At 46.2% G+C, this 135,248-nt stretch overlaps 4 protein-coding genes and 1 pseudogene across 4 annotated transcripts; 4 read left to right on the top strand and 1 right to left on the bottom strand.

The window, feature by feature from the left end:
- Positions 1–32,947: 32,947 nt before the first annotated feature.
- Positions 32,948–47,849, bottom strand: LOC132570215 (oocyte zinc finger protein XlCOF6-like; annotated as a pseudogene).
- Positions 47,850–48,824: 975 nt separating this feature from the next.
- On the top strand, positions 48,825–62,718 carry LOC132569817 (zinc finger protein 345-like). Its single transcript, XM_060236260.1, has 7 exons — positions 48,825–48,858; positions 49,978–50,478; positions 53,032–53,146; positions 54,793–54,869; positions 55,092–55,218; positions 59,964–60,086; positions 60,441–62,718. Exons 2-7 carry the CDS (start codon positions 50,056–50,058, stop codon positions 62,057–62,059), a joined length of 2,484 nt encoding a protein of 827 aa, XP_060092243.1. The 5' UTR covers positions 48,825–48,858; positions 49,978–50,055; the 3' UTR covers positions 62,060–62,718.
- A 34,766-nt stretch (positions 62,719–97,484) lies between these two features.
- Positions 97,485–119,670, top strand: LOC132570214 (oocyte zinc finger protein XlCOF6-like). Its single transcript, XM_060236642.1, has 6 exons — positions 97,485–97,568; positions 98,218–99,532; positions 99,614–99,708; positions 110,378–110,519; positions 117,206–117,426; positions 119,641–119,670. Exons 1-6 carry the CDS (start codon positions 97,485–97,487, stop codon positions 119,668–119,670), a joined length of 1,887 nt encoding a protein of 628 aa, XP_060092625.1.
- On the top strand, positions 119,641–120,615 carry LOC132570213 (zinc finger protein 213-like). The gene is made up of 2 exons (XM_060236641.1): positions 119,641–120,139; positions 120,415–120,615. The coding sequence occupies exons 1-2, from the start codon at positions 119,717–119,719 to the stop codon at positions 120,613–120,615; spliced, it is 624 nt and encodes a 207-aa protein (XP_060092624.1). The 5' UTR covers positions 119,641–119,716.
- A 6,674-nt stretch (positions 120,616–127,289) lies between these two features.
- Positions 127,290–128,831, top strand: LOC132569819 (zinc finger protein 420-like; the record flags this gene model as incomplete). The annotated part of the gene is made up of 1 exon (XM_060236262.1): positions 127,290–128,831. A coding segment is annotated over one exon (1,542 nt), but the record flags the coding sequence as incomplete, so codon positions are not given.
- Between the last annotated feature and the right edge of the window lie 6,417 nt (positions 128,832–135,248).

Here is a 135,248-nt window from a genome sequence, read left to right as displayed (position 1 = left end):
CTGAGGCATATGCAGTCGTTGATTTTCTGGCATTTGGCGTGAAGGTGGGCACTTCCAGTGATAAGCCAAAAAGTAGGGCTCTGTTTTAGGTGGCAAGATGCCACTTGTTCTGCAAACTGTGCTGGCACCCTGCCCTGTGAGAGTCGCCAACCTCCAGGTGGGGCCTGGAGATCTCGGAATTACAAGTTATCTCCTGAGGACAGAGATCCGTTCTCTTGGGGAAAATGGCTGCTTAGCAGGGGGAACTCTCTGGCATTAGACCCCACTGAGGTTTCTTCCTGCCCTCCCCAAATCTTGAGGAATTTCCCAACCCAGAGTTGGCAACCCTATCTGACAGTGAAAGAGAAGTTCTCTAACCGTGTTTTAACAATTTATTGATAACATATGGTTACAAATCTTAATTATAAATTTTCAGTACTAACCCATATGACATTTCAATCCCCGAAGTTATAGATTCAAGTTCAATACTAAAGGTACTACTAACTGATCAAAGTTCAATATATATATATTTTCCCCCATTAATGCTAAAAAATTGTCCAATGTCTTTTTACATTCCACTCTTTCTCCATATATCCTTTAAATTTCTTCCACTCCTTTTTGAATATCTCTAAATCATAGTCTCTTAGCGTTCTAGTTAGTTTTTCCATTTCACTCCACGATAAAACTTTCATAGTCCAGTCCCATTTCTCTGGTATTTTTTCTTGCTTCCAAAGCTGCGCATACAATGTCCTAGCAACTGATAGCAAGTACCAAATTAGAGTCCTGTCCTCCTTTGGAAATTTTTCTAATTGTAATCCAAGCAAGAACGTCTCTGCAGTTTTCTTGAAATCGTAACCCAAAATTTTGGAGATTTCTTGTTGTATCATCTTCCAGTACTCTTTTGCTTTTTCACAAGTCCACGACATATGGAAGAAAGAACCTTCATGTTTTTTACATTTCCAACATCTATCCGACATTTTCTTACTCATCCTAGCCAGTTTTTTCGGAGTCATATACCACCTATACATCATCTTGAAACAGTTCTCTTTTATACTCTGACAAGTTGAGATCTTCATTGAGTTCTTCCAAAGGTGCTCCCATGCATCCATTTGTATTTCTCTATTCACATTGATTGCCCATTTAACCATTTGAGATTTTACTACTTCTTCTTCTGTGGACCATTTCAATAATAATTTATATACTTTTGATATCAATTTTTCATTGTCTCCAAGCAGGACCCTTTCCAGTTCTGTTTGTTCTCGTCTGATTCCCTCCGATTTAATATCATTTTCCATCAAGCTTTTGATTTGTTGCATTTGGAACCAATCGTACTTATTATTTAACTCTTCTGAGGATTTTAATTCGATTTTGTCTCCTTGTATCTTGAGCAGTTGATTATATGACATCTCTCTTTCTTCATCGGATTCAGCTGTTATTTTTATCACTTCTGCTGGCACTATCCATAGCGGTTTTCTCTCGTCCCCATATTTCTTATATTTTATCCAAGTATTTAGTAAACTATTTCTGATATAGTGGTGAGAGAAAAAACCGTCCATTTTATTCTTCCCATAATACATGTACGCGTGCCAGCTGAATTTATTCCCATGGGCTTCTAACCATAAAGGTTTTTTAATCTAACAGCATTATCCAATCTTTGATCCATGTCAAACAAACTACGTCATGATACAATCTTAAATCCGGGAGTTGAAAACCCCCTCTCTCTTTAGCATCTATTAAAATCTTCATCTTAATCCTTGGTTTCTTTCCGGCCCAAATAAAGTCAGAAATCTTCCTTTGCCATTTGTTAAATTGTTTGGCGTATTTTACAATCAGGATAGTTTGAAACAAATACATTATTCTTGGCAAAATATTCATCTTGATTGCAGCTATCCTGCCCAGTAAGGACAAGTTAAGGCTATTCCATTTCATCAAATCTTTGTCCATCTTACACCACAGTTTTTCATAATTATTTTTGAATAAATCAATATTCTTCATTGTTATCTCTATTCCAAGATATTTGACTTTAGTAGTGACTTCACAACCCGTCACCTTTTGTAATTCTTTTATTTTATTTGGTTGCATGTTTTTACATAAGAATTTCGATTTCTCTTTGTTTATATATAATCCTGCTAATTCTCCATACTCTTTTATCTTGGCTAGCAACAATGGTGACACTTGAATCGGATTCTCCAATATAAACACTATATCATCTGCAAAAGCTTTATATTTATAAGAGAATCTTCTAATTTTTAGTCCTTCTATTTCTTCATCTTTTTGTATTTGTTGTAACAAAATTTCAAGAGTCATTATAAACAACAATGGTGATAACGGACATCCTTGCCTTGTTCCTTTACTTACTTTCAATTCTTTGGTAAGATCTGCATTTATGCACAATTTTGCTTGTTGATCCATGTATATTGCTCTTGTCATTTTTATAAATTGTTCCCTTAAGTTTATTTTTTCCATTACCGCAAACATAAAGAGAAGTTCTCTACCCAAAGGGTGATTAACGCGTGGAATTCACTGCCACAGGAGGTGGTGGCAGCTGCAACCATAGCCAGCTTCGAGAGGCGATTGGATAAGCATCTGAAGCAGAGGTCCATCTGGATCTTAGCCAAAGGGTATAAATAGAATTCTGTCTGGGGCAGGGACGCTTTGTATTCTTGGTGCTTGGGGGAAATAGTGGGAGGGCTTCTAGTGTCCTGGCCCCACCGCTGGACCTCCTGATGGCACCTGGGTTTTTGGCCAGTGTGTGGCACAGAGTGTTGGAGTGGAGGGGCCATTGTGCTGATCCAACTCTTATGTTCTTTTATCTGGGGGGCAGTGATGCTCTGTATTCTTGCTGCTGGGGGCAACAGCAGGATTCTGAGGTTCTGGCCCTGCTGGTGGACCTCCTGATGGCGTCTAGTTTGTTGGCCACTGTGTGACACAGAGTGTTGGGCTGGATGGGCCATTGGCCTGCTCCAACAGGGCTTCTCTTATGTTCTTCTGTCTGGGGCAGGGATGCTCTGTATTCTTGGTGCTGGGGCGGGAGGCAACAGGACTTCTCTTAGGTCCTTCCCCTGACCCGGCCGAGGGCTGCAGCAGCAGCATCCAGCCACTGTCCATTTGTTTGCTTCTGGGCTCTCTGTCCCTTCCTGTCCTGCAGCCGGGCTAGGGGTCCCAACCCTCCCGCCCTGGCGGGGGAGTCCAGGTTTTCCAGCCTCTTCCCCCGCTCCCCCCAAAAACGGAAGCGGGGGGGGAAGAGGGGGGAAACGGCGCCAAGGAGCGTGGGTCCGTGGCGAGCCGCAAATCTGAAGGCAAAAAGAGAAAGAGGTGTGCGTGTGTCAAGCCGCATGCGCAGTTTTCTGCCGCATGCGCAGTGGCTCCGTTGGAGAGCGCGTGCCGTGCAGTTGAGGAACAGGCTGAGGGAAGGCGGGCCGTCCGGCTCGCGGCTGTCTGGCCTCATCTGCGGCGGCGCCCGCAGGACGTTCCAAAGCCCCCGGGGCTATGACCTGCCTCCCTGGCTTCCTCAGCGGCGGCTCTCCCTGCGCCGCCCTCCGCTCCCTGTTCAAATCCTCGGGGCGGCGGCAGCAGCATCAACATCACCATCAACTGCGCTTCACCGCCCGGCGCAGGCGAGGAGGGGAAGCTTGGACGTTAAGGTGAAGCGCCGTTGATGGTGATGTTGATGCTGCTGCCGCCGCCCCGAGGATTTGAACAGGGAGCGGAGGGCGGCGCAGGGAGAGCAGCCGCTGAGGAAGCCTGCAAAATCTCACTTGGAATGAAATGTTCCGTCCGCACTGAAGGGCTTGTGGGAAAGGACGCCAGGACGCCAGAATCCTAAAACGAGATACCCTTTCAGGGCAAATTCTGCCTGCTTGCTTACAAGGAGCCCTAAAGCAAAATACAGCTGGGTTGGTTTCCTGTGAATTTCCCTTCCGAGCCCTGCTTAGTGGAGGGGGCTTTGAAAAGCTACTTGGAAGCGAGGCCTCATTGAAACGGATCCGAGGCGCGCGTCAATTACACGCCTGCAGGCTCAGCAACAAGTGCCGCCGTCGCATTTCATCCGGGGGGGGGGGGAGGGGGGAAGGAAGGAAAACAGGTGGGGAGGGAAGGAAGTCTCACTGACGGGAATGGGAGAGAGATCAAGGCGGTGGGGAACCCTGTTTGTCTGTAGCAGTAGAAAAGAGCAAAAGTCCAGAGACGAACAACATTTGGGGCAGGGCTAGAGGTCAGATACCGGCCTGTGGGCCCGGCCGCCGCGCCTGCCTCCCACCTAGTTCCCCCCCCCCAAAAAAAAGACTGCGCGATCCTATGCAGCTACTGCGAGCTAAGAACGGCTTGCCCAGCTTTCTAACTGCAGAGATCACAAACAATCTACAGCCTGTGTGCTTTGGGGCGAGACCACTGTTCTTCTGGAGCTAAGCTGCGATCGCCTTGGGCTTCGAAAGATTCGGATTTGGGTCGGGTTGCAAGCAGCCGGCCGGCCCGCCTTCAGGAGGACCTTAAGCAGCTGGTGAGTGGCCTTCCTTGGGTTGACCCAGTTTAGGGGTGGCCAAACTGTGTCGCATATTGTGTGACTCTCGAAGCCCCCACAGCCTCATTAAAACTAAAGTTACTTTCTTTCCACCTCCCTCCCCCTCCATCTATTTGTATCCCTTCCTTGTCTTGCAGCTCTCAGACATCTGCCATTCATGGCTTGCAGCTCCCAAACATCTGATGTTTATTCTATGTGGCTCTTGCATTAAACAAGTTTGGCCACCCCTGACCCAGTGCGTGGGGGTGGTGGTAGAGTCCTCAGGTGCTTTGTGAGGAGGGCTGTACCACCTCAGAGAACAAGTGCATGATAGCAGTTGGGGGATGAAAAAAAAAAATCTGGACTGGAGGGTTTCAGTCTCTTCTCCCTGGGCTGCTGGTATTGTGTTTACAGAAAGTCCCTTTTTCTGTGCAAGGAGGAGCATTCAGAAACAATACCATCTCATTGGACTACTGTGTGGTCCCTTTAATTGTGATGGACAGAACTCCCTTTGGAGTTCAATTGTGCTTGTCACACCCTTGCTCCTAGCTCCACCCCAATGTCTCCTGGCTCCACCCCCAAAGTCCCCAGATATTTCTGGAATTGGACTTGGCAACCCTAAGCCGGGCTCAGGTCTGCTCCCAAGATCTGGGGCTGAGCAGCAGCCTGGCCAAGCGGGAAAGGACCGGGCACCTTTCGCTCCCTCCTCTGCAGCGCCGAGAGGGTTAAAGCCACCGAGTTGGCGGCTGGAGCGGCCGCGGGAGGACCGGGAAGGCGGGGAGGGGGCGGAGAAGGCTCTGCAGCCCGCGGAAGAGGAGCGGGAAGCCGCGGAGGTGGGTGGTGCTCCCGGGGGAGAGCTGGAGACCCCCCTGGAGGTTGGCAACCCCAGCAGGCAGCAGCAGCCGGAGGGTGTCGGGCAGGGGGCCTCGGAGGGGAGTCCCAGGCTGGCAGCTGCAGGGAGGGGTTGCCAGCTCCCGGGCGGGCGGGGAGTCCCTGGGCATTGGGGGAGGGGTGCATGGCGGGGAGGGCCGGCTGGGGAGGGGAACCCGAGACGGGGACAGCCACCCCTCTCCCTCCCTCCCACCCTCCGGGGCTTCCCCCCCAGAAAACTGGCCTCTGCCGGCGAGAGGTGGGTGGTCATCCCGGGGGGAGAGCTGGAGACCCCCCTGGAGGTTGGCAACCCCGTTTGCAGTGGGGGGCGGGGGGGGAGTCTGGAAGGAAGCGCCTCCCTGGCCACACCTTGGCTCTGTCTGCAGCTAGAGACAAAGGAGCAGCTGGAGCTGGAGACAAATGGGGCTCAGTTTGGGGGCCCACATTTGAAGAAGGGGCCAGACCAGCTGGAAGGGTCCAGGGGAGGGCGATGAAGATGGTGAGGGGTCTGGAGACCCAGTCCTAGGAGGAAAGGTGGAAGGAGCTGGGGATGTTTAGCCTGGAGAGGAGGCAGCTGAGAGGTGATAGGATCACCATCTTCAAGTCCTTGAAGGGCTGTCATATAGAGGAGGGTGTGGAATTGTTTTCTGTGGCCCCGGAATGTCGGACTAGAACCAATGGGTTGAATTAAATCATAAGTTTCCGTCTCAACATTAGGAAGAACTTCCTGAGCGTTAGAGGGATTCCTCAGTGGAACAGGCTTCCTCCTTGGGAGGTGGTGGGCTCTCCTTCCTTGGAGGTTTTTCAACAGAGGCTACATGGCCATCTGACAGCAATGAGAATCCTGTGAATGTACGGGGAGGTGTTTGTGAGTTTCCTGCATTGTTCAGGGGGTTGTACTAGATGAAGAAGATTAATTGCAGATTTATACCCCGCCCTTCTCTCTGAATCAGAGACTCAGAGCGGCTTACAATCTCCTATATCTTCTCCCCCTACAACAGACATTCTGTGAGGTGGGTGGGGCTGAGAGGGCCCTTTCAAGGACAACCTCTGCCAGAGCTATGGCTGGCCAAGGCCATTCCAGCAGCTGCAAGTGGAGGAGTGGGGAATCAAGCCGGGTTCTCCCAGATAAGAGTCCATGCACTCAACCACGACACCAAACTGGCTCTCCCGTAGAACAAAGCAGGAGTCCAGTGGCACCTTGAAGACAAACCACGTTTTATTTAGAATGCAAGTTTTTGTGTGCTAGAAGCACACCAATGCAGACGAGGAATGAGGTACAGTGAACACAGCTACACGGAGCTGGTGGGGTTTAGAACGCAAACTGGTACCAAGTGAAAATCCAATAGCAGAATTGTAAAATTAACACATTCAGAAAAACTTTATTCTGGATTGCATTAGTGTGGGATCAAAGGGATCAACAGAGGCCAAATGGGATTCTGACAGCAATGAAGATCCTGTGAATTTAGGGGGAGGAATTCGTGAGTCTCCTGCATTGTGCAGGGGGTTGGACTAGATGACCCTGGAGGTCCCTTCTAACTTTTCCTACTTTAATGCAGAAAGGAGGCCCAAATGGGATCTAATGGGATGACTCATTCATGCTGATTGGCTAGCCTGAATGCCAAGCACTTTGGCTTCCCCTGCAGTGGAGAATGCAGTGCTGTATCTCCATTGGCTTTGACTTTCCATGTAACTGTCTGTGACTTTGCTTTCCTCCACAGAGACGCCACTCTTCATACCCAAGGGACTAAAGGGATCATTACCCAGTCAGAGGTGACCTGAGAGAAGGGGAAAGAGATGGAAGAGCAGAACCCAGAAGGACCTGGGACGGGCAAGGCAGCAACTGAAAGCCTCCATCCCACCCAAGCCGGGAGTGATGTTGGAGTTATCCATGATCAGCTCACTGCCATCTCAGATGTACATCTCCAACACTTCCGGCAATTCCACTACCGGGAGGCCGATGGGCCCCGAGAGGTCTGCAGCCAGCTCCATGGACTCTGCAGCCAGTGGCTGAGGCCGGAGAGGCGCACCAAGAAGCAGATTGTGGACCTGGTGATCCTGGAGCTGTTCTTGGCCATTCTGCCCCAGCCAATGCAGAGCTGGGTCAGGGAATGTGGGCCGGAGACCAGTTCCCAGGTGGTGGCCCTGGCCGAAGGCTTCCTCCTGAGTCAGGCAGAGGAGAAGAGGCAGGCAGAACAGGTGAGGGGACTCCATCCAGGTATGTCCAATTCCAGCAATCATATCTGGCCTTCTCCCAAAGGTTCCCTGCCAGACATCTGTCCAACTGCTAATCATCCAAACGGGAGATTGAACAGGCTCTTCTACTAGAGAATTTGTGATCCCTCCAGATAACTGACCAGATCTGCTGATGGGAGGGTGCAGAGTCTGGGAGTGGGGCAAGATCTCTTCCTTGGTCTCTCTTCCATTCCAACTCTTACCCCTCTCCCTCGCTGCTGTTTCAGATGTGGGCACCATCCATGAAGACAGAAGCTGCAATTCTTGAGGCAGAAGGAGCTTCTTTGGAGCAAGGGCAGAGGGCGCAGGCCACGGAGCAGGCACAAGATGACCTCTGCTGTGGTAAAAACCTGTCGTGTCTGGGTGCAACTGTGGCACATTGTGAATTTGATGGGGAGAAACTAGTTAGGGGTGTGGAAGAGAATTAAAATCCTTCTTCACACAACACAGAGTTAAGTGGCACTCCATGTCCACTCACTGTGATGCCCCTAAAAGGAGATCACGCAAATTCATGGTGATTCCTCCTATTCATTTAAATATTCATATCTCACCTTCCTTCCAGAAGAGAAACTCAAAGTGGCTTTACTTAGTTATTTTGTTTGATTTTTAGCCCGCCCTTCCCATAGGACAGGCACAGGGTGGGCTACATCATAAAAACAACCAACAATTAAAATCAGTTAAAATATATATAAAATATCCAAAATTTCAGAAAACAATAGAGACTAGAATGACAGATTCTGCCTCACAAACATGGCCTCTTGTCCAGGTAAAGCTGGGATGGACTGAAAGGGGGAAGGCCAATAAGGAGTGATGGGTGGTAGTCACTGTCTCAGCTGAAAGCCTAGAGAAAGAGCTCTGTTTTACAGGCCCTGCGGAATTGAATTAAATCCTGCAGGGCCTGGATCTTCCAGGAGGAGCTCATTCCACCAGGCAGGGGCCAAGGCTGGAAAGAACCTGGTCCTTGTTGAGATGGAATCATAGAGTTGGAAGGGACCTCCAGGGTCATCTAGTCCAATCCGCTGCACAATGCAGGAAACTCACAAACACCTCCCCCTAAATTCACAGGATCTTCATCGCTGTCAGAGGACCATTTAGCCTCTGTTGAAAAACCTCCAAGGAAGGAGAGCCCACCACCTCCTGAGGAAGCCTGTTCCACTGAGGAATTGCTCTAACTCGCTCTGCCTCCACCAGGCAGGGGCCAAGGCTGAAAAGGTCCTGTCCGTTGTTGAGGCCAGACGGACGTCTCTGGGGCCGGGTATCACCAAGAGGTGTTGGGCCACTGATCATAAAGACCTATGGGGCTCATATGGGGAGAGGCGGTCCCGAAGGTATGCTGGCCCCTTTAAAGAGAAAAGGCAGACAAACCTGGGGAGAGCCATTCCACTCAGTAAATCAAGGGAGCTTCCATTTTCTGGGGCAGCAGAGTTCTGAAAACCAGATTCCGAGGTCCAGTAATAATGGGGGAATGTGGCTTCCGAGCCTGAACTTAAAAAGGGCATCTGGCAGCCTGCTGTGGGAAACAGGAAGCTAAATGAGGGAAGGAGATGGTCTGCTCCCCCTAGCAGTTGTTGTTTTTTTTTGGGGGGGGGGCTTGGGGCAGGTGTGATGTCATGTTTATGTTGCATCTGGTTGAAAGCCTGGTTGTAACGTGAGCTGCCAAAAGACACTCTGAAAACTCATTCCTGTTACTCTCAAGTTTCCAGATGCACTCAAGTCACATCTGGGCTGAATTTGTTTGATTTGATTTATATCCCATCCTCCCCGCCGAAGCAGGCTCAGGGCGGCTCGCAGCAACAAACGAAAACAATCCATTTAAAAACAGCATGACATTAATAGAAGCATATAAAAATCAGTCATTAAAACAATCATTAAAACAATCTGGTGCTGATATCATTTGTAGTTGTTTCACTTCCAATGACTTCAGTATTCTTACATTTGCTCCCACAGTACTGTAACTAGATCAGTTAAAGGCTAGCCGGAAGAGTGTGGTTTTACTGGCCTTTACAAATCTGGGAGAACCAGGTTTGATACCCCACTCTTCCAGGTTAAACTGTTCGAGTGACCTTGGGTCAGTCATAACCCTGTCAGAGTTGTTCTCTCAAGAGCAGTTTCTGTCAGAGCTCTCTCAGCCCCACCACCTCATAAAGTGGCTGTTGTGTGGAGGGGAAGGAAAAGGAGATTGTAAACTGCTCTGAGACTCCTTTGGGTAGTGAATGGCAGGGTTTAAATCCAATCTCTTCCTCCTCCTCTTCACTTTGATCTTGACCACAACTTCATCCATCATTTGTAGTTGTTTCATTTCTGATGGGTTCGGTATTCTTACATTTGCTCCCGCAATACGATAACTCTAGATCAGTTAAAGGCTAGCCGGAAGAGTGTCGTTTTACAGGCCTCGCAGAACTGGGCGAGGTTCCTCAAGGCCCTTGCGTCCTTTGTTAGCTGGTTCCGCCAGTAGGGGGCTGCTACCGAGAAGGCCCTCTCTCTGGTAGATTGTGAATGTGATGGTAACATGTTATGCTATGTCATTTCAACATCCCCCACCCCCTTCACTCCTCCCAGGCCAGCCCCACATCTCACAATGGTTTGAAATATGTTGGCAACATTTCGAATCCCCAAGGCTCATAGGTCATAGAATCCTAGAGTTGGAAGGGAGCTCCAGGGTCATCTAGTCCAACCCCCTGCCCAATGCAGGCAACTCACAAATACCTCTCCCTAAATTCACAGGATCTTCATTGCTGTCAGATGGCCATCTAGCCTCTGTTTCAAAACCTCCAAGGAAGGAGAGCCCACCATCTCCCAAGGAGGAAGCCTGTTCCACTGAGGAATCACTCTGACTCGCTCTCGGTCCCTTGTGCTTCTCTTCTGACTCTCCCATAATGTAGTAAAAAGCGTTAAAAGAATTTGCTCAGGGAAGGTTTCAGACTCCTGTGGAGGGGGGGAGGTGTGTGAAGCAGGGAAGAAACAAGCAAACACTCTTCCTTCTTCCTTCATCTCAGTAACAAGCAGTGAAGAGATGCTGTTGAGTGTTCCTCTTTACAGAGATGTGAAAACGACTGCTGCAGCTCCTGTCCAGGTAGGGGAGATGAGCAGGGAGGGGGGACAGCCTGGGGCCCTCTTCCTTTCTGGGGGGGCTTTTACTCCTGCAGTCACTACAAGGTGTGTGAGTGAGAGTTCCTCTGAACCCCGTTCCTTCTGTCTGTCCCTGTACCTTCCCAGACGACTCCCTTCCAAGGTGCCGTCTCTGGCGTGATGTCTGAGGAGGGAATCTGCTTTTTCTTCCAGGGTCCCTTTTCCTTTGAGGAGGTGTCCATCTCTTTTACGGAGGCTGAGTGGGCCCTGCTGGATCCAGGACAAAGAGCTCTGTGCAGGGAAGTCATGCTGGAGAACTCTAGGAGCGTGGCCTTTCTGGGTAAGGATCTTTCATAGGGGCCAAAGGTGCAAGTTTGAGAGCCAGTTTGGTGTAGTGGTTAAGTGCGCGGACTGTTATCTGGGAGAAACGGGTTGGATTCCCCACTCCTCCACTTGCACCTGCTGAGATGGCCTTGGGTCAGCCATAGCTCTCACACAGCTGTCCTTGAAAGAGCAGCTGCTGTAAAAGCACTCTCAGCCCCACCTGCCTCACAGGGTGTTTGTTGTGGGGGGGGGGGGGTGGGGGGGGGGGAGAAGGTAGAGGAGATTCTGACCGCTCTGAAACTCTGAGATTCAGCGTATTGGGCGGGATATAAATCCAAAATCTTCTACAAATTGCTGCCATTGTGATGAGGCTTGAATCAAAAGATTCAATAGCAGTACACTATTTTGAGGCCTGTCCCGCTACTGTGGCTCACTGGCAGAGCCTCTGCTTGGCACGCAGGAGGTCCCAGGTTCAACCTCCAGCAGCATCTCCAGTGAAAAGGATCAGGTTGGAGGTGATGTGAAAAACCTCTACCTGAGACTGTGGAGAGCTGCTGCCAGACTGAGCGGACAAGGCTGACTTCAATGGACCAAGGGTCTAATTCCGTAGCAGGCAGCTTCATGTGTTTGAGTGTGTGTGTACTCGCCCAGGGGCAACTGAGGCCAGTGTTGTGGCCATCCCTCAACCGGAGAAGGTGCCCTGGCTTGAGCCAAAGGGGATGAGAACCCTCAGAAATCCTTATTTCTCTGTGGCTGAACTTTACAACACACCTGCCTGTGATCTGGAAACAGTCATGTGCAGAACCGAAGCCTGGGTCTCCCTGAGTCCTCACACTTTGTACCCAAGCAGCACCCAGTTCAGTGGGCACAGGAGGAGACCGCGCACAAGTAATGCAGACCCTCTTTTAAGATATATAAAAGTTCATTAAAGAACATAAGAGAAGCCATGCTGGATCAGGCCAATGGCCCATCCAGTCCAACACTCTGTGTCACACAGTGCCCAATACACACACACACACACTGGCTAATAGCCACTAATGGACCTCTGCTCCATATTTTTATCCAATCCCCTCTTGAAGCTGGCTATGCTTGTAACCGCCGCCACCTCCTTTTAAATAAGACATCGCTAAACAGTACAGTTTCTGCACCTCAGCAACAAAAAAAGAAGAAAAGCTAGTTGCACTGGCTTGCAGGCTGCGAGTATCAGGTGCCAGAAGTCGAGCAAGACAGGGTTCTTTGGTCCAAGATCAGGGCTCCAGAAGCCAAGCAAGGTAGTGTTGGTGGCTTAGTATCTTTCGTAACATTGTGTCCATGCCTAACAGCCTCTCTTGGCTGGCTTTATAGCCCATGGCTAAGGATCATGCTTGCAGCGAGGTGCCTGGGAGTAATCCTGCAACTACCTATCTTTGTTATCAGCAAGCAGCTGGCGTCAGGCCAGGAGACCGCGCACTTTGCTGTCTTGTCTGTAGCTCTGTTCTCAGCCGGGGGCGTGGCATGCTCAGCTGAGAGGAAGACGTGTTTTGTTTGAGCTCCTGGTAGAATGCTAAAGGGAATTAAGTATTCCTTCTTCTGGTGATAAAAATAACAAAGGCTTGAAGACTTTAATATAAGCTGGTGATAGTTGTGAAGTGGGAGTCTGTAAGTTGGCTAGAGGCTAAAGTTAAAACTAATTGGTGCTGAGAGAAACGGCAATGGCGACCTCGGACTCAGAAGTTGAAAGTGAAGATAAGGTAATGAAACCGAAAGACTTTCAATTAGTAGTTAAGAAAGCAGTGGAAGCTGCCAAACATAGCATTATTAAAGCAGTAACAAAGATAGTGGATGAAAAAATAACTAATTTAGCTGAGGCCGTTGAAGCTATGGCAGAGACTGTGAATCTCTCTCGGCTTGACTTCGCGAACGAAGATTTAAAAAGGGTGCAGTAGTCCACGTCTGCTGCAGGCTCACTGGTGGCTGACAAGACCAATGCGGGACAGGCAGATCCGGCCACAGTGGCTGCAGGGAAAAGTCTGATTTGGGGTTGGTGCTGTAGCAGTGCGATTCTTCCTCAATCTCCTTTTGTCCTCAAGACCAGCTATGCGTGCGTTCTCAAAGGAAGAGACAGCCTGGTGGATGGTGTGCCTCCATGCTTTGCGATCTGAGGCTAGGTCAGACCACTGGTGATGGTTGATGCGACAGGTGCCAAGGGATTTCTTCAAGGAGTCCTTGTACCTCTTCTTTGGTGCCCCTCTATTTCGATGGCCGGTGGAAAGTTCGCCATACAGAGCAATCTTGGGAAGGCGGTGGTTTTCCATCCTGGAAATATGCCCTGCCCAGCGCAGCTGCGTCTTCAACAGCAGTGCTTCGATGCTTGTAACCTCCGCCCTCTTGAGGACTTCAGTGTTGGTCACAAAGTCACTCCAGTGGATGTTGAGGATGGTGCGAAGGCAGCGCTGATGAAAGCGCTCAAGGAGTCGCAGGTGATGACGGTATAAAACCCACGATTCGGAGCCGTAGATGAGGGTTGTCAACACAACCGCTTTGTAAACATTGATCTTTGTGCCTTTTTTCAGATGCTTGTTGCTCCATACTCTTTTGTGCAGTCGGCCAAATGCACGGTTTGCCTTTGCCAGCCTGTTGTCGATCTCCTTGTGAATCTTGGCATCTGAGGAGATGATGTACCCCAGGTAGCTGAACTGCTGGACTGTCTTCAGTACTGATTCACCCACAGGCTAATTAATAGGAAGCAGAGAGTGAGTATAAATGGGCAGTCTTCGCAGTGGAGGACAGTAAGCAGTGGAGTGCCGCAGGGCTCAGTACTGGGTCCCATGCTCTTTAACTTGTTCATAAATGATTTGGAGTTGAGAGTAAGCAGTGAAGTGGCCATGTTTGCAGATGACACTTGATCGTTCAGGGTGGTAAGAACCAGAGAGGATTCTGAGGAACTCCAAAGGGATCTGTTGAGGCTGGGTGAGTGGGCGTCAATGTGGCAGATGAGGTTCAATGTGGCCAAGTGCAAAGTAATGCACATTGGGGCCAAGAATCCCAGCTACAAATACAAGTTGATGGGGTGTGAACTGGCAGAGACTGACCAAGAGAGAGAACTTGGGGTCGTGGTAGATAACTCACTGAAAATGTCAAGACAGTGTGCGATTGCAATGAAAAAGGCCAACGCCATGGTGGGTATTATTAGGAAGGGAATTGAAAACAAATCAGCCAGTATCATAATGCCCCTGTATAAATCGATGGTGCGGTCTCATTTGGAATACTGTGTGCAATTCTGGTCACCACACCTCAAAAAGGGTATTATAGCATTGGAAAAAGTGCAGAAATGGGAAACTAGAATGATTACAGGTTTGGAACACTTTCCCTATGAAGAAAGGTTAAAATGCTTGGGGCTCTTTAGCTTGGAGAAACGTCGACTGCGGGGTGACATGATAGAGGGTTACAAGATTATTCATGGGATAGAGAAGGTAGAGAAAGAAGTACTTTTCTCCCTTTCTCACAATACAAGAACTCGTGGGCATTCGATGAAATTGCTGAGCATTCGGGTTAGAACGGATAAAAGGAGGTACTTCTTCACCCAAAGGGTGATTAACATGTGGAATTCACTGCCACAGGAGGTGGTGGCGGCTATAAGCACAGCCAGCTTCAAGAGAGGGTAGATAAAAATATGGAGCAGAGGTCCATCAGTGGCTATTAGCCACAGTTTGTATGTGTATATATATATAAATATACAAATTTTTGCCAGTGTGATACAGAGTGTTGGACTGGATGGGCCATTGGTGTGATCCAACATGGCTTCTCTTATGTTCTTATGTTTAAGCAGGATAATATCAAGGTGTACTAGCATGGCTTCCCTCTGATCTATCCCCATAGTATACGTTGTACCTTTACCTCAGGTTGTACCTAACGACCAATCAAGGGCCCTTCTTGATGGAATCTTCCAGAGGTTGTCAGCACCCTCCTAATCCTACATCCCTCCTGGTTACACTACTGGTTACAGGTTCTCACGATTAATCAATTGCCACATTCTGTAGTCTGGCCCTGAAAAAGATAATGCTGCAGAGAGACACAAATTGCAAACACCTGAAAGTTGGACCAGGTGACTTAATAATCACATTAACCCTTGGGGACGGGGTGCTTTGCATCAGAGATCCATATCTCTTACAGCCAGTTTGGTGTAGTCGTTAAGTGAGTGGACTTTTATCTGGGAGAACCAGGTTTGATTCACCACTCTTCCAGGTTAAACTGTTGGAGTGACCTTGGGTCATTCTTAACTCTGTCAGAGTTGTTCTCTCAAGAGCAGTTTCTGTCCGAGCTCTCTCGGTCCCACAACCTCACAGAGCGTCTGTTGTGGGAAGGGGAACATAAGAACATGACAAGCCATGTTGGATCCGTTTTAACCTGTCTTCTCAGCAATTTCATTGAATGCCCACGAGTTCTTGTATTGTGAGAAAGGGAGATAAGTACTTCTTTCTCTACTTTCTCCATCCCATGCATAATCTTCTAACACACCGTCTTGACATTTTCAGTGAGTTATCTACCTCGACCCCAAAATCTCTCTCTTGGTCAGTCTCTGCCAGTTCACAACCCATCAACTTGTATTTGTAGCTGATATTCTTCACTTGGCCACATTGAACCTCATCTGCCACATAGACACCCACTCACCCAGCCTCAGCAGATCCCTTTGGAGTGCCTCACAATCCTCTCTGGTTCTCACCACCCTGAACAATTTAGTGTCAGCTGCAAACTTGGCCATTTCACTGATTACTCCCAACTCGAAATCATTTATGAACAAGTTAAAGAGCATGGGGCCCAGTACTGAGCCCTGCGCTACCCCACTGCTTACCGTCCTCCACTGCAAAGGAAAAGGAGATTGTAAGCTGCTCTGAGACTCCTTTGGGTAGTGAATGGCAGGGTATAAATCCAATCTCCTCCTCCTCTTCTTCTTCACTTTGATCTTGACCACGACTTCATCCTTCCAGAAGGATTTTTACTCTTGACTTTCTTTCCTTTCCCATATAAGAATGATAAGTCTCTCTCTCTCTCTCTCTCTCTCTCTGCAAAAGAAATGAGAAGTAGAAGAAATATAGTGATGGAAACAGACCATGGGTTTGCATACAAAGAAAGGCTGGAGAGTTCAACAAGAGGATCCGAAGAGCATATTTCCTTCCTAAATGAGCTGGCTGAGAGTGAGTATCCTTTATGGTTATGTCAAGCGAAGAGGCAAGGAATAGCCACAGGGGATTTCTGGTTTACTTTTGAGCAACAATCATAAAGCCCTCTTGAGTAAGGAGGGAGAGAGGGAGGGTGGCCTTCTGGGGCCTGAAATCTGGAGGTGCAGAAACTCATTCTTGGCAAGAGCTCTGCTGTGGCTCTTGAGGGGCTGATGTATTCTTCAGTACTAGATATTCTGGGGAAAGTTGGTTAAGATCAGGCAAGCTGGATGAGTCCAAGGGGCTGTGAATCCTTTCCTTATGCAGTCACATAGATGCCTTTGGACTTTACAAACCTCCCAGGTACTAAAAGGGCCTCTCTATTTATTTCAGCAAAGGATGATCAGAGAAATGAGGACAAAGAACTTCATCAGCAAATGCCAGTCAGAGTTAAAAATGAAGACTCAAAAGGAAACGTAAGTTATCAAGGCCTACCCAAGAAAAAGTACGGTGGCCATATGGCTGACAATCAAGATGAAAGAAAGCATAACATAACAAAGCACAGGATAATGAAGGCAAGTCAATCCGTTCAGTGTGGAAAGTACTTCAGAAGTAGATCGCAGCTCGTAGTGGACCAAGGAACACACACAGAGGAAAAACCATTCAAATGCACAGAGCCTGGAAAGAGATTGAAGAGGTTTGGAAATCTTCAAGAACATCAGAGAACTCACACAGGGGAGAAACCATTTGAATGCTCAGAGTGTGGAAAGAGATTAAGTCGGAGTGTCACTCTCCAACGGCATCAAGTAACCCACACAGGGGAGAAACCTATCAAATGCACAGAGTGTGGAAAGAGTTTCAGTCAGAGTAGGAGGCTTGAATACCATCAAAGAACCCACACAGGGGAGAAACCTTTCGAATGCTCAGAGTGTGTGAAGAGATTCAGTACGAGTAGGTATCTTCAACAGCACCAAGCAATGCACACAGAGGAGAAACCTTTTGAATGTGCAGAGTGTGGGAAGAGATTCATTTGGAGTGGCAATCTCCAACGGCATCAAGTAAACCAAACGGGAGAGAAACCTTTTGAATGCACCGAGTGTGAAAAGACATTCAGTCAGAGTAGCAATCTTCAAGGACATCAAAGAACCCACACAGGGGAGAAACCTTTTGAATGCTCAGAGTGTGGGAAGAGATTCAGTATGAGTGGGTATCTTCAATGGCACCAAACAATCCACACAGGGGAGAAAACTTTTCAATGCTCAGAGTGTGGGAAGAGATTCAGTTGGAGTGACGATCTCCAACGGCATCAAGTAACCCACACAGGGGAGAAACCTTTTGAATGCTCGAAGTGTGGGAAGAGATTCAGTTGGAGTAGCAGTCTTCAAGAGCATCAAGTAACCCACACAGGGGAGAAACCTTTTGAATGCTCAGAGTGTGGAAAGAGATTCAGTCAGAGAATTCATCTTCAAGTGCATCAAAGAACTCACACAGGGGAGAAACCATTTGAATGCTCAGAGTGTGGAAAGAGATTCAGTCGGAGTGACACACTCCAACGGCATCAAGTAACCCACACAGGGGAGAAACCTTTTGAATGCACAGAGTGTGGGAAGAGATTCAGTCACAGCAGTGATCTTCAAAAGCATCAAAGAACCCACACAGGGGAGAAACCTTTTGCATGCACGGAGTGTGGAAAGAGATTCAGTCAGAGTCGCAGTCTTCAAGAGCATCAAATAATCCACACAGGGGAGAAACCTTTTGAATGTCCAGAGTGTAGGAAGAGATTCAGTCGGAGTAGCGATCTCCAACGGCATCAAGTAACACACACGGGAGAGAAACCTTTTGAATGCAGAGAGTGTGGAAAGAGATTCAGTCGGAGTAGCAGTCTTCAAGAGCATCAAAGAACCCACACAGGGGAGAAACCTTTTGAATGCACGGTGTGTGGAAAGAGATTCAGTCAGAGTAGCAATCTTCAAGGCCATCAAAGAACCCACACAGGGGAGAAACCTTTTGAATGCTCAGAGTGTGGGAAGAGATTCAGTACGAGTAGGTATCTTCAACGGCACCAAACAATCCACACAAGGGAGAAAACTTTTCAATGCTCAGAGTGTGGGAAGAGATTCAGTTGCAGTGACGATCTCCAACAGCATCAAGTAACCCACACGGGAGAGAAAGCTTTTGAATGCAGAGAGTGTGGAAAGAGATTCAGTCGGAGTCGTTATCTTCAAAAGCATCAAAGAACCCACACAGGAGAGAAACCTTTTGAATGCACGGTGTGTGGAAAGAGATTCAGTCACAGTAGTAGTCTTCAAGGCCATCAAAGAACCCACACAGGGGAGAAACCTTTTGAATGCTCAGAGTGTGGGAAGAGATTCAGTATGTGTGGGTATCTTCAACAGCACCAAGCAATGCACACAGAGGAGAAACCTTTTGAATGCGCAGAATGTGGGAAGAAATTCAGTTGGATTGGCAATCTCCAACGGCATCAAATAATCCACACAGGGGAGAAACCTTTTGAATGTCCAGAGTGTAGGAAGAGATTCAGTCGGAGTAGCGATCTCCAACGGCATCAAGTAACCCACACGGGAACGAAACCTTTTGAATACACCGAGTGTGGAAAGACATTCAGTCAGAGTAACAGTCTTCAAGGCCATCAAAGAACCCACACAGGGGAGAAACCTTTTGAATGCAGAGAGTGTGGGAAGAAATTCAGTACGAGTGGGAATCTTCAAGAGCATCAAAAAACCCACGCAGGGGAGAAACCTTTTGAATGCACGGAGTGTGGAAAGAGATTCAGTCAGAGATGGTGTCTTGAACACCATCAAAGAACTCACACAGGGGAGAAACCTTTTGAATGTTTAGCGTGTGGGAAGAGATTCAGTCGGAGTGACAATCTCCAACGGCATCAGGTAACCCACACGGGAGAGAAACCTTTTGAATGCAAAGAGTGTGGAAAGAGATTCAGTCGGAGTAGTCATCTTCAAAAGCATCAAAGAACCCACCCAGGGGAGAAACCTTTTGAATACACAGAGTGTGGAAAGTGATTCAGTCACAGTAGTGATCTTCAAGAGCATCAAAGAACCCATGATGCACCATGATGGATTACAAATTATTGTCTTGGAACGTTAATGGACTAAATTCGCCACAAAAAAGAAGGGCAACATTTCATTGGATCAAGAAGCAAAATTGCAATATAATTTGTTTGCAAGAAGTACACATTAAACAAAAGGATTATAAATTTCTATGGAACAAACTATTGGGAATGGAATTTTTTCATTAGCTGAACAGAAGAAAAGGGGAGTAATTTTCTATATCAAACCAGAGTTGGAGCCAAAGATGGAAGATTTGTAGCAGTTGAGATAATATTAAGTGGGAAAAAAACGTTGTTATTGGGACTATATGCACCTAACGGTGCAAAGGATGCTTTTTTAAAAGACATTACACAACAGTTAGATGAGTTGACTTATGATCAAATACTCTTAATGGGAGATCTTAATGAAACAGTCGAGAACTCATTGGATAGATCTGGAGGGGGAAAAAATGATGGGAACGAAGGGAAACTGCCAAAGTCTTTCTTTGAATTAGTTAAACAAGAAAATTTAGAAGATATATGGAGGAAGTTCAATCCTGAAGTGCGGGACTATACTTTTTTTTCGGCAAGACATAAGACTTTTTCCAGAATTGACATGCTGTGGGGAACAAGAGACTTAGGCCTCATAACAAGAAAAATAGAGATTCTACCTAAAATTGGGGCTGATCATAACCCAATAATGTGGATTACAAAATTGTCCAAAAGATTGAGAAGATGGAGATTGAATGAAGATTTGCTACAGAGCAAAGAAACAGTGACATTTCTAGAAAAAGAAACTAAGGAATTTTTCCAAATGAATGACAAAGAAGATATTGACTGTCAGATGGTCTGGGATGCTTATAAAGCAGTAATGAGAGGGTTGTTGATTACTCTGAACAATAAACACAAAAGGAAAAAAGAAAAACTATTATTGGACATTCAACATGAAATAAAGAAACAGCAGTCTTTTGAATGCACGGAGTGTGGAAACAGATTCATTCGGAGTAGTCATCTTCAAGCGCATCATAGAACCCATACAGGGGAGAAACCTTTTGAATGCATGGAGTGTGGAAAGAGATTCAGTCAGAGTAGCAGTCTTCAAGAGCATCAAAGATCCCACACGGGAGAGAAACCTTTTGAATACGCAGAATGTAGGAAGAGATTCAGTCGGAGTGGCGATCTCCAATGGCATCAAGTAACCCACACGGGAGAGAAACCTTTTGAATGCACCGAGTGTGGAAAGAGATTCAGTCAGAGGCTCAGTCTTCAACGGCACCAAACAATCCACACGGGAGAGAAACCATTTTAATGCACAGAGTGTGGAAAGAGATTCAGTCAGAGTCGCAGTCTTGAATGCCATCAAAGAACCCACACAGGGGAGAAAGCTTTTGAAAGCTCAGAGTGTGGGAACAGATTCAGTCAGAATAGCAATCTTTAAGAACATCAATGAATCCACGCAGGGGAGAAACCTTTTGAATGTTCAGAGTGTGGAAAGAGATTCTGTGAAAGTGGCACTGTGAATCCACCAGAGAACCCACACAGGGGAGAAACCTTATTAATGCTCAGTGTGTGGAAAGAGATTCGCTCGGAGCGGCACTCTTCAACAGCATCTAAGAACCCATAGAAGGTATGAAACAAGCAGGAAGAAAACCTATTAACTTGTCTAAAGTCAGTGAAGTACTCCAGAGAATAGATGAGAGCCCTGGAGCATTTGCTGAAAGATTAATACAAGCTTTTAGAATGTTTACGCCATTCGAACCTGAGGCTGCACAGAACCTGTGCATGGTAAATACAGCTTTTGTTGCCCAATCCTATTCGCAAAAAAAAGCAAGAATGAATCTGTCCCAGCTGTTAGAGATTGCCCAGAAGGTTTATGCTAATCGGGATGTAGACCAGAGGCGGGAGGAAGAAAGGAAAAAGAAAAAAAGCTGATTTACTGGCAGCAGCTTTGACTGGGCAGCCACCTAAAAGAGAAAAAGGGGCTCCTCGAGGGCAAGGAATGAAAGGCAGAAATCAAAGAATGGTGATGACCAATTTGGATCCAAATCAGAGTGCCTTTTGTTTAGATTTTGGGCATTGGAGAAATTCATGTCCTAATCGACCCTCTCTCCGCACACAAGAAATTCAAAACGCTCCTAGACAGATGACAGGACTGGAGTTCAGAGGCCGGGGGAATAGAGGAGCCAGTGTGAGGGGAAGAGGAAAAGGCCAAGTCCAGAATGGCAGATATAGGAGAGACGAAGAAGAGCCAGTCCAGGGCTTGGTTGGGCTGGAAGGATGGGATGACTAGGACAGACCGGGCACCGACACTCCTGACCCTGCGGAGCCTATGGTCACAATTGATGTGGAGGGTCAGGAGATCGCATTTCTTGTGGATACTGGGGCTGCGCGATCTGTTGTGCCTGATAAGATTGCCCCTTCAATTTGCAAGTATATTAATATAATTGGAGCTACAGGGCATAGACAATTCAGACCACTTCTAACCAAATGAACTTGTACAGTAGGAGGCCATGTGGTCCGTCACAATTTTGTCTATTTGCTTGATTGCCCAGTGCCACTAATGGGAACAGATTTGCTTTCCAAGTTAAGAGCCCGATTGACTTTCGAATCAGGAAGTCAAATGAACTTTGAGCTGCCTTATATAACTACAGAAGGCAAATTACATTATCAAGGTGTATATGTTCTAAAATGCCCCAGAGAGGAGGAGTGGAGGCTTCACCAATCAGCTTCTGCAATGGCCATGTCAGAAGTCTGGGTTCAACAATTTCCAGACGTATGGGCAGAAGAGAATCCGCCTGGGCTAGCAGTAAATCATGCGCCTATCAAAGTAGAATTAATCCCAGGGGCTGTTCTACTCCGTGTCAGCAAAGGGTTCATTGAAGTTTCAAAATGATCAGACTTGTCTTTGTTAAAAACTAAGTTTCATTTATTGATAGCTACAATGTTACTCTCAGCATAGAAGCATTGGAACTGATAACGCGTAGCAGGAACCATTGGCATTTATGGGCATACATCGAAGGATTGAGGCTTTAAACTACTTCTCATAATAAAACTACAGTCTGTCTCAGCAAGTAACACTTTCACACGCCTGCTTATCTTTTACATCAGATGGCTACATCCCCCTCCTGGTAGTGTCCTTGCTCGGCTCCAGGAGGCGCCTGGGAAGCTGGCCGAGCGCTTTGCACTTCAAAGACCTGGCTGGCCATTGGCATTTCAATCGTACTCCTTCTCCCTCCCCTCTGTACTACTGGGTCAGTAGTGCAATGATTTATTGAGCATTCAGGTTAGTAGGCAGTAAATAAACAGTTCAGAAAACAGAGATAACTTCAATAGAACACAAGCTGACAGTCCGAGAACGCCAGCACCCGATCCTTAGGAAGGCAGTAACTGGCATCCAGAAACACCTTGACAGACTCCTTGAATATGGAATTCTTGTAGAATGTCAGTCTCCATGGAACAGTCCCCTTTTGTCAGTCCAGAAGCCGGGCACCCATGACTACAGACCAGTACAGGATCTTCGGTCTCTAAATTCTTGCACACAAACCTTGCATCCTGTCGTTCCAAATCCATATGTCTTACTGGGACTAATACCTGCCTCAGCCACTTACTTCTCAGTGGTAGATCTCAAGGATGCGTTCTTTTGTTTAAGACTGGCACCTGAAAGTCAGCCACTGTTTGCCTTCCAGTGGGAAGAAAAAAAGACTGGTAGAAAGCTACAATACACATGGACCCGTTTACCTCAGGGGTTCAAAAATTCGCCCACCTTTTTTGGTAATGCTCTCAGTAAAGACTTGAGCCGGTTCCCAACTGTGCCAGGAGAAGTTGTGTGCCTTCAATACGTTGATGATATTCTGCTGGGGCCAAAGACTTACAGACATGCCAAGGTGCCACTGCTGCACTGTTAACACTTCTGACTGAGGCTGGATATAAAGTGTCTCAGAAGAAGGCTCAGCTATGCCAAGAGACAGTGAAATTTTTAGGCTTCCATATATCCCAGGGCAAACAGCAGCTAGGCAGGGAGCAAAAAGAGACCATGTGTGCTATTCCTGCGCCTACTACCAGACGCAAGCTGAGAGAATTCTTAGGAGCAGCACGGTTCTGCAGAATTTGGATCCCCAATTTTGCCATAACAGCTAAGCCCTTGTACGAAGCCACTAAGGGAAGAGAAAAAGCACCTTTTGAATGGACAGAGCAATGTCAAAATGCCTTTGAAGATTTAAAATGCCAGCTCATGCAAGCCCCAGCTCTGGGACTACCTGATATGGACAAGCTTTTTACTCTATATGTGCATGAGCAAGAAGGAATAGCTGCAGGCATTTTAACTCAATTGCTGGGATCCTGAGGAAGAATCGCACTGCTACAGCACCAACCCCAAATCAGACTTTTCTCTGCAGCCACTGTGGCCGGACCTGCCTGTCCCGCATTGGCTTGTCAGCCACCAGCGAGCCTGCAGCAGACGTGGACTACTGCACCCTTCTTAAATCTTCGTTCGCCAAGCCGAGAGAGAGAGAATATGCTGTACTCAAGCAGTGATGTATTAGATGCTGGGAAAGAAAGGATTCTAAACGTATGTTGCGTGTTCAATCTAGGGGAGTGCATGGAGTTTGCATAAAACCTAACACTCAGTTTGTGTAGAACATGGAGTGTCTTATTATCAAGCAAAAATAGAATATCTTGGATCAAGCAGAACAATAACCTTTAGAGGAAGTTTCCGCTGTCCAATGTCACAGTGGTGTCAAGTCTGCTTTAACTCTGGTCAAGCCTGCACTCAATCTTTGGTTCAGGAGAGAAGCATCCTGGGTAAAGCCATACTGTATGCAAATGCTGCTAGCTTGAACTCTCCTCACCCCCCTCCTTTCCTTTGTTATGTAGTTGTGCTTTGAAATGGGAATGTGTGAAAGAGATTATAGAGCCTTCTCAGGCTGGGCATCGGGGGAGGTTGGAGCCGAAAGAGACGCTCAAGGCCAAAGCAGGTCTGAGACGAAATTGTAACATCAATGTGTGAATGTGCCCTGCATAGTACCCCTCCCTCAAGAATCCCTTTGAAGTGTACCTTATATGATTGCATTCTACTGTATGAGCTTTAGTCTTTCAATCTCCTTGTAGTCGAGAACCATGATATCAATAAACTAGCTACTTTGTCATCAACAAAGCCTCGTTATTGAATCTACCGACTTGACAAGTGGATATGCTGCCAGTTGATTTAAAGTCAAACCAGGTTAAAAAGCACAACCCTAAGCCTAAGCTACTTGTCCAGGAGAATTAAGAAAATTTTGTATAAGACTGTGTTAAATGATGCTCAGGATGAAAAATTTGTCATTCCAGAACCTGGGAGTAATCTTTTTATAGCCTTAGCTGAGCAAATAGCCGCCTCCCTAAATATTTCAAACTGTTGGGTGTGTGGAGGTCCACTAATGAGTGAAAGATGGCCTTGGGTTGGCATTGAGATCTTGCCTTCTGACCTAGTCCGATGGAATAAACCTAGATCAGAGTCAATGCCAGAAGAGAGAAAGGTCTGGGAATTGCAGACTGTGGTGAATGGAGAATTATGTATTTCTCGGGCTGTTCTGTGGACAAATGGAAAGCACGTTGGGCACACTTTGTGCCACCGAACTCTGTTAGTTAACTCTACTAAGGAAAACCCGAAATGGGTAGAGGCAAAGGGCACTGTTATAGAGGATTTCAAGCCATGGGAAAATGTTAGCAGTCTAAATAAATATTTCAATGCTGCTTCAGATTCCTCTGAGCAATGGATGGCTCCTGAAGGGTTATATTGGATTTGTGGTAAAAGGGCTTAAACACTCCTGCCCAGGAGATGGCATGGGACGTGCATAATTGGAACAATACGTCCCAGCTTCTTTCTTCTGCCATTAAATGCAGGTTCTGCTTTGGGGACCCCATTGTTTGATGATTATGTTAGATCAAAACGTTCCTTGGACATCGGAGGGAAGCAGTGGGGAGATGAATGGCCCCCACAACGGATCATTGAATACTATGGCCCAGCTACTTGGGCACAAGATGGGTCTTGGGGATACAGAACACCTGTGTATATGCTTAACCGTATTATTAGATTGCAAGCTGTGGTAGAAATCATTACAAATCAAACAGCCCTGGCTTTAGAACTGTTGGCAAGACGGCAGACCCAGATGCGTGCAGCCATTTATCAGAACCGTTTGGCTCTGGATTATTTGCTGGCTGAAGAAGGTGGTGTCTGTGGGAAATTTAATCTCTCAAATTGCTGTCTTAATATAGATGATAATGGAGAGGCTGTACAGAATATACCTTCTGAAATTCGTAAAATTGCTCATGTAGCAGTTCAAACATGGAAAAATTTGGATGCATCACAGTTTGGACAAATTATGGGAGATCGGAAGCGGATTTTATTTTTAATTGGCATTTCCTTAGGAGGCTTAGGGTTATTGCCATGTTTAATTCCTGTTATAAGGTACAGTATTAAAAATGCTGTAAAAGCACTTACTCCCTATGAAAAAAAATGCCAGCATCTTGTACATGTCTCCAGAGGAAAGGAAACAATATTTCATTAATTTGTGTAATAATAGTCATACTCTTTCAGACTTAAATAAGCTGTCAGAGTTTGAAAGGGGGGAAATGAAGGGGAGACCCCTGAATAATTAATGAATAACCCTATAAAATAATAAATGAAAATATACTCTTGTGTTTAAAAAGCAAAAAAGGGCATCTGATGTAATACTGAAGTTGCAATGTGATAAGAACCCAGGCAGGCCTTCAGTGGGTGTGAGTCACAGATGTGTATTGGTGGCAGACATTCCTATAAGAAAACACCTTGTTAAATAAAGATAAGCAGACACACTGGAATACTACCAGGGAGAAAGGGGAGGGGGGAAGTGAATCAGATAACGTGTAAGGGGCCAGGCTGCAGGCTCGCTTTCACTTAAAGCTGATGTTTTGAGAAGTGTCCAGGGTTCATTATTTTTGGGAGCCTTGATGCTCAAAAGAACCTTGCTATTGGTGCCAAATAGTAAAATATCTCATTTTCAATCAGTAAGTGTGCGCCTCGTTATTTCCCTGCTACAGGAGGGGAGTCCCAGGCTTGCAGGATGAGGGAGGGAGGGGGCTGCCAGCTCCCGGGCAGTAAGTCCCTGGGCTTTTGGGGAGGGGTGCATGGCGGGAAGGGCCAGCTGGGGGAGGGGAACCCAAGACTGGGACAGCCAGTGCTGCAGAGCCCTCCCCCCTCGGTGCCAGGGTTTCCTCCCGGGGAGCTGGTCTCTCCTGGCGGGAAGTGGGTGGTCATCCTGGGGGAAGAACTGGAGACCTACCTGGAGGTTGGCAACCCCACCAGGCACTCCTGCCCTTCCCTCTACAGCAGCAGCCGGAGGGTGTCGGGCAGGGGGCTTCGGAGGGGAGTCCCAGGGTGGCAGGTCGAGGGACGGAGGGGGCTGCTAGCTCCCCGGTGGGAAGTCCCTGGCTATTGGGGGAGGGGGTGCATGGCGGGAAGGGCCAGCTGCGGGAGGGGAACCCGAGACAGGGGCAGCCAGTGCCTCAATGCACCCCCTCAGTGCCAGGGTTTCCTCGCTGGGAGCTGCTCTCTCCCAGCAGGAGATGGGTGGTCATCCTGGGGGGAGAGCTGGAGATCCCACCTGGAGGTTGGCAACCCCACCAGGAACTCCTTTTGCCCTCCCCTCTGGAATTGAAATTTGTATGTGGGGGTGGAGGGTGGGGATCAATTTTCCCTTTAAGCTGCAGAGACTTTTGAGCAAAAATTCTTCTTTGTGAGCTACTGGCATTAAAGTTGGGAGTTCCTGCACAAATTAGTATGCTCTGGGGTCATTTTTGCTGAGCTAAAACAAAAATGTGTGAGCTGTAGGCTAAAAACCTGTGAGCTAGCTCACACTAACTCAGCTTAGAGAGAACTGGTGGGCATATATTCCAGTACAAGGGAGGGAGGAATGCAGCGAGGGACGAATCCCTGAGCACCTTCAATGCCCACCTATCACAGCACCGGGACTCCCCTGTGCCAGGCAGAGAGGGGCGGGGCATGCTCTCAGAGGCAGGGGCTCATCTCTTGCTATGGGGGCCGCCAGCAAGAATACGAAGCTTTTGGTGGGTAGGAGGCCCAGAAGGGAGTCCAAGATGGGATCTAATGGGATGACTTATTGGATGGCCCAAATGCAAAGGATTTTGGCTTCCCCTTCCCCCGCAGTGGAGAATGGAGTGGTGAGAGCCAGTTTGGTGCAGTGGTTAAGTGTGTGGACTCTTCTCTGGGAGAACCGGGTTTGATTTCCCACTCCTCCACTTGCACCTGCTGGAATGGCCTTGGGTCAGCCATAGCCCTCACTGTCCTTGAAAGGGCAGCTTCTGTGAGAGCCAGTTTGGTGCAGTGGTTAAGGGCGCGGACTCTTATCTGGGAGAACCGGGTTTGATTCCCCACTCCTCCACTTGCAGCTGCTGGAATGGCCTTGGGTCAGCCATAGCTTTCATAGAAGCTGTCCTTAAAAGGGCAGCTGCTATAAAAGAACTCTCAGCCCCACCTACCTCACAGGGTGTTTGTTGGGGGTGGGGGGAAGGTAGAGGAGATTCTGACTGCTCTGAGATTCAGAGTATAGGGCGGGATATAAATCCATAAATCCCCCATCTATAATTTTTCCACTTCACAGATATATTAAGCAACCAACTGCAGCTAGTCACTTAGCTTTCCACTCACACAAATGCAACCACATTTTCAGACCTCGAGATCTTTGTCTGGCCTAGAGGGAGGGAAAGCAGGGTGGGGAGAGGGGAATGACATCACATGACATGTCACCATCAGATTCAGCCCAGATGTGATTCAGATTCAGCCCAGATTCAGTAGTAGGAATGAGTTTTCAGAGCGTTTCTTGGCATGCTCATGTCACAACCAGGTTTTCAACCAGATGCAACATAAACATGAGGAAAGTCTGAAGGAGCTGGGGATGTTTAGCCTGGAGAGGAGGCAGCTGAGAGGTGACAGGATCACCATCTTCAGGTACTTGAAGGGCTGTCATATAGAGGATGGTGTGGAATTGTTTTCTTTGGCCCCGGAAGGTAGAAGAGGAAGAGAGAAGACTTAATGAAAACATTTTGGACTTTAAATGAAAGCATGAGATGATAACACGTTAAGGTGGCAGCAGTTGGAAGCAGGAGAGAGAGAAAAGAGTAAATGTGGTTGGTTTTGTGTGAGTGGAAAGCTAAGTGACTAGGTGCGGTTGGTTGCTTAATAAATATATCTGTGAAGTGGAAAAATTATTAGACAGGGGGATACAGTGAATTGGTGGAACTAGATTTATGATAGTTAAAATATAAACTGTAGAAGGGACAAGTTGGGTGTCAAGCATCGATATTTCACAATAATTAAGCGTTTGTTCTTTAATCAAAAACTTGCTTTATTGTAAAACTCCATAGCTTGCTCCAAGGACGGATTCCTTGGAAGTAATGGCATACATAGTATTGAATAGTATCTTACAGACAAAGTTCAAAAGGCAGGGTAACAGATAACTTCAAAAGAATAACATAAAGATGCAAATTGAGTTGAAGGTTCAAAGGCTACTCACTAGTGTCTCTTTTATGGTTAAGGAATGTTAGCTAATGACAACATCTTCATTTCTCACACATTCTCTGCGAGCTGATAAGGCATGGCTGTGTGAATCTGGGGGAGAGGCATTCTACACCATTAATACAAGGTTACACTAAACATCCTGGGTCCAGATTAATTATGCATCCAAAGGGGAGGAAAGGAGAGGAAGAGGGAGAAGAAAGGGAAAAAGACATGAACATATGAAGCTGCCTTATACTGAATCAGACCTTTGGTCCATCAAAGTCAGTATTGTCTTCTCAGACTGGCAGCGGCTCTCCAGGGTCTCAAGCTGAGGTTTTTTCACACCTATTTGCCTGGACCCTTTTTTGGAGATGCCAGGGATTGAACCTGGGACCTTCTGCTTCCCAAGCAGATGCTCTACGACTGAGCCACAGTCCCTCCCCAAAGGTGATACTCTGTTTTAACTCTGATCTGTTTACTAGGTACAGTACTTAGAAATAGTATGCTTGACATACTGCTCCCCCCTAAGATCTTCGAAGTTTGGAAGGGTGAGCATTATAAAACTTCTTTGCTAACAGGCCTCTGTCTATTGCCTTTTGTTGGAAATCTCTTCTCAGTTGTAAAAACCTTGCTGCCCTTTTTCCTCCTCTCCTGCATTCACAGCTTCTTCGCCATTAAGGCGTCCGCAACAACCCGGGCTTCAGGGATACCAGGAGGCTCAAAATGGAGCCGATAGCCCCAGCTCGAACCTCCTCTTGCTCCCCCTGCCTTGAGAACCCCCCGACTGGGGTCCTACTGGGTCTACCTGCTTCTGGTGACCCCAAAAGCCCATCCCCCGCAAGAGCTATCGGGAATGCGACTGCTTGTGGCCATGCTGAAACTGGAAGCTTTTTGTGTAACTACTTTCTGAGCTTTCTTTGTGTAAAACAATTTTATTATTCTGTAATATATGTAAACATTCATAAAACAAATTAATACAAAGTTAATACATTACATTTTCCTCCTCTCCTTCCCCCTTTCTATGACCCTCGCCGGTGTTGTTTTACTTAAATTTCTAAATACAAGGTAATTTATCAATTATAGAATCTTCATATTAAAAACCTTATACCAAATAACTGAAAAATACGAAGATAAGTATATTAAAAAAACCATATAAAATAATTATAATCCATCTTCATTCTTATCTTTTATCTCCTATTATAAGTAACATAATAGAAAACAAAAGAATAGTGTTCTTTTAATTTTAGTCCATTCTTCCTCAAAACTTCAACTATTGTCAAAAAACTACTTTCTGAGCTTTCAACACCTGGGTGTCTAAAGAAGCCCCTCCTCAGAGCCAGATATAGGAATGTTTCACCCCTCTATAGATCCTCTGAGGAATATGACAGTCAGATCTGTGCTTCAAGCCCTTGCCACACCCTGAGCATTTATGAGGTTGCACCCTTGTGCGGACTCCTCCAGGCTAAGGAGATGTGAGCTCGTCTTGAATCTCTTTCAATCGGCAGAGCCCATCCCTGCATTCTTCCCTGTGAGATCTATCTGAGGGCTTCAAACATGGCTGAAGCTCCTTCCACATTCCAAGCATTTTTAACATTTCTTCCTAGTTAGGGTAGGATTTCTGTGTAGATTCATACTTTGTACAAGAGTTAATATAATGTCTGTGACGGAACCAGCCCGATTCTGCCTTCAGACCCGGTCCCGTCAACTCCCTATTGAGTCGCCAACTCCTGGAGGGAGCTATTTCTCCTCCGGCCACTTGGGCTCGCTGCCACCACCTGCTCAGTCTAGGGGTTCAGATTGAGAGGAACAGGACTCCCAATCCCCCTCTCCAGTTATGAGGCCAGGCCTCAAGGTCCTCTGCCACCCTGTATTTGGGTATCACAGAGACCACAGCACTTCTTTGGGGAATTGGCACCTTATCCAACCACAGGCCTTCCCCCTTTTCCCGGGGCCCCCTTCATAAAGCATGGTCTAAAGCAGTTGGGGATCTATGTGATACAAAGTTTGACTGCCAGCATTCAAAACAGTAAAAATATTTAATTAGAAGAGAAAAAGAAAAGAAAAGAAAAAAAACAAAAACAGTTGCATGTAAAGGTTTAGCACAGCACAGCACCTGATCAGCAACAAGAAGGGCAAATAAAAGGTGGATTTAAACGCATCCTCTCGTCCCTGGTGTAAACTTGCCGTACCTTGTGAATTACTTACTCGGTCTGACTGCCTGGGGTCCTCCTCCTCTTGAGTAGGTCTCTCCCACAGTGAGGAGCCCACAGACTCACAAACTCTCTCTTTGAGGGCCAGCTGCGGACTCTGCCTGTCTTTCATCCCTCTCTCTTTCTTCCCGTCTGCGGTCTCGGTCCGCCTCGATACGCATTCTCTCCAGTTCCAATTGTAGCCGTAAGGTTGCTTCTGACTGGGCGGGGTGCACTTCTGCAGGTGCCCCTGCACGCTCATTATGCTCCAACAGAAGGTCTTGCATATCTACTACCGTCATGTTGTCACACTCCAGATTTTGCTTTGCACACTCTTCCTGGAGCTGTGGCTTTGTCATCTTCAGGATGTCCCGTCTCTTGGCACGCTCCATCCTAACTAAACTAAACTTTCCCTACTCCAGTTGACCCGAAAATAAAACAAAACCTCTGTTGCTTCCTCTGGGTGCTTGCACGTATCAAAAACAAAAATGCCTGGCCAATCAAGTTCTCTGTTTGTTCTTATCCCACCGCTGCCGCCAAATGTGACGGAACTGGGCCGGTTCCGTCACAGTGTCAATGGCCTTTTGATAAGGTTCCATATACTACCCTTGTTGGCGAGTGGGTAAAATGTGGTTTGGATCCTGTTACCGTTAGGTGGATCTGTAACTGGCTGACAGATCGCACCCAAAGAGTGCTTGTGAATGGCTCCTCATCCTCCTGAAGTGGAGGGACAAGAGGAGTGCCTCAAAGATCTGTCCTGGGACCTGTTTTATTCAAAATCCTAATAAGTGATTTGGATGAAGGAATAGAGGGACCATTTACTAAATTTGCAGATGATACTAAATTGGGAGGAATTGCAAATACAGTAGAACAAGGGTGGCCAACGGTAGCTCTCCAGATGTTTTTTGCATACAACTTCAATCAGCCCCAGCCAGCATAGTTGATGGCTGGGGCTGATGGGAGTTATAGGCAAAAAACATCTGGAGAGCTACCATTGGCCACCCCTGCACTAGAAGACAGAAACAGGATCCAGGATGAAAACTGGGCTAAAACCAATAAAATAAATTTTAACAGGTATAAATGTAAAGTTCTGCATTTAAGTAGGAAATGTTGGAAGGGACCTCCAGGGTCATCTAGTCCAACCTCCTGCACAATGCAGGAAACTCACAAACACCTCCCCCTAAATTCACAGGATCCTCATCGCTATCAGATGGCCATCTAGCCTCTGTTTAAAAACCTCCAAGGAAGGAGAGCCCACCGCCTCCTGAGGAAGCCTGTTCCATTTAGGTAGGAAAAATCCAATGCATAGTTATAGGAAGGGGGAGACTTGTCTTAGCAGTAGTATGTGTGAAGAGGGGTCTTACATGAGTAAGCGTATGTTCCACTAAGACCCCTAGATCCTTTTAGCACATACTACTGCTAAAACAAGTCTCCCCCGTCCTATAACCATGCATTGGATTTTTCCTACCTAAATGGAACAGGCTTCCTTGAAGGTTTTTTGAGAGGCTAGATGGCCATCTGACAGCAATGAGGATCCTGTGAATTTAGGGGGCGGTATTTCCGAACTTCCTGCATTGTGCAGGAGGTTAAACTAGATGACCCTGGAGGTCCCTTCCAACTCTATGATTCTAAAGTTTTATATGAAGAGCAGGTGTAAAATATGAAGAAAGACCTTTTTATGGGGTAAGTATTTTCATTGTTTCTCTTTGTGGTGGTTCTTAGATTCTCTAGACGATTTCCATGCTGAGTTAAACTGCACATTCTGAGCATTTTTCCTCTGTATTGCCATTGAAGACTTCTATTGTTAATCAGTCTCCTATCGTTAATCAGTCACTCTGAGCACTCAAAATGTTTCTTCCCTGTGAGTTCTTAGGTCTGGTGAACAATAGCCACTCCAAATGAATTTCTTTCCACACTCTGAGAATTAAAACGGTTTCTCCCCGTATGGGTTCTTAGATGCTGTTGAAGAGTGCCGCTCCAAGTGAATCTCTTTCCACATTCAGAGCATTCATAAGGTTTCTCCCCTGTGTGGGTTCTCTGGTGGATTCACAGAGTGCCACTTTCACGGAATCTCTTTCCACACTCTGAACATTCAAAAGGTTTCTCCCCTGTATGGATTGTTTGGTGCCTTAGAAGACTGCTATTTTGACTGAATCTCTTCCCACACTCTGAGCATTCAAAAGGTTTCTCCCCTGTGTGGGTTCTTTGATGGTATTCAAGACTGCGACCCTGACTGAATCTCTTTCCACACTCTGTGCATTCAAATGGTTTCTCTCCCGTGTGGATTGTTTGGTGCCGTTGAAGACTGAGCCTCTGACTGAATCTCTTTCCACACTCGGTGCATTCAAAAGGTTTCTCTCCCGTGTGGGTTACTTGATGCCGTTGGAGATTGCCACTCCAACTGAATCTCTTCCCACATTCTGCGCATTCAAAAGGTTTCTCCTCTGTGTGCATTGCTTGGTGCTGTTGAAGATACCCACTTGTGCTGAATCTCTTCCCACACTCTGAGCATTCAAAAGGTTTCTCCCCTGTATGGGATCTTTGATGCTCTTGAAGACTGCTACTCTGACTGAATCTCTTTCCACACTCCGTGCATTCAAAAGGTTTCTCTCCTGTGTGGGTTCTTTGATGCTCTTGAAGATGACTATTCAGACTGAATCTCTTTCCACACTCTCTGCATTCAAAAGGTTTCTCTCCCGTGTGGGTTACTTGATGCCGCTGGAGATCGCCATTCCGACTGAATCTCTTCCCACACTCTGAACATTCAAAAGGTTTCTCCCCTGTGTGAGTTCTTTGATGGTATTCAAGACACCTACTCTGATTGAATCTCTTCCCACACTCTGTGCATTCAAGAGGTTTCTGCCCAGTGTGGGTTTTTTGATGGTGTTCAAGACTGCTACTCCGACTGAATCTCTTTCCACACTCTGTGCATTCAAAAGGTTTCTCCCCGGTGTGGGTTACTTGATGCTCTTGAAAATTGCTATTCCAACTGAATCTCTTCCCACACTTTGAGCATTCAAAAGGTTTCTCCTCTGTGTGGGTTCTTTGATGCTTTTGAAGACTGCTACTCCGACTGAATCTCTTCCCACACTCTGAGCATTCAAAAGGTTTTTCCCCTGTGTGGGTTCTTTGATGCTTTTGAAGACTGCAACTCCAACTGAATCTCTTCCCACACTCTGAGCATTCAAAAGGTTTCTCCCCTGTGTGTATTGTTTGGTGCCGTTGAAGACTGTGACTCTGACTGAATCTCTTTCCAAACTCTGAGCATTCAAAAGGTTTCTCCCCTGCATGGTTTTTTTGATGCTCTTGAAGACTGCGGCTCCAACTGAATCTCTTCCCACGCTCTGAGCATTCAAAAGGTTTCTCCCCTGTGTGGATTGTTTGGTGCTGCTGAAGATACCAATTCGTACTGAATCTCTTCCCACACTCTGAGCATTCAAAAGGTTTCTCCCCTGTGTGGGTTCTTTGATGGACTTGAAGATTGCTACTCTGACTGAATCTCTTTCCACACTCTGTGCATTCAAAAGGTTTCTCTCCCGTGTGGATTGTTTGGTGCCATTGAAGACCGGCCCTCTGACTGAATCTCTTCCCACACTCTGTGCATTCAAAAGGTTTCTCTCCCGTGTGGGTTACTTGATGCTGTTGAAGATTGCCACTCTTACTGAATCTCTTCCCACACTCTGAGCATTCAAAAGGTTTCTCCCCTGTGTGGGTTCTTTGATGGTATACAAGACTGCTACTCTGACTGAATCTCTTTCCACACTCTGTGCATTCAAAAGGTTTCTCCCCTGTGTGAGTTCTTTGATGCTTTTGAAGATGACTACTCTGACTGAATCTCTTCCCACACACTGCACATTCCAAAGGTTTCTTCCCTGTCTGGATTGCTTGATGCTGTTGAAGATTGCCACTTCGACTGAATTTCTCCACACACTCTGCGCATTCAAAAGGTTTCTCCCCTGTGTGGGTTCTTTGATGGTATTCAAGATTGCTATTCCGACTGAATCTCTTTCCACACTCTGTGCATGCAAAAGGTTTCTCCCCTGTGTGAGTTCTTTGATGCTTTTGAAGATGACTACTCCGACTAAATCTTTTTCCACACTCTGTGCATTCAAAAGGTTTCTCCCATGTGTGGGTTACTTGATGCCGTTGGAGAGTGTCACTCCGACTGAATCTCTTTCCACACTCTGAGCATTCAAATGGTTTCTCCCCTGTGTGAGTTCTTTGATGCTCTTGAAGATGGCCACTCCTCTTGAATCTCTTTCCACACTCTTTGCAGGAAAATAGTTTCTCCCCTGTATGAGTTCTCTGATGTTCTTGAAGATTTCCAAACCTCCTGAATCTCTTTCTAGACTTTGTGCATTTGAATGGTTTCTCCCCTGTGTGTGTTCCTTGGTCCACAAGGAGCTGCGATCTACTTCTGAAGTACTTTCCACACCGAACGAATACACTTGCCTTCATTATCCTGTGCTTAGTTATGTTACGCTGTCTTCCATCTTGACTGTCAGCCATATGGCCACAGTACTTTCTCTTAGGTATCCCTTGATAACTGCCATTTTCTTTCAAGCCTTCATTTTTAACTCTGATTGGCATTTGCTGATGAAGTTCCTCCTCATTTCTCTGATCATCCTCTGCTGGAATAAATAGAGAGGCCCTTTTAGTAACTGGGAGTTTTGTAAGGTCCAAAGGCATCTACACGACTGCAGAAGGAAAGGATTCACAGCCCCTTGGCCTCATCCAGCTTGCCTGATCTTAACCAACGTTCCCCAGGATATCTAGTATTGAAGGATACCTCACACTCCCTCAAGAGCCACAGCAGAGTTCTTTCCCTAAATGAGTTTCTCACCTCCAGATTTCAGGCCCCAGAAGGCCGCCCTCCCTCTCTCCCTCATTACTCAGAGGGCTTTATGATCGTTGCTCATAAGTAAATCAGAAATCCCCTGTGGCTATTCCTTGCCTCTTCACTTGATATAACCATAAAGGATACTCACTCTCAGCCAGCTCATTTGGGAAGGAAATATGCTGTTCGGATTCTCTTGTTGAACTCTCCAGCCTTTCTTTGGATGCAAAACCATTGTCTGTTTCCACCACTGTCTTTCTTATACTCATTTCTTTTGCAGAAAGAGAGAGAGAGAAAGAGACTGATCATTCTTATATGGGAAAGGAAAGAAAGTCAAGAATAAAAATTCTTCTGGAAGGATGAAGTCATGGAAAAGATCAAAGTAAAGAAGGAGGATTGGATTTATACCCTGCCATTCACTACACAAAGGAGTCTCAGAGCAGCTTACAATCTCCTTCTCCTTCCCCTCCTCACAACAGCCACCCTGTGAGGTGGTAGGGCTGAGAGAGCTGTGACAGAAACTGCTCTTCAGAGAACAACTCTGACAGTTACGACTGACCCAAGGTCACTCCAACAGTTTCACCAGGAGGAGTGGGGAATCAAACCTGGTTCTCCCACATAAAAGTCCACTCGCTTAACATCTACACCAAACTGGCTATAAGGGATATGGATCTCTGAGGCAAAGCACCCCCTCCCCGAGGGCTAATGTGATTATTAAGTCACCTGGTCCAACTTTCAGGTGTTTGCGATTTGTGTCTCTCTGCAGCATTATCTTCTTCAGGGCCAGACTACAGAATGTGGCAATTGGTTAATCATGAGAACCTGTAACCAGTAGTGTAACCAGGAGGGAGGTGGGATTAGGAGGGTGCTGACAACCTCTGGAAGATTCCATCAGGAAGGGCCCTTGATTGGGTCGTTAGGACCACCTGAGGTAAAGGTAGAACGTATACTATGGGTATAGATCAGAGGGAAACCATGCTAGTACACCTTGATATTATCCTGCTTCATCATTATGAATAGTTTTATGTAGAGTAACTTAGGCTACAGCTGGTATATTCATGCTACAAGAGATGTCATCTAATACAAAGTATTTCATGTATTAGATAGTTTAGCCGGTGTTGCGGGTCAGCCAGGCCTCAGCAGTAGTGAGGACTCCTCAGTACAACAGGAGCCCCCTGTAGCCAACCGGCTTACCAGAAGGAATATGAGCTGCAGGCTTGTCAGGATTCACAGCCAACAGCTAGGGCAGAGCCACTGAAATCCTCAGCAGGTAACCCTCAGTTGGCTGTCCCCAGCCTTCCAGTATCACCCACAAAATTAGAGCGCTGCAGACGGAGGCTGAGAACAGAGCTACAGACAAGACGGCAAAGTGCGGGGTCTCCTGGCCTGACGCCAGCTGCTTGCTGATAACAAAGATAGGTAGTTGCAGGATTGCTCCCAGGCACCTCACTGCAAGCATGATCCTTAGCTGTGGGCTATAAAGCCAGCCAAGAGAGGCTGTTAGGCATGGACATAATGTGTACGAAAGATGCTAAGCCACCAACTCTACCTTGCTTGGTTTCTGGAGCCCTGACCTTGGACCAAAGAACCCTGTCTTGCTCGACTTCTGGAAACTGATACTTGTAGCCTGCAAGCCAGTGCAACTAGTTTTTCATCTTTTTTTTGTCGCCGAGCTGCAGAAACTCTGCTTTTTAGCAATGTCTTATTTAAAAGGAGGTGGTGGCGCGAACAAGCATAGCCAGCTTCAAGAAAGGATTGGAAAAAAATATGGAGCAGTGGTCCATCAGTGGCTGTTAGCCAGTGTGTGTGTGTGTGACATGATAGAGGTTCACAAGTTTATGCATGGGATGGAGAACACAGGAACTCGTGGACATTCAATGAAATTGTTGAGCAGTCGGGTTAAAACGGATAAAAGGAAGTCCTTCTTCACCCAAAGGAATTCACTGCCACAGGAGGTGGCGGCGGCTACAAGCATAGCCAGCTTCAAGAGGGGATTGGATAAAAATATGGAGCAGAGAAGAAGAAGAAGATATTGGATTTATATCCCGCCCTCCACTCCGAAGAGTCTCAGAGCGGCTCACAATCTCCTTTACCTTCCTCCCCCACAACAAACACCTTGTGAGGTGGGTGGGGCTGGAGAGGACTCTCACAGCAGCTGCCCTTTCAAGGACAACCTCTGCCAGAGCTATGGCTGACCCAAGGCCATGCTAGCAGGTGCAAGTGGGGAATCAAACCCGGGGAATCAAACCCGGTTCTCCCAGATAAGAGTCCGCACACTTAACCACTACACCAAACTGGCTCTCCATCAGTAGCTATTAACCACAATGTGTGTGTGTGTGTATATATATATATTGGCCACTGCATGACACAAAGTGTTGGACTTGATGGCCCATTGGCCTGATCCAACATGGCTTCTCTTATGTTCTTTAATGAACTTTTACATATCTTAAAAGAGGGTCTGCATTACTTGTGCACACTCTCCTCCTGTGCCCACTGAACTGGGTGCTGCTTGGGTACAAAGAGTGAGGACTCAGGGAGACCCAGGCTTCGGTTCTGAACATGACAGTTTCCAGATCACAGGAAGGGAGAGCCAGTTTGGTGTAGTGGTTAAGTGTGCGGACTCTTATCTGGGAAAACTGGGTTTGATTCCCCACTCCTCCACTTGCACCTGCTGGAATGGCCTTGGGTCAGCCAGAGCTCTGGCAGAGGTTGTCCTTGAAAGGGCAGCTGCTGTGAGAGCCCTCTCCATCCACCTCACAGCGTTTCTGTAGTGGGGGAGGGAGATAAAGGAGATTGTGAGCCGCTCTGAGACTCTTTGGAGTGGAGGGCGGGATATAAATCCAATATCTTCTTCTTCTATCTTCAGGTGTGTTGTAAAGTTCAGCCACAGAGAAATAAGGATTTCTGAGGGTTCTCATCCCCTTTGGCTCAAGCCAGGGCACCTTCTCCGGTTGAGGGCTGGCGACAACACTGGCCTCAGTTGCCCCTGGGCGAGTACACACACACTCAAACACATGAAACTGCCTGCTACTGAATTAGACCCTTGGTCCATTGAAGTCAGTCTTGTCTGCTCAGTCTGGCAGCAGCTCTTCACAGTCTCAGGCAGAAGTTTTTCACATCACCTCCAACCTGATGCTTTTAACTGGAAATGCTGTTGGGGGTTGAACCTGGGACCTCCTGCGTGCCAAGCAGAGGCTCTGCCAGTGAGCCACAGTAGGCCTCAAAATGCTGTATTGCTATTGAATCTTTTGATTCAAGCCTCATCACAATGGCAGCAATTTGAAGAAGATTTTGGATTTATATCCCGCCCAATACTCTGAATCTCAGAGTCTCAGAGCGGTCACAATCTCCTCTACCTCCCCCCCGCACCACAACAAACGCCCTGTGAGGTAGGTGAGGCTGAGAGTGCTTTTACAGCAGCTGCTCTTTCAAGGACAGCTGTGTGAGAGCTATGGCTGACCAAGGCCATCTCAGCAGGTGCAAGTGGAGGATCAAACCCAGTTCTCCCAGATAAGAGTCCGTGCACTTAACCACTACACCAAACTGGCTCTCAAACTTGCACCTTTGGCCCCTATGAAAGATCCTTACCCAGAAAGGCCACGCTCCCATAGTTCTCCAGCATGACTTCCCTGTACAGAGCTCTTTGTCCTGGATCCAGCAGGGCCCACTCAGCCTCCATGAAAGAGACGGACACCTCAAAGGAAAAGGGACCCTGGAAGAAAAAGCAGATTCGCTCCTCAGTTATCACGCCAGGCAGAGGTGGCACCAGGGAAGGGAGTCGTCTGGGAAGGTACAGGGACAGACAGAAGGAACGGGGTTCAGAGGAACTCTCACTCATACACCTTGTAGCGACTGCAGGAGCAAAAGCCGCCCCCCCCCCCGAAAGAAAGAGGGTCCCAGGCTGTCCCCCCTCCCTGCTCATCTCCCCTACCTGGACTGGAGCTGCAGCAGTCGTTTTCACATCTCTGAAAAGAGGAACACTCAACAGCATCTCTTCACTGCTTGTTACTGAGATGAAAGAAGAAGGAAGAGTGTTTGCTTGTTTCTTCCCTCCTGCACACACCTCCCCCCTCCCCAGGAGTCCGAAACCTTCCCTGAGCAAATTCTTTAACACTTTTTACTACATTATGGGAGAGGCAGAAGAGAAGCACCAGGGACCTAGAGCAAGTCAGAGCACTTCCTCAATAGAACAGGCTTCCTCCTCGGGAGGTGGTGGGCTCCCCTTCCTTGGAGGCTTTTCAACAGAGGCTAGATGGCCATCTGAAAGTCCAACACTCCAACACTCTGTATCACACAGTGGCCAAAAATTTATATATATACATACACACACACACTGTGGCTAATAGCCACTGATGGACCTCTGCTCCATATTTTTATCTAACCCCCTCTTGAAGCTGGCTATGCTTGTAGCTGCCGCCACCTTCTATGGCAGTGAATTCCACATGTTAAATCACCCTTTGGGTGAAGAAGTACCTCCTTTTATCCGTTCTAACCCAACTGCTCAGCAATTTCATTGAATGCCCACGAGTTCTTGTATTGTGAGAAAGGGAGAAAAGTACTTCTTTCTCTGCCTTCTCCATCCCATGCATAATCTTGTAAACCTCTATCATGTCACCCCGCAGTCGACGTTTCTCCAAGCTAAATAGCCCAAAGTGTTTTAACCTTTCTTCATAAGGAAAGTGTTCCAAACCTGTAATCATTCTAGTTGCCCTTTTCTGCACTTTTTCCAATGCTAGAATATCCTTTTTGAGGTGCAGTGACCAGAATTGCACATAGTATTCCAAATGGGACCGCACCATCAATTTATACAAGGGCGTTATGATACTGGCTGATTTGTTTTCAATTCCCTTCCTAATAATACCCAGCATGGCGTTGGCCTTTTTTATTGCAAACGCACACTGTCTTGACATGTTCAGTAAGTTCTCTACCACGACCCCAAGATCTCTCTCTTGGTCAGTCTCTGCCAGTTCACACCCCATCAACATGTATTTGCAGCTGGGATTCTTGGCTCCAATGTGCATTACTTTGCACTTGGCCACACTGAACCTCATCTGCCACATTGACGCCCACTGCCCAGCCTCAACAGATCCCTTTGGAGTTCCTCAAAATCCTCTCTGGTTCTTACCACCCTGAACAATTTAGTGTCATCCGCAAACTTGGCCACTTCACTGCTTACTCTCAACTCCAAATCATTTATGAACAAGTTAAAGAGCATGGGACCCAGTACTGAGCCCTGCGGCACTCCACTGCTTATCATCCTCCACTATGAAGACTGCCCATTTATACTCACTCTCTGCTTCCTATTAATTAGCCAGTTTTTGATCCACAAGAGGACCTGTCCTTTTACTCCATGACTCTCGAGGTTACTAAGGAGCCTTTGATGAGGAACTTTATCAAAAGCTTTCTGGAAGTCAAGGTAAACAATATCTATCGGGTCTCCTTTGTCCACATGTTTGTTCACCTCCTCAAAGAAATGCAACAGGTTAGTGAGGCAAGATCTTCCCTTACAGAACCCATGCTGAGTCTTCCTCAATAACCCGTGTTCATCAATGTGCCTACTCATTCTGTCCTTGATAATGGTTTCTACTAACTTTCCTGGTATTGAAGTCAGACTGACTGGCCTGTAGTTACCCGGATCTCCTCTGGAACCCTTTTTAAAGATGGGGGTGACATTTGCTACCTTCCAGTCTTCAGGAACGGAGGCAAATGTCAATGAAAGATTACATTTTTTTGTCAGAAGATCCACAAGTTCAACTTTGAGTTCTTTCATAACTCTTGGATGTATGCCATCCGGACCTGGTGACTTATTAGTTTTTAATTCGTCCATCAGTTGTAGGACCTCCTCTCGTCACCTCAATCTGGCTCACGTCTTTCAACACCCCCTCCAATAGAAGTGGTTCCGGAGCAGGCAAACACTTCTCATCTTCCACAGTGAAGACAAAGGCAAAAAATTCATTTAGCTTCTCCTTCAGTAATCTTTTGACCCCTTGGTCATCCAAGGGCCCCACTGGCTCCCTGGCTGGTTTCCTGCTTCTAATATAATTGAAGAAATTTTTATTGTTGGTCTTTATGTTTTTTGCAATATGCTCCTCATAGTTCCTTTTTGCCTGCCAGATCACAGTCTTGCATTTGATTTGCCACTGCCTGTGTTCCCTTTTATTAATCTCACTTGGAGTCTCTTTCCACCGCTTAGTCCTTCTTACCTTTTACAGCTTCCATTACTTTGTTTGTTAACCATGCAGGCCTTCTCTTATACCTGTTTGTACCTTTCCTAGTATATATTTTATCTGTGCTTCTAGGATTGTAGTTTTAAATAGCCTCCAAGCTTCCCCAAGGGTTTTGACCATATTTACCTTTCCTTTCAGTTTCCTCTTCACATGCCTCATCTCAGAGAATTTACCCCTTTTAAAGTTAAACGTGGTTGGGCTGGTCTTTAGGGGCAACTCCCTATTTATACAAATGGTGAAATCAGTAACGTTATGGTCACTGCTCCCAAGCGGCGCGATCACTTTTACATCTCTCACCAAGTCTTGGGCATTACTTAGGACCAAATCCAGGATCGCCCCACGCCTGGTAGGTTCTGTGACCATCTGCTCCATGGCACAGTAATTGAGAGCATCTAGAAGCTCAGTCTCTTTCTCTCGACCAGAACACATATTGTCCCAATCAATCTGCAGGTAGTTAAAATCACCTATGACGACACAGTTTTATTTATTTATTTATTTATCTAAGATTTATATCCCGCCCTTCCCACTAGGTGGCTCAGGGCGGCTTACAACATATAAAACTAACATAAAATCTAAGATTAAGCATTAAAATTAACATTTCATAATTTACAGTTAAAAATCTAAACATTTGTTATATACATACACTTTTTTTCATCTAGCCACCATCTTTAAGCCTTCCATCATACTATAGTCGTCCTCTGTCTTTTGATTTGGTGTGCGATAACAAACTCCCATAGTTAAACTGCCTTTTGGGCCCTCTATTTCAACCCAAAGCATTTCTAAAAGGGAGTCTAATTCTCTGACCTCAGTCTTACTGGACCGTATGCCCTCTCTGACATACAGAGCCACCCCACTTGTGTGTGTCCTAAAGGAAGGGCAGGCTAAAAATCGAACAAAATAAGTAAGTAAAGCCACCTTGAGTTTCTCTTCTGGAAGGAAGGTGAGATATGAATATTTAAATGAATAGGAGGAATCACCATGAATTTGTGTGATCTCCTTTTAGAGGCGTCAAAGTGAGTGGATATGGAGTGCCACAAATGTGTTGCTTGAAGAAGGATTATAATTTTCTTCCTGACCCCCCCCCCCAACTAGTTTCTCCCCATCAAATTCACAGTGTGCCACAGTTGCACCCAGCCATGACAGGTCTTTACCATAGCAGAGGGCATCTTGGGCCTGCTCCGTGGCCTGCACCCTCTGCCCTTGCTCCAAAGAAGCTCCTTCTGCCTCAGGAATTGCAGCTTCTGTCTTCATGGATGGTGCCCACATCTGAAACAGCAGCGAGGGAGAGGGGTAAGAGATGGAATGGAAGAGAGACCAAGGAAGAGATCTTGCCCCACTCCTAGACTCTGAACCCTCCCATCAGCAGATCTGGTGAGTTATCTAGAGGGATCAGAAATTCTCTAGTAGAAGAGTCTGTGAAAGAGCCTGTTTAATATCCCATTTGGATGATTAGCACTTGGACAGATGTCTGGCAGGGAACCTTTGGGAGAAGGCCAGATATGATTGCTTGAATTGGACATACCTGGATGGAGTCCCCTCACCTGTTCTGCCTGCCTCTTCTCCTCTGCCTGACTCAGGAGGAAACCTTCGGCCAGGGCCACCGCCTGGGAACTGGTCTCCGGCCCACATCCTCTGACCCAGCTCTGTATTGCCTGGGGCAGAACAGTCAGGAACTGCTCCAGGATCACCAGGTCCACGATCTGCTTCTTGGTGCGCCTCTCCGGCCTCAGCCACTGGCTGCAAAGTCCATGGAGCTGGCTGCAGACCTCTTGGGGCCCATCAGCATCCCAGCAGCAGAATTGCCGGAAGCATCTGCAATCTGCATCTGAGATGGCAGTGAGCTGATCATGGATAACTGTCACCAGGGCTTCCCAGAATTCAACATCACTCCCCGCTTGGGTGGGATGGAGGCTTTCAGTTGCTGCCTTGCTAGTCCCAGGTCCTTCTGGGTTCTGCTCTTCCATCTCTTTCCCCTTCTCTCAGGTCACCTCTGACTGGGTAAAGATGCCTTTAGTCCCTTGGGTATGAAGAGAGGTGTCTCTCTGGAGGAAAGCAAAGTCACAGACAGTCACAGGGAAAATCAAAGGGAATGGAGATACAGCACTGCATTCTCCACTGCAGGGGAAGGGGAAGCCAAAGTGGTTCTGGTCCTACCTTCTGGGGCCACAGAAAACAATCCCACACCCTCCTCTATATGACAGCCCTTCAAGGACTTGAAGATGGTGATCCTCTCACCTCTCAGCCGCCTCCTCTGCAGGCTAAACATGCCCAGCTCCTTCCACCTTTCCTCCTAGGACTTGGTCTCCAGACCCCTCCCCATCTTCGTCGCCCTCCCCTGGACCCTTCCAGCTGGTCTAGACCCTTCTTCAAATGTGGGGCCCCAAACTGAGCCCCATTTGTCTCCAGCTCAAGCTGCCCCTTTATCTCCAGCTGCAGAGAGAGCCGAGGTGTGGCCAGGGAGGCGCTTCCCTCCAGACTCCCCCCCTCCGCCCCCCACTGCAAACGGGGTTAAAGCCACCGAGTCGGCGGCTGGAGCGGCCGCGGGAGGACCGGGGAGGCGGGGAGGGGGCGGAGAAGGCTCTGCAGCCCGCGGAAGAGGAGCGGGAAGCCGCGGAGGTGGGTGGTCCTCCCGGGGGAGAGCTGGAGACCCCCCTGGAGGTTGGCAACCCCAGCAGGCAGCAGCAGCCGGAGGGTGTCGGGCAGGGGGCCGCGGAGGGGAGGCCCAGGCTGGCAGCTGCAGGGAGAGGTTTACCACCCTGCGCCATGGGGTCGCTCTATGAAAGGGAGAGAACACTTTTATTCCCTCCAGGCTGCTGGCAACCCTAGATTTCTTTATGAATCAACCTTAAACAGAGGCTGGATGGCCATCTGGCAGCAATGAGGATCCTGTGAATTCAGGAGGAGGTGTTTGTGAGTTTCCTGCATTGTGCAGGGGGTTGGACTAGATGATTCTATGAGTACAGTGTTCAATAAAGATTTAGATAATCTATTATCATGTACATGTCGTAATGTACATGGGAATAGTAGGTGCAGGCCTTGAATTCAACGGGAGCGTAGCTACTGAACCTTTCTGACGCTTGCCCACCTCCTCCCCACCTACCTACCTTGTCCATTGAATAGTTGGTGCAGCTGCATAACAATTCCTGGATGAGTTCCACCAACTATTTTTCTACAAAAACAACTCCTGAGTAAGTGTGTTCTTTCGGTCCTGAGTGGAGAGTGCACTAGACATCTTGGTTAAAGATGTCTAATATATTACTGTGATCTGTTAATTTCAGTTAATTTCTTTTCTGACTACAAGTCTTGTGTGTTTTGTCTTTAGTGGGATCAATTACACAATTGAAGTCACATCTGATTGTTATTACACCATAATTAAATTCAGTCAATTGTTGTAGGGTGTCTTTCATAACATCAAATTCACCTGCCTTGGGAGCATAAACAGGTGCAGTGGTGACTGGCGTTCCATTACGTTCTCCCCTTACAAAGACAACTCTGTCTTTAGGATCAGACTTAGTTTGGTGAGTCCGAGGGTTGCCAATCCCTAGGTGCACAAATGCAAAAAAAGTCACACGGAAAGAAAGAATGAAGAGAATGCCAACAGGCTCCGTGTAAAATCAGCTCTTCAATGCAACTATCCAAACACTTTTTACTAATATCTTGCAAAAAGCCTAATCCACATTTTCATCATGTAAATCCAGTTTATTTTACCATAAAGCAATCAGCCTTGGAAAAGTGTGGATCGGTCCAAATCCATATGCCATGCATCCACTACGCCCGTTTATTTTCTTTAGCTGCAATATATATATATTATATTGACAACAGAGTAATCAATAATGCGATAGGTTCAATTGATTTTACTTTTCCTGTTTCGCTTCCACCCTTTATCTCAGCCCAAAGCTTATCTCTCTACAAAACACAGCTCCTTCCTTTTACTATCGCTTCACTCTCATCTTCAGTAGAATCAACAGCAGAATCTTAGAGGGAATCAATGTTCCCGCTAAGCTGCAGAGTCTCGTGAGCAAAAATTCTGCTTTGTGAGCTGCTGGCATTAAAGTTGGGAGCTCCTGCATCAATTATTGTGCTCTGGGGCCATTTTTCCTGAGCTAAAACAAAAACGTTAATTCTTAATTCTCAAAGTGTGGAAAGAGATTCATTTGAAGTGGCCATCATCCACCAGACCTAAAAACCCATGGTGGAAGAAACAGAAAAGTCATCCTGTTAATCAGAATGACTGATTAACAATAGGTGTCTTTAATAATCATAGGCTTCAATGGCATTACGGAACGCACACAGAGGAAAAAATTTCAGAATGTGCAGTTTCACTCAGGATGGAAATCTTCTACAAGATCTAAGAATCACCACAAGGAGAAACGGTGTAATTGCTTAGCCCATAAAAAGAGCTTTTTTAGTGGTCCCCCCCCCCCCAATGAAACTTGCTACTTCATGTGATCTGCCAATCTAACTTTTTCTGACATCTACAAAAATGACTGGCAGCGTCTCAGCCTGCAAGGGCTTTCCCATCACCCCGGACCACCCCACACGCACCAACGGATCCTTTTCTACTGGGAATTTCATGCAGATAGATCCAGGCAGGCAGCCATGTTGGTCTGAAGCAGTAGAACAAAGCAGGAGTTAAGTGGCACCTTGAAGACCAACCACATTTTATTTAGAATGGAAGTTTTCGTGCGCTAGAAGCACACCTCTTCAGAGGAGGAATGAGGTACAGTGAGCAGAGCTACATAGAGCCAAGTGAAAATCCGATAGCAGAATAGTAAAAGTAACACATTCAGAAAACCTTTATTCTGGATTGCATTAGCGTGGGATCAAAGGTTTTCTGAATGTGTTAATTTCGCCTATTGGATTTTCACTTGTTACCACTTTGCATTCTAAACCCCAGCAGCTCTATGTAGCTCTGCTCACTGTACCTCATTCCTCGTCTGAAGAAGTGTGCATGCACTTAGGAAAGCTTCCCTTCTGAATAAAACGTGGTTGGCCTTAAAGGTGCCACTGGTCTCCTGCTTTGTTCTACTGGGAATTCCAGGAATTGAACCCGGGGACCTTCTGCGTGCCAAGCGGATGCTCTACACCTCAGCTCCTCCCCAGTAATGCATGAACTCATGAAGCTGCCTTATGCTGCCTCAGGCCCTCTGGCTTCACATTTTCTACTCAGACTCACTGTAAATATTTCAGGGCGGGGGTCAAAGTCCAATGACTGAGGCATATGCGGTAGCAGTTTTTCTGGCATTTGGCGTGAAGGCGGGCACTTCCAGTGATGAGCCAGAAAGCGAGGCTCTGGTCTAGGTGGCAAGATACCACTTCTTCCACAAAGTGTGCTGGCACCCTGCCCTGTGGGAGTTGCCAACCTCCAGGTGGGGCCTGGAGATCTCACAGGATTGCAAGTGATCTCCAGGCCACAGAGATCCGTTCCCTGGGAGGAAATGGCTGCTTTGGAGGGGGGGGGACTCTCTGGCATTAGACCCCACTGAGGTTCCTCCCTGCTCTCCCCAAATCTCAAGGAATGCACGACCTTACTTGAAAGCAAAGGAGCAAGAGCACCTTTCAAATTAGTGGGGTGGGGAGTGGCTCTGGGAGAGAAGCCCTAGCAGTCCCTCTTGTGGGGGGGAAGTTGAGATGGAAGGCCAGGGAAACAAGCAAAGATCTTGCTGGGACACACCAGGAGGAGGCCTGCCTGGCACCAATTTCAACTAGCAGCAGACCCCCCCCCCCTTCTTCCTTTTCCTCTGCCACCCAATCAACCAAGGCCCCCCCCCCACACACACACCTTAAACTCTTTGGCTGCACCCTGGGGGGCCCAAGAACTGTGTAGCGTATTGCGATAGCATAAGGCGGCAAACATTTCGTTATAACGCAAGGCAGCAACCATTTCGTTATGACGCAATAGCGTAGCCGGACAGCGGAGGCGACTGGGGACATCCAGTCGACTCCTCGGGAAGCGCTGAGCCCGCCAATCACCAGCAGCAGCGGGAAGTTCAACAGGCCAGGATTGGGCTGGCCTGTCAGGGAAGAAGTTCTGGGGATTTATATAAGCGGGACCCGCCCGCGTGCTCCCTCTCTTGTAACCTGTCTCCATTAAAGCATGTTGCCCTACCAACGTCTCCTGCCACCCAGGTGCTGGAGGAGGAGGTTGACAAGATTCTGCATGGGAGAGAGAAGGTGCAAAAAGAAGGACTTTTCTCCCTTTCTCACAATGCAAAAACTCGTGGGCACTCCATGAAATTGCTGAGCAGTCGGGTTAGAACAGATAAAAGGAAGTCCTTCTTCACCCAAAGGAGGATCAACATGTGGAATTCACTGCCACAGGAGATGGTGGCTTCAAGAGGGGGCTGGAGAAACATCTGGATCAGAGGTCCATCAGTGGCTGTTAGCCACAGGGTATACCGTATATGGAACTCTCTGTGTGGGGCAGTGACGCTCTGTATTCTTGTTTCTTGGGGGGAAATAGTGGGAGGGCTTCTGGTGTCCTGGCCCCGCTGGTGGACCTCCTGAGGGCCCCTGGTTTGTTGGCCACTGTGTGACATAGTGTTGGGCTGGATGAGCCACTGGGCTGATCCAACAGGGCTTCTCTTAGGTCCTTCCCCTGACCCGGCCGAGGGCTGCAGCAGCAGCATCCAGCCACTGTCCATTTGTTTGCTTCTTGGCTCTCCGTCCCTTCCTGTCCTGCAACCGGGCTCAGGTCTGCTCCAAGATCTGGGGCTGAGCAGCAGCCTGGCCAAGCGGGAGGGGACCGGGCGCCTCTCGCTCCCTCCTCTGCAGCGCCGAGAGGGTTAAAGCCACCGAGTTGGCGGCTGGAGCGGCCGCGGGAGGACCGGGGAGGCGGGGAGGGGGCGGAGAAGGCTCTGCAGCCCGCGGAAGAGGAGCGGGAAGCCGCGGAGGTGGGTGGTCCTCCCGGGGGAGAGCTGGAGACCCCCCTGGAGGTTGGCAACCCCAGCAGGCAGCAGCAGCCGGAGGGTGTCGGGCAGGGGGCCTCGGGGGGAGTCCCAGGCTGGCAGCGGCAGGGAGGGGTTGCCAGCTCCCGGGCGGGAAGTCCCTGGGCATTGGGGGAGGGGTGCATGGCGGGGAGGGCAGCTGGGGGGGGGCGAGACGGGGACAGCCACCCCCCTCCCTCCCTCCCTTCCTCCGGGGCCCGGGCTTCCCCCTCTGCCGGCGAGAGGTGGGTGGTCCTCCCGGGGGAAGAACTGGAGACCCCACCTGGAGGTTGGCAGCCCCGTTTGCAGTGGGGGGCGGGGGAGGGGAGTCTGGAGGGAAGCGCCTCCCTGGCCACACCTTGGCTCTGTCTGCAGCTGGAGACAAAGGGGCAGCTGGAGCTGGAGACAAATGGGGCTCAGTTTGGGGCACCACATTTGAAGAAGGGTCTAGACCAGCTGGAAGGGTCCAGGGGAGGGCGACGAAGATGGAGAGGGCTCTGGAGACCAAGTCCTAGCAGAAAACGTTGAAGGAGCTGGGGATGTTTAGCCTGGAGAGGAGGCGGCTGAGAGGTGATACGATCACCATTTTCAGGTACTTGAAGGGCTCTGATATACAGGATGGGGTGGAATTGTCTTCTGTGCCCCCGGAAGGTAGGTAGGACCAGAACCAGTGGGTTGAAATTAAATCAGAAGTTTCCAGCTCAACATTAGGAAGAACTTCCTGGCCGTTAAAGTGATTCCTCTGTAGCGGGTGGGCTCTCCTTCCTTGGAGTTTTTTCAACAGAGGCTAGATGACCATCTGACAGCAATGAAGATCCTGTGAATTTAGGGAGAGGAATTTGTGAGTTTCCGACATTATGCAGGGGTTTGGACTAGATGACTCTGGACGTCTCTTCCAACTTTTCCTACTTAAATGCAGAAAGGAGGCCCAAATGGGGTCTAATGGGATGACTCATGCATGCTGATTGGCTGGCCCGAATGCCAAAGCACTTTGGTTTCCCCTTCCCCTGCAGTGGAGAATGCAGTGCTGTATCTCCATTTCCTTTGACTTTCCATGTGATTGTCTGTGACTTTGCTTTCCTCCAGAGAGACACCTCTCTTCATACCCAAGGGACTAAAGGCATCTTTACCCGGTCAGAGGTGACCTGAGAGAAGGGGAAAGAGATGGAAGAGCAGAACCCAGAAGGACCTGGAACTTGCATTGCAGCAACTGAAAGCCTCCATCCCACCCAAGCCGGGAGTGATGTTGAATTCTGGGAACGCCTGGTGCCAATTATCCATGATCAGCTCACTGCCATCTCAGATGTAGATTGCAGACGCTTCCGGCAATTCCGTTACCAGGAGGCCGATGGGCCCCGAGGGGTCTGTAGCCAGCTCCATGGACTTTGCAGCAGGTGGCTGAGGCCGAAGAGGTGCACCAAGAAGCAGATTGTGGACCTGGTGATCCTGGAGCAGTTCTTGGCCATTCTGCCCCAGGAAATGCAGAGCTGGGTCAGAGGGTGTGCGCCAGAGACCAGTTCCCAGGCGGTGGCCCTGGCCGAAGGCTTCCTCCTGAGTCAGGCAGAGGAGAAGAGGCAGGCAGAACAGGTGAGGGGACTCCATCAAGGTATGTCCAATTCAAGCTATCGTATCTGGCCTTCTCCCAAAGGTTGGAGGTTGGGGAAGCTTGGAGACTATTTAAAACTATAATCCTAGAAGCTCAGATAAAATACATACCACAAGTTAGGAAAGGCACAAACAGGCATAAGAAAAGGCCTGCATGGTTAACAAACAAAGTAATGGAAGCTGTAAAAGTTAAGAAGAGTCCTTTAAGCGGTGGAAAACCAGTCCAAGTGAGATTAATAAAAGGGAACACAGGCTGTGGCAAATCAAATGCAAGACTGTGATCAGGCAGGCAAAAAGGGACTATGAGGAGCATATTGCAAAAAACATAAAGACCAACAATAAAAATTTCTTCAAATATATTAGAAGCAGGAAACCAGCCGGGGAGGCAGTGGGGCCTTTGGATGACCATGGAGTAAAAGGATTACTTAATAGGAGTAGGGAAATGGCTGAGAAGCTGAATGCATTTTTTGCCTCCATCTTCACTGTTGAAGATGAGAACTTTTTGCCCGCCCAAGAACCACTAATTTTGGAAGGGGTGTTGAAAGACCTGAGTCAGATTGAGGTGACAAAACAAAAGATCCTACAACTGAAAGATGAATTAAAAACTAATAAGTCACCGGGTCCGGATGGCATACATCCGAGAGTTCTGAAAGAACTCAAAGTTGAACTTGTGGATCTTCTGACAAAAATCGGTAATCTTTCATTGAAATCTGCCTCCATTCCTGAGGACTGGAAGGTAGCAAATGTCACCCCCATCTTTAAAAAGGGTTCCAGAGGAGATCCAGGAAATTACAGGCCAGTCAGTCTGACTTCAATACCGGGAAAGTTGGTAGAAACCATTATCAAGGACAGAATGAGTAGGCACATTGATGGACACGGGTTATTGAGGAAGACTCAGCATGGGTTCTGCAAGGGAAGATCTTGCCTCACTAACCTGTTACATTTCTTTGAGGGGGTGAAGAAACATGTGGAAAAAGGAGATCCAATAGATGTTGTTTACCTTGACTTCCAGAAAGCTTTTGATAAAGTTCCTCATCAAAGGCTCCTTAGAAAGCTTGAAAGTCATGGAGTAAAAGGACAGGTCCTCTTATGGATCAAAAACTGGCTGAGTAATAGGAAGCAGAGAGTGAGTATAAATGGGCAGTCTTCGCAGTGAAGGATGGTAAGCAGTGAGGTGCCGCAGGGCTCGGTACTGGGTCCCATGCTCTTTAACTTGTTCATAAATGATCTAGAGTTGGGAGTGAGCAGTGAAGTGGCCAAGTTTGTGGATGACACTAAATTGTTCAGGGTGGTGAGAACCAGAGAGGAACTCCAAAGGGATCTGTTGAGGCTGGGTGAGTGGGCATCAACGTGGCAGATGCGGTTCAATGTGGCCAAGTGCAAAGTAATGCACATTGGGGCCAAGAATCCCAGCTACAAATACAAGTTGATGGGGTGTGAACTGGCAGAGAATGACCAAGAGAAAGATCTTGGGGTCGTGGTAGAGAACTCACTGAAAATGTCAAGACAGTGTGCGTTTGCAATAAAAAAGGCCAACGCCATGCTGGGAATTATTATTATTATTATAAATCGAATAAAATAAAATAAATAAAATATTAGGAGGAAATTGAAAACAAATCAGCCAAGTGCAATTATTAGGAAGGGAATTGAAAACAAATCAGCCAAGTGCAAAGTAATGTACATTGGGGCCAAGAATCCCAGCTACAAATACAAGTTGATGGGGTGTGAACTGGCAGAGAATGGCCAAGAGAGAGATCTTGGAGTCGTGGTAGAGAACTCACTGAAAATGTCAAGACAGTGTGCGTTTGCAATAAAAAAGACCAACGCCATGCAGGGAATTATTAGGAAGGGAATTGAAACCAAATCAGCCAGTATCATATTGCCCCTGTATAAATCGATGGTGCGGTCTCATTTGGAGTACTGTGTGCAGTTCTGGTCGCCGCACCTCAATAAGGATATTATAGCAATGGAGAAAGTCCAGAAAAGGGCAACTAGAATGATTAAAGGGCTGGAACACTTTCCCTATGAAGAAAGGTTGAAACGCTTGCTGAGCAGACAGGTTAAAACGGATAAAAGGAAGTACTTCTTCACCCAAAGGGTGATTAACATGTGGAATTCACTGCCACAGGAGGTGGTGGCGGACACAAGCATAGCCACCTTCAAGAGGGGGTTAGATAAAAATATGGAGCAGAGGTCCATCAGTGGCTATTAGCCACAGTGTGTATATGTGTATGTATATATATATATATATTTTTTGGCCACTGTGTGACTCAGAGTGTTGGACTGGATGGGCCATTGGCCTGATCTCTTATGTTCTTATGTTCCCTGCCAGACATCTGTCCAGGTGCTAATCATCCAAATGGGAGATTAAACAGGCTCTTTCAGCAGACTCTTCTACTAGAGAATTTGTGATCCCTCCAGATAACTGACCAGATCTTCTGATGGGAGGGTGCAGAGTCTGGGAGTGGGGCAAGATCTCTTCCTTGGTCTCTCTTCCATTCCATCTCTTACCCCTCTCCCTCGCTGCTGTTTCAGATGTGGGCACCATCCATGAAGACAGAAGCTGCAATTCCTGAGGCAGAAGGAGCTTCTTTGGAACAAGGGGAGAGGGCGCAGGCCACAGAGCCGGCCCAAGATGCCCTCTGCTGTGGTAAAGACCTGTCGTGGCTGGGTGCAACTTTGGCACACTGTGAAATTGATAAGGAGAAACTAGTTGGGGGGGGTCAGGAAGAGAATTAAAATCCTTCTTCACACAACACAGAGTTAATTTGTGGCACTCCATGTCCACTCACTGTGATGCCTCTGAAAGGAGATCACGCAAATTCATGGTGATTCCTCCTATTCATTTAAATATTCATATCTCACCTTCCTTCCGGAAGAGAAACTCAAGGTGGCTTTACTTAGTTATTTTGTAAGATTTTTAGCCCGCCCTTCCCGTAGGACAGGCGCAGGTTGCGCTACATCATAAAAAGAACCAACGATTAAAATCAGTTATATATAAAATATCCAAAATTTCAGAAACAATAGAGACTAGAATGGCAGATTCTGCCTCACAAACATGGCCTCTTGTCCTGGTCCAGCAGGGATGGATGGAGAGAGGGACGGCCAATAAGGAGTGATGGGTGATATTCACTGTCTCAGCTGAAAGCCTGGGAAAAGAGCTCTGTTTTACAGGCCCTCTAGAATTGAATTAAATCCTGCAGGGCGTGGATCTTACAGGAGGAGCTCATTCCACCAGGCAGGGGCCAAGGCTGAAAAGGCCCTGTCCGTTGTTGAGGCCAGACGGACGTCTCTGGGGCCGGGTATCACCAAGAGGTGTTGGGCCACTGGTCATAAAGATCTATGGGGCTCATACAGGGAGAGGCGGTCCCGAAGGTATGCTGACCCCTTTAAAGAGAAAAGGTGGGCAACCCTTGGGAGAGCCATTCCACCCAGTAAATCAAGGGAGCCCCCATTTTCTGGGGTTGCAGAGCTCTGAAAACCAGTTTCCGGGGTCCAGTAATAATGGGGTAATGTGGCTTCTGAAATATGTTGGCAGCATTTCGAATCCCCAAGGCTCATAGGTCATAGAATCCTAGAGTTGGAAGGGACCTCCAGGGTCATCTAGTCCAACCCCCTGCCCAATGCAGGAAAGTCACAAAACCTCCCCCTAAATCCACAGGAACCTCATTTCTGTCAGATGGCCATCTAGCCTCTATTGAAAAACCTCCAAGGTAGGAGAGCCCACCACCTCCTGAGAAGGAAGCCTGTTAGAATTGTAGAAGAGTTGGAAGGGACCTCCAGGGTCATCTAGTGCAACCCCCTCAATTCACAAGATCTTCATTGCTCTCAGTTGGCCATCTAGTTTCTGTTTGAAAACCTCCAAAGAAGGAGAGCCCACAACCTTCCAAGGAGGAAGTCTGTTCCACTGAGGAACCACTCTAATAGTCATAGAATCATAGACTTGGAAGGAACCTCTAGGGTCATCTAGCCCAACCCCCTGCACAATGCAGGAAACCCACAGATACCTCCCCCTAAATTCACAGGATCTTCATCGCTGTCAGATGGCCATCTAGCCTCTGTTGAAAAGCCTCCAAGGAAGGAGAGCCCACCACCTCCCGAGGAGGAAGCGTGTTCCACTGAGGAATCGCTCTAATTTGCTCTCGGTCCCTGGTTCTTCTCTTCTACCTTTCCCATAATGTAGTAAAAAGTGTTAAAGAATTTGCTCAGGGAAGGTTTCAGACTCCTGGGGAGGGGGGGAGGTGTGTGCAGGAGGGAAGAAACAAGCAAACACTCTTTCTTCTTCCTTCTTCTCAGTAACAAGCAGTGAAGAGATGCTGTTGAGTGTTCCTCTTTTCAGAGATGTGAAAACGACTGCTGCAGCTCCAGTCCAGGTAGGAGAGATGAGCAGGGAGGGGGGGGACAGCCTCTGTCCCTCTTCCTTTCTGTGGGGGGGGGACGCTTTTGCTCCTGCAGCTACTACAAGGTGTGTGAATGAGAGTTCCTCTGAATCCCATTCCTTCTGTCCGTCCCTGTACCTTCCCAGATGACTCCCTTCTCGGGTGCCACCTCTGCCTGGCATGATCTCTGAGGAGGGAATCTGCTTTTCCTTCCAGGGTCCCTTTTCCTTTGAGGAGGTGTCCGTCTCTTTCACGGAGGCTGAGTGGGCCCTGCTGGATCCAGGACAAAGAGCTCTGTGCAGGGAAGTCATGCTGGAGAACTATGGGAGCGTGGCCTTTCTGGGTAAGGATCTTTCATAGGGGCCAAAGGTGCAAGTTTGAGAGCCAGTTTGGTGTAGTCGTGAAGTGCGCGGACTCTTATCTGGGAGAAACGGGTTTGATTTCCCACTCCTCCACTTGCACCTGCTGAGATGGCCTTTGGTCAGCCATAGCTCCACACAGCTATCCTTGAAAGGGCAGCTGCTATGAAAGCACTCTCAGCCCCACCTGCCTCACAGGGTGTCTGTTGTGGGGCGGGGGGAGGTAGAGGAGATTGTGACCACTCTGAGATTCAGAGTATTGGGCGGGATATAAATACAAAATCTTCTTCAAATTGCTATCATTGTGATAAGGCATGATTCAATAGCAATACAGAATTTTGAGGCCTGTCCCGCTGTGGCTCACTGGCAGAGCCTCTGCTTGGCACGCAGGAGGTCCCAGGTTCAACCCCCAGCAGCATCTCCAGTTAAAAGGATCAGGTTGGAGGTGATGTGAAAAACCTCTGCCTGAGACTGGAAGAGCTGCTGCCAGACTGAGCGGACAAGACTGACTTCAATGGACCAAGGGTCTAATTCCGTAGCAGGCAGCTTCATGTGTTTGAGTGTATGTGTACTCGCCCAGGGGCAACTGAGGCCAGTGTTGTGGCCAGCCCTCAACCAGAGAAGGTGCCCTGGCTTGAGCCAAAGGGGATGAGAACCCTCAGAAATCCTTATTTCTCTGTGGCTGAACTTTACAACACAGCTGCCTGTGATCTGGAAACGGTCATGTGCAAAACCGAAGCCTGGGTCTCCCTGAGTCCTCACTCTTTGTACCCAAGCAGCACCCAGTTGAGTGGGCACAGGAGGAGAGTGTGCACAAGTAAAGCAGACCCTCTTTTAAGACATATAAAAGTTCATTTAAGAACATAAGAGAAGCCATGTTGGATCAGGCCAATGGGCCATCCAGTCCAACACTCTGTCACATAGTGGCCAAACACATACACACACTCACTGGCTAATAGCCACTGATGGACCTCTGCTACATATTTTTATCCAATCCCCTCTTGAAGCTGGCTATGCTTGTAGCCGCCACCACCTCCTTTTATATAAGACATTGCTAAACAGCACAGTTTCTGCAGCTCGGCGACAAAAAAAGAAGAAAAGCTAGTTGCTCTGGCTTCCAGGCTACGAGTATCATTGAAATCTGCCTCCGTTCCTGAGGACTGGAAGGTAGCAAATGTCACCCCCATCTTTAAAAAAGGTTCCAGAGGAGACCCGGGAAATTACAGGCCAGTCAGTCTGACTTCAATACCGGGAAAGTTGGTAGAAACCATTATCAAGGACAGAATGAGTAGGCACATTGATGAACACGGGTTACTGAGGAAGACTCAGCATGGGTTCTGCAAGGGAAGATCTTGCCTCACTAACCTGTTACATTTCTTTGAGGGGGTGAACAAACATGTGGACAAAGGAGACCCGATAGATGTTGTTTACCTTGACTTCCAGAAAGCTTCTGATAAAGTTCCTCATCAAAGGCTCCTTAAAAAACTTGAGAGTCATGGAGTAAAAGGACAGGTCCTCTTGTGGATCAAAAACTGGCTTAGTAATAGGAAGCAGAGAGTCAGTATAAATGGGCAGTCTTCGCAGTGGAGGACGGTAAGCAGTGAGGTGCCGCAGGGCTCGGTACTGGGTCCCATGCTCTTTAACTTGTTCATAAATGATTTAGAGTTGGGAGTGAGCAGTGAAGTGGCCAAGTTTGCGGATGACACTAAATTGTTCAGGGTGGTGAGAACCAGAGAGGATTGTGAGGAACTCCAAAGGGATCTGTTGAGGCTGGGTGAGTGGGCGTCAACGTGGCAGATGCGGTTCAATGTGGCCAAGTGCAAAGTAATGCACATTGGGGCCAAGAATCCCAGCTACAAATACAAGTTGATGGGGTGTGAACTGGCAGAGACTGACCAAGAGAGAGATCTTGGGGTCGTGGTAGATAACTCACTGAAAATGTCAAGACAGTGTGCATCTGCAATAAAAAAGGCCAACGCCATGCTGGGAATTATTAGGAAGGGGATTGAAAACAAATCAGCCAGTATCATAATGCCCCTGTATAAATCGATGGTGCGGTCTCATTTGGAGTACTGTGTGCAGTTCTGGTCGCCGCACCTCAAAAAGGATATTATAGCATTGGAGAAAGTCCAGAGAAGGGCAACTAGAATGATTAAAGGGCTGGAGCACTTTCCCTATGAAGAAAGGTTGAAACGCTTGGGACTCTTTAGCTTGGAGAAACGTCGACTGCGGGGTGACATGATAGAGGTTTACAAGATAATGCATGGGATGGAGAAGGTAGAGAAAGAAGTACTTTTCTCCCTTTCTCACAATACAAGAACTTGTGGGCATTCGATGAAATTGCTGAGCAAAAAGGTTAAAACGGATAAAAGGAAGTACTTCTTCACCCAAAGGGTGATTAACATGTGGAATTCACTGCCACAGGAGGTGGTTGCGGCCACAACTATAGCCACCTTCAAGAGGGGTTTAGATAAAAATATGGAGCACAGGTCCATCAGTGGCTATTAGCCACAGTGTATGTGTGTATATAAAAAATTTTTGCCACTGTGTGACACAGAGTGTTGGACTTGATGGGCTGTTGGCCTGATCCAACATGGCTTCTCTTATGTTCTTATGTTCTTATCAGGTGCCAGAAGTCGAGCAAGACAGGGTTCTTTGGTCCAAGGTCAGGGCTCCAGAAGCCAAGCAAGGCAGAGTTGGTGGCTTAGTATCTTTCGTAACATTGTGTCCATGCCTAACAGCCTCTCTTGGCTGGCTTTATAGCCCACGGCTAAGGATCATGCTTGCAGCGAGGTGCCTGGGAGCAATCCTGCAACTACCTATCTTTGTTATCAGCAAGCAGCTGGCGTCAGGCCAGGAGACTGTGCACTTTGCCATCTTGTCTGTACCTCTGTTCTCAGCCTCCGTCTGCAGTGCTCTAATTTTGTGGGTGATACTGGAAGCCTGGGGACAGCCAACTCAGGGTCACCTGCTGAGGGTTTCGGTGACTCTGCCCTAGCTGTTGGCTGTGAATCCTGACAAGCCTGCAGCTCATATTCCTTCTGGTCAGCCGGCTGGCTACAGGGGGCTCCTGTTGTACTGAGGAGTCCTCACTACTGCTGAGGCCTGGTTGACCCTCAACACCGGCTAAACTATCTAATACGTGAAATACTTTGTATTAGATGACAACTCTTGTTGTAGCATGAATATACCAGCTGTAGCCTAAGTTACTCTACATAAAACTATTCATCATGATGAAGCAGGATAATATCAAGGTGTACTAGCATGGCTTCCCTCTGATCTATACCCATAGTATACGTTCTACCTTTACCTCAGGTGGTCCTAATGACCCAATAAAGGGCCCTTCTTGATGGAATCTTCCAGAGGTTGTCAGCACCCTCCTAATCCCACCTCCCTCCTGGTTACACTACTGGTTACAGGTTCTCATGATTAACCAATTGCCACATTCTGTAGTCTGGTTCTGAAAAAGATAATGCTGCAGAGAGACACAAATCGCAAACACCTGAAAGTTGGACCAGGTGACGTAATAATCACATTAGCCTTGGGGGGGGGGTGCTTTGCCTCAGAGATCCGTATCCCTTATAGCTAGTTTGGTGTAGTCGTTAAGTGAGTGGACTTTTATCTGGGAGAACCAGGTTTGATTCACCACTCTTCCAGGTTAAACTGTTGGAGTTACCTTGGGTCATTTTTAACCACCTCCTGTGGCAGTGAATTCTGCATGTTAATCACCCTTTGGATGAAGAAGTATTTCCTTCTATCCATTTTAACCTGACTGCTCAGCAATTTCATTGAATGCCCACGAGTTCTTGTATTGTGAGAAAGGGAGAAAAGTACTTCTTTTCCTACTTCCTCCATCCCATGCGTAATCTTGTAAATCTCTATCATGTCACCCCGCAGTCGACGTTTCTCTAAGCTAAAGAGCCCCAAACGTTTTAACCTTTCCTCATAGGGAAAGTGTTCCAAACCTTGAATCATTCTAGTTGCCCTTTTCTGGACTTTTTCCAGTGCTATAATATCCTTTTTGAGGTGTGGTGACCAGAATTGTACACAGTATTCCAAATGAGACCGCACCATCAATCTGTACAGAGGCATTATGATACTGGCTGATTTGTTTTCAATTCCCTTCCTAATAATTCCCAGCATGGTGTTGGACTTTTTTATTACAATCGCACACTGTCTTGACATTTTCAATGAGTTATCTACCACAACCCCAAAATCTCTCTCTTGGTCAGACTCTGCCAGTTCACAACCCATCAACTTGTATTTGTAGCTGGGATTCTGCACTTGGCCACATTGAACCTCATCTGCCACGTTGACGCCCCCTCACCCAGCCTCAACAGATCCCTTTGGAGTGCCTCACAATCCTCTCTGATTGTCACCACCCTGAACAATTCAGTGTCATCTGCAAACTTGGCCACTTCACTGCTTACTCCCAACTCCAAAACATTTATAAACAAGTTAAAGAGCATGGGACCCAGTACTGAGCCCTGCGGCACCCCACTGCTTACTGTCCTCCATTGCGATGGAAAAGGAGATTGTAAGCTACACTGAGACTCCTTTGGGTGGTGAATGGCAGGGTTTAAATCCAATCTCCTCCTCTTCTTCTTCACTTTGATCTTGACCACGACTTCATCCTTCCAGAAGAATTTTTACTCTTGACTTTCTTTCCTTTCCCATATAAGAATGATCAGTCTCTTTCTCTCTCTCTTTCTCTTTCTTTCTGCAAAAGAAATGAGAAGTATAAGAAAGACAGTGGTGGAAACAGACCATGGCTTTGCATCCAAAGAAATGCTGGAGAGTTCAACAAGAGGATCTGGGGAGCATATTTCCTTCCTAAATGAGCTGGCTGAGAGTGAGTATCCGTTTTCGTTTGGTCAAGGAAAGAGGCAAGGAATAGCCACAGGGGATTTCTGGTTTACTTCTGAGCAACAATAATAAAGCCCTCTGAGAAATGAGGGAGAGAGGGAGGGCGGCCTTCTGGAGCCTGAAAATTGGAGGTGCAGAAAGTCATTCTGGGCAAGAGCTCTGCTGTGGCTCTTGAGGGAGTGTGAGGTATCCTTCAATACTAGATATTCTGGGGAAAGTTAGTTATCAGCCAAGCTGGATGTGACCAAGAGGCCGTCAATGCTTTCCTTATGCAGTCATGTAGATGCTTTTTACCTTACAAACCTCCCAGTTACTAAATGGTTCTCTCTATTTATTCCAGCAGAGGATGATCAGAGAAATGAGGACGACGAGGAACTTCATCAGCAAATGCCAGTCAGAGTTAAAAATGAAGACTTGAAAGAAAATGTCAGTTATCAAGGCCTAACTCAGAGAAAGTACGATGGCCATATGGCTGAGAATCAAGATGGAAGAAAGCGTAACATAACTAAGCACAGGATAATGAAGGAAAGTCAATCCATTCAGTGTGGAAAGTACATTAGAAGTAGATCGCAGCTCCTTGTGGACCAAGGAACCCACACAGGGGAGAAACCATTCAAATGCACAGAGTCTGGAAAGAGATTCAGTAGATTTGGAAATCTTCAAGAACATCAGAGAACTCATACAGGGGAGAAACCATTTTCCTGCAAAGAGTGTGGAAAGAGATTTAGTCGGAGTGACACTCTCCAACGGCATCAAGTAACCCACACAGGGGAGAAACCTTTTGAATGCTCAGAATGTGGGAAGAGGTTCGGTACGAGTGGGTATCTTCAACAGCACCAAGCAATGCACACAGAGGAGAAACCTTTTGAATGCGCAGAATGTGGGAAGAGATTCAGTTGGAGTGGCAATCTCCAGCGGCATCAAGTAACCCACACGGGAGAGAAACCGTTTGAATGCACCGAGTGCGGAAAGAGATTCAGTCATAGTAGCAGTCTTCAGGGCCATCAAAGAAGCCACACAGGGGAGAAACCTTTTGAATGCTCAGAGTGTGGGAAGAGATTCAGGACGAGTGGGCATCTTCAACGGCACAAAACAATCCACACAGGGGAGAAACCTTTTCAGTGCTCAGAGTGTGGGAAGAAATTCAGTTGGAGTAGCGATCTGCAACGGCATCAAGTAACTCACACAGGGGAGAAACCCTTTGAATGCACAGAGTGTGGAAAGAGATTCAGTCACAGTAGCAGACTTCAAGGCCATCAAAGAACGCACACAGGGGAGAAACCTTTTGAATGCACAGAGTGTGGAAAGAGATTCAGTCACAGTAGCAGACTTCAAGGCCATCAAAGAACCCACACAGGGGAGAAACCTTTTGAATGCACAGAGTGTGGAAAGAGATTCAGTCACAGTAGCAGTCTTCAAGATCATCAAAGAACCCACACACGGGAGAAACCTTTTGAATGCTCAGAGTGTGGGAAGAGATTCAGTCGGAGTGACACTCTCCAACAGCATCAAGTAACCCACACAGGGGAGAAACCTTTTGAATGCACAGAGTGTGGAAAAAGATTCAGTCATAGTAGCAGTCTTCAAGAGCATCAAAGAACCCACACAGGGGAGAAACCTTTTCAGTGCTCAGAGTGTGGAAAGAGATACTGTTGGAGTAGCGATCTGCAACGGCATCAAGTAACTCACACAGGGGAGAAACCTTTTGAATGCACAGAGTGTGGGAAGAGATTCAGTCAGAGCTATGGTCTTCAACGGCACCAAACAATCCACACAGGGGAGAAACCTTTTGAATGCGCAGAATGTGGTAAGAGATTCAGTTGGAGAGGCAATCTCCAACGGCATCAAGAAACCCACACGGGAGAGAAACCTTTTGAATGCACCGAGTGTGGAAAGATATTCAGTCACAATAGCAGTCTTCAAGAGCATCAAAGAACCCACACGGGAGAAACCTTTTGAATGCTCAGAGTGTGGAAAGGGATTCAGTTGGAGTAGCAGTCTTAAAGAGCATAAGTAACCCACACAGGGGAGAAACCTTTTGAATGCTCAGAGTGTGGGAAGAGATTCAGTCAGAATATCAGTCTTCAACGGCACGAAACCATCCACACAGGGGAGAAAGCTTTGAATGCTCAGTGTGTGTTAAGAGATTCAATCAGAACAGCAGTCTTCAAGAACATCAAAGAATCCACACGGGAGAAACCTTTTGAATGTTCAGAGTGTGGAAAGAGATTCCATGAAAGTGGCACTCTGAATCCACCAGAGAACCCACACGGGAGAAACCTTATGAATGCTCAGAGCGTGGAAAGAGATTCACTCGGAGCGGCACTCTTCAACAGCATCTAAGAACCCATACAGGGAGAAACCCTTTTAATTCTCAGAGTGTGGAAAGAGATTCATTTGGAGTGGCCATCGTTCACCAGACCTAAGAACCCACAGGGAAGAAACATTTTGAGTGCTCAGAGTGACTGATTAACGATAGGAGACTAACAATAGAAGTCCTCAATGGCAATACAGAGGAAAAATGCTCAGAATGTGCAGTTTAACTCAGCAAGGAAATCGTCTAGAGAATCTAAGAGCCACCACAAAGAGAAACGATAAAAATGCTTACCCCATAAAAAGGTCTTTCTTCATATTTTACACCTACTCTTCATATAAAACATTAGAATCATAGTGTTGGAAGGGACCTCCATGGTCATTTAGTTCAACCTCCTGCACAATGCAGGAAGTTCAGAAATACCGCCCCCTCAATTCACAGGATCCTCATTGCTGTCAGATGGCCATCTAGCCTCTGTTTAAAAACCTCCAAGGAAGGAGAGCCCACCACCTCCCGAGGAAGGCTGTTCCATTTAGGTAGGAAAAATCCAGTGCATGGTTATAGGACGGGGGAGAATTATCTTAGCAGTAGTATGTGCGAAAAGGATCTAGGGGACTTAGTGGAACATATGCTGACTCATGTAAGACCCCTCTTCACACATACTATTGCTAAGACAAGTCTCCCCCGTCCTATAACCATGCATTGGATTTTTCCTACCTAAATGGAACAGGCTTCCTCAGGAGGCGGTGGGCTCTCCTTCCTTGGAGGTTTTTAAACAGAGGCTAGATGGCCATCTGATGAGGATCCTGTGAATTTAGGGGGAGGTGTTTGTGAGTTTCCTGCATTGTGCAGGAGGTTGGACTAGATGACCCTGGAGGTCCCTTCCAACGTTTCCTACTTAAATGCAGAACTTTACATTTATACCTGTTAAAATTCATTTTATTGGTTTTAGCCCAGTTTTCCAGTGTGTCAAGATCCTGGATCCTGTTTCTGTCTTCTGCTGCAGGGGTGGCCAATGGTAGCTCTCCAGATGTTTTTTGCCTACAACTCCCATCAGCCTCACCCGTCAACCATGCTGCCTGTGGCTGATGGGACCTGTAGGCAGAAAACCTCTGGAGTGCTACCGTTGGCCACCCCTGTTCTACTGTATTTGCAATCCCTCTCAATTTAGTATCATCTGCAAATTTAGTAAATGGTCCCTCTATTCCTTCATCCAAATAATTTATTAGGATTTTGAATAAAACAAGTCCCAGGACAGATCCTTGAGGCACTCCTCTTGTAGATGAGGAACCATTCACAAGCACTCTTTGGGTGTGATCTGTCAGCCAGTTACAGATCCACCTAATGGTAACAGGATCCAAACTACATTTTACCCACTTGTCAACAAGGGTAGTATGTGGAATCTTATCAAAAGGCCATTGACACTATATAAACTCTTGTACAAAGCATGAATCTACACAGAAATCTTATCCTTACTAGGAAGAAATGTTAAAAATGCTTGGATTGTGGAAGGAGCTTCAGCCACATTTGAAGCCCTCAAATAGATCTCTCAGGGAAGAATGCAGGGTTGGGCTCTGCCGATTGAAAGAGATTCAAGACCAGATCACATCTCCTTAGCCTGGAGGAGTCCACACAAGGGTGCAACCTCATAAATGCTCAGGGTGTCAAAAGAGCCTGAAGCACAGATCTGATTGTCATATTCCTCAGAGGATCTATAGAGGGGTGAAACATTTCTATATCTGGCTCTGAGGAGGGGCTTCTTTAGACACCCAGGTGTTGAAAGCTCAGAAAGTAGTTTTTTGACAATAGTTGAAGTTTTGAGGAAGAATGGACTAAAATTAAAAGAACACTATTCTTTTGTTTTCTATTATGTTACTTATAATAGGAGATAAAAGATAAGAATGAAGATGGATTATAATTATTTTATATGGTTTTTTTAATATACTTATCTTCATTTTTTTCAGTTATTTGGTATAAGGTTTTTAATATTAAGATTCTATAATTGATAAATTACCTTGTATTTAGAAATTGAAGTAAAAAAACACCGGTGGGGGTCATGGAAAGGGGGGAGGAGGAAATAATAATGTATTAATTTTGTATTAATTTGTTTTATGAATATTTACATATATTACAGAATAATAAAATTGTTGTACACAAAGAAAGCTCAGAAAGTAGTTACACAAAAAGCTTCCGGTTTCAGCATGGCCACGAGCAGTCGCATTCCCGATCGCTGTTGCGGGGGATGGGCTTTTGGGATCAAACAGAAGCAAGTAGACCCAGTAGGACCCCAGTCGGGGGGTTCTCAAGGCAGGGGGAGCAAGAGAAGGGCTGAGCTGGGGCTGTCGGTTCCATTTTGAGCCTCCTGGTATCCCCAAAGCCCGGGTTGTTGCGGACGCCTTAATGGCGAAGAAGCTGTGAATGCCGGAGAGGAGGAGAAAGGGCAGCAAGGTTTTTACAACTGAGAAGAGACTTCCAACAAAAGGCAATAGACAGAAATAAGTGGTTTACTATGTGCTAAAGAATATGCAGCGGCTTGGAATTTATGGCCGGGCGATGAAAGGGCGGTGAACTGAGTGCGGCGACGGAGAAGAGGAGAAGTTTGGAACTGACGACGGCAACAGCTGAAATGGATTAAAGGTTTGGTGTTTGTTAAATAAGTAAATTAAGGTGTAGGAGATAAACTCAGCCCGTCTAAGATGAGTAAGACAGAGAGATCGGCACCCTTACCAGGGATCCCTGAACCGGCGCATGTTGAGATTTCACACGAGATCCTTGAAGAGTGGCAAACCGGTATGCAAATGTACCTAGCGACAGCATTGAATCAGATGCAGGCCAATCTAATGGTTCAGATCGGAGGGTCTTCTTCAGACACCCAGGTGCTGAAGGCTCACAAAGTAGTTACACAAAGGAGGGCTTTTTTAGTGGTCCGCCCCCCCAGTGAAACTTGCTGCTTCATGTTATCGGCAAATCTTAAGTTTTTCTGACATCTGCAAAACTGGCAGAAACATTTCCTTTTCCAAATCCTGTGAGGAAATGGAGGAGTTGGGGATAACAGATCCCTGCAGCCTCTCTGCTACGGGCATAAACATCGTGTGACCAACCGGCAGTTTTAGTTCAGAAACTTTTTAAATCTGACAAGTAGCTCTTGAGAGGCATTACACAACCCTATCATCTCCCCCGTCCAGCCTGCTGTGCGTGTTTTTTGGGTGTTATTACCTTGAAGCCCAAAGAGTTCTGGCGATAGGATTCATTTGGGTTGGAAAGAAAACCTTGGGTCTCCTTACCCAACAATTTAGTAAGTTCTAAGAGGTCAGACGTGCACACACACACATTATTATCCAGCATTGTGGAAATGGAATAGTATCTGTGGAGTTGGCATGTGAACCTTGTGGAAGGTAAAGGAAGGAAAGGAAAGGTCCCCTGTGCAAGCACCAGTCATTTCCGACTCTGGGGTGACGTTGCTTTAAAAATGTTTTCACGGCAGACTTTTTACGGGGTGGTTTGCCATGGCCTTCCCCAGTCTTTTACACTTTCCCCCCAGCAAGCTGGGGACTCATTTTACCGACCTCGGAAGGATGGAAGGCTGAGTCAACCTTGGGCCGGCTACCTGAATCCAGCCGGGATCGAACTCAGGTCGTGAGCAGAGAGTTCTGACCACAGTACTGCAGTACTGCTGAACATGTTCCTTAATCCTGATTCTCCTCCCACCCCCAGATTTTCCCAGGAAGGATATGCAAGTTTCTCTCCTCCTGCTCCTTCCCCCTCCCCCTAAAACCATGAGCCAGAAATGCCCCGGAGGAAGTCCTGGGCTGAGGAAACGCCCCACCTCTGACTCCTCAGAGGTTCTCTTGAATTCCTCTGGAGATTATGACCATGCAGCAGGGTGAGAGATTTCATCTCACTCCTTTAATTTGGAAAGGTCTTTGTATTAAGGTTGCTAACAGACCTGAAAGGGTGGGGGGGGGGGGATCCTGTCTTTTCCCCAGAGGCTTTGTGGGTGGAAATGGGCATCTGAAGAGATAAATAACAGCCCATCCTGCCTCTGTTAAAGGGAGAGAATGCTTTTCCCCCCTTCGGGCAGTGAGCAACCCTAGAAAACAAAACTCAGTTTAGGAAGGGGCACAGCTCACATTAAAGAGATGATTTGCATCAGGCATATCAGACTTTGTGTTTTCTGTGTTCAGCAGGTTTTTCATGAGTTGGTCTTCACTAAATCCACAGGAGGCTTGGAAGGACATTGAGTGCCCTTTAGCAGGTCACATTTTCAGACTAACCGACCTTGCAAGAGAGCTTTAAGGACTGGGGTTTTTTTTGGGGGGGGGGGGCGCTTTGATTCCCCACTCCTCCACTTGCTCTCACAGGAGTTGTCCTTGAAAGGGCAGCTGCTGTGAGAGCCCTCTCAGCCCCACCCGCCTTACAGGGTGTCTGTTGTGAGGGAGGACGGTAAAAGAGATTGTGAGCCACTCTGAGATTCAGAGTATGGGATGGGGTATTAACAATATCTTCTTCCTTCCTCTCTCCCCATTCAGCATCCTCTACCTTGGAAAAGTAAAGCCCAGTTCTGAGCTGCCAGCCACTAGGTCAGACCCTCCAGGACTTTGGGAGGGGGGGGGAACCTCACTTTCCCCTCTGAACCAGTTTGGTATAGTGATTAGGAGGACAGACTCTAATCGGGAGAACTGGGTTTGATTACCCACTCCATATGCAGCTGCTGGGTGACCTTGGGTCAGCTGCAGTTCTCTGAGATGTTCTCTCAAGAGCAGTTCTTTTTCTTTCCCCATTTCCATTTTTATTAAATTTTATATTACCTAACACATCATGCAATAAAAATACAAAACAAAATACAAACCCTGTATTAACATAACGGAATTTAGGGTTTCCTTTGAATTGTCAAGTGGCTCTGTGGCGTAGGGTGGTAAAGCAGCAGTACTGCAGTACTGTGATCTGAACTCTCTGCTCACGATATGAGTTCTATCACAGCGAAAGCTGGTTCAGGTAGCCAGCCCAAGGCTGACTCAGCCTTCCATCCTTCCGAGGTCGGTCAAATGAGTCCCCAGCTTGCTGGGAGGAAAGTGTAGAGGACTGGGGAAGGCAATGGCCAACCACCCCGTAAAAAGTCTGCTGTGAAAACGTGAAAATAACATCACCCCAGAGTCGCAAACGACTGGCGCTTGCATAGGGGAACATCCCTTTCCTTGAATTGTCAAATAGATATAACTTTCATGGCTTCAAACTTTAAAAATATATCAAGTTAGCATGCAAAGGGTTATTTGGTATAATATCATTTATCAATATCAGCTGCCCTGAGCCTGCCTTGGCAGGGAGGGCGGGGTATAAATAAAAAAATTATTATTATTATCATTTTGTGATAAATGTTCAATTACTGGAAACCCTGGTCTAACAACCTTTTTTGATATTTATCATCAAGAGCGGTTCTTGAAGAGCTCCCTCAGCCCCCTACCTCACAGGGCGTCTGTTGCGGGGAGGGGAACGGAGGCAGATTTCAATGAAAGATTACATATTTTTGTCAGGAGATCCACAAGTTCAACTTTGAGTTCTTTCAGAACTCTCGGATGTATGCCATCCGGACCCGGTGACTTATTAGTTTTTAATTCGTCTATCAGTTGTAGGATCTCCTCTCTCGTCACCTCAATCTGACTCAGGTCTTTCAACACCCCTTCCAAAATTAGTGGTTCTGGAGTGAGCAAACACTTCTCATCTTGCATCAGATCTGGGTTCTTGGTCCTTACAGAGCCCCCAGGCTAAGAGCCACAGCCCAAGAGCCCTTTAGCTCTCGCCCTTTGGCAAGGCCCAGCTTAACAATGCAAAGCCACTCCTAATCAATCAGCACCAATCACCTTCACCTTCAGCCTACTCAACCAAAGAAACAGCAGTTTGTAAACAGAATGTAAAGTTTTGCATTTAGGTAGGAAAAATCCAATGCATGGTTATAGAATGGGGGAGACTTGTCTTAGCAGTAGTATGTGCAAAAAGGATCTAGGGGTCTTAGTGGATCATACGCTGAACATGAGTCAACAGTGTGATGTGGTGGCTAAAAAGGCCAATGCAATTTTAGGCTGTATCAACAGAAGTATAGTGTCCAGATCATGTGATGTGATGGTATCGCTTTACTCTGTTCTGGTAAGTCCTCACCTGGAGTATTGTGTTCAGTTTTGGGCACCACAATTTAAGAAGGATATAGACAAGCTGGAATGGGTCCAGAGGAGGGCGAGGAAGAGGGTGAGGGGTCTGGAGACCAAGTCCTATGAAGAAAGGTTGAAGGAGCTGGAAATGTTTAGCCTGGAGAGGAGGCGACTGAGAGGTGATAGGATCACCATCTTCAAGTACTTAAAGGGCTGTCATAGAGGATGGGGTGGAATTGTTTTCTGTGGCCCCGGAAGGTAGGACCAGAACCAATGGGTTGAAATTACATCAAAAGAGTTTCCGGCTCAACATTAGGAAGAACTTCCTGACAGAGCAATTCCTCAGTGGAACAGGCTTTCTCGGGAGGTGGTGGGCTCTCCTTCCTTGGAGGTTCTTAAACAGTTGGATGGTCATCTGACAGCAATGAAGGTCCTGTGAATTTAGGGGTAGGTGTTTGTGAGTTTCCTACATTGTGCAGAAGGTTGGATTAGATGACCCTAGAGGTCCCTTCCAACTCTATGATTCTATGATTCCAGAAAGCTTTTGATAAAGTTCCTCATCAAAGGCTCCTAAGTAACCTCAAGAGTCATGGGATAAAAGGACAAGTCCTCTTGTGGATCAAAAGGAAAGGAAAGGTCCCCTGTGCAAGCACCAGTCCTTTCCGACTCTGGGGTGACATTGCTTTCAGAATGTTTCCATGGCAGACTTTTTACAGGGTGGTTTTGTTAGCCAAAATGCCCTCAAAACGAGGTTGGGGAATTAGTTAGGTGGGCACCTGGCTCACTAGAGATCTTTTTACCTATGTATACAAGATTAACCAACCAGAGAGTGATGCTCAAATAACGGGGCTCTAATTTAGTAAAACCAATTATAATTTATTGAGAAAGATATAGTCTTCCATACAAGATTAAAACACATATACAATCACACATACATACAGTCCTAGGAAATATAGATAGATGGATAGGGGAACATATAAGGGTAGACACACAGGGTAGTATTACCTATCGTAGTCTTCGAGGAAGGCTCCAATGGGCGACATGTGAGGAAATGGGTAAGGGACCCGAGACTGATCAGGAATCGGGGATGGATCTATGCAGCGGAAGGTGGGATACTGATAGATGCACACCTGTGGGTAGCTAGTCCACAGGTTATAAGGACTCTCTTCAGCCCTCAGGGGATGGGAGGTATGAGGGAGGAGAAAGGGGAGGCTCTGCAATGACCATGAAGGCTGGACTTTTGCAGAGCCAATAGAAAGTTCCTTGGTGGTACCTAATTGGGTACCTACTCTTGACCAATGAACTTCGCCTAGGTCCTGTGTACCTGAAAGAACTTCCAGATTGCAACAGGCCCTGGGGTGGCTCCAAGGTGTCAGTCGGGAAGTAGAATGGAAATGGCTACTGGGTGTGGAAATACTTAAGATTAGACAGGCTTATCTGGGAAGGTGATAATAGGGAATCAAATAATGACCTAGGTATCCCCCGGTTTAGACAAAAGACTTGGCTCTGGCAGGAGATGGTCTTCCTCTTTTCCTATCTTCTCCTGGGTAGGAGTCTTTGTCCAGGGTTTCGCTAGACAAAAGGAGCAACAGTTGAGTTGTTAATCCATTCATGGGGCAGACGGGTTGCTTGCAGGCTAAAGGTGACATAGGATGTGTACGTGAGCCTTCCACTATGAGAAGATGAAGTCCAGCCTGTCGGGAAGATGGCTACGAGTGGTGTTAGCGTTACACGGTGGATTCCATGTTCATCACTTCATAACCGGTCGCCTGGATAGCTCCGTGGCGGCGCAGACTCTTCCGCTCCAAGGCTGGCCCATGCGATGACGGGGAAACGTTCGTTTGTGTTAGCAAGCACTCTGTACCGGTTTAGAATGCCTGTATAACTTGTGGCTGCTTGTACACATAAGTCCTTTTATATTCCTGGATAGTTTTGCCCACACTCTCTGGGCAGACGTGTGTGAGCTCACTTCTCCAGGCGCCCTGGCAACCATACTGGTGACTACAATGTTCGGAAAAGGGGGCTTTTCCTCACAGTTTGCCATTGCCTTCCCCTGTCATCTACACTTTTCCCCCCAGCAAGTTGGGTACTCATTTTACATAGGATGGACGGCTGAGTCAACCTCGAGCCAGCTACCTGAAAACCCAGCTCCCGCCAGAGATCGAACTCAGGTCATGAGCAGAGCTTAGGACTGCAGTACTGCAGCTTTAACACTCTGCGCCATGGGGATCAGATCAAAAAGTGGCGAATTAATAGGAAACAGAGAGTGAGTATAAATGGGCAATTTTCTCAGTGGACGGTGGTAAGCAGTGGGGTGCCGCAGGGCTCCGTACTGGGTCTGATACTTTTTAACTTGTTCATTAATGATTTCGATTTGGGAGTAAGCAGTGAAGTGGCTAAGTTTGCAGATGACACTAAATTGTTCAGGGTGGTGAAAACCAGAGAGGATTGTGAGGCACTCCAACGGGATCTGTTGAGGCTGGGCGAGTGGGCGTCAGTGTGGCAAATGAGGTTCAATGTGGCCAAGTGCAAAGTAATGCATATTGGGGCCACAAATCTTGACAATAAATACAAGCTGAAGGGGTGTGAACTGGCGGAGACTGACCGAGAGAGATCTTGAGAACATGGTAGAGAACTCACAGAAAATGTCAAGATAGTGTGCGACTGCAGTAAAAAAAGGCCAATGCTCTGCTGGGAATTATTAGGAAGGGAACTGAGAACAAATCAGCCAGTATCATCATGCCCCTGTATAAATCGATGGTGCAGCCTCATTTGGAGTACCGTGTACAATTCTGGTCACCGCACCTCAAAAAGGATATTATAGCATTGAAAAAAGTGCAGAAAAGGGCAACTAGAATGATTCAAGGGTTGGAACACTTTCCCTACGAAGAAAGGTTAAAATGCTTGGGGCTCGTGGGCACTCAATGAAATTACTGAGCAGTTGGGTTAGAACGGATAAAAGGAAGTCCTTCTTCACGTGATTAACACATGGAATTCACTGCCACAGGAGATGGGGGCAACTGCAAGCATAGACAGCTTCCAGAGGGGATGGGATGAACATATGGAGCAGAGGACCATCAGTGGCTATTAGCCACAAGGCATAGATGGAACTCTCTGTCTGCGGCAAGTGATGCTCTGTATTCTTGGTGCTGGGGCGGGGAGCAACAGTAGGAGGGATTCTGAGGTTCTGGCCCCACTGATGGACCTCCTGATGGCGCCTGGTTTGTTGGCCACTGTGTGACAGAAGAGCGCTGGAGGGGATGGGTCATTGGCCTGATCCAACAGGGCTTCTCTTAGGTCCTTCCCCTGACCCGGCCGAGGGCTGCAGCAGCAGCAGCATCCAGCCACTGTCCATCTGCCCCTTCCTGCCCTGCAGCCTCCCCAGATCTGGTGCAGAAGAGCCCCCAAAGCCCTGAGCAGCAGCCGGAGCTCCTCTCGGCGCAGGAGACGGCGGGGCGCCCCTTGCCTCCCTCTGCAGCGCCGAGAGGGTTAAAGCCACCGAGTGGGCGGCTGGAGCGGCCGCGGGAGGACCGGGAAGGCGGGGAGGGGGCGGAGAAGGCTCTGCAGCCCGCGGAAGAGGAGCGGGAAGCCGCGGAGGTGGGTGGTCCTCCCGGGGGAGAGCTGGAGACCCCCCTGGAGGTTGGCAACCCCAGCAGGCAGCAGCAGCCGGAGGGTGTCGGGCAGGGGGCCTCGGAGGGGAGGCCCAGGCTGGCAGCTGCAGGGAGGGCCATCTGACAGCAATGAAGATCCTGTGAATTTGGGGGGAGGTGTTTGTGAGTTTCCTGCATTGTTCAGGGGGTTGCACTAGATGAAGAAATTAATTGCAGATTTATACCCTGCCCTTCTCTCTGAATCAGAGACTCAGAGCGGCTTACAATCTCCTATATCTTCTCCCCCCACAACAGACACCCTTCAAGGTGTATAGGGCTGACAGAGCTCTCCCAGAAGCTGCCCTTTCAAGGACAACTCCTTCAAAAGCTATGGCTGCCCCAAGTCTTCCTCGGGATGTGGTGGGCTCTCCTTCCTTGGAGTTTTTTCAACAGAGGCTAGATGGCCACCTGACAGCAATGAAGATCCTGTGAATTTAGGGAGAGGAATTCGTGAGTTTCCTACATTATGCAGGGGTTTGGACTAGATGACCCTGGATGTCTCTTCCAACTTTTCCTACTTAAATGCAGAAAGGAGGCCCAAATGGGATCTAATGGGATGACTCATGCATGCTGATTGGCTGGCCCGAATGCCAAAGCACTTTGGCTTCCCCTTCCCCTGCAGTGGAGAATGCAGTGCTGTATCTCCATTCCCTTTGACTTTCCATGTGACTGTCTGTGACTTTGCTTTCCTCCAGAGAGACACCTCTCTTCATACCCAAGGGACTAAAGGCATCTTTACCCAGTCAGAGGTGACCTGAGAGAAGGGGAAAGAGATGGAAGAGCAAAACCCAGAAGGACCTGGGACTGGCAAGGCAGCAACTGAAAGCCTCCATCCCACCCAAGCCGGGAGTGATGTTGAATTCTGGGAACCCCTGGTGCCAATTATCCATGATCAGCTCACTACCATCTCAGATGTAGATCGCCAACGCTTCTGGCAATTCCACTACCGGGAGGCCGATGGGCCCCGAGAGGTCTGCAGCCAGCTCCATGGACTTTGCAGCCAGTGGCTGAGGCCGGAGAGGCGCACCAAGAAGCAGATCGTGGACCTGGTGATCCTGGAGCAGTTCTTGGCCATTCTGCCCCAGGAAATGCAGAGCTGGGTCAGAGGATGTGGGCCGGAGACCAGTTCCCAGGCGGTGGCCCTGGCCGAAGGTTTCCTCCTGAGTCAGGCAGAGGAGAAGAGGCAGGCAGAACAGGTGAGGGGACTCCATCCAGGTATATCCAATTCCAGCAATCATATCTGGCCTTCTCCCAAAGGTTGGAGGTTGGGCAAGCTTGGAGACTATTTAAAACTATAATCCTAGAAGCTCAGATAAAATACATACCACAAGTTAGGAAAGGCACAAACAGGCATAAGAAAAGGCCTGCATGGTTAACAAACAAAGTAATGGAAGCTGTAAAAGGTAAGAAGGACTCCTTTAAGCGGTGGAAAACCAGTCCAAGTGAGATTAGTAAAAGGGAACACAGGCTGTGGCAAATCAAATGCAAGACTGTGATCAGGCAGGCAAAAAGGGACTATGAGGAGCATATTGCAAAAAACATAAAGACCAACAATAAAACTTTCTTCAAATATATTAGAAGTAGGAAACCAGCCAGGGAGGCAGTGGGGCCCTTGGATGACCATGGGGTAAAAGGATTACTGAAGGAGGATAGGGAAATGGCTGAGAAGCTAAATGAATTTTTTGCCTCCGTCTTCACTGTGGAACACGAGAACTTTTTGCCCGCCCAAGAACCACTAATTTTGGAAGGGGTGTTGAAAGACCTGAGTCAGATTGAGGTGACAAAACAGGAGATCCTACAACTGATAGATGAATTAAAAACTAATAAGTCACCAGGTCCGGATGGCATACATCCGAGAGTTCTGAAAGAACTCAAAGTTGAACTTGTGGATCTTCTAACAAAAATCTGTAATCTTTCATTGAAATCTGCCTCCGTTCCTGAGGACTGGAAGGTAGCAAATGTCACCCCCATCTTTAAAAAAGGTTCCAGAGGAGATCCGGGAAATTACAGGCCAGTCAGTCTGACTTCAATACCGGGAAAGTTGGTAGAAACCATTATCAAGGACAGAATGAGTAGGCACATTGATGAACACGGGTTATTGAGGAAGACTCAGCATGGGTTCTGCAAGGGAAGATCTTGCCTCACTAACCTGTTGCATTTCTTTGAGGGGGTGAACAAACATGTGGACAAAGGAGACCCGATAGATGTTGTTTACCTTGACTTCCAGAAAGCTTTTGATAAAGTTCCTCATCAAAGGCTCCTTAGAAAGCTTGAGAATCATGGAGTAAAAGGACAGGTCCTCTTGTGGATCAAAAACTGGCTGAGTAATAGGAAGCAGAGAGTGAGTATAAATGGGCAGTCTTCGCAGTGGAGGACGGTAAGCAGTGGGGTGCCGCAGGGCTCGGTACTGGGTCCCATGCTCTTTAACTTGTTCATAAATGATTTAGAGTTGGGAGTGAGCAGTGAAGTGGCCAAGTTTGCAGATGACACTAAATTGTTCAGGGTGGTGAGAACCAGAGAGGATTGTGAGGAACTCCAAAGGGATCTGTTGAGGCTGGGTGAGTGGGCGTCAACGTGGCAGATGCGGTTCAATGTGGCCAAGTGCAAAGTAATGCAGATTGGGGCTAAGAATCCCAGCTACAAATACAAGTTGATGGGGTGTGAACTGGCAGAGACTGACCAAGAGAGAGATCTTGGGCTCATGATAGATAACTCACTGAAAGTGTCAAGACAGTGTGCGTTTGCAATAAAAAAGGCCAACGCCATGCTGGGAATTATTAGGAAGGGAATTGAAAACAAATCAGCCAGTATCATAATGCCCCTGTATAAATCGATGGTGCGGTCTCATTTGGAGTACTGTGTGCAGTTCTGGTCGCCGCACCTCAAAAAGGATATTATAGCATTAGAGAAGGTGCAGAGAAGGGCAACTAGAATGATTAAAGGGCTGGAGCACTTTCCCTATGAAGAAAGGTTGAAACGCTTGGGACTCTTTAGCTTGGAGAAACGTCGACTGCGGGGTGACATGATAGAGGTTTACAAGATAATGCATGGAATGGAGAAAGTAGAGAAAGAAGTACTTTTCTCCCTTTCTCACAATACAAAAACTCGTGGGCATTCGATGAAATTGCTGAGCAGACAGGTTAAAACGGATAAAAGGAAGTACTTCTTCACCCAAAGGGTGATTAACATGTGGAATTCACTGCCACAGGAGGTGGTGGCGGCCACAAGTATAGCCACCTTCAAGAGGGGTTTAGATAAAAATATGGAGCACAGGTCCATCAGTGGCTATTAGCCACAGTGTATGTGTGTATATAACATTTTTTGCCACTGTGTGACACAGAGGGTTGGACTTGATGGGCCGTTGGCCTGATCCAACATGGCTTCTCTTATTTTCTTATGTTCTATCACCTTTGGGGAGCTTCAAAGGAACCAGTTTTGGGAAAAACAAGGCCATAAAGTCATTTGGCCAGTGTAATTAAAATGCCTATGTTGGGGTATGGATCTATGATACGAATAGTCTCTGATTGGATGTTACACATATGACACCCCGATTTTCCATTGGTGTGACACTCTGCTCCCTCATTGGGTAGGTTAATTGAGTGATGTGACGTAATTTACCCTAGAAAACAGACAACCCAACCTGTCACGTTTAGCACAGGAAAGAGGGAAAAGGGAAAAGAGCGCACAGGGAAGAGCGCAGGGTTCGGGGATCCTGGTTGCAGAAGAAGAAAAAGGAAGGAAAAAGGGAATCCCTTCACCCTCTCCTCCCCCCACCCCCTTCCTACCCTCACCCCCCCTTCCTCTCAAGAGAAATCTCCCTCCAGAGGCCTTGCATTCCCTCTGACTGAGTCTACCCTGCAAAGATCTAGGTATTGTATCACCCTTCCCCCATCCTGCTTATTCAGCTAACCTCTTTATAATTCCTCTTGTATGCTTGAAATTGTTTGATTGAGATGTAACTATTTGAAACCCTATGCTATAATAAAATCCATTATTAACCCAAGGATCTTCAGTGGTCTATCTCCGTAGACAAAGACATAGATCCCATACACCTCACCTCTCGTAGGCCTACCATTTGGAGCTAAGAAATATTAATATTCCCCAATAAAAAGTTGTTTGAGGTGTAACAAACAAACGTGGACAAAGGAGACCTGATAGATGTTGTTTACCTTGACTTCCAGAAAGCTTTTGATAAAGTTCCTCATCAAAGGCTCCTTAGAAAGCTTGAGAGTCATGGAGTAAAAGGACAGGTCCTCTTGTGGATCAAAAACTGGCTGAGTAATAGGAAGCAGAGAGTGAGTATAAATGAGCAGTCTTCGCAGTGGAGGACGGTAAGCAGTGGGGTGCCGCAGGGCTCGGTACTGGGTCCCATGCTCTTTAACTTGTTCATAAATGATTTAGAGTTGGGAGTGAGCAGTGAAGTGGCCAAGTTTGTGGATGACACTAAATTGTTCAGGATGGTGAGAACCAGAGAGGAACTCCAAAGGGATCTGTTGAGGCTGGGTGACTGGGCGTCTACGTGGCAGATGCAGTTCAATGTGGCCAAGTGCCAAGTAATGCACATTGGGGCCAAGAATCCCAGCTACAAATACAAGTTAATGGGGTGTGAACTGGCAGAGACTGACCAAGAGAGAGATCTTGGGGTCATGGTAGATAACTCACTGAAAATGTCAAGACAGTGTGCGTTTGCAATAAAAAAGACCAACGCCATACTGGGAATTATTAGGAAGGGAATTGAAAACAAATCAGCCAGTATCATATTGCCCCTGTATAAATCGATCGTGCGGTCTCATTTGGAGTACTGGGTGCAGTTCTGGTTGCCGCACCTCAAAAAGGATATTATAGCATTGGAGAAATGATTAAAGGGCTGGAACACTTTCCCTATGAAAACGCTTGGGGCTCTTTAGCTTGGAGAAACGTCGACTGCGGGGTGACATGATAGAGGTTTACAAGATAATGCATGGGATGGAGAAAGTAGAGAAAGAACTACTTTTCTCCCTTTCTCACAATACAAGAACTCGATGAAATTGCTGAGCAGACAGGTTAAAACGGATAAAAGGAAGTACTTCTTCACCCAAAGGGTGATTAACATGTGGAATTCACTGCCACAGGAGGTGGTGGCAGCTACAAGCATAGCCACCTTCAAGAGGGGATTAGATAAAAATATGGAGCAGAGATCCATCAGTGGCTATTAGCCACAGTGTGTATATGTTTATGTATATATATAATTTTCTGGGGCCACTATGTGACTCAGAGTGTTGGACTGGATGGGCCATTGGCCTGATCTAACATGGTTTCTCTTATGTTCTTATGTTCCCTGCCAGACATCTGTCCAAGTGCTAATCTTCCAAATGGGAGATTAAACAGGCTCTTTCACAGACTCTTCTACGAGAGAATTTCTGATCCCTCCAGATAACTCACCAGATCTTCTGATGGGAGGGTGCAGAGTCTGGGAGTGGGGCAAGATGTCTTCCTTGGTCTCTCTTCCATTCCATCTCTTACCCCTCTCCCTTGCTGCTGTTTCAGATGTGGGCACCATCCGTGAAGACAGAAGCTGCAATTCCTGAGGCAGAAGGAGCTTCTTTGGAGCAAGGGGAGAGGGCGCAGGCCACGGAGCAGTCCCAAGATGCCCTCTGCTGTGGTAAAGACCCATCGTGGCTGGGTGCAACTGTGGCACACTGAATTTGATGGGGAGAAACTAGTTGGGGGGTCAGGGAGAAAATTAAAATCCTTCTTCACACAACACAGAGTTAATTTGTGGCACTCCATGTCCACTCACTGTGATGCCCCTAAAAGGAGATCACGCTAATTCATGGTAATTCCTCCTAGAAGAAGAAGAAGAAGATATTGGATTTATATCCCGCTCTCCACTCCGAAGAGTCTCAGAGCGGCTCACAATCTCCTTTACCTTCCTCCCCCACAACAGACACCCTGTGAGGTGGGTGGGGCTGGAGAGGGCTCTCACAGCAGCTGCCCTTTCAAGGACAACCTCTGCCAGAGCTATGGCTGACCCAACGCCATGCTAGCAGGTGCAAGTGGAGGAGTGGGGAATCAAACCCGGTTCTCCCAGATAAGAGTCCGCACACTTAACCACTACACCAAACTTGCTCTCCTATTCATTTTAATATTCATATCTCACCTTCCTTCCGGAAGAGACACTCAAGGTGGCTTTACTTAGTTATTTTGTTCGATTTTTAGCCCACCCTTCCCGTAGGACAGGCGCAGAGTGGGCTACATCATAAAAAGAACCAATAATTAAAATCAGTTATATATAAAATATCCAAAATTTCAGAAAGAATAGAGACTAGAATGGCAGATTCTGCCTCACAAACATGGCCTCTTGTCCTGGTCCAGCAGGGATGGACTGAGAGGGGGACGGCCAATAAGGAGTGATGGGTGATATTCACTGTCTCAGCTGAAAGCCTGGGAAAAGAGCTCTGTTTTACAGGCCCTCTGGAATTGAATTAAATCCTGCAGGGCGTGGATCTTACAGGAGGAGCTCATTCCACCAGGCAGGGGCCAAGGCTGAAAAGGCCCTGTCCGTTGTTGAGGCCAGACGGACGTCTCTGGGGCCGGGTATCACCAAGAGGTGTTGGGCCACTGGTCATAAAGATCTATGGGGCTCATACAGGGAGAGGTGGTCCCGAAGGTATGCTGACCTCTTTAAAGAGAAAAGGTGGGCAACCCTTGGGAGAGCCATTCCACCCAGTATATCAAGGGAGCCCCCATTTTCTGGGGTTGCAGAGCTTTGAAAACCAGTTTCCGGGGTCCAGTAATAATGGGGGAATGTGGCTTTGACTTGCCTTCATTATCCTGTGCTTGAATTCTAGAGTTGGAAGGGACCTCCAGGGTCATCTAGTCCAACCCCCTGCCCAATGCAGGAAAGTCACAAAAACGTCCCCCTAAATCCACAGGATCCTCATTGCTGTCAGATGGCCATCTAGCCTCTGTTGAAAAACCTCCAAGGAAGGAGAGCCCACCACCTCCGAGGGAGGAAGAAGCCTGTTAGAATCATAGAAGAATTGGAAGGCACCTCCAGGGTCATCTAGTCCACCCCCTGCACAATGCAGGAAAATCACAAACACCTCTCCCAAAATTCACAGGATCTTCATTGCTGTCAGGTGGCCATCTAGACTCTGTTTAAAAACCTCCAAGGAAGGAGAGCCCATCACCTCCTGAGGAGGAAGCCTGTTCCACTGAGGAATCGCTCTAACGGTCATAGAATCATAGAGTTGGAAGGGACCTCCAACCCCCTGCACAATGCAGGAAACCCACAGATACCTCCCCCTAAATCCACAGGATCCACATTGCTGTCAGATGGCCATCTAGCCTCTGTTGAAAAGCCTCCAAGGAAGGAGAGCCCACCACCTCCCGAGGAGGAAGCCTGTTCCACTGAGGAACCGCTCTGACTTGCTCTCGGTCCCTGGTGCTTCTCTTCTGTCTCCCCCATAATGTAGTAAAAAGTGTTAAGAATTTGCTCAGGGAAGGTTTCAGACTCCTGGAGAGGGGGGGGAAGTGTGTCAGGAGGGAAGAAACAAGCAAACTCTCTTCCTTCTTTCTTTATCTCAGTAACAAGCAGTGAAGAGATGCTGTTGAGTCTTCCTCTTTTCAGAGATGTGAAAACGACTGCTGCAGCTCCAGTCCAGGTAGGGCAGATGAGCAGGGAGGGGGGACAGCCTGGGTCCCTTTTCCTTTCTGAGTGGGGGGGGCTTTTGCTGCTGCAGTCGCTACAAGGTGTGTGAGTGAGAGTTCATCTGAACCCCGTTCCTTCTGTCAGTCCCTGTACCTTCCCAGACAACTCCCTTCCCTGGTGCCACCTCTGCCTGGCATGATGTCTGAGGAGGGAATCTGCTTTTCCTTCCAGGGTCCCTTTTCCTTTGAGGAGGTGTCCGTCTCTTTCACGGAGGCTGAGTGGGCCCTGCTGGATCCAGGACAAAGAGCTCTGTACAGGGAAGTCATGCTGGAGAACTCTGGGAGCGTGGCCTTTCTGGGTAAGGATCTTTCATAGGGGCCAAAGGTGCAAGTTTGAGAGCCAGTCTGGTGTAGTGGTTAAGTGCATGGACTCTTATCTGGGAGAACCGGGTTTGATTTCCCACTCCTCCACTTGCACCTGTTGAGATGGCCTTGGGTCAGCCATAGCTCTCACGCAGCTGTCCTTGAAAGAGCAGCTGCTGTAAAAGCACTCACAGCCTCACCTACCTCACAGGGCGTTTGTTGTGGGGGGGGGGGAAGGTAGAGGAGATTGTGACCGCTCTGAGATTCAGAGTATTGGGCGGGATATAAATACAAAACCTTCTTCAAATTGCTGCCATTGTGATGAGGCATGATTCAATAGCAATACAGCATTTTGAGGCCTGTCCCGCTACTGTGGCTCACTGGCAGAGCCTCTGCTTGGCACGCAGCAGGTCCCAGGTTCAACCCCCAGCAGCATCTCCAGTTAAAAGGATTAGGTTGGAGGTGATGTGAAAAACCTCTACCTGACACTGTGGAGAGCTGCTGCCAGACTGAGCGGACAAGACTGACTTCAATGGACCAAGGGTCTAATTCCGTAGCAGGCAGCTTCATGTATTTGAGTGTGTGTGTACTCGCCCAGGGGCAACTGAGGCCAGTGTTGTGGCCATCCCTCAACCGGAGAAGGTGCCCTGGCTTGAGCCAAAGGGGATGAGAACCCTCAGAAATCCTTATTTCTCTGTGGCTGAACTTTACAACACACCTGCCTGTGATCTGGAAGTGGTCATGTGCAGAACCGAAGCCTGGGTCTCCCTGAGTCCTCACTCTTTGTACCCAAGCAGCACCCAGTTCAGTGGGCACAGGAGGAGAGTGTGCACAAGTAACGCAGACCCTCTTTTAAGATATATAAAAGTTCATTAAGGAACATAAGAGAAGCCATGTTTTATCAGGCCAATGGGCCATCCAGTCCAACACTCTTTGTCACACAGTGGCCAAACACACACACACACACACACACAGTGGTTAATAGCCACTGATGGACCTCTGCTCCATATTTTTATCCAATCCCCTCTCGAAGCTGGCTATGCTTGCAGCCGCCACCACCTCCTTTTAAATAAGACATCGCTAAACAGCACAGTTTCTGCAACTCAGCAACAAAAAAAGAAAAAAAGCTAGTTGCACTGGCTTGCAGGCTACGAGTATCAGGTGTGCACAAGTAATGCAGACCCTCTTTTAAGATATATAAAAGTTCATTAAAGATTTTTAAACATCGCTAAACAGCACAGTTTCTGCAGCTCGGCAACAAAAAAAGAAGAAAAGTTAGTTGCGCTGGCTTGCAGACTTCGAGTATCAGGTGCCAGAATGGAGCAAGACAGGGTTCTTTGGTCCAAGGTCAGGGCTCCAGAAGCCAAGCAAGGCGGAGTTGGTGGCTTAGCATCTTTCATACACATTGTGCCCATGCCTAACAGCCTCTCTTGGCTGGCTTTATAGTCCATGGCTAAGGATCATGCTTGCAGCGAGGTGCCTGGGAGTAATCCTGCAACTACCTATCTTTGTTATCAGCAAGCAGCCAGCGTCAGGCCAGGAGACTGTGCACTTTGCCGTCTTGTCTGTACCTCTGTTCTCAGCCTCTGTCTGTAGTGCTCTAATTTTGTGGGTGATACTGGAAGGCTGGGGACAGCCAATTGAGAGTCACCTGCTGAGGGTTTCGGTGACTCTGTCCTAGCTGTTGGCTGTGAATCCTGACAAGCCTGGAGCTCATATTCCTTCTGGTCAGCCGGCTGGCTACAGGGGGCTCCTGTTGTACTGAGGAGTCCTCACTACTGCTGAGGCCTGGTTGACCCTCAACACCGGCTAAACTATCTAATACATGAAATAATTTGTATTAGATGACAACTCTTGTTGTAGCATGAATATACCAGCTGTAGCCTAAGTTACTCTACATAAAACTACATAAAACTTGTAGTTACTCTACATAAAACTACATAAAACTATTCATCATGATGAAGCAGGATAATATCAAGGTGTACTAGCATGGCCTCCCTCTGATCTATACCCATAGTATACGTTCTACCTTTACCTCAGGTGGTTCTAATGTCCCAATCAAGGGCCCTTCTTGATGGAATCTTCCAGAGGTTGTCAGCACCCTCCTAATCCCACCTCCCTCCTGGTTACACTACTGGTTACAGGTTCTCATGATTAACCAATTGCCACATTCTGTAGTCTGGCCCTGAAAAAGATAATGCTGCAGAGAGACACAAATCGCGAACAGCTGAAAGTTGGACCAGGTGACTTAATAATCACATTAGCCCTTGGGGGGGGGCGGTGCTTTGCCTCAGAGATCCGTATCCCTTTTAGCCAGTTTGGTGTAGTCGTTAAGTGAGTGGACTTTTATCTGGGAGAACCAGGTTTGATTCACCACTCTTTCAGGTTAAACTGTTGGAGTTACCTTGGGTCATTTTTAACTCTGTCAGAGTTGTTCTCTCAAAAGCAGTTTCTGTCAGAGCTCTCTCAGCCCCACAACCTCACAGAGCGTCTGTTGTGGGGAGGGGAACATAAGAGAAGCCATGTTGGATCAGGCCAATGGCCCATCCAGTCCAACACTCTTGTGTCACAGTGGCCAAATATATATATATACACACACCGTGGCTAATAGCCCCTGATGGATCTCTGCTCCATATTTTTATCCATATTTTAGTACAGACGGCCAAGTGCTCCTCACAGACAAGGCATCCATATTGAACCGGTGGTCGGAGTATTTTCAGGTTCTCTTCAGCGCCAACCGCGTAGTTCAAGATTCAGCAATTCACCTCACTCCATTTCAACCAGTGAAAACAGAGTTGGATGAGATCCCCACTCTAGAAGAGACTGTTAAAGCCATCAAGCAACTGAAAAGTGGCAAGGCACCAGTAGTTGATGGAATTCCACCAGAGATCTGGAAGAATGGGGGCACAGTACTACATAGCTCACTTCACAAAGTATTTGTCACCTGCTGGGAACAAGGCAAATTACCACAGGACTTTCGCGATGCAATCATCATCACCCTATAAAAGAACAAAGGGGAAAAGTCAGACTGCTCCAACTACCGGGGATAACCCTGCTCTCCATCGCAGGCAAAATCCTTGCCAGAATACTCCTGAACAGACTGGTGTCCGCCATTGCAGAAGAACTCCTCCCAGAGAGCCAGTGCGGCTTCAGAGCTAACAGGAGCACCACCGACATGGTATTTGTTCTCAGGCAGCTCCAAGAGAAATGCAGGGAACAGAACAAGGCTCTGTATGTGACTTTTGTCGACCTTACCAAAGCTTTCGATACCGTTAGCAGGAAAGGCCTGTGGCAAATCTTGGAACGTTTAGGATGTCCCCCAAGGTTCCTCAGCATGATCATCCAGCTACACGAAGACCAGCGAGGCCAAGTCAGACACTGCAAAGACCTCTCGGAGACCTTCCCAATAGGCACAGGTGTAAAGCAAGGCTGTGTTCTCGCGCCAACTCTCTTTACAATCTTCTTTAGCATGATGCTTCAAAGAGCCGCAGTAGATCTAGATGATGACGATGGTGTCTACATCCGCTATCGCACCGATGGCAGCCTGTTCAACCTGAGGCAACTAAAGGCCCACTCCAAGACAATGGAAAAACTCATCCGAGAGCTACTGTTTGCTGATGATGCTGCACTCGTCTCCCACTCGGTATCAGCTCTGCAGCATATGACGTCCTGCTTTGCAGAGGCTGCCAAGCTATTCGGCCTAGAAGTTAGTCTGAAGAAGACAGAAGTTCTCCACCAGCCTGCACCCCAGGAAGATTATCACCCTCCCTGCATCACTGTGGGTGAATCAGTTCTGAAGACAGTCCAGCAGTTCAGCTACCTGGGGTGCATCATCTCCTCAGATGCTAAGATCAACAAGGAGATTGACAACAGGCTGGCAAAGGCAAACCGTGCCTTTGGCCGACTGCACAAAAGAGTGTGGAGCAACAAGCATCTGAAAAAAGGCACAAAGATCAATGTTTACAAAGCGGTTGTGATGACAACCCTCATCTACGGCTCCAAATCGTGGGTTTTATACCGTCATCACCTGCGACTCCTTGAGCGCTTTCATCAGCGCTGCCTTCGCACCATCCTCAACATCCACTGCAGTGACTTTGTGACCAACACTGAAGTTCTCAAGCGGGCGGAGGTTACCAGCATCAAGGCACTGCTGTTGAAGACGCAGCTGCGCTGGGCAGGGCATATTTCTAGGATGGAAAACCACCGGCTTCCCAAGATTGCCCTGTATGGCGAACTCTCCACCGGCCATCGAAATAGAGGGGCACCAAAGAAGAGGTACAAGGACTCCTTGAAGAAATCCCTTGGCACCTGTCGCATCAACCATCATCAGTGGTCTGACCTAGCCTCAGATCGCAAAGCATGGAGGCACACCATCCACCAGGCTGTCTCTTCTTTTGAGAACGCACGCATAGCTGGTCTTGAGGACAAAAGGAGATTGAGGAAGAATCGCACTGCTACAGCACCAACCCTAAATCAGACTTTTCCCTGCAGCCACTGTGGCCGGACCTGCCTGTCCCGCATTGGTCTTGTCAGCCACCAGCGAGCCTGCAGCAGACGTGGACTATTTCACCCTTCTTAAATCTTCGTTCGCGAAGCCAAGCCGAGAGATTTTTATCCAATCCCCTCTTGAGGCTGGCTATTCTTGTAGCTGCCGCCAACTCCTGTTGCAGTGAATTCCACATGTTAATCACCCTTTGGATGAAGAAGTACCTCCTTCTATCCATTTTATCCTGACTGCTCAGCAATTTCATTGAATGCCCACAAGTTCTTGTATTGTGAGAAAGGGAGAAAAGGACTTCTTTCTCTACTTTCTCCATCCCATGCATAATCTTGTAAACCTCTATCATGTCACCCCGCAGTCGACGTTTCTCTAAGCTAAGCTAAAGAGCTCCAAATGTTTTAACCTTTCTTTTTTTGAGATCATCCACTTCTTTTTTAATCTCTGTAACAAGTTCTTCCTTTAGTTCATCTATCATTCTCTTAACTCCTTTCATGATTCTGGCTTCCATGGCCTCCATTTGGTCCTGCATTTTCTCTAATGAAAGAGCCCTTTGTCGGGTCTGCCTGGGTTCAGACATTTAGGCAAAAAAAAAAAAAACAAACAAAGGATCAGAAGAAATTCTCTCTCTCGGCTTGACTTTGCGAACGAAGATTTAAGAAGGGTGCAGTAGTCCACATCTGCTGCAGGCTCGCTGGTGGCTGACAAGACCAATGCGCGACAGGCAGATCCGGCCACAGTGGCTGCAGGGAAAAGTCTGATTTGGGGTTGGTGCTGTAGCAGTGCGATTCTTCCGCAATCTCCTTTTGTCCTCAAGACCAGCTATGCGTGCGTTCTCAAAGGAGGAGACAGCCTGGTGGATGGTGTGCCTCCATGCTTTGCGATCTGAGGCTAGGTCAGACCACTGGTGATGGTTGATGCGACAGGTGCCAAGGGATTTCTTCAAGGAGTCCTTGTACCTCTTCTTTGGTGCCCCTCTATTTCGATGGCCGGTGGAAAGTTCGCCATACAGAGCAATCTTGGGAAGGCGGTGGTTTTCCATCCTAGAAATATGCCCTGCCCAGCGCAGCTGCGTCTTCAACAGCAGTGCTTCGATGCTTGCAACCTCCGCCCTCATGAGGACTTCAGTGTTGGTCACAAAGTCACTCCAGTGGATGTTGAGGATGGTGCGAAGGCAGCGCTGATGAAAGCGCTCAAGGAGTCGCAGGTGATGACGGTATAAAACCCACGATTCGGAGCCGTAGATGAGGGTTGTCAACACAACCGCTTTGTAAACATTGATCTTTGTGCCTTTTTTCAGATGCTTGTTGCTCCATACTCTTTTGTGCAGTCGGCCAAATGCACGGTTTGCCTTTGCCAGCCTGTTGTCGATCTCCTTGTGAATCTTGGCATCTGAGGAGATGATGCACCCCAGGTAGCTGAACTGCTGGACTGTCTTCAGTACTGATTCACCCACAGTGATGCAGGGAGGGTGATAATCTTCCTGGGGTGCAGGCTGGTGGAGAACTTCTGTCTTCTTCAGACTAACTTCTAGGCCGAATACCTTGGCAGCCTCTGCAAAGCAGAACGTCATATGCTGCAGAGCTGATACCAAGTGGGAGACAAGTGCAGCAGCATCAGCAAATAGTAGCTCTCGGATGAGTTTTTCCATTGTCTTGGAGTGAGCCTTTAGTCGCCTCAGGTTGAACAGGCTGCCATCAGTGCAATAGCGGATGTAGACACCATCGTCATCATCTAGATCTACTGCGGCTCTTTGAAGCATCATGCTAAAGAAGATCGTAAAGAGAGTTGACGCGAGAACACAGCCTTGCTTTACACCTGTGCCTATTGGGAAGGGCTCCGAGAGGTCGTTGCAGTGTCTGACTTGGCCTCGCTGGTCTTCATGTAGCTGGATGATCATGCTGAGGAATCTCGGGGGACAACCTAAATGTTCCAAGATTTGCCACAGGCCTTTCCTGCTAACGGTATCGAAAGCTTTGGTAGGGTCGACAAAAGTCACATATAGACCCTTGTTCTGTTCCCTGCATTTCTCTTGGAGCTGCCTGAGAACAAATACCATGTCGGTGGTGCTCCTGTTAGCTCTGAAGCCGCACTGACTCTCTGGGAGGAGTTCTTCTGCAATGGTGGGCACCAGTCTGTTCAGGAGTATTCTGGCAAGGATTTTGCCTGCGATGGAGAGCAGGGTTATCCCCCGGTAGTTGGAGCAGTCTGACTTTTCTCCTTTGTTCTTGTATAGAGTGATGATGATTGCATCGCGAAAGTCCTGTGGTAGTTTGCCTTGTTCCCAGCAGGTGACAAGTACTTTGTGAAGTGTGCTATGTAGTACTGTGCCCCCATGCTTCCAGATCTCTGGTGGGATTCCATCAACTCCCGCTGCCTTGCCACTTTTCAGTTGCTTGATGGCTTTAACAGTCTCTTCTAGGGTGGGGATCTCATCCAACTCTGTTTTCACTGGTTGAAGTGGGGTGAGGTGGATTGCTGAATCTTGAACTACGCGGTTGGCACTGAAGAGAGCCTGAAAATACTCCGACCACCGGTTCAGTATGGATGCCTTGTCTGTGAGGAGCACTTGGCCGTCTGCACTACGCAAGGGACTCAGAGCCTGATATGATGGGCCATATACTGCCTTCAGGGCTTCGTAGAACCCTCTTAAATCACCAGTGTCTGCACACAGCTGGGTTCTCTCTGCAAGCTTGGTCCACCACTCGTTCTGAATGTCTCGAAGCTTGCGCTGGAGGTTGCTACATGCAGCGCGAAAGATTGCTTTTTTCCCGGGGCAGGAGGGCTGAGCAAGATGTGCTTGGTAGGCAGATCTTTTTTTTGCTAGTAATTCTTGGATCTTTTGATTGTTCTCGTCAAACCAGTCCTTGTTTTTCCTTGTGGAGAACCCGAGGACTTCTTCAGAGGTCAACAGGATGGTAGTTTTTAGGTGTTCCCAGAGTGTTTCTGGAGAAGGGTCTGTGGGGCAACTGGGGTCCTCAATTCTTGACTGGAGTTTTGCCTGGAAGGCAGCTTTAACTTCAGCTGACTGAAGGCTGCCAACCTGAAGCTTCCTCCGAGGGATACCTCCTCTCCTGGGTGTGGGTTTAAAGTGAAGACGGAGATTGCAGCGTTCAAGACAATGATCCGTATGACATTCCGCACTGGGCATTACTCGGGTGTGTAAGACATCTCGAAGGTCTCTCTGGCGCACCAGAATGTAGTCGATAAGGTGCCAGTGCTTGGACCATGGGTGCATCCAGGTTGTCTTCAGGCTGTTCTTCTGCTGAAAGATAGTGTTGGTGATGGTAAGCTGGTGCTCCGTGCAGAATTCTAGCAGGAGGCGCCCGTTATCATTGCAGTTGCCAATGCCGTGTTTGCCAAGTACTCCTTTCCAGGCTTCCGAGTCTTTACCTACTCTGGCATTGAAGTCGCCAAGGATGATCACCTTGTCCTCTGTAGGGGTCTTCCGTACGAGGTTGCGTAGATCAGCATAGAACTTGTTCTTTTCTGCAGGATCTGCTTGAAGAGTTGGGGCATACACACTGAAGAGTGTTGCATGCTTCTTGTTTTGAAGTGGGAGGCGCATGGACATGATGCGATCTGAGTGACCTGTTGGCAGGTTTTTGAGTTTGGAGGCAATGGGGTTCCTGACCATGAAGCCAACGCCAGAAACAACGCAGTACTGGCTCCACCCTTTCACCTTGGGGTCATCTGCCATGGCCCAGTAAGCCGGGACGCCGGCAGCGAGTCCTCCAGGTGGTAGGTGTTACATTAACGAGCTCTATCTGCCCGGGTTTGATGTTAGAGTTTTCCTTCTCTTGGCTGACGAGGTTGGTGAGCCCAGCCTGCCCATCCGGTTATACCGCCGGACATTCGGTCGCACCGTGACGTGGCAAACTCTGTGAGAAACGGGGGGGACCAGCGAGAAGGTGTTGCCACAGATGCAGTAATGCAGGAGAGGCCATTGCAGTGACCATCTTCCGGGCATAGCCGGACAGTGACCACGCGGCGTTCACTACACCGGGAAGGAGAGGCTATGTATTGCGCATACACTTTCCCTGGGGGGCAGGATACCCAAGAGGGAGCCCACCCCTCCCACCCCTCAGAAGAAATTAAGAAAAAATAAAAATACTAAAAATTTCAGTCTCACAAATTACAAGTTTAACTACCAAATTCAAAAGATCTGAATTTACTCTTTTGGTTAAACTTTATTCTATCTTCTTCTGAGCTTCCTAGGCCAAGATATAAATTTAAAAAAAAAATTCCCCTTTAAAAATGACAAAATTTTTGACCTCACCAATTTGCAATCTGACAGTCAGGTTCAATAGAGTAGGGCTTGCCCTTTCCAGCAAGCCCAATTTTGCTGGTTTCTGAGCCCCCAAAGTCAAGATATTTATGAAAGAAGTCTCTAAAATTTCCAAAATGGCGGCCACGATTTTTTACTTCTTCAAAAAAAAAAATTCCCTTTTAAAATCACCCTAGGAGCCCACAAATAATGTAGCCAATAGTTCTTATCTTCTTACTCTTTTCCTGTTGATTCTAACAATTTTTAATGTCCCAGATTCTTTTAAAAAAGATGTTTCATATTTGTCCTCCCAGCAATGGCTGCCGATGTTTCTCTATGATATAGAGTAGGCTTTTTTTTCTTTACTGCTTCCTGCCTCTGTCCCCTTCAACTCTCATGAAGATCTCACGATACTTGACGTACTTCCTGTCTTGCTCAGAAGTGTTGAAGGTCTGTGTCGCAGCAGCTTTTGTCTCAAAACCACAAAGCCACAGATAGACTAAACAATAGATTCCTTTTCACTTTTTAGCCGTTTTTAGCATTGTCCTTTATATTTAAACAATCCAAACTTCATCCCTTCCTTCTTCTTCTTGCAAGCTTTATATTTTTCTTTCCCCCACCTTTTAATTCTGTCTCTTTAAGCTATAAATAGCTCCGGAATGAAAAGAAAGCTTCTGTACCTTTTTCTCCACTTATCCAAGTTTCCACTGGTCTTTCAAAGCTTTAGTTGTTTAGAAATGTCCAAGAAGGTTAGGATCCTGACGAGCTTATATCAAATCAATGATTCTGAGAATTCTTGCAGACGTTGGCTTTGCAGACTTCGCGAGACCGCCTCAAAGCCTCAAAGAAGTCCCCTCCAGGGCTCCTTTTCAGCCAAGGTAAATCTCTTTTCAAAGTTTCCGTGCAAGTCTTGGACCTCTCTCTCACTGAGAAAAGTAGGCAGTGGGCATTAATTTGCCCTCTACTACCCCGAACAAGAATTTCAGCCTGCCCCCGTTATGAGAGACAGCTCAGCTCGGCATTTTCCTCCCCCAGAAAAAAAACTGAGGAAACAGCTAAGAAAGTGCAGGGGGTGGAAGAGAAAGTAAAAGTACATGACACCACCTTGTTGAAAATTCAAGAAAAAGTGACAATCCACAACTGTAAATTAATGGAAACTCAGATACGTCTGAGAGGAGTACCTGAAGCAGAGAATGGTGACTTGAAAGGATATATAATAAAAATAATTGCAGAATTTCTAGAAGAAGATGCTGATGAGACCAAAAACATGTATGATCACATGTATAGAGTTAATTCACTTTTTGCCAAGAAAAATAATTTACCAAGAGATGTTGTTATAAGATATAGGACAAAGGAAATGGTGGGAAGGATCATGAACAAAAACTTTGAACAGTCGCTGATAGTAGGAGGCAGCAAAGTGAGAATCATGAAGGAGCTGCCAAGACAAGTGATAAACGACAGGAGAACATACAAAAAGTTTACAGAAAAACTGAAAGACAATGGCACAAGGTTCAGATGGATAATACCCAAAGGTTTGAGTTTTGAACTTCAGGGGAAGAGAGTTACAATCACAAATGCTCAGGAGTTGAGTAGATTTTTTGAAGAAAATAAAGAATTTGCGCCATGATGGATTACAAATTACTGTCTTGGAATGTTAATGGACTAAATTCTCCACAAAAAAGAAGGGCAACATTTCATTGGATCAAAAAGCAAAATTGTAATATAATTTGTTTGCAAGAAGTACACATTAAACAAAAGGATTACAAATTTTTATGGAACAAACAATTGGGAACGGAATTTTTTTCATTAGCTGAACAGAAGAAAAGGGGAGTAGTTTTTTATATTAAACAAGAATTGGAGCCAAAGCTAGTATTTAAAGATAAAGATGGAAGATTTATAGCAGTTGAGATAATATTAAATGGGAAAAGAACGCTGTTATTGGGACTATATGCACCTAATGGTGCAAAGGACGTTTTTTTCAAAGACATTATACAACAGTTGGATGAATTGACTTATGATCAAATACTCTTAATGGGAGATTTTAATGGAACAGTCGAAAACTCATTGGATAGATCTGGAGGGAAAAAAAGCGATGGGAAAGAAGGGAAGCTGCCAAAGTCTTTCTTTGAATTAGTTAAACAAGAAAACTTAGAAGACATATGGAGGAAGTTTAATCCTGAAGTGCGGGACTATACTTTTTTTTTCTGCAAGACATAAGACTTTTTCCAGAATTGACATGCTGTGGGGAACTAGAGACTTAGGTCTCATAACAAGGAAGATAGAGATTTTACCTAAAATTGGGGCTGATCATAACCCAATAATGTGGATTACAAAATTGTCTAAAAGATTAAGGAGATGGAGACTGAATGAAGATCTACTACAGAGCAAAGAAACAGTGGCGTTTCTAGAAAAAGAAACTAAGGATTTTTTCCAAGTGAATGATAAAGAAGATATTGACTTTCAGATGGTCTGGGATGCTTATAAAGCAGTAATGAGAGGGTTGTTGATTACTCTGAACAATAAAGACAAAAGGAAAAAAGAAAAACAATTATTGGATATTCAAAATGAAATAAAGAAGAAAGAAGGGGAGCTGAATAAAAGACCAGGGAAAAAGAAAATTCTAAGGGAAATTTCAATATTACAAACTCAATTGAGGCATTTGTTAAACAAAGAAGTGGAATGGAACCTGAAAAGGCTCCAGCAGAAATCGTTTGAAGGAGCAAATAAGACGGGAAAGTATTTGGCGTGGCAATTGAAGAAAAAGAGAGAAAACAAAATAATTAGTAGGATCGTGACAGATGGAAGAGAAGTAGTCACTCAAGAGGGAATAAAAAGAGAATTTTTTAAGTACTATGCCAAGCTGTTTAAAGGTGCTGAAGTAAAGAGAGAGAAGGTAGATGAATATTTACAAAAATTAAAAATTGAGCCCCTAACGGAAAATATGAAAAAAGTCTTAAATGATCCAATTGAAAAAATAGAAATTGAAGCAGCAATCAACGCGATGAAAAATGAGAAAGCTCCCGGGCCAGATGGATATACAGCTAAATATTTTAAAACTTTTAAGGATGAATTAGTACCAAAATTGCAGAAGTTGATGAATGTAATAAGAACAGAAGGGAATGTACCAAATACATGGAAAGAAGCTGTTATTTCTTTGATACCCAAAGAAGATAGAGATGCCACAAATGTGAAAAACTACAGACCAATTTCGCTTTTGAACAACGATTACAAAATATTTACAAGAATTCTGGCAGAACGACTTAAACGATATTTGATAAATTTTATAAAGGAAGATCAAGCTGGTTTTCTTCCCAAAAGACAAATAAGAGACAATATCAGAACTGTTGTAAATATTGTAGAATATTATGAAAGACATCCAGAAAAGGAAGTAGCATTATTCTTTGCAGATGCAGAGAAAGCATTTGACAATTTAAACTGGGACTTTATGTTTGCAGTAATGGATAAGATGGAGCTTGGAGAAAGCTTTATAAGAATGATAAAAGCAATATATTCTGAACAGAGGGCAAGGTTGTGTGTGAATGCAGATCTTACAGAAGAAATGAATATCAGCAAAGGTACTAGACAAGGTTGCCCGCTTTCACCATTGTTGTTCATAATGACTCTTGAAATTTTATTGATGCAGATTCAAGAAGAAAAAGATCTAGAAGGATTACAAATAAAAGGCTATACCTATAAGTACAGAGCATTTGCTGATGATATAATGTTTATAAATGAAAACCCCATACAAACTACACCTTTGTTATTAATGAAAATACAAGAGTTTGGGGAGTTGGCGGGACTTTACATAAATAAAGAAAAATCTAAAATTCTGTGTAAGAATATGCAGATAAATGGACAACAAGAATTACAAAGACTAACGGGCTGTGAAGTTACCTCTAAAGTAAAGTACCTAGGGGTAGAGATAACAATGAAAAATATTGACTTGTTTAAAAATAATTATGAGAAGTTATGGCGTAGAATAGAGGAAGATGTGCTAAAATGGAATAAGCTCAATTTGTCATTGCTGGGCAGAATAGCTGCAATAAAAATGAATATTCTACCAAGGATAATGTATCTGTTTCAAACTATTCCCATTATGAAAGATGCTAAGCAGTTCGATAAATGGCGAAGGAAAATTTCAGAATTTGTGTGGGCTGGGAAGAAACCAAGGATTAAAATGAAAATCTTGACAGATGCAAAAGAGAGAGGTGGATTTCAATTACTAGATTTGAAATTGTATCATGAAGCAGTTTGTTTAGTATGGATGAAAGAATGGATAACATTGTCAAATAAAAAACTTTTAATGTTGGAAGGCCATGGAAAAAAATTTGGCTGGCATTCATACTTATACTATGGAAAAAAGAAGATGGATGGCCTTTTCTCTCACCATTATATAAGAAGCAATCTACTAAATGTATGGATAAAGTATAAGAAATATGGTGATGAGAGGAGACCTTTGTGGATAGTGCCAGCCGAAGAAAAACGGCTATCATACAATCAGCTACTAAAAATACAAAGTGGAAAAATAGAATTGAAAACTGCAGAAGAACTGAGTTATATAAGTATGATTGGTTTCAAATGCAACAAATAAAAAGTTTGGTGGAGAATGATATCAAAACTGAAGGAATAAGGAAGGAGCAAACAGAAATGGAAAGAGTTCTGCTTGGAGATAATGAGAAATTAATTTCAAAAGTATACAAATTACTTTTACAATGGTCTACAGAAGATGAAGTAGTGAAATCTCAGATGATAAAATGGGCAATTAATGTAAATAAAGAAATAAAGATGGAATCTTGGGAATATTTGTGGAAAAATTCTATGAAACTCGCAACATGTCATAGTATTAAAGAAAACTGCTTTAAGATGATGTATAGATGGTATATGACTCAAAAAAATTAGCAAAGATGAACAACAAGATGCCAGATAGGTGTTGGAAATGTAAAAAGCACGAAGGTTCTTTCTACCATATGTGGTGGACTTGTGAAAGGGCTAAAATGTTTTGGCAAATGATTCAGCAAGAGATTTCTAAGATTTTGGGATATGAATTCAATAAAGTGGCAGAGACTTTTCTGCTGGGATTACAAATGGAAAAATTTCCAAAAGAAGACAGAACTTTAATATGGTACTTGCTCTCAGCTGCTAGGACATTATATGCACAGCTGTGGAAGCAAGAAAAAATACCAGAGAAATGGGATTGGATTACAAAAGTTATGTCATGGAGTGAAATGGACAAATTAACAAGAAAATTAAGAGACTATGATTTGGAACTTTTTAAGTTGGAATGGAAGAAATTCAGAAGATACGTAGAAAAAGAGTGGAAAATAAAAGGACATTGGACAATCTTTGATAATGATTAAGGTTTTTTAAAATGAGAAGATAACTATTGGGTTTTTTTTCTTTAATAGTTAAGTGTACCTTTAATATTTGTTTTCTTTAAGTAAATAACACTGGCGGGGGTCAAGCAACGGGGGGAGGGGAGGGGAAAAAGTAAGATATGGGGCGGAGAGTCTTTTTTCTTTCATTTTAAGTTTTTATAAGTTGTAGAGATAGTATTGCTACCATATGTTACTAATAAAAATTGTTTATTTCAAATGTTTTAACCTTTCTTCATAGGGAAAGTGTTCCAAACCTTTAATCTTTCTAGTTGCCCTTTTCTGGACTTTTTCCAATGCTATAATATCCTTTTTGAGGTGCGGTGTCCAGAATTGTACACAGTATTCCAAATGAGACCGCACCATCGATCTGTACAGAGGCATTATGATACTGGCTGATTTGTTTTCTATTCCCTTCCTAATAATTCCCAGCATGGCATTGGCCTTTTTTATTGCAAACGCACACTGTCTTGACATTTTCAGTGAGTTCTCTACCACGACCCCAAGATCTCTCTCTTGGTCAGACTCTGCCAGTTCACAACCCATCAACTTGTATTTGTAGCTGGGATTCTGCACTTGGCCACATTGAGCCTCATTGTCAGACTTTGGAGTTCAAAGTAAACAGTCCATCTTATGTTGCAAAGTATAGACGTTTATTGATATCTCAAGCTACTGAAGGCAAGCTTGGAACGAATAACGTACAGGGAAAAATACATTGGTTTTAAGGCCTCACTTCGAAGCAGTTCCAAAACAATACTGCATTCTCACACTCTAACGTTACAAGTAACACTTTCCCTCCCTCTTATCTCTTGTGGTCCCCTTTTCTCATGGGAGCGCTCTGCTGTCTCTCCTTGAGGCTCATTATCTTCAAAGGCTGTTGCTTTGTTAGTGTTATGCAAAGAATTCACAGTTGGGGTTAGTAACACTTCTAAAGCTGTTTGAAATGCAAGGCCTTTTGCTGGGCAGTTAGTATTAGCAGGTCTACAATCTAAAATGGCGTCAGTCATGTCAAGGTACATATTACATTCAGCAGAGTAGCACACATCAATACACCAATGTCTGACATACTGCCCCCCCTAAGCTCTTGATCGGGGTTTGTCTGGGTGCAGTAGGTAAAATTTCTTCAAAAGAGTAGGAGCTCTAAGGTCAGTTGATTTCACGCATTCATCACAGCTAGTGGGGAAGTACTTCCAGTGGACTAGGTAGTACAAAATCCCCCTTTGGACCTTCGAGTCTAGCACCTCCTGCACCTCATGGTGACTCTGGCCCTTCACTTGAATAGGTGGGGGCTCTGGAGGGCGTGGGTGCCAAGACATAGCTCCAGGATCCTTCCGGAGAAGACTGCAATGAAAAACAGGGTGAATCTTACTAAATATTTTGGGGAGACTCAATTCTACTGTTACCCTGTTTATTACTCTTTTGATCTTAAATGAGCCCAGAAATTTATATGCGAGCTTTTTACAGGCCTGTGGTAAAGGAAGGTTCTTGGTTGATAAGAACATGCTGTACCCTTCCTTGAAGTCCCATTCGGGTGAATGTTTTTTTATCAAAGTAGGTCTTGTAATCTTTCTTGGCCATTTCCAAATTCTCCTGAAAGACATCCCAGCCATTTCTCACTTTTTCCCACCATTGCTGACAGGAGCTAGGTGGCGCTGTTCCCTTGGGACTGGGTAACAGCGGAAATGGCTTGCCCTCGTAGCCGTTCACTATTTGAAACGGTGTGGTTTTGGTGGAGCTGTACAAGCTATTGTTGTAACCGTATTCTGCAAAGGGAAGCAATTCCACCCAATTGGATTGTTGATAATTTACATAGCATCTTAAGTATTGCTCTAAAAGACTGTTTACACACTCCGTCTGTCCGTCTGTCTGAGGGTGGTAGGCGGAACTTGACCCCTGCTCGATCCCCGCCATTTTGCAAAGCTCCCGCCAGAAGTTGGCAACGAACTGTGGCCCGCGGTCACTAATGACCTTATCAGGGAACGAGTGTAGCCTAACCACGTGATGGAAAAACAGGTAGGCTAGTTTCTTGGCTGTGGGCAATTGCTTGCAGGGGATAAAGTGAGCCTGCTTAGAGAAGGTGTCTACTACCCCAATCCGGCGACCATGTTGCTGAAGCGCCCGGCCGCTTCGTCCATGAGGGCCGTTGAGGTGCGCTGCTGCCACTTCTTCGGGGTGTAGAGCAGCGTGGAAAAGTGCAGCGGCGATCCCCCTTTCCTCCAGTCTTCCGTGACTCCCGGCGGGATCCCCTGCTCCTCTGTAGGTTCGGTGGGCCATTACTACCGTGGGCAGGAGCCAGAGGCAGGGAGCTGCAGATCACCTTCGACGGGGACGCGGAGGAGGTGGAATACTTCACCATCAAGTGCAACAGTTTCATGACCCACTGGGGGAACATCTTCCCGTCGGAACTAAGCAGGGTGGACTACTTGGGGTCGCAGCTGAAAGGGGACCACAAGAGATAAGAAAGAGGGAAAGTGTTACTTGTAATGTTAAGAGTGTGAGAATGCAGTATTGTTTTGGAATTGCTTTGAAGTGAGGCCTTAAAACCAATGTATTTTTCCCTGTACGTTATTCGTTCCAATGCTTGCATTCAGAACCTTGAGATATCAATAAACGTCTATACTTTGCAACATAAGATGGACTGTTTACTTTGAACTCCAAAGTCTGACACTCATCTGCCACGTTGACGCCCCCACCCCCAGCCTCAACAGATCCCTTTGGAGTGCCTCACAATCCTCTCTGATTCTCACCACCCTGAACAATTTAGTGTCATCTGCAAACTTGGCCACTTCACTGCTTACTCCCAACTCCAAATCATTTATGAACAAGTTAAAGAGCATGGGACCCAGTACTGAGCCCTGCGGCACCCCACTGCTTACCGTCCTCCACTGCAAAGGAAAAGGAGATTGTAAGCTACTCTGAGACTCCTTTGGGTAGTGAATGGCAGGGTATAAATCCAATCTCCTCCTCCTCCTCTTCTTCACTTTGATCTTGACCACGACTTCATCCTTCCAAAAGAATTTTTAATCTTGACTTTCTTTCCTTTCCCATATAAGAATGATCAGTCTCTCTCTCTCTCTCTCTCTCTCTCTCTCTCTTCCTGCAAAAGAAATGAGAAGTATAATAAAGACAGTGATGGAAACAGACCATGGCTTTGCATCCAAAGAAAGGCTGGAAAGTTCAACAAGAGGATCCGAAGAGCATATCTCCTTCCCAAATGAGCTGGCTGAGAGTGAGTATCCTTTATGGTTATCAAGGGAAGAGGCAAGGAATAGCCACAGGGGATTTCTGGTTTACTGCTGAGCAACAAGCATAAAGCCCTCTGAGTAAGGAGGAAGAGAGGGAGGGTGGCCTTCTGGGGACTGAAATCTGGAGGTGCAGAAACTCATTCTGGGCAAGAGCTCTGCTGTGGCTCTTGGGGGAGTGTGAGGTATCCTTCAATACTAGATATTCTGGGGAAAGTTGGTTAAGATCAGCCAAGCTGGACGAGGCCAAGCGGCCATCAATCCTTCCCTTATGCAGTCACATAGATGCCTTTGGACCTTACAAACCTCCCAGGTACTAAAAGGGCCTCTCTATTTATTCCAGCAGAGGATGATCAGAGAAATGAGGAGGACAAGGAACTTCATCAGCAGATGCCAGTCAGAGTTAAAAATGGCTTGAAAGGAAACGTCAGTTTTCGAGGCCTACCTAAGAGAAAGTACGGTGGCCATATGGCTGAGAATCAAGATGGAAGAAAGCGTAACATAACTAAGCACATGATAATGAAGGCAAGTCAATCTGTTCAGTGTGGAAAGTACTTCAGAAGTAGATCGCAGCTCCTTGTAGACCAAGGAACCCACACAGGGGAGAAACCATTTTCCTGCAAAGAGTGTGGAAAGAGATTCAGTCAGAGCAGTCATCTTCGAGAGCATCAAAGAACCCACACAGGGGAGAAACCGTTTGAATGCTCAGAGTGTGGAAAGAGATTCAGTCGGAGTAACACTCTCCAACGGCATCAAGTAATCCACACAGGGGAGAAACCTTTTGAATGCACAGAGTGTGGGAAGAGCTTCAGTCAGAGTAGCAGTCTTCAAAAGCATCAAAGAACCCACACAGAGGAGAAACCTTTCGAATGCTCAGAGTGTGGGAAGAGATTCAGTTGGAGTAGCAGTCTTCAACAGCATCAAGTAACCCACACAGCGGAGAAACCTTTTGAATGCACACAGTGTGGAAAGAGATTCAGTCGGAGTAGCCATCTTCAAAAGCATCAAAGAACTCACACAGGGGAGAAACCATTTGAATGCTCAGAGTGTGGAAAGAGATTCAGTTGGAGTGGTGGTCTCCAACGGCATCAAGTAACCCACACAGGGGAGAAACCTTTTGAATGCACAGAGTGTGGAAAGAGATTCAGTCGGAGTAGTCATCTTCAACAGCATCAAAGAACTCACACAGGGGAGAAACCTTTTGAATGCACAGAGTGTGGGAAGAGATTCGGTACGAGTGGGTATCTTCAACAGCACCAAGCAATGCACACAAAGGAGAAACCTTTTGAATGTGCAGAATGTGGTAAGAGATTCATTTGGAGTGGCAATCTCCAGCGGCATCAAGTAACCCACACGGGAGAGAAACCTTTTGAATGCACTGAGTGCGGAAAGAGATTCAGTCACAGTAACAGTCTACAAGACCATCAAAGAAGCCACACAGGGGAGAAACCTTTTGAATGCTCAGAGTGTGGGAAGAGATTCAGTCGGAGTGACACTCTCCAACGGCATCAAGTAACCCACACAGGGGAGAAACCTTTTCAATGCACAGAGTGCGGAAAGAGATTCAGTCACAGTAACAGTCTACAAGACCATCAAAGAAGCCACACAGGGGAGAAACCTTTTGAATGCTCAGAGTGTGGGAAGAGATTCAGTCGGAGTGACACTCTCCAACGGCATCAAGTAACCCACACAGGGGAGAAACCTTTTCAATGCACAGAGTGTGGAAAGAGATTCAATCATAGTAGCAGTCTTCAAGAGCATCAAAGAACCCACACAGGGGAGAAACCTTTTCAGTGCTCAGAGTGTGGGAAGAGATTCACTTGGAGTAGTGATCTGCAACGGCATCAAGTAACTCACACAGGGGAGAAACCTTTTGAATGCACAGAGTCTGGGAACAGATTCAGTCACAATAGCAGTCTTCAAGAGCATCAAAGAACCCACACGGGAGAAACCTTTTGAATGCTCAGAGTGTGGAAAGGCATTCAGTTGGAGTAGCAGTCTTAAAGAGCATAAGTAACCCACACAGGGGAGCAACCTTTTGAATGCTCAGAGTGTGGGAAGAGATTCAGTCAGAATATCAGTCTTCAACGGCACGAAACCATCCACCCAGGGGAGAAACCTTTGAATGCTCAGAGTGTGTTAAGAGATTCAGTCAGAATAGCAGTCTTCAAGAACATCAAAGAATCCACACAGGGGAGAAACCTTTTGAATGTTCAGAGTGTGGAAAGAGATTCCATGAAAGTGGCACTCTGAATCCACCAGAGAACCCACACGGGAGAAACTTTATGAATGCTCAGTGTGTGGAAAGAGATTCACTCAGAGCGGCACTCTTCAACAGCATCTAAAAACCCATACAGGGAGAAACCCTTTTGAAGATGAAGAAGAAGATATTGGATTTATATCCCGCCCTCCACTCCGAAGAGTCTCAGAGCGGCTCACAATCTCCTTTACCTTCCTCCCCCACAACAGACACCCTGTGAGGTGGGTGGGGCTGGAGAGGGCTCTCACAGCAGCTGCCCTTTCAAGGACAACCTCTGCCAGAGCTATGGCTGACCCAAGGCCATGCCAGCAGGTGCAAGTGGAGGAGTGGGGAATCAAACCCGGTTCTCCCAGATAAGAGTCCGCACACTTAACCACTACACCAAACTGGCTCTCCAGTTTTAATTCTCAGAGTGTGGAAAGAGATCATTTGGAGTGGCCATCGTTCACCAGACCTAAGAACCCACATTTTGAGTGCTCAGAGTGACTGATTAACAATAGGAGACTAACAATAGAAGTCCTCAATGGCAATACAGAGGAAAAATGCTCAGAATGTGCAGTTTAACTCAGCAAGGAAATTGTCTAGAGAATCTAAGAACCACCACAAAGAGAAACGATGAAAATGCTTACCCCATAAAAAGGTTTTTCTTCATATTTTACACCTACTCTTCATATAAAACATTAGAATCATAGTGTTGGAAGGGACCTCCATGGTCATCTAGTTCAACCTCCTGCACAATGCAGGAAGTTCGGAAATACCACCCCCTAAATTCACAGGATCCTCATTGCTGTCAGATGGTAATCCAGCCTCTCTTTAAAAACCTCCAAGGAAGGAGTGCCCACCACCTCCCGAGGAAGGCTGTTCCATTTAGATAGGAAAAATCCAATGCATGGTTATAGGACGGGGGAGACTTGTCTTAGCAGTAGTATGTGCTTGTTCCACTAGGGGACTTAGTGGAACATATGCTGACTCATGTAAGACCCCTCTTCACACATACTACTGCTAAGACAAGTCTCCCCCGTCCTATCACCATGCATTGGATTTTTCCTACCTAAATGGAAAAGGCTTCCTCAGGAGGCGGTGGGCTCTCCTTCCTTGGAGGTTTTTAAACAGAGGCTAGATGGCCATCTGATGAGGATCCTGTGAATTTAGGGGGAAGTGTTTGTGAGTTTCCTGCATTGTGCAGGAGGTTGGACTAGATGGAGGTCCCTTTCAACTTTTCCTACTTAAATGCAGAACTTTACATTTATACCTGTTAAAATTCATTTTATTGGTTTTAGCCCAGTATTCCAGTGTGTCAAGATCCTGGATCCTGTTTCTGTCTTCTGCTGCAGGGGTGGCCAACGGTAGCTCTCCAGATGTTTTTTGCCTACAACTCCCATCAGCCCCAGCCGTCAACCATGCTGGCTGGGGCTGATGGGACCTGTAGGCAAAAAACACCTGGAGTGCTACCGTTGGCCACCCCTGTTCTACTGTATTTGCAATCCCTCCCAATTTAGTATCATCTGCAAATTTAGTAAATGGTCCCTCTGTTCCTTCATCCAAATCATTTATTAGGCTTTTGAATAAAACAGGTCCCAGGACAGATCCTTGAGGCACTCCTCTTGTCCCTCCACTTCAAGAGGATGAGGAGCCATTCACAAGCACTCTTTGGGTACGATCTGTCAGCCAGTTACAGATCCACCTAACGGTAACAGGATCCAAACTACATTTTACCAACTTGCCAACAAGGGTAGTATGTGGAATCTTATCAAAAGGCCATTGACACTATATAAACTCTTGTACAAAGCATGAATCTACACAGAAATCTTATCCTAACTAGGAAGAAATGTTAAAAATGCTTGGATTGTGGAAGGAGCTTCAGCCATGTTTGAAGTAGGGGTGTGCAAAAAAAAAAAATTCGGTATTGCACGGATTCAGAAGTATGTGGGGGGGGGGGAATTCGGAATCCCCGCATACTCCCGAATACCGCATTCGGAATAGCCGCATATACGGTAGATGCGCGGCTATTTCCGAATATATGGCCCTATTATACCCTATGGGCGGTTTGAGGGAGAGCCCCCAAATTTGCAGGGGACCTGCAGGGGACTCTCCCCTCCAACCCCCCCAAGTCCCGAAAAGATTGGGCCAGGGGATCCCATTCCAGGGGCACCCAAAGAGGGTGCCCCTATTCCATCATTATACCCTATGGGCCATTGAAATCAATGGCAACATAGGGCACAATTAGAGGCTACTGGGGGGCAGGGGGTTTGAGGGAGAGCCTCCAAAACTGCAGGGAACCCGCAGGGGACTCTCCCCTACAAAACCCCCAAGTCCCAAAAAGATTGGGCCAGGGGGTCCCTGTCTTTGGGTTCCCCAAAAGGCCCATTGCCAACAATGATGGGGAAAGCCCAATTAGCCACTTCCTCCACTACAATTGCTGTGGGGAAAGTGGCTCTGGCCAGAGGGGGGTTTGAGGGAGAGGCCCCAAAACTACAGGGCAGCTTCAGGGGACTCCCCAGCATGCAACCCCCCTGGCCCAAAAAGACAGCACCCATCTGTGGGCACCCCAAAAGGAACACTGCTCCAATGGTGAGAAAAAACCAATTAGAGCCACTTCCTCAATGTAATTGTTGTGGGAAAAGTGGCTCTGGGGAGCAGGAGGTTTTGAGGAGAGCCCCCCAAACTGCTGTGCAGCTTCAGGGCACTGTCCCACACAAAACCCACAAGGCCAAAAAAAAAATTGGACCAGGGGGTCCAATTCCTGGGGCACCCAAAGCCAAACCTAACCACACCAGAGAATCTCTATAGGACCCAAATGCACTACATCCCTCTATCTACTCTATGAACCCTGCAGGCCTGGAACCAATGTAAACCCAGTTGCCAACGTCACTGCCACACAAAACACAATCTGCTCAAGGTCTGCTCTGCAGAGACCTGGCTACAGCAAACCCAGATGCCAGCTCTCCAGCCCTGCCCCAAACAACACGGGGAGAGCTGGCCAACCACAACAAGCCTGCTGGCTCTGGGTCTCTCACCCAGGTGCCAGCTTCCCAGCCACAGAATACACAATCTACAGATGCCAGCTCTCCAGCCCTGCCCCAAACAACACTGGGAGAGCTGGCCAACCACAACAAGCCTCCTGGCTCTGGGTCTCTCACCCAGGTGCCAGCTTCCCAGCCACAGAACACAATCTACAGATGCCAGCTCTCCAGATTCCAAAAATCACTCTATAACAACAAGAAAGTGAACCAACCCACACAACAACCAGAGGTAATTTTAAAAAACCAAAACAAAACCAGCAGAATCACAAAAGGCCAAGCAACTCAAGTGTTTAAAAAGTGGCCTTTCACCAGTAAGAAAACTCAGGCCAAATCAGTCAACAACACCCCCACCCCTAAAACCAGAACCAGGAAAAGGGGGACAAAAGTGGCCTTTTAAACAATGAAAATTAGGCCAGACAGCACCCCCCCCCCATAACCTGAAGAGAAAAGTAACAGCAGCAGCACAACACAGCAGCAACAAATCAAACACTGAATACTTTTAAAACAGTAAAAAACTCAACTTTTAACAATACAGGAACTTTGCCAACCCCCCCCCCCCCCAAAAAAAAGCCCTTCCCCCTAACCCCAAGAAATCCAAGCCACCCAAATCAGGAGACGTAAAAGGACACTGCACTTTTAAAAGTCTATCACTAAATTAAGATATGGGCAAATTATCAAAAAAACCCCACCCCCAGCAGAACCTAACCCCAACCCCAAATAGGCTACCCACCCAGTACTCACCCACCCAAATCTGGATAAGTAAAGGGACTCTAGTCCTTTTACCAACAAAAACTAAAACAAGAACCCCAAAACTGTCTTACCTTGTCTTCTCTAATCCAGGGAAGTCTGGTAAGGCTGAGTGAGAGAGCAGCAGGCAGCAGCTGAAGCCAAGGGCCAGCCAGCAGCAGCACAATCTCTCACACCAACCAACATACACCAACACAGCACCAATGGAGGAGTCCAGCCAGGAAGACTCCTTAAAAAGGTTCTCTGGCCCTACAGAGAGCAATTTCAAAAAATAGCACTGCTCTCTGATTGGCCAGACAACAGCGCTTACTTGGATACCCAAGTAAGCAAAAGATCAAAGTAACAACAATGTAGCTGATGGCTGGGCCATCAGCTACACAACAGCTCTGCAAAGCATGCATTTGCAATGCATTTTGCAAATGCATGCTTTGGATTGGCTGCTGGGGCTCCTCTTCCTCCTCCCCCGTCCCTGATCTCAGGGAGGCTATGGGAGAGGCGGGAAGAGGCTACTAAAGGCGGGAAAGTAGGCAAGCAGCTCCCCTGAGGCTGCAGAAGCTACTTTCCCGCCTTTTGTATTGACAGCCGTATACTTCCGAATAGCTATTCGGCAGTATACAGCGAGCCGTATTCGGCTGCCGCATAATGGGCTTCAATGGGAATTGGCTGCAGCCGATTCCGTATACAGCCGAATCAGTGGTGATTCGGCTGTATACGGAATCGGCTGCAGCCAATTCGGCCGAACCGAATGCACACCCCTAGTTTGAAGCCCTCAAATAGATCTCGCAGGGAAGAATGCAGGGTTGGGCTCTGCCGATTGAAAGAGATTCAAGACCAGATCACATTTCCTTAGCCTGGAGGAGTCCACACAAGGTTGCAACCTCATAAATGCTCAGGGTGTTGCAAGAGCTTGAAGCACAGATCTGAGTGTCATATTCCTCAGAGGATCTATAGAGGGGTGAAACATTCCTATATCTGGCTCTGAGGAGGGTCTTCTTTAGACACCCAGGTGTTGAAAGCTCAGAAAGTAGTTTTTTGACAATAGTTGACGTTTTGAGGAAGAATGGACAAATTAAAAGAACACTTTTGTTTTCTATTATGTTACTTTTGATAAGAGATAAAATATAAGAATGAAGATGGATTATAATTATTTTTTATAATTATTTTATATGGATTTTTTTATATACTTATCTTCGTATTTTTCAGTTGTTTGGTATAAGGTTTTTTTTTTTTTTTTTTAAAGTTTCAATAATTTTATTCATTCATTGCAATACATAAAAAACCAAAACAATGATACCACAAACAAATTTACATTACACATACGACAAAATAATAAAGTACATACCTCCTTAAATATCCTCAAATCATAAACTACTTATTCAACCCCTGTAACAGAATTTATAGGATAAACATTATCCCATAACACCCTTCCTTCATCCCAGTTAAGGTATGACTGTGGCATAAAATTCCCAATATTCAACTTGTTATAACTTTAATTTAAACAATATATTATTATGTTATATTATAACTTTAATTTAAACAGTACTATCGTTATCCAATATACAGAATATAAAGTATTATAATCTTTTATCCTAACCTATTTTTAATTTTTCTCTAACCATATATATACCTTTTCCCATTTTTTTATTGCGTCCTCCTTCAATTTTCCATGTATTGTGTTAACCAATATGTCCGTTTCCATTAACTGCATAATTTTGTAAATTAATTCTTCCCTTTTTGGGGATGTTTTAGATTTCCAATTTTGAGCCAATAACATTCTAGCCGCCGTTACAATGTAAACTACAATGAATTCATCCTTTCTGGGAACCATCCCACGTACTAAGGACAATAACATAAACTCCGGTTTAAGCGGAAAATTAATCTTCAAAATTTCAGTCAAAATTCTATGAATACCTTTCCAGTATTTTTTGGACACCTTACATGTCCACCATAGATGATAGTAGGTTCCAATCTTCACTCCGCATTTCCAACAATTAGGTGGGAAGTCGTGATTAATTTTGTTTATTAAAACCGGTGTAATATGCCACCTGTGAAAGAGTTTGAAGAAATTCTCCCGGTAATTAACCGGTTTTATGATCTTAAAATTATTCCGCCATAACATTGCCCATTGTTCCAACGTTATATTGTATTTTAAATTCGATGACCATTTCACCATTACGTTTTTAACCGATTCGTCCTCCAATTTTATTTGTAGTAAATAATTATAAACCTTCTTTATCGTTTTCCCAGTCTTATCTGTTATTAACTTGTCAAAATCAAAATTTGTTCTCGTGAACCCAACAATTTTATCACAATTATATTTAGCCATAATTTGGGTCATTACCCACCAATCCAGAGTAATTCCACTTTGTTCTAAGTCATCCTTCCTCCTCATTTTATTCTTCTCATCTAATAAATCCGAATATCTTAGAGATTTTTCGGGAGACCACAGTTGTGGACGAATAGATGCCTCCATTGGGGATATCCACCTAGGCGTTTTGTCATAGATTTTCCTTTTTATTTTTGTCCAAGTTAGCAATAAAGACTGACGAATTAAATGATTTTTAAAGTAATTTTGTGGATTCTTAATATACCACATATTAGCGTGCCAACCGGCTTGTAAATCGGCCCCTTCTATTGCTAACACACGGGTGTTTTCTAACATTACCCAGTCTTTCAACCAACAAATTGAACAAGCAGTATGATAAATCTCAAAATCAGGTAGCCCTAAACCTCCGTTCTCTTTTTTGTCAGCTAGTATTTTCCAGCCTATTCGAGGTTTCTTTCCTTGCCAGACATAATTTCTAGCCAATTGATTTAATTTCTTAAGAAAAGGAGCCCTCATAGCAAAATTCACCGATTGAAACAAAAATAAAACTTTGGGAAGAATATTCATTTTCAGTAATGACACTCTGCCCATAAATGAAAGTTTCAAATTAACCCAACATTTGAATAAAGACTCTATTTCTTTTAATAAAGGAACATAATTATTTTCATAAGTGGCACTGCATTTATCCGAAACAACTATACCTAAATATCTAATTTTTTTCTCTCTTTTAAATCCTGATTTTCTTTCCAAATCCGCAATTGCCTGTGCCGTCATATTTTTGGTTAGCCACTTCGACTTACTTTTATTTATTTTTAAGCCGGCAACCTTCCCATATTCTTCCAAATGATTCAAAACCGTCTCTATTGAGTCCAAAGGATTTTGCAACACAAGAACCATATCATCTGCGTAAGCTAGTATTTTATAGTTTTCTCCTTTAACCTTTATCCCCTCAACTTTGTCATCCAACCTAATTGAGTCAATTAAAACTTCAAGAGAAAAAATAAACAGTAAGGGAGAAAGGGGACAACCTTGTCTCGTACCCTTGGTAAGATGGACTTCTTCTGTTAAGTCACCATTGACGATTATCCTAGCAAACTGTTTGTCATATATAGCCCGTATATTTTCAACAAATTTTGCCCCACAATTTGATTTTTCCAAGAGTTCTAACATAAAATTCCATTCTAAATTATCAAAGGCCTTCTCCGCGTCGAGAAATAAAAAGGCTAACTGTTTATCCCTATTAAACTCCGAGTATTCCAAAAAATTAAATAACAGCCTAACATTTGTGTGCATTTGTCTTTTTGGTAAAAATCCAGATTGATCAGTATGTATAGTTTCCCTCAGTACCTGTTTTAATCTACTTGCCAGAATTGACGTAAATATTTTATAATCTGTATTTAATAAGGATATAGGGCGATAGTTTCCAATATTATCAGGGTCTTTCCCAGGCTTGGGGATAAGAGCTACATTACTGTACCTCCACGACTCTGGGATTATGGCCGAACACCAAACCTCGTCTAATAGATTTTTAAAAGGATCTATTATATTCTCCTTAAAGGTTATGTAATATTCCGGAGGAATACCATCAGGTCCAGGCGCCTTATTACTTTTAATTTTTGTCCAAGCTTCTACTATTTCACACATCGTAATTGGAGCCGTTAAAATTTCTTTCTGTTCATTAGATAATAAAGTCCGGACCCTGTTCTTCAAATAATCTTGTTGTTCAAACTCATGGTTTCCCTGTTTTCTATATAAATTCTTATAGAACTCCTGCACTATTACTTTCATTTCTTCTAAAACCGAGGTATTTTGCCCGTTCTTATCCTTTAACGATTTTATCACTTTTTTCCCTCTTTCCTTCCTGACTTTGTACGCCAGCCACTTACCCGGTTTATTGGCGTTCTCAAAAAAAAAGGCTTTGGAGTAGGCTATCTTTCTTTCTACCTGATCTGAAAAAATTAAATGAACTTTATGTTGGAGATTCCTAATCTCTGTCCTTAACTCCTTTAACGTGGGATTGGTTTTCAGCTGCGATTCTTTAATTTTAATTAATTCCGACCATTTCACCAAATTACTACTGTCTTCCTTCCACTTTCTAGCACTATAACTGATGACCAGTCCCCTAAAAAAGGCCTTGCTGGTTTCCCAAATAGTAGTATAAGAAACGCCACTCTGGATATTTGTGTGAAAAAAATTTTTCATTTCTTCCTCTATGTATCGGATAAATCTTTTATCCCTCATGAGACTTAGATTCATTCTCCATCCTGACTTCTTTTTAGAGGTACTTAAAGATAACATAATGGGTGAGTGGTCGGCGATTGTGGAGGGGAGAATTTCAACTTCTTGCACCGCTTTCATTAATCCCAAAGAAATCCAGGTCGAGTCTATCCTGGACCATGAAGCATGTCTATTTGAGAAGTAGGTATAATCTCTAGTATTAGGATTAAGCGTACGCCAAGCGTCCACTAAGGCGAATTCCTCCACTGTTCTCAGAAAGATTTCAGGGAGAGTATTACCACTTTTGACTTTGGATTTCCTTTTATCTCTTATTGAACTTCTGTCTAACTCAGGATTTTCAACCGCATTTAAATCCCCGATTATACATATATTATCGTAGTCAGCTTTGGAGACCCTAGAATACAAATCCTTATAAAATAATCTTTGATTTTGGTTAGGTGCATAAACATTAATCAGAAGAAATTTTTTTCCATCCTTTATTATTTCGATTCCCTGCATTCTTGCCTCTTTACCTTCAAAAATCATTTCAGCCTGTATACCCTCTTTGACATATGTCACCACTCCTCTCTTTCTTTTATCCGCCTCTGAAGTGATGAACTCTTTACCCAGTCTATTATAGTGTAAAAGCTTTCCGTCTTTCTGCCTCATGTGAGTTTCCTGTAAGCATGTGATATCTGCATCATATTTCTTTAACTGTAAAAAAATTCTCCTCCTTTTTTGAGGGGAGTTAAGACCGTTAACATTAACCGAAATAATTTTTAATCTGTTTGCCATTTTAACTTCTCCCCTAATCTATTGAAGTCTCTTTTTTTTTTGTAATCTAGTCTCCCTTTTTCTTTCCTCGGATTGATAAACCTCTCCTTCTTCGCGCTCTTCTGGATCTGATAATTGAAGTTCTTTAGATGGATCTACTTGGTCTGATTGCCTCTCTAAACCGTTGGAATTTGGCGTCTTATTTTCCCCTTTTTGCCAGTCACCTATATACGTTTTAAAGAACTCCTCCAGTTTAGCCATTGAATCTATCTTGTATCTGTTATTCCCGTATGTGAACAGCAACCCCTCAGGGATCAGCCATCTATACATAATCCCTTTTCCTTGCAAGGCAAGGGCCAACTGCCAGTAATCTTTCCTCCTCCTTCTGACCGACCAGGGTATTTCCTTCATTATTTTAATTTTAACCCCTTTAATAGTCAGCTGCTGGTCTCTTCCTTCCTTCCAAACTCTCTCCTTAATCAACTTGCGTGTAAATCTTAAGTGAACCTCTCGGCTGAGCCCGTTTTTTCTAGCATAAATGGTATTAACTCTATATACTGAATCAAATTCCTTTTCTACATCTGACTTTTCCATCATCAACGGTTCTGCTAAGGCTTCACTCATTACATTAACCAGATTTTCGTTCTTCTCCTCCGGAATGTTTAAAAACCTGAGTACATACTCAGCTTGGTCCATTTCCATCTGGACCACTTTCACCTCAGATTTCTCTTGCTTAACTTCTATTTCCTCCATTTTCCCTTCCATTATTCTAAGTTTGCCTTCTATTAATTTAGTTATTTTAACTACTTCAGATATATCCTTCTTTGTGTCGCTGAATTTATTATCCAGACTTTCCATTCTATTGACAACCGCCTCCATCTGCTTGGTTAAGTCTGCCTTCAATTGATTTAAAGCATCTAAATAGCTGGCTTGCATATCTTTCACCACATCTTGTGATAAGGCAGCACCTACAGCCTTTGGCTGCCCAGGCGAGAATTTTGTTTTCACTGGTTGGGACATTATATTCATCTACCACCCAAAGCAACCCAAAGCAACAATTTCACAGTATCATAACACCATGAAAAAAAAAGACAAAGACGTAAGTCAAAAAAACACAGCTGACCCACCAGCTGCCCAAATCTCAGAGCTTGAAGGTAATCACTGTCAATTATCACTTCATCAATTGTCAATGCAAAGAATAACTCCGCCCACTGATATTAGAAACCTGAGTCAAGGGCTGCAAATTAAGCCAGCGATGTGAGTCTTAATGTGCATTGAACATTAATGGTTTGCTTAAGAATCCGATCTTAGTCCAGTTAGATTTCACAGTCCGTTCTTGTCTGATGGCACAGCAGAAAACCATATAAAATATAACCGCGTTGATTTGAAACAAAAACTTGTCTTGCCTACTTTCCAGTTATGATGTCTCACTTCCTGTTCTTTAAACAGCAGCGCTCCGCTTTTGTCCGCCGCGTTGAAAAACTTCTCTGGACGGCCCGCCCAGTATCTGCTTCTCCCCCTGCTCTCCGCAACGTCGACACGCCCGGCAACGTCTCTGCCCGGTCACGCCCACACTTCTCTTCCCTCGCCAGTACTTCCAGTTAACCTTTTCTTGACCGGGTATTTTCCCAGAAAAAGCTACGTAGAGAGCCTCTTACTCCCCTCCAATTGATAATCCAGAATGGAAAAGGAAAGAAAACCCTTCGTATTGTTGACTTGCCTCTCCAGAAGGAGAGGGGGAAAAAAAGGCAAATATCAAATAAACACTTGAACTTTTCTTTCTAGCCGTCCTGCTGCCGCGTAGCAATGCGAACTCGTTTACTCTCTCCCCCAACCGGGGAGGAGCCAGGAAAGAAAAAACGCTGAGCAGTTAGGAGGATAGCAAATAAACAACAACAAAAAAAAGCTTCTTTTCGCCTCTGTAGTCCACCACCGCCAACCACAGCCCACCTCAAGAATCCGGTGGCTGGAACTTTTTCGTCCATAGACGCCTTCAGCCGCGGTGCATAAGACTAAGGGTAAACACTTGGAGATTGCCCTGACTGGCTCCCCACTATTCCCCTTGCTCTCTAGCGCACTTTACCTCCCTCGACTGGAGGTTGTGCGGACCCGAAGGCCCCCCAACAGGCTGAATTCGCAGTTCGTCACGAGGAGCTCACTCGAGACGCAACTGCACCGTCCCGCCGGAAACCGGAAACCCCCGGTATAAGGTTTTTAATATGAAGATTCTATAATTGATAAATTACCTTGTATTTAGAAATTTAAGTAAAAAAACACCGGCGGGGGTCATGGAAAGGGGGGAGGGGAGGAGGAAAATATAATGTATTAATTTCGTATTAATTTGTTTTATGAATATTTACATACATTACAGAATAATAAAATTGTTTTACACAAAGAAAGCTCAGAAAGTAGTTACACAAAAAGCTTCCGGTTTCAGCATAGCGACGAGCAGTCGCATTTCCTATTGCTCTTGCGGGGGATGGGCTTTTGGGGTCACCAGAAGCAGGTAGACTCAGTAGGACCCCAGTCAGGGGGTTCTCAAGGCAGGGGAAGCAAGAGGGGGGCTGAGCTGGGGCTGTCGGCTCCATTTTGAGCCTCCTGGTATCCCCTAAGCCCGGGATGTTGGGGACACCTTAACGGCGAAGAAGCTGTGAATGCCGGAGAGGAGGAGAAAGGGCAGCAAGGTTTTTACAACTGAGAAGAGACTTCCAACAAAAGGCAATAGACAGAGCTAAGTGATTTAGTATGTGCTAAAGAATATGCAGCGGCTTGGAATTTATGGCCGGGCGATGAAAGGGCCGGGCGATGAAAGGGCCACTGAGTGCGGCGCCAGAGAAGAGGCAACAGCTGGAACTGACGATGGCAACAGCTGAAATGGATTAAAGGTTTGGTGTTTGTTAAATAAGTAAATTAAGGTGTAGGAGATAAACTCAGCCCGTCTAAGATGAGTAAGACAGAGAGATCGGCACCCTTACCGGGGATCCCTGAACCGGCGCATGTTGTGATTTCACAGGAGATCCTTGAAGAGTGGCAAACCGGTATGCAAATGTTCCTAGCGACAGCGTTGAGTCAGATGCAGGCCAATCTAATGGATCAGATCGGAGGGTCTTCTTCAGACACCCAGGTGCTGAAGGCTCAGAAAGTAGTTACACAAAGGAGGGCTTTTTTAGTGGTCCCCCCCCCCCAGTGAAACTTGCTGCTTCATGTGATCTGCCAATCTAAGTTTTTCTGACATCTGCAAAACTGGCAGAAACATTTCCTTTTCCAAATCCTGTGAGGAAATGGAGGAGTTGGGGATAACAGATCCCTGCAGCCTCTCTGCTACGGGCATAAACAACACCGGCAGCCTTCGTTCAGAAACTTTTTAAATCTGACAAGTAGCTCTTGAGAGGGATTACACAACCCTATCATCTTCCCAGTCCAGCCTGCTGTGTGTTTTTTGGGGGGGGGGGGTGTTATTACCTTGAAGCCCAAAGATTTCTGGCGATAGGATTCATTTGGGCTGGAAAGAAAACCTTGTGTCTCCTTACCCAACAACTCAGTAAGTTCTAAGAGGTCAGACGCACACACACAAACACAGTAGTAGCCAGCATTGTGGAAATGGAATAGTATCTGTGGAGTTGACATGTGAACCTTGTGGAAGGTGAAGGAAGGAAAGGAAAGGTCCCCTGTGCAAGGACCAGTTGTTTCCGGCTCTGGAGTGACGTTGGTTTCACAACGTTTTCACGGCAGACTTTTTTTACAGGGTGGTTTGTCATTGCCTTCCCCAGTCATCTACACATTCCCCCCAGCAAGCTGGGTACTCATTTGACCGACCTCGGAAGGATGGAAGGCTGAGTCAACCTTCTGCGGAATCGAACAGGTCGTGAGCAGAGAGTTCTGACCACAGCACTGCAGTACTGCTGAACATGTTCCTTAATCCTGATTCTCCTCCCATCCCAGATTTTCCCAGCAAGTTTCTCTCTTCCTTCCCCTTCCCCTAAAACCATGAGCCAGAAATGCCCTGGAGGAAGCCCTGGCCCAAGGTTACTCCACACCTCTGACTCCTCAGAGGTGCCCTTGAATTCCTCTTTGGAGATTATGACCATGCAGCAGGGTGAGAGATTTCATCTCACTCCTTTAATTTGGAAAGGTCTCTGCATTAGGGTTGCTATCAAGCCTGAAAGGGTGGGGGGATCCTGTCTTTTCCCCAGAGGCTTTGTGGGTGGAAATGGGCATCTGAGGAGATAAATAACAGCCCATCGTGCCTCTGTTAAAGGGAGAGAATGCTTTCCCCCCCTTCAGGCAGTGAGCGACCCTAGAAAACAAAACTCAGTTTAGGAAGGGGCACAGCTCAGATTAGAGAGATGATTATTTGCATCAGGCAAATCAGACTTTGTGTTTTCTGTGTTCAGCAGGTTTTTAATGAGTTGGTCTTCATTAAATGCACAGGAGGCTTGGAAGGACTTTGAGTGCCCTTTAGCAGGACAGATAGATCCAAGTGGGCAGCCGTGTTGGTCTGAAGCAGTTGAACAAAGCAGGAGTCAAGGTTCAGCTTTATGACCAACCCATTTTTATTTTGAACGTCAGCTTTCATGTGCTCTTAAGCCCACTTCATTAGACGAGGAATCCAGCACAATGAGCAGAGCCATACAGAGCTGGTAGGCAGTGGCCCAGAATGCACCATGGTGCAGATTTAAGAACCAATGACAGTGAAGTAAAATTATCTGGTAGGCAGTGGTTTAGAATGTAAAAGGGTACAATGACAGAATACTAGAATTAACAAATGGAGCAAACCTTTGATCTGAGTTGCATGAGCATGCGAAAGCAACAAAACAGCAGTATGTCAAAAGGTGAGGTTGTCTGTCAATGACAGTGGGAGAGGGGTTCAATATATGTAGTGGGATAAGCAACCAAAGTCCCTGTTTGAGAGTGTCAATGCAGCTAAAAGAGAAATACATTGGATAGTGATGTTCTTGTCCACCTAATTTACTTTTTCAGGCTAACCGACCTTGCCAGATAGCTTTAAGGACTGATTTTTTTTTGAGGGGAGCCCTTATTCAAAGAGATATGTTAGATAGGTGTGGAAATCTCATGACTTTTGCATTTATTTATTTCTAAGTGGGCAGGGACTTGGGGAAGCATCTCATTCCCCCCCCCACACACACACACACTGTTTCATATTTCCCTTTCCTGAAAGACCTCCTTTTCTCATGCTTCCATCTCTCCTTCCCACCCCGTAGCCAACCTATATTTTCTGCCCCCCTGTCTTCAGCTTTCCAGTTTGGTATAGTGGTGAAGTGCATGGACTCTTCTCTGGGAGAACTGAGTTTGATTCCCCACTCCTCCATTTGCAGCTGCTGGAATGGCCTTGGGTCATCCATAGCTCTTGCAGGAGTTGTCCTTGAAAGGGCCCTCTCAGCCCCACCCGCCTCACAGGGTGTCTATTGTGAGGGAGGACGGTAAAAGAGATTGTGAGCCACTGAGATTCAGAGTATGGGACGAGGTATAAACAATATCTTCTTCCTTCCTCTCTCCCCATTCAGCATCCTCTACCTTGGAAAACAAAAGCCCAGTTCTGAGCTGCCGGCCACTAGGTCAGTCCCTCCAGGACTTCGTGGGGGGGGGGGAGCCTCACTTTCCCCTCTGAGCCAGTTTGGTATAGTGCAGGGGTGGCCAGTGGTAGCTCTCCAGATGTTTTTTCCCTACAACTCCCATCAGCCCCCACCATCAGCCATGCTGGCTGGGGCTGATGGGAGTTGTAGGCAAAAAACATCTGGAGAGCTACCGTTGGCCTGGTATAGCGGTTAGGAGGGCAGACTGGAAGAGCCAGTTTTGTGTAGTGGTTAAGTGTGCGGACTCTTATCTGGGAGAACCGGGTTTGATTCCCCACTCCTCCACTTGCACCTGCTGGAATGGCCTTGGGTCAGCCATAGTTCTGGCAGAAAGGGCCCTTCTGGGAGAGCTCTCTCAGCCCCACCCACCTCACAGGGTGTCTGTTGTGGGGGAGGAAGGTAAAGGAGATTGTGAGGCGCTCTGAGTGGAGGGCGGGATATAAATCCAATATCTTCTTCATCTTCTTCAGACTCCAGATGTTTTCTCCCTACAACTCCCATCAGCCCCCACCATCAGCCACAAATACCTTCCCCTAAATTCACAGGATCCGCATTGCTGTCAGATGGCCATCTAGCCTCAGTTGAAAAACCTCCAGGGAAGGTGAGCCCACCACCTCCTGAGGAAACTTGTTCCACTGAGGAACCGCTCTAATGGTCAGGAAGGTCCCCAGGTTCAATTCCTGGAATTCCCACTTTAAAAAGACCCAAAGGTGCGTGTGTGTCAGGGGTGATGGGAAAGACCTTGGGCTGAGACGCTGCCAGTCTGAGTTGAGGCAGGGCCCAGTTTTGACAGGGCCGGGAAAGCCCCCCATCCTCCGTGGGGACCTGAGGCCCTGCAGTGTGCCCACCAACCACTTCCGGTGACCCTGAGACTACAAGATTTTAGGACAGCCTTGTGTTCCCTTGGGTAGGCGTGCTGTGCTGCTGCAGCCCCTCCAGTCCCCGCGGTGGTGGAGCGCTGCCTTTCCCAGCAAGGGGGCATTGGATTGCGCACTGGAAAAATCACGTCAAGGGCTGGCCCTAGAGCTTTTTGCGCCCTTGCCAAAACTAAGGACTTGTGCGCCCCTCACTCATTCTGTCCTATGAGCCCATAGAATAAAATGGAGGGACTGGGAGCCGTAGTGGAGGCCTGATCCCTCCGTTCTATCCTATGGCCCCTACGAAAGAATGGAGTCTGTTCTTTCCTATGGGCCAATAGGAAAGCCACCAGTGGGAAGGGCGGGATATAAATCCTAAATAAATAAATAAGAATGGAGGGATTTAAACTTACCGTCTTTTTCCCTCCCCCTCCCCGCAACAGACGCCCTGTGCGGTAGGTGGGGCTGAGAGAGCTCTTCAAGAACTGCTCTTGAAGAAAAATATTTTTAAAAGGTCGTTAGACCATGGTTTCCGATAATTGAACATTTATCGCAAAATGATATACAAAAAAGGTAAAGGTAGTCCCCTGTGCAAGCACCAGTCGTTTCCAACTCTGGGGTGACGTTGCTCTCACAGCATTTTCCGTTATGTTAATACAGGGTTTGTATTTTTATTTTATGATGTGTTATGTAATATAAAATTTAATAAAAATGAAAAAAAGAACTGCTCGAGAGAACGTCTCTGAGAGAACTGCAGCTGACCCAAGGTCCCCCAGCAGCTGAAGGTGGAGTGGGAAATCAAACCCAGTTCTCCGCAATTGACACAGAGTGTTGCACTGGATGGACCATTTGGCTGATCCTACAGGGCTTCTCTTATGTTCTTATGCCTGAACTCATGAAGCTGCCGTAAGCTGCCTCAGCCCCTCTGGTTTAGTATTTTCTAATCAGACTCTAAATATTTCCTGTGTGTGTGTGTTTGTGTGTCAAAGTCTGAGTCATATGAAGTTGATTTTCTGGCATTTGGCGTGAAGGTGGGCACGTCCAGTGATAAGCCAAAAAGTAGGGCTCTGTTCTAGGTGGCAAGATGCCACCTGTTCTGCAAAGTGTGCTGGCACCCTGCCCTGTGAGAGTCGCCAACCTCCAGGTGGGGCCTGGAGATCTCTCGGAATTACAAGTTATCTCCTGACAACAGAGATCCATTCTCTTGGGGAAAATGGCTCCTTTGCAGGGGGGACTCTCTGGCATTAGACCCCACTGAGGTTCCTCCCTGCCCTCCCCAAATCTCGAGGAATTTCCCAATCCAGAGTTGGCAACCTTATCTGACAGCCAAAGAGAAGTTCTCCACCCAAAGGGTGATTAACACGTGGAATTCACTGCCACAGGAGGTGGTGGCAGCTGCAAGCATAGCCAGCTTCAAGAGGGGATTGGATAAGCATCTGAAGCAGAGGTCCATCAGTGGCTCTTAGCCACAGGGTATAAATGGAACTCTGTCTGGGGCAGGGACGCTCTGTATTCTTGGTGCTTGGGGGGAAATAGTGGGAGGGGTTACAGTGTCCTGGCCCCACCGATGGACCTCCTGATAGCACCTGGGTTTTTTGGCCACTGTGTGACGCAGAGTGTTGGAGTGGTGGGGCCATTGGGCTGATCCAACTCTTATGTTCTTCTGTCTGGGGTAATGATGCTCTGTATTCTTGGTGCTGGGGCGGGAGGCAACAGGGCTTCTCTTAGGTCCTTCCCCTGCCCCGGGCGAGGGCTGCAGCAGCAGCAGCATCCAGCCACTGTCCATCTGTCTGCTTCGTGGCTCTCTGCCCCTTCCTGTCCTGCAGCCTCCCCAGATCTGGCGCAGAAGAGCCCCCAAAGCCCTGAGCAGCAGCCGGAGCTCCTCTCGGCGCAGGAGACGGCGGGGCGCCCCTTGCCTCCCTCTGCAGCGCCGAGAGGGTTAAAGCCAGCGAGTCGGCGGCTGGAGCGGCCGCGGGAGGACCGGGGAGGCGGGGAGGGGGCGGAGAAGGCTCTGCAGCCCGCGGAAGAGGAGCGGGAAGCCGCGGAGGTGGGTGGTCCTCCCGGGGGAGAGCGGGAGACCCCCCTGGAGGTTGGCAACCCCAGCAGGCAGCAGCAGCCGGAGGGTGTCGGGCAGGGGGCCTCGGGGGGAGTCCCAGGCTGGCAGCTGGAGGGAGGGGTTGCCAGCTCCCGGGCGGGAAGTCCCCGGGCATTGGGGGAGGGGGTGCATGGCGGGGAGGGCCAGCTGGGGAGGGGAACCCGGGACGGGGACAGCCACCCCTCTCCCTCCCTCCCTCCCTCCGGGGCCCGGGCTTCCCCCCCCCCCAAAAAAAACTGGCTTCTGCCGGCGGGAGGTAGGTGGTCATCCCGGGGGAAGAACTGGAGGGCCCCCTGGAAGTTGGCAACCCTGTTTGCGGTGGGGGTGGGGGAAGGGGAGTCTGGAGGGAAGCGCCTCCCTGCCCACACCTCGGCTCTCTCTGCAGCTGGAGACAAAGGGGCAGCTTGAGCAGGAGCCAAATGGGGCTCAGTTTGGGGCCCCACATTTGAAGAAGGGTCTAGACCAGCTGGAAGGGTCCAGGGGAGGGCGACGAAGATGGAGAGGGGTCTGGAGACCCAGCCCTAGGAGGAAAGGTGGAAGGAGCTGGGGATGTTTAGCCTGGAGAGGAGGCGGCTGAGAGGTGATAGGATCACCATCTTCAAGGACTTGAAGGGCTGTCTTATAGAAGATGGTACGGAATTGTTTTCTGTGGCCCCGGAAGGTTGGACCAGAACCAGTGGGTTGAAATTAAATCCAAAGAGTTTCCGGCTCAACATTAGGAAGAACTTCCCTTAGAGCAGTTCCTCAGTGGAACAGGCTTCCTTGGGAGGTGGTGAGCTCTCCTTCCTTGGATGTTTTTCAACAGAGGTTAGATGGCCATCTGACAGCAATGAAGATCCTGTGTATTTAGGGGAGGTGTTTGTGAGTTTCCTGCATTATTCAGGGGGTTGCATTAGATGAAGAAGAAGAAGATTAATTGCAGATTTATAGCCCGCCCTTCTCTCTGAATCAGAGTCTCAGAGCAGTTTACAATCTCCTATATCTTCTCCCCTCACAACAGACACCCTGTGAAGTAGGTGGGGCGACAAGAGCTCTCCCAGAAGCTGCCCTTTCAAAGACAACTCCTGAGATAGCTCTGGCTGCCCCAAGGCCATTCCAGCAGGTGCAAGTGGAGGAGTGGGGAATCAAATCCGTTTCTCCCAGATAAGAGTCCACACACTTAACCACTACACCAAACTGGCTCTCCCCTGGAGGTCCCTTCCAACTCTATGATTCTATCAGTCCAGTCCCCAAGCACATTCAAGACTCAGCAGAGTGAGTCGGGAAGGAGCTCTCTTGCCTCTTTTCTTCTGGTCTTTCGGGATCATGATTCGCAAAAGCGCCTCCCTGGCCACAAAATAGGGTTCGGGTTGAAAGTGCTCCTGGACGCCGGCACTTTCCTGAGGCATGCGTCTGACATTCTGTTGCTGGTCCTCTTAAACTGGAATAAATGGCCCAAAGAAATGAAAAGGAGGCCTGTCCGATCTAATTTGACAAAAAGGGGGCCTGGGAGCTCCTACCTGCATTGGAGTCACACCCAGTCCCATCCTGAGACCCAGATGCGCTCCACGGTGGGCTGCCAGCCGGTCTCCAAGGCCCACTCAGCGGAAGGGAGGGGAAATGTTTAAAAACTGGTTGCAAAGGTGCAGAGAGCAATCCCAGCAGAGATCATGGGAACACCGGCAATGCAGCCCAAGGGAGCATGCTGGTATAGCCACACACATCCCCTGCACATGGGGCACACAGCACTGTGAGGGTCGTGACATTAGCTACAGGACCTCCGGAGTAAAGAAACCAGGGAGTGCCACAGATGTGCGTTCAAATGCTCCCCCACAGCAGTGTTCTGCAAAAGGGATGCCCAGGGAAGGAACACGGCTGTCCCAACCACACCCCCCCTGCCCCGTCCCTCCACAGCTCACTTGGCAGAGGCAGCCGTAACCCCTCCTGCCCTGGGGTTTGGGTGGGAGGAAGGGCATCCTTTTGCCAGGCATCCAAAGAATACAAAGCTCACCTTTTGGTGATCAGGAGGTCCAGGTGGGATCCAATGGGATGACTCATTCATGCTTCTTGGCTGGGCCGAATGTCAAGCATTCTGGCTTTCCCTTCCCCTGCAGTGGAGAATGCAGTGCTGTATCTCCATTCGCTTTGACTTTCCCTGTGACTGTCTGTGACTTTGCTTTCCTCCAGAGAGACGCCTCTCCATACCCAAGGGACTAAAGGCATCTTTACCCAGTCAGAGGTGACCTGAGAGAAGGGGAAAGAGATGGAAGAGCAGAACCCAGAAGGACCTGGGACTGGCAAGGCAGCAATGTCAGGCCTCCATCCCACCCAAGCCGGGAGTGATGTTGGATTCTGGGAATGCCTGGTGCCAATTATCCACGATCAGCTCACTGCCATCTCAGATGTACATCGCCAACGCTTCCGGCAATTCTGCTACCCGGAGGCCGATGGGCCCCGAGAGGTCTGCAGCCAGCTCCATGGACTTTGCAGCCAGTGGCTGAGGCCGGAGAGGCGCACCAAGAAGCAGATTGTGGACCTGGTGATCCTGGAGCAGTTCCTGACTGTTCTGCCCCAGGCAATGCAGAGCTGGGTCAGGGAATGTGGGCCGGAGACCAGTTCCCAGGCGGTGGCCCTGGCCGAAGGTTTCCTCCTGAGTCAGGCAGAGGAGAAGAGGCAGGCAGAACAGGTGAGGGGACTCCATCCAGGTATGTCCAATTCCAGCAATCATATCTGGCCTTCTCCCAAAGGTTCCCTGCCAGACATCTGTCCAGGTGCTAATCATCCAAATGGGAGATTGAACAGGCTCTTTCACAGACTCTTCTACTAGAGAATTTCTGATCCCTCCAGATAACTGACCAGATCTGCTGATGGGAGGGTGCAGAGTCTGGGAGTGGGGCAACATCTCTTCCTTGGTCTCTCTTCCATGCCATCTCTTACCCCTCTCCCTCGCTGCTGTTTCAGATGTGGGCACCATCCGTGAAGACAGAAGCTGCAATTCCTGAGGCAGAAGGAGCTTCCTTGGAGCAAAGGCAGAGGGCGCAAGCCACGGAGCAGGCCCAAGATGCCCTCTGCTGTGGTAAAGACCTGTCGTGTCTGGGTGCAACTGTGGCACACTGTGAATTTGATGGGTCGAAACTAGTTGGGGGTGAGGAAGAGAATTAAAATCCTTCTTCAAGCAACACAGAGTTAATTTGTGGCTCTCCATGTCCACTCACTGTGATGCCCCTAAAAGGAGATCACGCAAATTCATGGTGATTCCTATTCATTTAAATATTCATATCTCACCTTCCTTCCAGAAGAGAAACTCAAGGTGGCTTTACTTAGTTATTTTGTTCGATTTTTAGCCCGCCCTTCCCATAGGTCAGGCGCAGGTTGGGCTACATCATAAAAACAATCAACAATTAAAATCAGTTAAAATATCCAAAATTCAGAAAAAATAGAGACTAGAATGGCAGAGTCTGCCTCACAAACATGGCCTCTTGTCCAGGTCCAGCAGGGATGGACTGAGAGGGGGAAGGCCAATAAGGAGTGATGGGTGATATTCACTGTCTCAGCTGAAAGCCTGGTGAAAGAGCTCTGTTTTACAGGCCCTGCGGAACTGAATTAAATCCTGCAGGGCCTGGATCTCCCAGGGGAGTACATTCCACCAGGCAGGGGCCAAGGCTGAAAAGGCCCTGGCCCTTATTGAGGCCAGATGGACGTCTCTGGTTGCAACATGAGCGTTCCAAAAGACACTCTGAAAACTCATTCCTGTTACTCTCAAGTTTCCAGATGCACTCAAGTCACATCTGGGCTGAATTTATTTGATTTTATTTATATCCCGCCCTCCCCACCGAAGCAGGCTCACGGCGGCTCTAAACAACAAAAGGAAACAATCCATTTAAAACAGCATGACATTAATAGGAGCATATAAAAATCATTAAAACAATTTGGTGCTCCTATCATTTGTAGTTGTTTCGCTCCCGCAATATGATAACTCTAGATCAGTTAAAGGCTAGCCGGAAGAGTGTGGTTTTACAGGCCTTGCAGAACAGGGTGAGGTCCCGCAAGGCCCTTGTGTCCTCCGGTAGGGGGCTGCTACCGAGAAGGTGTCCTTGTGTTCCACCAGTAGGGGGCTGCTACCGAGAAGGCCCTCTCTCTGGTAGATTGTGAATGTGATGGTAACATGTCATGCTATGTCATTTCAACATCCCCCACCCCCTTCACTCCTCCCAGGCCGCCCCACATCTCACAACGGTTTGAAATATGTTGGCGGCATTTCGAATCCCCAAAGCTCATAGATCATAGAATAATAGTTAGAAGGGACCTCCAGGGTCATCTAGTCCAACCCCCTGCACCATGCAGGAAACTCACAAACACCTCCCCCTAAATTCACAGCATCTTCATTGCTGTCAGGTGGCCATCTAGCCTCTGTTTAAAAACTTCCAAGGAAGGAGAGCCCACCACCTCCCAAGGAGGAAGCCTGTTCCACTGAGGAACCGTTCTGACTTGCTCTCGGTCCCTGGTGCTTCTCTTCTGTCTCCCCGATAATGTAGTAAAAAGTGTTAAAGCATTTGCTCAGGGAAGGTTTCAGACTCCTGGGGAGGGGGGGAGGTGTGTGCAGGAGGGAAGAAACAAGCAAACACTCTTCCTTCTTCTTTCATCTCAGTAACAAGCAGTGAAGAGATGCTGTTGAGTGTTCCTCTTTTCAGAGATGTGAAAACGACTGCTGCAGCTTCAGTCCAGGTAGGGGAGATGAGCAGGGAGGGGGGACAGCCTGGGTCCCTCTTCCTTTCTGGGGGGGGGGGTCACTACAAGGTGTGTGAGTGAGAGTTCCTCTGCACCCCGTTCCTTCTGTCTGTCCCTGTACCTTCCCAGACGACTCCCTTCCAAGGTGCCACCTCTGCCTGGCGTGATGTCTGAGGAGCGAATCTGCTTTTTCTTCCAGGGTCCCTTTTCCTTTGAGGAGGTGTCCGTCTCTTTCACGGAGGCTGAGTGGGCCCTGCTGGATCCAGGACAAAGAGCTCTGTACAGGGAAGTCATGCTGGAGAACTCTGGGAGCGTGGCCTTTCTGGGTAAGGATCTTTCATAGGGGCCAAAGGTGCCAATTGCTGCCATTGTGATGAGGCTTGAATCAAAAGATTCAAGAGCAATACAGCATTTTGAGGCCTGTCCCGCTACTGTGGCTCACTGGCAGAGCTTCTGCTTGGCACACAGGAGGTCCCAGGTTCAACCCCCAGCAGCATCTCCAGTGAAAAGGATCAGGTTAGAGGTGATGTGAAAAACCTCTACCTGAGACTGTGGAGAGCTGCTGCCAGACTGAGCGGACAGCTCAGACTGTAGCCGCCACCACCTCCTTTTAAATAAGACATTGCTAAACAGCACAGTTTCTGCAGCTTTGCGACAAAAAAAGAAGAAAAGCTAGTTGTGCGGGCTTGCAGGCTATGAGTATCAGGTGCCAGAAGTTGAGCAAGACAAGATTCTTTGGTCCAAGGTCAGGGCTCCAGAAGCCAAGCAAGGCAGAGTTGGTGGCTTAGCATCTTTCGTACACATTGTGTCCATGCCTAACAGTCTCTCTTGGCTGGCTTTATAGCGCACGGCTAAGGATCATGCTTGCAGTGAGGTGCCTGGGAGCAATCCTGCAACTACCTATCTTTGTTATCAGCAAGCAGCTGGCGTCAGGCCAGGAGACCATGCACTTTGCCGTCTTGTTTGTACCTCTGTTCTCAGCCTCCGTCTGCAGTGCTCTAATTTTGTGGGTGATACTGGAAGCCTGGGGACAGCCAACTCAGGGTCACCTGCTGAGGGTTTTGGTGGCTCTGCCCTAGCTGTTGGCTGTGAATCCTGACAAGCCTGCAGCTCATATTCCTTCTGGTCAGCCGGCTGCCTACAGGGGGCTCCTGTTGTACTGAGGAGTCCTCAGTGCTGCTGAGGCCTGATTGACCCACAACACCGGCTAAACTATCTAATACATGAAATACTTTGTATTAGATGACAACTCTTGTTGTAGCATGAATATACCAGCTGTAGCCTAAGTTAATCTACATAAAACTATTCATCATGATGAAGCAGGATAATATCAAGGTGTACTAGCATAGCTTCCCTCTGATCAATACCCATAGTATACGTTGTACCTTTACCTCAGGTGGTCCTAACGACCCAATCAAGGGTCCTTCTTGATGGAATCTTCCAGAGGTTGTCAGCACCCTCCCAATCCCACCTCCTTCCTGGTTACACTACTGGTTACAGGTTCCCATGATTTTTTTAAAAAAACGTTTAAGTTATTTTATTATATTATACATACAACATACAACATAGCCAAACATACATACTCAAAAAATTCAACATACCCACCACCAATACCAAAGGAATGTATAGATAACTTACTAACACTTGTATCTTGTTCTATCTATTCAAATCTTAGATGTTCCACCCATTCATGCACCGATTTCCAAGTATCATTACATTCCGTAATATTAGCATCTCTCAGCCTCGTGGTTAAAAGATCCATTTCTACTGTCTCCAATAATTTAACTATAAACTCATTCCTATTTGGAATATCGTAGGTCTTCCAATATCTGGCGTACAGAATTCTGGCAACAGTTAGAATATGGAGCAGAATTTTCTTTCCTGCTTTGGACACATCAATTTTGCAAACATTTAATAAGAAAAGTTCGGGTAGATGGGGGATTTGTTTTTTTAATATCTTTTGGATCCATATAGACACCTGAATCCAATATTTTTTAGCCCTGTCACAAAGCCACCATATGTGGAATAGAGAGCCTTTTGTTTTATTATACTTCCAACATTTGTTTGAAACTTCTGGATAGGCTCTGGATAGTTTATCTGGGGTATAATACCAGCGATAAATCAGTTTATACAAGTTTTCTTTAAATAAAGCAGATTTCGTCAATTTCAAATTTTCTTTCCAAATTTTTTCCCTTTCGATAATTTCAATACTGTATCCAAAATCTTTCATCCGTCGCGCCCAGGCTTCTTTTACCACTTCTTCCTGCATTTCATATTCTAGTAACCAGTTATAAATTCTAGAGACTAATTTCCGGTCTGACTCGAAAATAATTGCATCAAATTCATTCACCCTGTTTGAGAAGCCTTTTTCTTTATCGGATTTATACCTGGATCTTATTTGTACCTTTAACCACCAGTCTAATTTAAAATATTCCTCAATTTTTAAATCTCCTTTCGAATCGATACCCATAGTATACGTTCTACCTTTAACTCAGTGGTCCTAATGACCCAATAAAGGGCCCTTCTTGATGGAATCTTCCAGAGGTTGTCAGCAACCTCCTAATCCCACCTCCCTTCTGGTTACACTACTGGTTACAGGTTCCCATGATTAACCAATTGCTGCATTCTGGAGTCTGTCCCTGTAAAAGACAATGCTGCAGAGAGACTCAAATTGCAAACACCTGAATGTTGTACCAGGTGACTTAATAATCACATTAACCCTTGGGGAGGGGGTGCTTTGCCTCAGAGATCCGTATCCCTTATAGCCAGTTTGGTGTAGTCGTTAAGTGAGTGGACTTTTATCTGGGAGAACCAGGTTTGATTCACCACTCTTCCAGGTTAAACTGTTGGGAGTTACCTTGGGTCATTCTTAACTCTGTCAGAGTTGTTCTCTGAAGAGCATTTTCTGTCAGCTCTCTCAGCCCCACAAGCTCACAGGGCGTCTGTTGTAGAGAGGGGAACATAAGAACATAAGAGAAGCCATGTTGGATCAGGCCAATGGCCGATCCAGGCCAACACTCTGTGTCACACAGTGGCCAAATATACACACACACACTCTGTGGCTAATAGTCACTGATGGACCTCTGCTCCATATTTTTATCTAGACCCCTCTTGAAGCTGGCTATGCTTGTAGCTGCCACCACCTCCTGTGGCAGTGAAGAAGTGCTTCTTTCTATCCATTTTAACCTGTCTACTCAGCAATTTCATTGAATGCCCACGAGTTCTTGTATTGTGAGAAAGGGAGAAAAGTACTTCTTTTTCTACTTTTTCCACCCCATGCGTAATCTTGTAAACCTGTATCATGTCATCCCACAGTCGACGTTTCTCCAAGCTAAAGAGCCCCAAGCGTTTTAACCTTTCTTCATAGGGAGAGTGTTCCAAACCTTGAATCATTCTAGTTGCCCTTTTCTGGACTTTTTACATTGCTATAATATTCTTTTTGAGGTGCGGTGACCAGAATTGTACATAGTATTCCAAATGAGACCGCACCATCGATTTGTACAGGCATTATGATACTGGCTGATTTGTTTTCAATTCCCTTCCTAATAATTCCTAGCATGGCGTTGGCCTTTTTTATTGCAATCGCACACTGTCTTGCCATTTTCAGTGAGTTATCTACCACAACCTCAAGATCTCTCTCTTGGCCCACTCACCCAACCTCAACAGATTCCTTTGGAGTGCCTCACAATCCTCTCTAGTTCTCACCACCCTGAACAATTTAGTGTCATCTGCAAACTTGGCCACTTCACTGCTTACTCCCAACCCCAAATCATTTATGAACAGGTTAAAGAGCATGGGACCCAGTACTGAGTTCTACAGCACTCCACTGCTTACCATCCTCCACTGCGAAGGAAAAGGAGATTGTAAGCTGCTCTGAGACTCCTTTGGGTAGTGAATGGCAGGGTATAAATCCAATCTCCTCCTCCTCTTCTTCTTCACTTTGATCTTGACCACGACTTCATCCTTCCAGAAGAATTTTTACTCTTGACTTTCTTTCCTTTCCCATATAAGAATGATCAGTCTCTTTCTCTCTCTCTCTCTCTCTCTCTTTCTCTTTTTGCAAAAGAAATGAGAAGTATAAGAAAGACAGTGGTGGAAACAGACCATGGCTTTGCATCCAAAGAAAGGCTGGAGAGTTCAACAAGAGGATCCGAAGAGCATATTTCCTTCCGAAATGAGCTGGCTGAGAGTGAGTATCCGTTTTGGTTATGTCAAGGAAAGAGGCAAGGAATAGCCACAGGGGATTTCTGGTTTACTTCTGAGCAACAATCATAAAGCCCTCTGAGTAAGGAGGAAGAGAGGGAGGGTGGCCTTCTGGGGACTGAAATCTGGAGGTGCAGAAACTCATTCTGGGCAAGAGCTCTGCTGTACGTCTTGAGGGAGTGTGAGGTATCCTTCAATACTAGATATTCCGGGAAACTTCGTTATCAGCCAAGCTGGATGTGACCAAGAGGCCGTCAATGCTTTCCTTATGCAGACATGTAGATGCTTTTTACCTTACAAACCTCCCAGTTACTAAATGGTTCTCTCTATTTATTCCAGTGGAGGATGATCAGAGAAATGAGGAGGACGAGAAACTTCTTCAGCAAATGCCAGTCAGAGTTAAAAATGAAGACTTGAAAGGAAACGTCAGTTATCAAGGCCTACCTCAGAGAAAGTACGATGGCCATATGGCTGAGAATCAAGATGGCAAAAAGCATAACATAACTAAGCACACGATAATGAAGGCAAGTCAATCTATTCAGTGTGGAAAGTACATTAGAAGTAGATCGCAGCTCCTTGTGGACCAAGGAACCCACCCAGGGGAGAAACCATTCAAATGCACGGAGTCTGGAAAGAGATTCAGGAGGTTTGGAAATCTTCAAGAACATCAGAGAATTCATACAGGGGAGAAATCATTTTCCAGCAAAGAGTGTGGAAAGAGATTCAGGAGGAGTGGCCATCTTCAAGAGCATCAAGGAACTCACACAGGGGAGAAACCATTTGAATGCTCAGAGAGTGTAAAGAGATTCAGTCAGAGTGACACTCTCCAACGGCATCAAGAAACCCACACAGGGGAGAAACCTTTTGAATACACAGAATGTGGAAAGAGATTCAGTCAGAGTAGCAATCTTCAAGAGCATCAAAGAACCCACACAAGGGAGAAACCTTTCAAATGCTCAGAGTGTGGGAAGAGATTCAGTTGGAGTGGTGGTCTCCAACTGCATCAAGTAACCCATACGGGAGAGAAACCTTTTGAATGCAAAGAGTGTGGAAAGAGATTCAGTCGGAGTAGTCATATTCAAGAGCATCAAAGAACTCACACAGGGGAGAAACCATTTGAATGCTCAGAGTGTGGAAAGAGATTCAGTCGGAGTGACACTCTCCAACGGCATCAAGTAACCCACACAGGGGAGAAACCTTTTGAATGCACAGAGTGTGGAAAGAGATTCAGTCGGAGTAGTCATCTTCAACAGCATCAAGTAACCCACACGGGAGAGAAACCTTTTGAATGCACAGAGTGTGGAAAGAGATTCAGTCAGAGTAGCAATCTTCAAGAGCATCAAAGAACCCACACAGGGGAGAAACCTTTTGAATGCTCAGAGTGTGGGAAGAGATTCAGTTGGAGTGGTGGTCTCCAGCTGCATCAAGTAACCCACACGGGAGAGAAACCTTTTGAATGCACAGAGTGTGGAAAGAGATTCAGTCGGAGTAGTCATCTTCAAGAGCATCAAAGAACCCATACAGGGGAGAAACCATTTGAATGCACAGAATGTGGAAAGAGATTCAGTACGAGTGGGTATCTTCAACAGCACCAAAGAACCCACACAGGGGAGAAACCTTTTGAATGCTCAGAGTGTGGGAAGAGATTCAGTTGGAGTGGTGGTCTCCAACGGCATCAAGTAACCCACACGGGAGAGAAACCTTTTGAATGCACAGTGTGTGGAAAGAGATTCAGTCGGAGTGGCACTCTGCAACGGCATCAAGTAACCCACACAGCGGAGAAACCTTTTGAATGCACAGAGTGTGGAAAGAGATTCAGTCAGAGTAGCAGTCTTGAATTCCATCAAAGAACCCACACAGGGGAGAAGCCTTTTGAATGCTCTGAGTGTGGGAAGAGATTCAGTACGAGTGGGTATCTTCAACGACACCAAAACATCCACACAGGGGAGAAACCTTTTGAATGCACAGATTGTGGAAAGAGATTCAGTCAGAGTGGCACTCTCCAACGGCATCAAGTAACCCACATGGGAGAGAAACCTTTTGAATGCACAGAGTGTGGAAAGAGATTCAGTCGGAGTAGTCGTCTTCAAGAGCATCAAAGAACCCACACAGGAGAGAAACCTTTTGAATGCACAGAGTGTGGAAAGAGATTCAGTCAGAGTAGTCATCTTCAAGAGCATCAAAGAACCCACACAGGGGAGAAACCTTTTGAATGCTCAGAGTGTGGGAAAAGATTTAGTACGAGTGGGTATCTTCAACAGCACCAAGCAGTCCACACAGAGGAGAAACCTTTTGAATGCCCAGAGTGTGGGAAGACATTCAGTTGGAGTGGCAATCTCCAACGGCATCAAGTAACCCACACGGGAGAGAAACCTTTTGAATGCACTGAGTGTGGAAAGAGATTCAGTCAGAGGCTCAGTCTTCAACGGCATCAAACAATCCACACGGGAGAGAAACCTTTTGAATGCAAAGAGTGTGGAAAGAGATTCAGTCAGAGTAGCAATCTTCAAGGCCATCAAAGAACCCACAGAAGGGAGAAACTTTTTGAATGCTCAGAGTGTGGGAAGAGATTCGGTCAGAATAGCAGTCTTCAACGGCACCAAACAATCCACACAGGGGAGAAACCTTTCAATGCTCAGAGTGTGGGAAGAGATTCAGTTGGAATAGCAGATTTCAAGACCATCAAAGAACCCACAGAAGGGAGAAACTTTTTGAATGCTCAGAGTGTGGAAAGAGTTTCACTCGGAGCGGCACTCTTCAACAGCATCTAAGAACCCATACAGGGAGAAACCCTTTTTATTCTCAGAGTGTGGAAAGAAATTCATTTGGAGTGGCTATCGTTCACCAGACCTAAAAACTCTCCGGGAAGAAACATTTTGAGTGCTCAGAGTGACTGATTAACGATAGAGATTGATTAATAATAGAAGTCTTCAATGGCAATACAGGGCAAAAATGCTCAGAATGTGCAGTTTAACTCAGCATGGAAATCGTCTAGAGAATCTAAGAACCACCACAAAGAGAAACAATGAAAATGCTTACCCCATAAAAAGGTCTTTCTTCATATTTTACACCTACTCTTCATATAAAACATTAGAATCATAGTGTTGGAAGGGACCTCCAGGGTCATCTAGTTCAACCTCCTGCACAATGCAGGAAGTTTGGAAATACCGCCCCCTAAATTCACAGGATCCTCATTGCTGTCAGATGGCCATCCAGCCTCTGTTTAAAAACCTCCAAGGAAGGAGAGCCCACCACCTCCTGAGGAAGGCTGTTCCATTTAGATAGGAAAAATCCAATGCATCGCTATAGGATGGGGGAGACTTGTCTTAGCAGTAGCATGTGCGAAAAGGATCTAGGGGACTTAGTGGAACATATGCTGACTCATGTAAGACCCCTCTTCACACATACTACTGCTAAGACAAGTCTCCCCCGACCTATCACCATGCATTGGATTTTTCCTACCTAAATGGAACAGGCTTCCTCAGGCTGTGGGCTCTCCTTCCTTGGAGGTTTTTTTTTTTTTATAACTAACAATTTTTTATTTTTTAATACCTCAATACAACATAATCAAAACCTTTGACATATAAGTAAAATAGCAGTTATCATTTTACACTGAAGTATAAATTATATAATGCATACTGTAAACAAATTATATTCTTTACAACCATATACAAACACACACAAAAAATCAATATAAATATAATTTAAATACCACATAACCTTGATCACCGATATGGCATAATATCAGATACTTAGTACAGAATGAAGTCAAGATACTTTTTTGGAACAAATGAATTCGATTAAAAAGGATTACTGAAGGAGGATAGGGAAATGGCTGAGAAGCTGAATGAATTTTTTGTCTCCGTCTTCACTGTGGAAGGAGAACTTTTTGCCCACCCCAGAACCACTAATTTTGGAAGGGGTGTTGAAAGACCTGAGTCAGATTGAGGTGACAAAAGAGAAGGTCCTACAACTGATAGACAAATTAAAAACTAATGTCACCGTGTCCGGATGGCATACATTTGAGAGTTCTGAAAGAACTTAAAGTTGAATTTGTAGATCTTCTAACAAAAATCTGTAATCTTTCATTGAAATCTGCCTCCGTTCCTGAGGATTGGAAGGTAGCAAATGTCACCCCCATCTTTAAAAAGGGTTCCAGAGGAGATCCGGGAAATTACAGGCCAGTCAGTCTGACTTCAATACCGGGAAAGTTGGTAGAAAGCATTATCAAGGACAGAATGAGTAGGCACATTGATGAACACGGGGTATTGAAAAAGATTCAGCATGGGTTCTGTAAGGGAAGATCTTGCCTCACTAACCTGTTACATTTCTTTGAAGGGGTGAACAAACATGTGGACAAAGGAGACCCGATAGATGTTGTTTACCTTGACTTCCAGAAAGCTTTTGATAAAGTTCCTCATCAAAGACTCTTTAGAAAGCTTGAGAGTCATGGAGTAAAAGGACAGGTCCTCTTGTGGATCAAAAACTGGCTGAGTAATAGGAAACAGAGAGTGAGTATAAATGGGCAGTCTTCGCAGTGGAGGACGGTAAGCAGTGGGGTGCCGCAGGGCTCGGTACTGGGTCCCATGCTCTTTAACTTGTTCATAAATGATTTAGAGTTGGGAGTGAGCAGCGAAGTGGCCAAGTTTGCGGATGACACTAAATTGTTCAGGGTGGTGAGAACCAGAGAGGATTGTGAGGAACTTCAAAAGGATCTGTTGAGGCTGGGTGAGTGGGTGTCAATGTGGCAGATGCAGTTCATTGTGGCCAAGTGCAAAGTAATGCACATTGGGACCAAGAATCCCAGCTACAAATACAAGTTGATGGGGTGTGAACTGGCAGAGATGGACCAAGAGAGAGATCTTGGGGTCGTGGTAGAGAACTCACTGAAAATGTCAAGACAGTGTGTGTTTGCAATAAAAAAGGCCAACACCATGCTGGGAATTATTAGGAAGGGAACTGAAAACAAATCAGCCAGTTTCATAATGCCCCTGTATAAATCGATGGTGCGGTCTCATTTGGAGTACTGTTTGCAGTTCTGGTCGCCGCACCTCAATAAGGATATTATAGCATTGGAGAAAGTCCAGAAAAGGGCAACTAGAATGATTAAAGGGCTGGAACACTTTCCCCATGAAGAAAGGTTGAAACGCTTGGGACTCTTTAGCCTGGAGAAACGTCGACTGCAGGGTGACATGATAGAAGTTTACAAGATAATGCATGGGATGGAGAAAGTAGAGAAAGAAGTACTTTTCTCCCTTTCTCACAATACAAGAACTTGTGGGCATTCGATGAAATTGCTGAGCAGACAGGTTAAAATGGATAAAAGGAAGTCTTTCTTCACCCAAAGGGTGATTAACATGTGGAATTCACTGCCACAGGAGGTGATGGCGGCCACAAGCATAGCCACCTTCAAGAGGGGTTTAGATAAAAATATGGAGCAGAGGTCCATCAGTGGCTATTAGCCACAGTGTGTGTGTTTGTATATATATACATTTTTTGCCACTGTGTGACACAGAGTGTTGGACTGGATGGGCCATTGGCCTGATCTAACATGGCTTCTCTTATGTTCTTATGATGAAGGTTTCTTGTTGATGTAGGAAAGAAAAGAGAACCATTTTTCAACAATATTGTCAGCTGGTAGAGGATTTTCATATTTTAAAATACTTGCAGTCAGTTTATCTTGGATCATTAAATCCCAAACTTTATCATACCATTGACGTATAGTCGGGCATCTATCTGACTTCCAACATGATGCTATGATTTTGGCCGCTAGTAATAATAAAGAAAGAAGTTCCAGTTTTGTTTTAGAACAGGGTTTCTTATGCCAAATATTTAGCAGGACAGATTCTGGCAAAAATGGGATTTCAAAATCTCTTATTTCCCCTGCTGCTAATCACTAATTTCCAAAATTCCTTAATTTATGGACAGTCCCACCAGCAGTGTTTCAGAGTGCTAGTACCCCCACATCCTTTCCAACAACCTGAAGTTGGAATCAGGCTACTACGGAAGTTTATATGGCGTAAAGTACCAACGAGACCATATTTTAAAATTTTGTATTCTAATATATGTAGAACTAGATTTAAATAAAGAACCTTTCCATAAGGTTTTCCATTGCTCTTCTGAAAATATTTTCCCACAGTCTTTATGCCATTGATTCTGTTGTGAGGTACCTTGTCTCAAGTCGGCTGATTCAATAACAAGACCTTTTGATAAAAAGTTTCTAGTTTATTGAGATCATTGTATCCCAACAGCTAAAAGATTGGGAGACTGAGTAACATACAGTAAAAGGTAATCATATCCTTCAAAGGAATTCTTTAGGGAGGGGTACTATGCAGGGCACATTCACACAATGATGTTACAAATCGTTCTCAGGCCGTTGGCCTTGGGCAAGGCGCCTCTCCCCCATTGCCCAGTCTGAGAAGGCACTATTATCTCTTTCACATGCTTACATTTCAAGCCAGACTACATAAGGAAGGGGGAAGGAGGAAACATTGAGCTAGCAGCATTGGCATACAGTATGGCTTTTACCCAGAATGCTTTCCCCTGAACCAAAGATGACATGCAGGCTTGACCAGAGTTGAAGCAGACTTGACACCTTGGTCCCATTTTTTTCCATTAAGTGCTTCAGAAATACAAAAAATTGCTCCTCTAACCGAAAAGGATCCAGTTTTTAGGCGAGATTCAAAAGAATTTGGTGTTCTATTTACACAAGTAAGCGGTATTACCCTATGTGAAGCATCAAACAGCTGGTAATATTGCATCCAAGGTATTGTTATTTTGTATTTTGCTTCTAATTGTTGTTTTGTGCTTAGTTTGCCGTATGTTGTAATATCAATCAGCCTAAAAATGTTTTTATCAAGCCAAATTCTATAATCACCTAATGCTTTACCCGGCGGAAACCATGGTTGTCCAAGAAAAGACATGAATGGAGATGTTGCCGGAGTTAGAGTTTCCCTATATTGGACCCAAATTTTAAGTGTGTGTTCTAGAAATGGGTTATCCAAAATTAATTTTGGTCTTTCAAATTTCCCAAGCCAAATATTTTCATGTAGTAAAACATCTTTTAAAGCAGCCTTTTCTATTCTATTCTAAGCCAAGAGGTATCACACTCTGGTAACGCATAGAAGAGAATATATTTTAACTGGGATGCTAAGTAGTACTTCTCAAAAAGTGGAACTCCCAAACCTCCAAACTCTGGTGGTTTAGAAATTAGAGATGCTGAAATTCTGTGGTGCCTAGAGTTCCATAAAAAATCTAAAAATGCTTTTTGCCATCTTCTTAAATCCTACTTACTTACTGGAACAAATTTATTTGGAACAAATAAAACAATTTTGGAAGCAAAAAGGATTTTAAAAGATCTACCTTTTCAAAAATTGAAAAGTTACATTTTGACCATTCTGCTAATGATCTTTTTACTGAGAGAATAATAGGGGGATAATTAGCCTGGAATAAATAATTAAAATTTACTGGAAAGTTAATCCCCAAATATCTCCAAGATTTTTCTTCCCATTTATAGGTAAATTTACTCAAGATGTCTTGTTTCAAAGAAGAAGTTATCACCATAGGGTAAATTTCTGATTTTAAAAAATAAACTGTGAAACCAGAATATACACTAAATAAATCAATGACTTTCTTTAATTTTTGTAGGGAATTCAAAGGGTTACTGAGATAGAATAATGTATCATCAGCAAACAAGCTAACCTTGTGAGATTTACCATTCAGCAAAATGCCCTCTATTTCTGGGTCTTCCCTAACAGCATGAGCTAAGGGTTCGAGAGACAACGCAAATAATATCGGGGACAATGGGCAACCCTGTCTTCTACCTCTGTTTAAAATAAAAGTATCAGAATGAAATTGATTAATTGCAATTTGTGCATTTGGTGAGTCATAAATGGCATCTATACAGCGAATGAAGTTAGGACCAAATTGCATAGAGTTTAAGACATATTTTAAAAAGAGAATTTCCAATTTATCAAACGCTTTTTCAGCATCAAGGGACAGTATCAATGAGGGGATTTTGGATAATCTACAGTAATGAATTACATTGAGTGTTCTACGAATATTATCCATTATAGATCGCCCCGGTATGAATCCAGATTGATCATTGTTAATGTAGTGAGCTATAATTTTATTCAATCTTTCCGCAAGAATAGTAGAAAAAAATTTAAAGTCGTGATTTAAAATTGATATCAGGCGATAAGAAGAGGGACTCAGCTTATCCTTTCCTTCTTTATGTAAAACAATAACCCTAGTTAGGTAATCTACCCGAAGTCATTATAGTGTTACAGGTGTTTAGACGATGTTCCGCAATTTGGTCTTTGAAATGCTTGTAAAATTCTATTGGGAAACCGTTTCTCCCCACAGCGTACGCCACACATCTACCAAGTTGTAATTATCCATAGTTTTTTGCTAAACAGTTGGGTTTTTTTTTTTTTGAGTTTAAACTTTTTATTAATTAAAAACAAAAATACATTCCAACAAACATCAACTATAATACTAATAACCATAGAATCTACCTTACAAGCCATCCTGTTATGAATACAATATGCAGAGTGTATTTCTAATATAAAGCAAAAGTTAAATACTTATCCGGTAATTTACACAATGTTTTTTGTTCAGATTGTACATAAGCAAAAAAGTGAAACCATTTCTCTACAAACATGTTTTTATCTAGACCTTTATCTGATGCTTCAGAATTTTTTATGGTAGTAGCCAGCTTATCCATTACTACTAGGTCCCAAATTTTTAGAAACCAATTACGTTTAGAAGGCAAGACAGGGGCTTTCCAATGGTGAGCTATTAATAATTTTGCGGCTAAAATAAGCATTGAAGCCAATTCATGTTTATGCTTAGGCATTTCCCCA

Source organism: Heteronotia binoei, chromosome 4 (assembly GCF_032191835.1).
Source record: "Heteronotia binoei isolate CCM8104 ecotype False Entrance Well chromosome 4, APGP_CSIRO_Hbin_v1, whole genome shotgun sequence".
NCBI lineage: Eukaryota > Metazoa > Chordata > Lepidosauria > Squamata > Gekkonidae > Heteronotia > Heteronotia binoei.
Note: the sequence above shows the minus strand (reverse complement) of the source record. Positions and strands in the feature narration are given on the sequence as shown.

Coding starts and splice junctions, on each gene's coding strand:
- LOC132569817 (XM_060236260.1), top strand. CDS start 50,056: ATGGAAGAGCAGAACCCAGAAGGACCTGGAACTTGCATTGCAGCAACT. Junction 54,870..55,091: donor CTGCTGCAGCTCCAGTCCAG/GTAGGAGAGATG, acceptor TTTTCCTTCCAG/GGTCCCTTTTCCTTTGAGGA. Junction 55,219..59,963: donor TGGGAGCGTGGCCTTTCTGG/GTAAGGATCTTT, acceptor TTTCTGCAAAAG/AAATGAGAAGTATAAGAAAG.
- LOC132570214 (XM_060236642.1), top strand. CDS start 97,485: ATGGCTTTGCATCCAAAGAAAGGCTGGAAAGTTCAACAAGAGGATCCG. Junction 97,569..98,217: donor CCCAAATGAGCTGGCTGAGA/GTGAGTATCCTT, acceptor GAGTGTGGAAAG/AGATTCAGTCAGAGCAGTCA. Junction 99,709..110,377: donor CAGGGGAGAAACCTTTGAAT/GCTCAGAGTGTG, acceptor TTCTTTAAACAG/CAGCGCTCCGCTTTTGTCCG.
- LOC132570213 (XM_060236641.1), top strand. CDS start 119,717: ATGGAAGAGCAGAACCCAGAAGGACCTGGGACTGGCAAGGCAGCAATG. Junction 120,140..120,414: donor AGAAGAGGCAGGCAGAACAG/GTGAGGGGACTC, acceptor CTGCTGTTTCAG/ATGTGGGCACCATCCGTGAA.